The 144179-nt window shown below is 40.2% G+C and overlaps 3 protein-coding genes, 1 long non-coding RNA gene and 1 pseudogene across 4 annotated transcripts; 4 read left to right on the plus strand and 1 right to left on the minus strand.

Moving 5' to 3' along the window:
- Positions 1-340, plus strand: part of LOC148703177 (caffeoylshikimate esterase pseudogene) — a 1377-nt pseudogene extending 1037 nt beyond the window's left edge.
- Positions 341-8564: 8224 nt separating this feature from the next.
- LOC148714387 (uncharacterized) lies at positions 8565-9170 on the plus strand. The gene is made up of 3 exons (XR_015976365.2): positions 8565-8583; positions 8671-9000; positions 9104-9170. It is a non-coding gene; the product is annotated as an uncharacterized LOC148714387 (long non-coding RNA).
- Positions 9171-19476: 10306 nt separating this feature from the next.
- Positions 19477-21308, plus strand: LOC103702748 (uncharacterized). The gene has a single exon (XM_008785303.3). It carries the CDS (start codon positions 20142-20144, stop codon positions 21072-21074), a length of 933 nt encoding a protein of 310 aa, XP_008783525.3. The 5' UTR covers positions 19477-20141; the 3' UTR covers positions 21075-21308.
- A 2586-nt stretch (positions 21309-23894) lies between these two features.
- Positions 23895-88957, minus strand: LOC103702697 (MADS-box protein SOC1-like). The gene is made up of 8 exons (XM_008785233.4): positions 88813-88957; positions 88494-88710; positions 25626-25707; positions 25030-25091; positions 24800-24905; positions 24678-24719; positions 24538-24579; positions 23895-24236 (listed from the first exon to the last, which is right to left on the minus strand). The coding sequence occupies exons 2-8, from the start codon at positions 88673-88675 to the stop codon at positions 24093-24095; spliced, it is 660 nt and encodes a 219-aa protein (XP_008783455.1). The 5' UTR covers positions 88676-88710; positions 88813-88957; the 3' UTR covers positions 23895-24092.
- A 17392-nt stretch (positions 88958-106349) lies between these two features.
- On the plus strand, positions 106350-118389 carry LOC103702696 (SUMO-conjugating enzyme SCE1-like). Its single transcript, XM_008785232.4, has 5 exons — positions 106350-106503; positions 106600-106683; positions 117672-117824; positions 117911-118024; positions 118116-118389. Exons 1-5 carry the CDS (start codon positions 106435-106437, stop codon positions 118176-118178), a joined length of 483 nt encoding a protein of 160 aa, XP_008783454.1. The 5' UTR covers positions 106350-106434; the 3' UTR covers positions 118179-118389.
- Positions 118390-144179: the final 25790 nt, after the last annotated feature.

The following is a 144179-nucleotide window of genomic DNA, read 5'->3' on the forward strand; positions in this document are numbered from 1 at the left end:
GCGAGGAGCGAGGGGAACGAGGGGAGAAGAGGGTTTTATAATTTTATTTCCACCTAGGGCTAGGGCTTCTGTATTTGATTTGGTTATTCAAACGATCCATTGGGCTGAGGCTGTGACTTGTGAGGCACTTGTTCTCAATAATAAAAAAAGCCTGGTCCATATATTAAACGGGTTAAACGGGTTAAATGGGTCAGACATTTAAAACCCATATCCGACCCAATTAATAAACAGGTTAAACGGGTCGACCTGTTTACGACCCGAACCTGTTTAGGCCAAATCCAAACCTGTTTGTGGCGGGTCGAATACGGGTCGGATTGGCGGGTCGGGTCATATTTTGCCACCCCTAATAGCTCAATGAGAATAGATTTACCTTGCCATTGATGGCGAGCACAACACCATGCATACAGTGGTTGCGGGGTGCGATGCATGGAAAACGCAACCAGTAATCACCTTTCATGGGGCGGTTATGCTGACCATTGGTGACAAGACAACTTTCATATTCGCTATCTATCAAGGACTCACCGTATGTATATAGAATAGAATAATATTCTACATCCGCTGGTGCCGCCATCACTAGAAAATTGGTTACTTGGTGGCACTATTGGTAAATTGTTGCCGACGAGAGAGCCAGGAGGCCATGAGGGGATGGCGGAACAAAAAAAGAAGGTACAGGGATGGCGACCACATATATCGAGAACAAGTTTCTTAAGAAATGACAAAATTTCATGCTCCGTCCAGCTTAAAACCTTGAGAGGGTAACTCAGCCGTCGTTAATAGTATAGTGATTGTTTCGTTACACAATATGATATTATGACGGCATTAATGAAGGGTAATGATGGGAGCACCAGCTTCATCACTATTATCATCTAGCATTAGAAAATTGCCACCCCTTGCAAGAATTAGTGTGATCGACAGAGAGAACAGTCTAGCGTGACTTCTCGAGCTTAATGTCACGCCCCAAACACATGCGTGGCCATATCAAAGTGTAATTCCTTAAAAATCATACAAAATTTAAAATAAATAATCTTTAATAATTTTAAAAAATTAAATCAATAGTGAATAATCGAATATCCAACTAAATAGATCCATTGTAATCAAATAATTATACTTGTTCAATTATCACTATAGAAGAAAGGAGCAATGTCAACATATACATGCCGACGGTAGGTAGAAATGTCGGTAAGTTTGGCTCCGACGCCAAAATTTGCCGACGCTTCTAAGTAACGTCGGCAGGGATTAAACTAAGACGTTGCTAATTAGCGTTGTCTAAAACAAATTGTAAGACGACACTTCTAAGCTTCGTCGGAGGCCAAAGAGAGAAATGAGCAGACGACGCTTAAAAGCATCGTCGGAGTCCTACTCACTAAACCCCCTACTTAACACCAACTTTCTTCTTAAACTCCTTAAAAACTAACCTAAGACGGTGCTTATAAGCGTCATCTGACACCTACGCACTCCCCTAGGTGGAACACTTGGCTAGACGATGCTTAAAAGCGTCGTTGGAATCCAATGGTCCAAGCTTGATGCTCAACTGCCAAGTCCCCCTATAAAATGCCAATCCCCCAAGGCGACGAAACCCTAGCCACAGTCAGAGAGAGAGAGAGAGAGAGAGAGAGGAGGAGGGGAGCCGAAGAAAGCACCACCGGTGGAGATCTAGATGTTGATCTGGGAGAGGTCGCCGACGACCTCGATGGGGTACTTGAGGTTGGGATTGGAAAAGCTGGAGAAGGAGGTGGCGGAGTCGTTGGGGGTGGAGTAGGGGAAGGAGGAGCCATCGGTGTGGACAACAGATGATGCGGAGACAAGGATCTCTCGGTGGCAGAAGCCCATGAAGAGCTCCCAGGCGTCGGGGTCGCGGTACCGGAGTTGAGGATGGTGGCGGTGGCATTGAAGGCTCAGGTTTGCTCTTTGGGATCTTGGACGAAGGGCCAGAGCTGCTGCCTGCGCTGGAAGTCGTAGGTCAGGAGGTCGTCGTTGCAATCCAGGGCGGAGGGCATCAGACTGCAATGGCATCGGTGAGGGCGCCAGGGTAGAGACGTCAAGCGGAGTCCCCTGCTGTGACTGCGATGGACGGAATAGAAGAAGAAAAGAAACAAAAACGAGAATGTGATGGAGATGGAAATGAAATTCGAAAGAACCCATTGATCGGTCTCTCCGATTGTAATTTATAAAAGAAACATCATATAAATTGTAATTTGTAAAAGAAACATCATATAAATTGGGCATTTGTTGTTCTTATTGTGTTATTCCTTTTCTAATTTTATTTTTTTATTCTAACTTCTGGGGTTATCTATCTTGTGCTATTAGAATAAGAAGAATCAGAACGAACTAGTAATGGAGAAGCAGAAGTTAGAATGTTTGTTAATATCTCTCTCCAACTAGATTCAAGCTTTTTTTTCAGCCCCCAGAAAAATTAATTAGGTTTTTTAAATATCTTTTTTAAAAATAACTCTAATGATGCTTTAAAGCGTTATTAGAATAAATATTGTCGATGCTTTAAAGCATCGGTAAAGCTTCCGTTATTGCCGTTGCTTTTGCAATACTTTAGAAAAACGTCGACGCCAAAATTACCGACACTTATAAGCATCGGTATAGGCTCTAAAAACCGCCGGAAAAGACAAGTCTTTTTGTAGTGCATAAAATTTTTAAATATTATTTGGTATCAGAAAAATAACTAACTAACTAATAACTTCATTACTCGAACTCCATACTCAACCATCCGAAACTACACATCCTAGGATGCTAAAAGAAAAAGAAAAATGGTGGTGTAAGCTTTACAGCCTAGTAAGAATCTCACACACTCACACCAATATAAGCATAGTAAATTTAAAATAAAAATTAACTATAAATCATATTAACATACATGCAAACTCATAAAATTTTATACCGATTATTCAGACTAACTCGAATAAATTTATATAAATATGTATCCATAAATATACGTCATCAAACATACAACTCATTTCAAAAAAAAATATTTAAGATATTATTATACAGTGGTTTTATATTTTTAATCTTTTATTTTTATTTAGATTTTTGATCAATCATTATCTTTTCGATTTGTACAATTCATGGTCACGCTTTAGCCTGTGACTAGCAAACCAAAATTCTATGCTTTGGCCCATAGTGGCAAATCATAATATCCGCACTTCGGCTGGAGTGGCAAATTAAAATATCCATGCTTCGGCCCGCGATGGCAAATCAAAATATCTACATTTCGATCCACAATGGCAAACCAGAATATCCATACTTCAGCCCGAGGTGGTAAACCAATGTGTCACGATTCAGCATATGACTAGCAATCCATAACATGTCTTGTCCAAATTCATTCATTTTACAATCAAATCATTCAATTTTATTCATACCAAAAAAATATATTTTTTTATTATATTTCATGCCCAAATGCCAAAATAATCAACATCATTTTTCAAACAACCAAAAAAATAATCCAAGCAACCATAATCACTGATTTGATATATCTATATAATAAATAAATTTATATTGATATAGTTAAGTCAAAAATCAATCAGCAGTCACACAACAAATAGTGCAAATCATAAAATTATCGATACATGTTATAAATAAATATCATCTATATAGGTGATTGTGTACCGGACTTTATCTCTATCAGTCTCAAACTTAAGTACAAGAACACCAATCAACTCCTCAATTTATGAACTTTGGGATAGAGTGTCCTATTCAATATCTTCTTGCCAAGATGGTTGCTCTCCTCGACTCCGACAAGATTTTGTGGCTAAAAATAGCAAAAAAAAAAATTCAGAAGAGTTCAATTAACCATTCTAATTAAGAATTCTCGAAGATGGATACTATGAAGGAGGCAGTGGTTACTTTTATAGACCAAAGAGAGGATTTAGAGGAAAAAATATATGATTCTCAATATGGTTGAGAAAAAAGACAGGACTTTTATTAGGACACTACAACAAAAAAGCTGTTTGCCGACTTTAAATTGCCGACGCTAGATAAAAGCGTCGGCAATTTTTTTTCTTGCAACAGTAAATGCCGACGCTTTGAGAAAGCGTCGGTAACAAATCTTCCGCCGACGCTTTTTATGGAATCACCGACGCTTATAAGCGTCGGCATAAGGGAGAAATGCGACGACGCTTATAAGCGTCGTCGGACTTTATATCTCCCACGACAAAACCCGATCGACCCTCTCCCTCCGCCGCCTTAAATCCCTTATCCCTAGCTAGCTTACGCCGACCGACTCCCCCCTCCCTCCGCCGATCTCAGCCATTCCCCTCCTTCGAGCGACCCCAAATCGCGTTCCTCCGCCGTATCTCCTTCCCCTCCTCCCCCTCTCCGTTGGCCTCCTCTCTGTGGATATCTCCCGCCTCTCGCATCTCTCCTCCGCGGCGTTTGAAGTTTGGAGCCGGCAAGGACAGGGACAAGGCCAGGTTTGGGATCTTCTTCTCTTGCTTCGATCTTTAAATTCTAGATGTTCTGGATCTTTAAATCCGTGCTCGCTTCTCGTCACCACACGTCCTCCGTCGTTGCTCCCGTGTCTATCTTTCCTTTCTTTCCCCACCTCTCGCCCGCTCTGTCGATCTTGATCACAATCTCGACAAAAAGAAGGAGAAAATGGTGATGTTTACGGTGACTCGGAAGGAGACGTCTCCTTTTGAGGGGCAGAAGCCCGGGACTTCGGGCCTCAGAAAGAAGGTAATGATCGCCTGTCGTAGATCTAGGGTTTCTTTGTTCATTTTTCTTTTTCCCTTGTAGATCTTGAGTCCTAACATAGGTGTTAGGAGCTCACAGCCTAACACATCTGCAAGCATCCCCATGCTTGTGCAATATTTTGGCTTGAACACGTGCCCAATGTTGTCAATCTGGGATAGGCATTGAATTGATAGGTTTATGTCCAGTCCAAAATGTTCTAATTGTCTGCTCCATTTTAGTTGAATTAAACAATGCTGCTATAGTTTTTGTTAGCTGATGGTGCTTTAATATTAAAGTTTTACTACATTTAAATGCCCTAGTGGTTGCAATTAGATTTATTGTTTGGTGATTGAGTGATTCTATGCCAAATTAATGTCATTCGCTTGAACCTTGGCTGATGCTTTCAGCACAGTCTTTTAATAAATCAAACATGCCACTGATATGCAACCTGGCCTATCTGCTTGGAACTTGCTGGTTTGATCTGTTCATATGGATTACTAGAAGAACCAACCTTGCCAAACAATGTCCTGGTGGTTCCAATCAGACCTGATTTAATCAGCTGGTCTGCCAGCTCCTAAACTATTGATGCTCAGAGAATGTCGTTACACATTCAGTGAGTAGACAGACACAATTTATGTTATGTCAGTGGTTCCATGTTTAAATGATAATTTTACAAGGTTTGCTGCTAATGCTTGTGCCGAACTTTTGATTCCTTATTACCACCAATCAGATATTCTTAGAGTTCTACACTTCTAAACATCGGTGTGGCAATGACTATTCTCATAGGCTGCATTTCACACTCTCATAGCTCCAACGATGGATATTTTTCTCTGTGTTCACCATTTTCATTTAGTAAAATGATTTCATACTCAAAAGAAAGCAGCACAATTACAAGAACAAAATATCAAAAACATATCATTGTCATAGGCTATACTTTTTTTATTGATGGAAATCTTTTGCTTTCACCTTTTGCACTTTGTGGTGAAGGGCATATTCTAAGATAAAATACCTGGTTTAGCTGGCACTGATGGCACTTTCAAAGTACTTTTCCATCATTTTGAAGGATAAGTCGACCATCATTGAGACTTCCATTGGATCTAGGTGTCACATTATATGTAGCCTCCCCCATGAGCCTCAAGGCATTTTCAAAGAACTTTGCCTCAAGGCATGAGGCAAGATGAGCTTCCAGCCTACCGAAAAAATGTCTTGACCATGTTATCGTTACAGAATTTAGGATTTATGGTATGGATACCATAAGGAAGCCATGAATTTTGAAGGCTTAATTATATTCCAACGATTACCTTAAATAGGGATTAGTAGGTTGTAGGACATTTCTTATCCTTGGATAAGTGACCTTGTTAGGTGAGCAGTGTCTGCTTTGGCTCTATACACATAAAAGATAGGAGTGAGGATATAGTTTTTCCTCCTTTTTATTATTTCTCCTACATATGCTTATAGCTTTAGACATATCACATAACCTAGTCTCTTTATTCACTTTTCCGGGTTTTTAAGGAAAGGTGATGTGTCCCAATTCCTCCCCTTCCGTGCCAACTCCTTATATTTGCATCTTCACAATAATTCTATATATATATATATAGAACTTTAAGTAGCATTTAGTAGTGACTAAAATACACTTTTATTTTGGCATAAATAAATGACTGCCAGACCTAAAAAGCAATTTTATTCTGACGTAAATAAACACAAAACATAAAACTAAACTAACTAATCTTTTTATCTATAAATTATTTTAAGCATAAAGATGTTCTAAATTACAATTGTTCATGATAGGTACTCATGTCCTATAGCAAGAATTTGAAGTTGGTGTTGCCCTAAATAGAAGATCTGATTGAGAAGAAACTTACCCCCTCCATAATTCACTTTAGGCAGTAATCTGCGAAACTCATTATTTGTAATACGACAACCAAGAAAAAAAAAATATATTATAGCAACCTAATATATGCAGCAACTCTGATTATTCTTTTTTTTTTTAGAATAAGATCATCACCATTACTTTTGCATTGTTTCCACACATTTGTGACCATCAGAAGTAATTTTACGAAAATTGCTCCTTTCAAATAAGAGGCTACCCCCTATAATGACAATTGTGTTGGAACTTTTATTACAGAAAATAGATACATGAACTATTTTATTTACAATGCTCTCAATAGGTGTACATTTTTTGCACCATTGTTTATAGCTCTTTCCATTTGAGTATCTTTGTAAGCTGTTACCGATACTGACTTTTCTACTAGTAGCGTATGAATATTATGTTGTCATTCCCTATGCTTTGCAGTATGTTATTTTGGATTCTCTCCTTTCATAATTACAAGAATATTATGTTGTCATGTGTAATGAATGATCTTTGATCTTGGAATTATTTTGGTGGAGGCACCGGCTCTTATTGTACAAGTTCTGCCTATCAGACTGTGGACACAAACAGTGAACACCAATCATTCAAATTAGCCGGACATGAACTATTAGTAGTATTATAGAATTTAACCTTCATATTTAAATTTGTTCTTGAAATATAAATTAGCCTTCAGTGATTATAGATGATAAGGAACTTCATACTCTGCATGCAACAAGAGAAGAGAGGAGGTCGGGAGCTTAATGCAGCTTGCAAATCTCATGGGTAACTTATTAGTAGTTGTTGAAACTTCATTCTTCTACACCTCAATGTCTAGTTGGAGAAAAGGTTTGTGCTTCATCCACTGTTTGCAATTAGATGCTTGAAATTTTCTGTCTGCTCTGGCCTAATCTGCTTATTCTTTTTTTATGGATTGTGATTTATGTGCTTATTTTCACTTTGCATCCACATATATACTATCACAGCATTGTTATGTTTTTAAAACATTTTAACAGTCATGGAGTTTTGAATTTGGACTGGTTAGGCATGATCGATGTCTATTACTCATTGTAAGTCTTAAAAGTAGATGAATTAGAGAACATGGGGCTGTAGTAATACCAATATTGCATGCAATTGTCATTTTTGTTTTGTGATCCTGAGCATCGATGAACATTGGTCTTGTTCGGTTGCTGTTCTCTATTAATTTATTGGTTTTGTATTTCCGGTTCTGTTTTTATTTGGCCCAGGCGTCTGATCTCTGTGTTTGACTGTAGTTATGATTTCTATGGTTATGGTTGTGATCATGATATAATTACATATTGAGATGAAATACAGCTGTTGTGTGGCAGATACTTCTATTCGTTTAATATCCACAGTGGTCTTCTCTTCTTGCTTTGCCTCTTGAAATCACTATAGCCAAATTTGATGTCATGAATTTTGAAGACATTAGAGAATTTCAAGAACATTATCCTATTATCTTCGCCACAGGTATCGTTTCTTTCTCCATTAATAATAATGGCTTCTTCTTTCTCAGATAGTTTTAGTTTGCAGTGAGAGATATGGGATGATTATGCTGTTAACGTACTCTTGAAGGCATGCCATAATACACAGAAATATTGATGCAGACCTGGAAATCTTGTTCTCTTTCCTTCATTTGACACTCATGGCCCCAAGCATTTTTACTTGCATTTTTATTACCTGGAAAATAATTAGAAATAATTATTTACTCTTGCATTTTTAAATATTGATGCCAAATAAATTACTTGCAGAAATAAATTAGTTACTCTTGCATTTTAAAACAGATTTCAATTGCTTAAGTACTTGCTTAGGTAACAAAATGCACCGAGGAAAACGATTTAGAGATGTGGAGTTCCAGCAGTCTTAGGTGGGATCTTCTTCTGCTCAGTCCATGCGATCCCAGCAGCCCCAGCAGCACGAGTCCGAGTCTCAGCATGAGTTCCAGTCTCAGCAACATCCAGGCTAGGAGGTTATGGATGACTTGCATATCCAAGGTAATTTAATTTAAGGTGGGATCTCGAGAGGAGTCGAGAGATATAGTTGTATGTATTTATTAATAATTTTCTGCAATGATTTTTTATATATTTTAATTTTTCAAAAATTAATTTGATTGTTTTTGAGAGATATAGGACAGAGCTACATCCCTTATTTCAGAGCGTATCGGAGAGTCATCTTCAATCGGCAACACCAGAGGTGTCGAAGCTCAGGTGTTTACCGAGTTGATGGGCTCGGAGCGTTATGGTCGAGTGAGGGGTTATGGCGTTGGAGTTACCCCCACTCAGTTGTCTGCAGTGAGTAGATATACTCAAGATGTTAGACAGAGTAGTAGCACTGCAGAGGTTAATGATCTGAAGGCAGAGATAAAAGAGTTGAAGCAGAGCCACCAGACAGAGATGCAATCTTTGAGGGCTCAGATTAATCAGATTACATCTTTGTTGCATCAGTTTGTCCCTCCTCAGGTAAATTACTACATCTACTTGAACATTTTGCATAAGTATCATATTTTTCTTAAAGAGTTTAATAATTTTCGTATTCTTAACTGCTTTAGTTTTTTTATTACAGGTTCCTGATAGTTCATCTGCACGTAGAGATGGTGATGCTAGCGACCCCTGAAGCATTTATTTTGGAGTTTATATGTATTTTTTTATTGCTAGATTCTGCAGCAATAAATTCAGGTATTTGGTTCGTTCCAGGGTGAGAAATGCAGGCATTTGTTGCTTCTGTTGTTGTATCAGTTACTAGTCACTGACAAGAACCTACTACAAATGAAGACACTCAGGATATGGATGTTTACTGCTTTCTGTTTCTCCCTAGCTAACCAGAATAGAACTGCAATTGAAACACTGATGCTACGCGCTGAACCAGTAGATTGGCTTAGTTTGTACTCTTTGAAAGACCGGCTTTTTTTCATTTGGTTAAAAAAACTGTAATGTGTAGTATTTTTAAACAGGGTTTAGAAATTTCAAAAATTATTTTTTAAAAAAAAATTAATATTCTAACGACGCTTTAAAGCGTCGCTAAAATTGCGACCAGAAATCAATTAGCGACGCTTTAAAGCGTCGCTAAATTGTCGACCAGAAATCAATTAGCGACGCTTTAAAACGTCGCTAAAATGTCGACCAGAAATCAATTAGCGACGCTTAAAAGCGTCGCTAGCTACCGACGCTTTAAAGCGTCGCTAAGTTTGAAATTGCCGACGCAAAGAAGCGTCGGGAAAGCCTTCGACGCTTTTCGATGCGTCGGAAAACATTTTCTCCACTGTAGCATAGGCGACGCTTTGCCGACGCTTACGAAAGCGTCGGGATGGTTTTTAGCGATGCTTAAAAGCGTCGTTAAAGGCCAAAAAATGCGTCGCTAATGACCATTATTCTTGTAGTGCGTTTGCTTTTCCGAGCGAACTGCATGAGATTTTTTTTCTTTCTTCTGTTTCTTCAGCATCATGTGCAAGACATGGGTGGATCCATCTACTACTTATGCCGGGTCATCATACTTAAAGCAGCTTTTCATTCGCCCACCAGCATTTTTATACTAATTTTTTTTGATAGAGCCGATGTTGCTTATGCTTTCCACAAACATAACAATGGCTGACATGATAAACTCAATCAACAGTGGAAGGCGAGTACACATCCATGGTGACTGTATATTGCTTTAACCTTGGAGAAACGGAGAAAGGGGAAAGAACTCGCCCAAGAAAGTCTCGTGAGTCGTGACCGAGAGGAAGCCTCCGAGAAGAAAGCCTTCTACTAAGGCTGACGACATGGTCAAAATACTCCCCCCTGCCTCTCCATCTTCCAAGGCGGTGTCCGTCGTCTCCAAAATCCAAATCAATCAATGGGGACCCCTCCACGGCATCTTCCTCCCGCTCTCGTGCTTTGCAACTTTCACATTTAAAAATTTCAAAGCAAAATCGGCGGGCGGTCGCTGAAACAAGTCTCGTGCACTGGCATCTGGCAGGATGGGACAGGTGTCATGTGACGGTACTTTTTTAAAAATTTTAACCTTGCAAACAGATTAAATCGGTTTAATTTACCCACCACTATCATTGGAACGCGTGGCTCCATGTTTTCCGGGAGGTGCGAGGGGTCGCCTGAAAGATGTGGAAGAGGGTGGGAGGAGAAGCCGGAAAGTATGGAATCAACGAGTCTTTCTAAAAGCAATGAACCCGCTGTGTAACTTTTTATATGTTGACATGGCATCCTGTGATTGGATTTCAGGAAATCGATCATCTTGTACCTTTATTTCGGTTCCAGAAACGTGATGCCACCTCAGTTACTTTTGCATTGGCAAGCTACCGAGCTGTTGACCGTTGAGCGAGATGAGCTGCGGACAGCTGGGCACTCGACCCTTTTTTTTTTTTTTTTTCTAAACCGGGCGATCTATACAACACGTGTACGGATACACCCAATAAAATCGGAAAACAAGACGTCCCGGAGCTCCCGAGGCAGCTCCCCGTCCCCAGCCCATAAGGTGCTACTGGCATGATTGGCCACATACGTGGCCACCCAATCCGCAGCCCCATTGGCTTCTCGAAACACATGCTTCGCCTGGACCACCCCTCCGTCCCTCATCATCAACCCGATATCGCGGACTAAGGGATGGTCGGTAGCACCGGCTCTCAGACCCCCCTGGATCCAACTAATGACCGTAGCCGAGTCACCCTCCAAGATGACAGATCTAGCTGAGAGCACATGCTGAGCGTGTCGAAGGCCCGCCCAGGCAGCTCTCAGCTCCGCTCCGGAGACCGTACAGTCAAATACCTGACAGCCTCCTGCCGCCACAACCCTGGAGGTAGGGTCCCGAATAACAAAACCCGCTCCACCTATCGTGCCACCATCCAGCACGGACCCATCAAAATTGACTTTGAGGAAGCTTGGGGGTGGGGGCTCTCAGGTGAAAAACACCGTATGAGAAGCTGCCGAGGCAGAAGGGGAACCCCAGATATCCCGAGCTATCAAAAGTCCGTCTAAGGAGAAGAGACCACTAAACTCTGCCGCCTGCGCCCGGGCGCTCTCCGCCACGAGCCTTGGCGACTTGCTCTGCTCACCAAAGGTTCGAGCATTCCTAGCCAGCCATATCTGGTATGCTGTGCAGGTCGCTCTAACCGCCTCTTGGCGAGTCAATGGGTTACCCGACCACCAGCGGATAGTTCGTAAGAACTGGTCCCCCTGGGTCCAACCATCCCATGGCAGCCCCGCCGTACACCACGCCGCCCTCGCCCATCTGCACTGAAACAGTACATGGTCCACCGACTCCTCAGCTCCGCATGCCACGCACTCTGGGGACAACCTCAAGCCCCGCTCACTCAATACTGCTCTTGTCGGAAGCCGAACCCAAGCGACCTTCCATAAGAACAGTGCGACCCTCGGATGGAGGCCTAGGCGCCAGACCCAGGCACAATCCGGCCCTGGCTCATGCTCTGGCCGGAGCACACGGGAGAGGTCCCCCACCCTCACTCCGGTCCTACACGACATGCTCCACACCCGGGTATCCGGACCCGCATGCCCCGGGATCGGAAGGGACCTAACCCTCTCAGCCAAGTGTGCCCCAAACATGTAACCCACCCTCTCCTCATCCCAGGCAGCCCCGCCCGGGACAAGGAGGTCACAAACCCGCAGTCCCTCCACTGCCTCGGTATCAACCATAGTCGGCCAACGTCTCAAGGGTAGGGTACCCACCCATGAGTCACCAACCACATCAATACTCTGCCCATCTCCTATCAACCATCTAGTGTTCTCCTCAACCATGGGAAGGTATCTGGCAATCTCTCGCCACATGAAAGAGCAGCGACGCCCACTGCGGACCGCCCCTGCAGTGCCAGTACGGCCATATCTGGTAGCCATAGTCTGACTCCAGAATCCCTGTGGCTCCAGCGTGAATCGAGCTGCATGTCGGGCAATCAACGCCTCACGTCGCTCCACCAGAGACGAGACCCCGAGGCCACCCTCTCTCACTGGTAGGCAAACGCTCTCCCATGCCACTAGATGCACCCCGTGACCCCCTCCATACGACCCCCACAGGAAGCTCCGAAGTAGCCGCTCAATCCTCATAAGCACTGTTCTCGGAACTACTGTGTTGGCCATAAGGTAGACAGGCATGGAAGCTAGCACTGACCTAATCAGCGTCAATCTACCCATCATGGAAAGTGAAGATGCCCTCCACCCCTCCAGTCTGCTCTGGATCCTCTACACCAGACCTGAACACTCCGCCACCCGTAACCTCCGACCCGTGATGGGTACTCCCAGGTAACTCCAGATCCCGTCCTGAGCCGGCATCCCAAGTAACCCCCGAATCTCCTGTCTGACCCTATGCTCAGTGCTAGGGCTGAAGGAGATTGTTGACTTCTGAAGGTTAACCTTCTGACCCGACATAGCACAGTACTCCGCCAAAACTCTCCTGAGTACACGTGCATCCTCTACCTGCGCCCTGGCCAGGAGTAGGCAATCGTCTGCGAATAGTAGATGCGATATAGACCGAGACCCTGGGGCGGGAACAAACGCCTCCAGCTCCCGGTTAGCACAAGCATCCCGCAGAGCCCGAGACAGGACATCTGAACAGATGATAAACAAATATGGGGATAACAGACATCCCTGTCTAAGCCCCATCGTAGACCTAAAGAAAGGGGAGGGCGTACCGTTGATCAAGATGGAGAATCTCGATCCCTGGACACACCCCAACACCCACTCAATCCAGGTCTCATGAAAACCGAAGCACTCCAATGCGCATCGTAAGAAACTCCACCGAATCCTATCATAAGCTCGTTCCATGTCCAGCTTGACAGCCATCAAGCTTCTTCGCTTAGAGGCCCGTCGCAAATCCCACATCATTTCTTGGGCCAACATGACGTTATCAGAAATATTCCTACCCCCCACAAAAGCACCTTGCTCCTGGCAAATGAGGCCTGGCAGCAGATGTTTCATCCTACCCACCATTATCCTTGCCACCACCTTATAAAGGGTTGTGCACAAGCTGATGGGCCTGAAATGGCTGGGCTCCCTCGCATCCTGGCGTTTAGGTATCAGCGCGACATAGGTAGCTCTCCAATCATCAGGCATCACTGCCTGACTGAAGAAGTGCTGTACTGCCTCCACCACTGCAACCCGGATGACACCCCAATATCTCCTAAAGAAGAAGGGTGGAAAGCCGTCCGGCCCTGGGGCCTTGTCCCCTGCAAGGGCCCAGACCGCCTCCTTCACTTCCTCCCCTGTCACATGTCGAACCAGAAGTGCATTCTCCGACATTCCGATTTGCGTATCCGCCCTCGGGAGCTGGCCGACATCCCCGGGATCTCTATCCTCCGTCCATCTGGACCGAAAGAAATCTAGCAGTACCTGACTAACCTCAGCCTCCCCCTCCACCTGACGACCAGTCCCATCTCGCAGGGAACGAATCATGTTCCTCTGCCTCCTGATGACCGTCGTCCGGTGGAAGAAACTGGTATTCCGATCTCCCTCTCTGATCCACTGGACCCTGGACTTCTGTCTCCAGAAGACCTCATGTTGCCGTAGCAACGAGTGATGATCAGCAAGTAACCCCCGTAGGCTTCTCATGTCTGCCTCCGGGAGCTCACCTTCCTGATCTTCCCTGCTTTGAAGATTGCTAATGGCAGCCTTTACCACTTCCATCTTCCTAAAAATATCTCCCACAACCTCGCGGTTCCAACGACGGAGCCGCCTCTTAGTTAGTTCCAATTTTCGTGATACCCTCTGCATGGCATTGCCGTGTACCGGCAAGGACCATGCCTCCCGAACGATATCCCAGGACTGAGGGTAGGACAGCCACACCTTCTCAAAACGGAAAGGGCTGTGATGGCCAGTATCCGAAATTGTCGATAACAACAGTGGACAATGGTCAGAGGCAATACGGGATAAGTGTCTGACCTGGTAGGTGGGAAAACGGATGATCCAATCGGGGCTCGCCATAGCCCTATCTATCCGCTCCCAAACCCTAGTCATACCAGACTGGTTGTTACACCACGTGAATCGCGGTCCCGAGAAACCCAGATCCACTAAGCCATTCTGAGATACAAAATTCCGAAATTCTCTACGATCTACTGTATCGGTGAAGGGTCGTCCCCCTCTCTTCTCACTCGCACTTAAGATACAGTTAAAGTCACCTATCACCATGGTCGGAAACCCCTGGGCAACCAGATTAGTAATCTCGTCCCAGAGAACCCTCCGATTTCTATAATCAGTGCTCGCATACACCCCACACAAAACCCATGGAGCCGCATCAGGCTCGGTAATGATCATGATTACCTGTTGGGGGTAGTTGTGGAAGACATCCACAGACGCCACCCCCCGCTTCCATAATACTAAAATGCCCCCTGAAAGTCCTTGGGAGTCTATCGCATAGGACTCCCAATCGGCCTCCAGACGACGCTGCACACAACGAAGTCCGTTACCAGATAGTCGCGTCTCGCAGAGGAAGCAGATCTCTGGGCTATGGACCTGCACTAACCTCCTGAACGACGTCCTAAAGGACGGCTTACCTGCCCCTCTGCAATTCCAAGCTAGGATCCTCATGGAGAAAAGTCTGAGAGGTCGGCCACAGGCTCATCCGCCCCCTGGGCCATCGGGTCCAGCACTACCTCGGAGTGCATCCCCCCTAGCTGACCGTCATCCTCGCTCACTCCGGAGACAGCCCGCATAACAGCCGCTCGGACTCTCTGCACCACCGTCGGATGATCCACCGACAGTGTACTGGTAGTCCCTGCGACCGCTACCCGGTCATCTCTGGTCTCCCTGCTATCCCCTCGGGCCATCCCCTCCCGGCCGGCCTGAGCCAGCTGCTCAGCCTTAGGGTGGCTGACTAAAACCCGACCCCCTGCCCCGTGGGCCCCACCGCCTAGGTCGCGCTCTCCCGGGCTAGACTCCTGCGGGGGGTATACTATGACTCCAGTGCCTGCCAGAGAGGTCTCCGGCCGGGATCTCTCCTCCACCTGGGGTGGGGAACCAAACCGGAATACTGTAGCTGCCCCCCGTGCTGGACCCTCGATGGTGTCCATCAGTTCAGGCATACTCAGTGCGCCTGGTGACCCGAGCCTCTCTCCAACAATCTCCGGCTCTATCACACCATGACTACTCGCCAGACCCATACCCTCGGCCATAAGGCCAAACTGGAAAGGACCAAGCCCCGACAGGACAGCCCCGGGGTCAACCTGCCCACAAACAGGCTCAATCGGAGCCACCCGCCCACGGGGCCCAGCCAGGATGGGCGGCCCGCCAGGCAGGCCTGGACCACTAGGCGCACACGGCCCAGCAGGCGCACGCGGCCCGCCAGGCGCGCGCGGCCCGCAGGCCCCACGCAGCCCGCCAAGCCCCTGGGCGCGCGGGATCATGGGGCATTTGGGCGCGCGGGATCCCCTGTGAGCGCGCGACCTAGTTGAGTCGCGCGCTCCCTTGGGCGCCATCGACACCCGGACAACACGCGCGCGCGCACGTGCCGTGCGCACCACGCGCAGCGCACGTGCACGTGCCCTTCCCATCCCAAAGGACCCCCATGGGCCCTTATCGAGTCGCGGCCCATCATCCCTGGGCCGCTTGCCCGACGGGCCCATGGTCCCACCCGCGTCGATCAGCGGGCCAGGTATCGCGACCGGGCCAGCCCAGTGCACGTCCGGCCCAGGCATACCAGGCCCACCGTCCGGGTCAACCAGGCCAACTCGGGGTTGAAACGCCGAGTCGACTCGGTTGTTACCGCGGTAGGGTTCCGGTGCTCCGTCGCCCACCCCCTCCGTCGGCGATTTCAGCGGTGAGTGGCGACGGGCGATCTTGGTTGGCTTCTGCCAACCGTCGCGGTCCGGAGCGGGTATGGCCGGTGGGGTAGCCCGGTCTTCCGGAGTCAGCGGCCGAGGCGAGGGCGCCTTAGCCTTCGGCTCGGCCGTCTTCCCCGGTCGCGGCAGCGGCGGCGGCGGCGGCGGCGGCCCTCGTGGGAGCCGGGATCGGTTTGCCACTAGCCAAGGCCCGAAAATCAGCCCTTGGTCGACCTCCCCGGTTCCCATCGCCGGCCCTACATGAGAAGCCCCCAAGTCCACCCCCACCTCCTCCGACTGCTCCGACGCCGAATAGCAGCACACCTTCACCAAGTGGCCCACCCTGCCACACCCGGTACAAAAATCGCCGATGTTCTCGAAGACGAAGGGCTGCCACCGCACCCTCGTCTTCCCCCGAATCAGAACCCCGGGAAGAAGGGGCTCGGTGGCATCGATCGCCACCTTCACCCTGGCGAAGCCCATGGCTCGCCGTTGTTCGGTCACCCCATCAACGGCGAGCGGCCGCCCCGCTTGGGATGCTATTTCCAGTATGGTCGCGGCCGACCAATATTCCGGCGGGAGCCGGGGTAGCCGGAGCCATACAGCGGCCGTTTTCACGGGCACCTCCCCCGGCACAAACTCCGGCATCCACGGCTCCATGGCGAGGAGTTGCCCCGCCACCACCCATGGGCCGCCATTGAGCACTCTGTCCCGGTCGGCCGACGACCCAAGTCTCAGGGCAAGGTGATCATCGGCTAGCGGCACCGCCTCCACCTTCCCTGCCAATCTTCCTCGGGTGGCCACATCCTTGGCCACCCACTCGGCCGGCACCCGACGGCCGAGGCTGCGGACCACCACCGAGAGGCCATCCCACTCCTTGCGAGCGGCCTCGATGGGCGCCTCCGACGGCTCGAAAACCGTCGGAAAGCGGCGACTCAACCGAGCCACATCCGCTTCCGAGGGCCAGTGAGTCACCCATGGCCCCAGCTTCGCCGGAACCCTAGATGTCTCCCCCCGTCCCGCAAGGTTTTTAACCTTACCTTTGCCCGTACCTTTGCCGGCCACCACCTCCGCGTATGTCTTTGTCCCCGAAGGGCCCGCCTGTTGATCCATCGGCGCAGCTCCAGCGAGGCTTTTGCCCATTCCTTTGCCCGCCACCACTGCCGCATCTGTCGTTGTCCCCGAAGGGCCCGCCTGCTGATCCATCGGCGCAGCTCCGGCGAAGCTGGTCCCCAGACCTGCACACAGAGAGTTAGAAATGGAAATGTCAAGGAAGAGAAAGACGGCTCCTCCTCAGCCCGCAGACGACTCCCGTGCCCCCCACAGAGAAGGACCTCGCCGAAGGCCGCCGGTGACCTCGCCGGAGAAGCAGGTGGCCGTGAGGACTAGCCGTTAGGCTGCAGAACAACTAGGGATAGTAGCCGTTGGGTGGCTTCTCTCTCTAGAACCAGAGTTTCTCTCTCAAGAGCCGTTAGGCTGTCTCTTTCCTTCAGAAACCTACCCATTGTTTAGATGACAAACAACCCCTAGGCCCTAGCCCAGGCCTGGGAAAGCAGCATTAAGCCCAGCTGGGTCCTGAATTAAAGTTCAGATGCCAGGCCCAAGGTCGGCCCAAATGCTTACTGAAAATCGGACGTTTTTTCTTATTTTTTTTGAAAAAAACAAAGTCAGTCAATTGTTTACAGCTATGGCCAATCAAGAGTCTCATGGCCTTCCCAGACTGCCCAGCCCAGCCCAGCCCAGACTGAAGTTTTGCGGGCTTGGATACTAAAGTTAGACCCGTCGGATAGGCCTGGGCATTGAAAATCAGCTCGGCCCGAGATAAATATATATTTAACATATATATTTTATATGTTAATTATATCAACTAGTTACATATTGTAACAGTGAAATCTTGTAGTACATGTTAATGAATATATCAAAATCGGGTCTATTGGGCTGCCCCGGTATTCACCTTTCAGGATTGGGCTGAGCGTGGATTAAAAATGGATGCCTAATGTCCGCACCAAGCTGGGCCTGGGATAAAATCAGTTCTCATTTCTATCATAGAACCTGGCCCGATGTTTGTTAGCTCTACTTGTGATGTCTCGTTGATGTTTCTCTCTAGCTATTTAGCTCGATGTACGTGGGTGACAAACTACAGTGCAACAACACTTCACCAGAATATTCTCTCTGGAGTTGTAGTAAAATAAACGAACCTCCACGATAAGCATGCAAATGGGCTCTCGCCCAGGGCAAGAATATTCAAAACTTTAAATGGGATCGACATGAATGCGAGCACCTATCCTCTGGACTACCAGATTCATTTCCCTATAAAATTGAAAACTTTCATACCTAGTTTACCAAGTTTTGACCTCATATTTAGAGAATCAATTTAAGTTGTAGCTACTTGTAAGTAGGTACAAATGTGCACCAGACGTGCTTGGAATGAGATTTGATGCCCCCATCATCAAATCTGATCCCACCGAGAACCCAAAAGCAATTTTCTACTCTAGGTCTAGCTATTTGCATCGATAGAGGCGACTGCAACTGGTATGGACCTTTTGTTGCGTCTGCTTTGCTCTGTTGAGGGTTGTACATGCTTGAATAGCCGCCACATTATCCATCTCGGAGATAAAAGACTATTGCTTATATCATGAATAGAGACCGTCCCATTGGGGTGCCAACCATGGCAGGTTGCCGAGATAAGAAACAGCCTTCTACCTTTGAGTGGCGGTTGTGTCCGTGCAATAGTAGCCCCGACCTGATGTCAGATATTACCTTTCAATGCCGCTTGCTAATTTGGTCCAACACAAAATAGTAACCATATTCTTTTACTCCTCTAAAATAACTTAAAGTAAAACAGTCGGGAAGTACCTAGTTCTACTAGTACTTTACATTCTATCCCATTCTATCCATAAATTTAATATTCAAGATAAGACCCTATTTTTTTTTCTTACGATTAGTAGATTCTAATCTTCATCTTTTCTATTTTATATCCCTCCTACCCTTAAAGACCAACTCTAACCAAAATCAAATCCCTACCCCGTTGCCCTTGCAGGCAAGGGATAATACCATCCGAGCATAAGTGCTCGGTGATCTGAGTAAAATATAATCAAATCACTAATGACAAATTGGACTAGTTTGGGCTTATTATATACTTGCTGTGTTGCTCATCTTCTTAGCTCGGCTTTCAATAGGAGGCGGCCGAAATTTTGATTTGTGGCAGGCCAACCCACTTTAAGTGCATGCATGTTGAGGCCCAAGAATTCATTATTATGGGCATCCAAGTCGACCCATAACACACACAATTCCAGGCATGCCATTCCCACCATCATTCCCATCACCCAGGGTCACATTCTCTCTGTAAAAGAAGAGCAGGCTCGCCTGAAACTCATTCATACCAAAACGCTTTTATGCCCCCTCTACCTCCCATTAATCAATTGTCAAAGAACCTAAACACGTGACCCCCAAATCACCCACCTCCACTACCAACCATTCTCCTTCACGAAAGTAATCCTAACACTCATCATCATATTTCTCAGGCCCACCAACCCATAATCCCCTTACTCAACCAGAACTCAGCTATACAAGTATATTAATGCGGAACTTAGAAGTCATCTAGAAGAACCATAGCAAACTAGATGGAATTCATCAAGAAACAGGATCCACTAACTACCTTCCATTATTTCCCTGGTTCCCATACTCCTTAGTCCTCCTTCCTGCCTTTCGAAGCCGGAAAATGGGAAGAAAGGCAACATGGTGAAAGCTCTCATTGCATCTTCCAGTGGACCAGAGCCAGTGTTCGTCTAACTTATAATCAAACTGCAGAACAGCAGAAGAAAGCCTCTCTTTGTTTCTTTCTTTCCCATGGCTCTCCCTTCCAAACCTCATCTCCTCCTCCTCCTGCTCCTCCTCCCTATAATCATGGTGCCATCCCCTTCACATCAAGCCCAAGACCCTCGCCTCATCGACCGCATTGTAAGAGACTCTGCCTTCCAATCCTACCACACCAGGCACCGAAAGACGGCCATCATTTATACGCTGCCGCTCCCTTCGAGACTTTCCGGTGCCGCCGCAGAGACCGTCCGGTATCGAGCTGGGAGCCTAAGAAGATACGGCGCAGCCATCAAAGAATTCCGGGTTGCACCTGGTGTCTTCGTTCACCCCCACATCAAAAGGCTCATTGTTGTGCGCCAAAACTTGGGCAATCTCTCCTCCATGTATAACGCTTCCGGAAATATCGCTGGGTTGCAGCTCGTGTCTCCGGTCCTGGGCCTTCTTTTCTACAATGCAGCTAGTCTCCATAACTCTTCCTCCAAGAATTTATCCGAGATCGATATCTCGGTTGCTAGGAGACCCATTACAGTGGATTTTTCCAGCGTTGTTGGAGATCCACAGCGTCTGAGACCACTCTGTGCGGTGTTCGAGTTGGACGGCAACGTGAGCTTATCAAATCAAACGGCAAGCCGCAAATGCGCGTCGCGACGGCAGGGCCACTTTGCTCTGGTGATCCAGTCAGCTAAGAGTAATGGCATCGAGGAGAAGGCGAAGGTGAGTAAATGGAAGGTTGCGGTGGTGAGCGTGGTTGCGGGAGCGTTCGGAGCGGTGCTTCTGGGGCTCATGGTGGTGGCGGTGGCGAGTGCGAGGAGGAAGAGGTATCGGAGGGAGGAGATGGAGCGGAGGGCATACGAGGAGGAGGCGCTGCAGATCTCGATGGTGGGCCACGTGAGAGCGCCCACAGCGGCGGTCGCTCGTACCGCGCCCGCTCTGGAGAATGACTACGCACCATCTTCCTCGTGATTGGTAATTGAGGCTGAGAAGGAGAGTTCTTGACTTGTTATCAGGGTGTATTACACTGATTCGATTCATTTAGGTTTGTCTTCTGATAAGGACATTCATCAAGAAAGAAGAAAGTTCAAACTAGACTGGCCACTGTAGATGTCAGTATTTGTTCATCCGTCGATCATAGTTCATAAAATTCTTTGTTCAAGTTTCTCTCTTCTTTTTATTCTGAGAAGTAGTTTTGATTCTTTGTGAGACAGAGAGAATGCAGTGAATCCTGAAGTTGGATTTCCAGGAGCATGAGGCACTGCCTCTTTGCAGTTCATCATCAAATGAGGGCTGGTGGGAGTGGGTAGGCATGATTCCTTGTACTGATATTCCGACGACAAGAAGAGGCAACAACATTATTATGTTTGCTTCTTATTGGCTTATTTAGATGTTTTTGCTCCGGGTGTTCGGGCCACCGTGTGCATGCACTCGTTTAAAGGGCTCGCAAGCACAAGGTAGACCGAGCATGGTCGGAACTCGGATGGCATGCAAATGATGGCATTTGGAGTTGGGTCTACCGTGTGAGGATTTATGTAGATTTAGAAGAGTTGTATTGTGATAAAGTAGGAGCATGTCACCAGCATGGCTTCCCTCTCAATATTGTTGTACTCTGTCCAAATTTATGAAACCCTGCTCATCTTAGAATCATCTTTGCTGTTGTAATAAATAACTTTATGAGGGTATAACTTTACCAAGCAATTCAACCTTTTTTGGATATTTCTAAGCTAACGTTATGGAGGGAAAAAAAAGTCTTGTATATTTTGTTTTACTTCAGTTTTCGTCCCTTCTTTGGGTGTCAACTTCAATCTTGCTAATTGAAATATGTATTAGTGTAGAACTCTTCTTAGGTGGTTTTTAGTTTAACAACACTTGTTGGACATGAAAGTGAGACTCAAGAACGTTGTGCTCAACTTCAACTTGAATAAGCGGGGATCAATATTCATCGTGAAGTTATTAAACATTGAATTACATTATGGGATATTTATTCTATTTTGACGGCACATATAGGATTTTCCTTTTTGTTTTGAGAAAGACAGCAAAACCTCCTCCATTTTCTTCTAATCCATTTGTTTGTTTTTGTGTTCTGTGTGTGTTTGGTTGTTTCCTTATATTTGGTGAAAGGGCCCCCAATGGGAATACAAGACGCCCAACATCGCCTCAACATGGAATTCATAAGTGGTGCAGGCGAGGCTTAGGGAGGTGCTCCCATATATATATATATGCCCACAGGAGCTGAAAACTTGGGCCAAGCGCAATAAAATGTCAATGGGATGACTGCTATCTTCAATGAATGCGCCTAGATTGATCCTCTATCCTCTTCATTCCCAGTAGCAAGCCTCTAGAGCCACTTAACGGACGGAAAGATGAGCATTTTAATGGCGCAGAAGTCCACTTCTGCTGCCCAAAGAAAGCGTTAAAACGGCCCATGCAGCTCCTCTAACATCCTGCTCCTTGACTTAGAGATAAAAGCGAGGCTGGGGGAGGAAAGAAGATATTTGGTTGAAATCCAAAAACAACAGCTTCATGTCCCAGGTACATCAGCTTAGATTTTTTTCTTTCCTTAGGTAGTTGAGATTTTTTTGATATTAATACGAGTATACAAACATATAGGACTGGCCACATAGCTCCTCATCCGGTCAGCAGTACTATTAACTTTTCTGTAGTAAATATGTGATACCTGAATAAAATAAAAAATCCATTAAGAGCACTATTAACTTGTTGAGATTTTCTTTCAAGAGTACTACTATACTTTGAGAAGAAAAGTGGAGCAGCTACTTTCAGTATCGTGGATGTGGCGGGAGACTAGGCCCTAAGTTATTTTTCAAACTAAAACCCCTTTAGTATATTTTATTTATACATTTATTTATTTACTTACTTATTTAGAATCAGTACATGATTTAACTGAATGAGGGAGAGACAGGAATCTAGATTCTCAGCACCAACCTCAGACTTCATTAACTCCACTACCTGGCGCCCTCAAATCCTGCATGGTTGTAATAGCGACGAAAAAAAAAGGCCCATTAAAATTCTCATGGCAATAAACCCGCTTCGTAGTATTGACTTCACAACTTCATTTTAAACACCTTTTTGTTAACGGAATAATGAATAACCTTTTTGTTAACCGTAACTTTTATTTTGTTCCCTCTCCTTGACAACCAACTTAGCCCGACTAAATTCTATAGACGGTTTCGGTTTAGCTTGCAAGAAACCAGGCGGTAGCAGAGGATTACATGCATTAGATGCCATGGATCAGATTCCATGCCCCCATGAATGATTGCAGCACGATTCAGAGGGCCTGCTGAATCCCACCCACCACAGAAAAGTGATAGCTTTGAGCAAGTGGATTGGAACCTGAGACCCCAAATTTAGTCGGGCTGGATTAGAAAAACAGCTTTTCCATGCTCTCTCTTCTATCTTTCCTAACTGTAACATTAGGGAGGCTCTTGAATCGAGTCGATCACATAATGTACAATATAGAATAGCAAAGTTTCCCGGCTAATCCCTGATAACATCTTGGTTTATTCCAGCATATCGGCTGGATTAGAAAAACTGGTGCTCTTCTATCCTTCATAAATGTTGCGTCATGAGACTGCTGAATCAAGTTGGGTGCAATGGTCCTGACTGCCTAGAGATTACTGAAACAGATGTTTCAAACCAAAGACGCTAGCTCTTCTAACCATTATTCTAATCACAATTGGGATAAAATAAGTCTCGTTGTTTTAAAGGAACTAGAATGGGAGAAATCCCAGCTGAGATTCAGGTGAAGGTAAAATTAAATCGCTTATGTTCTGCTAGATAAAATCTGCCTCCTCAAGCTATTCCATTCATTATTCAATTCTTCATTTCATCCTGACTGAAGCTTGCAATAGTCCCGCATAACAGTCAAATTCAGCATATCAACATAGTATTTATTGTCGATAGGTATGCATAGCCAATATATACTATTAACAACTATACATGCTCCTTGGTGAACTGAAGAGCGTCGGTTCAACATTGAGACGTGCAATTGATCCTTCCTCTTCCTGGGCATCCAATGTACAGCTCTGTCTCCACCACGTTTTGCTGATTAACTTGCTCGTGAGGAACAGCTTCCTCCAGAGAAGCTAGTGGTGGCTGAGATTGTAGCTTGCACTTCAGACATATCAAAAAATCAGGGTAGTTACACATTTGTCTTGTTCATTATTCTTTATTGACAGATCAAATAATTCATATTAGTTGCACATTTGATGTTATCATTTATTATTATAGGACACCCTCAATTACTTCCATGTGATATAAGACTGCTTCATATAGTGACTCGGGCGTGAAAATGACAAGGCAGAGACAAAAATTAATTTTGCCAAGGTAGTTGATCAGCCATAATTACTGATAGGAACTGAACTTTTAATATATTGACTGATTAAAGACAGGATTTAGATGACCATCTTCTTACCTTCTCTCGTAGTAATGCGTTCTCCTTCATGAGGGTCTGCTCCTGAATTTGGTGAACAAAAAGAACATATAAAATTACAGTATCCATCAAATTCTTTAGCAAAAAGTAGCACAGCTATCATAAAGAAGCAAGTAATCTACCTTTTCTTTAAGCTGTGCAATCTGCTCACACAGTAACTGATTCTGGAATTTACATAAGAGTCAAAAAGAAAAGCTTTTGTTGATGGCTCAAGAAAATTGACCTAATTTTTTTCACAAGTTACCTTCCTCCCTCTGATGACGCGTAGGCTTTGCTCAAGCTTGTACTCTATTTCATGCAGTTCTTCAACAGAGCTTGATTCTAATTCTATACTTTCACCTAACAGTTTCCTGCAGCGTACATAATACTCTCAAGATTAAGTGGCATAACTCATGTACTTCTCAAGTGTGAAGTTGGTACATCTGATGAGGAGAAAGGAGAGAAAACTAGAGTATCAATTCCAAGTTCACTCACCGTTTGGAGGATTCAAGGAATTCAATCTTTCTTGACATGCCAGCAGCTTCAAACTTCCATTGCTGCAGACAATTTAAAGAAATTTAGGTATAGTAGAATCTATGAATCTTACAACCGTAACTTGACTATTTTGAATTGTTTAGGATCATTGTAGATGTGACTTAGGAACCCTGTAACAAGTTTGATGATGCAATTTCTTTTTAATCTTTTTCAATTTTTTACAGGTTCATCATTCATACCACCACTTCATAGGGCTTTATAATGGGAACTTGTGTATACGTTTTATAATGTGAACTTGCCAATAAAAGCATTCTAAACACCTTTTCATTATACTTTTTTTTTTTGCTGCAGTTCTATCTCATGAATGACTACTTTTCAAGATCACAATCTGAGCATGTAAAAAAAAGCACATTGAAACACTGCCAAGAAAATTTACATTGGACTTCTTGTGTTGTAGAGAATCTTACTATAAATTCAAAATGCTTTTTTTTTTTTGAGAGAGAGAATCAGTACCTGATCATTTCTTACACAGATCGAATTCAGGAAGCAACTGAAGCAGCTATATGAGAAAAATCAAATGACCAAAAAATTTGCACCTGAATATTTTGTTCCGTTACTTCATTGTTGTTGATGCCATTTTTTGCATGCATTCTATAGCGATCGATTGTTTTCTGCATGCTACAAACTCCCAAGTATAACAAAATCTATCAGTTTGTAACACAAATCTGGGAATGGAAAGATGAAACTGATACAAATCAAAGATCAGAAAAATTACCCCATAGAAATATCATTACTTTAAATAATCAATATCTGCATACACTGGTCTTATTCACAATAATGAAAATAAGATATTAATGTTGATCCTTATCTGGCTTCTTGTTGATCAGAGTATCCTTGCAGATCTAACACAAAAATCAGAAATATTTTATAATCAGCACCTAGGTTTTAAATCCCGTGGGATAGGATCATCTCAGTTTTCATGTGGAGGAGCCATCCCCATCTCATCTACTTGAGATGGATGATGGCCCAGAATATGCCGATCATGATGCTAGAATGATTGCAGGATGGTCCCATCCCAACACTTGGGAGTTGGGACAATACCCCATCCCGACATCCTGTAGGAGCGGGATCTGAGACCATGATCAGCACCTTGGTTGAAATCCTAACCTAGCTAGCAGGATGAGATATTTAAAGGCCTAAGCTATTCAAATTTCATAGCAACCAAAGTGAAGGAGCAGGGCAACTAGGCTGCACGATTCTTGTGCCAAAACAGCTGGCACATATAGATTTTCTCTAGGATTATAAAGAATATGATGCAAAAGTGTTCTATAAAAGAAATGAAAAGTTGAGAGAAAAAGAAAAGAATAAAAAAGAAATATTGTGAATGAAAACTTGCAGATCGAAGATACAACAAAATAAAATATATTAGTGTCTGGAACACAAACTCACATGGGAGAAACTTCTCTTCTCAACCCTCAAATCATGCTTCATAAGCTATTTAACATGATGTTAACATGATATTAATGATTTCCATCTTTTTCTTACTAAAGAATGACATTTACTGAAATCATTTCATAACTTGAAATATTAATAAGGCCAAATACCACCTGAAGTTATTAGTTGTTTTCATGTTAGGTAATATTTTGGAATGTGAAAAAAGGAAACCGATTAAATGTCCAATGCATCCAAAATAAAATCCTTTTTCCTGGTGACATTTAATAGGAACTTTTTCAATATGCCATTTTTTCCAAACGTATTAGTAATAAAATTCTAGATATTAAATATTAATTGGATAATTATGACACATAACCATGGTGTTTCATAAATATTATGGGCATCAATATCTATGGATTGTTAGCTATCATCACTCTCCCCTTGTTCATTAAAATCAAACACTCGTCTTTGAGTTTAAAAGTGAAGAGCAATTCGATCACTCATATTTCAAATGCCCATACTTATTTTTTAACAAATTTAATCATGTCAAGGATAAGTGCGCCATGAGATGTCTATGATCATTGTAATGCAAATGATATAAGGTTGCAGCACAAGCACAACCATTTGATCAATTACACAACTAAACAAGCCTGTTAAAGATTATTTGAGAGGTCTAATCCCATATGGAATGAATTTGGGAAGAGTAAAGGATTGATATGTATAATTGGGCCCAAAACCTAACAAGAAGCTTTTAGATCAAGTTGAGTCCCAGCACATTTATCAAGGCCTCCTGCCTAGCCTTGTTAATCTCCCAAACAAGTGTTATCAGTGCTAGGGTTGTAAATCCGACAGCTCAATCCAATTATCTGATAATAATTCAGTATAGGTCCAATTTATGTTTCTAATAACCTTGTCGGATCAAAGTCAGATTTCACATATATAAAATCTGATTTCTGATCAAGTTGCACTCAGATATAGCTACATTCCAATCTGAAAACCCATGACCCAAATATTTATACACATACTGCTATACAGCATATTTATGTGATAGATATGCATATGCCTATGTATGCATCTGGGTATGTATGTATGGACGTACTTGCATTAGTTCCTTTCCTCTTTAGTGATTATCATGTTATTTTTTCAAAATTAGTGAAACATTTGCTATTTTGGTGGTCTGTTTCTGTTTTTTTTTCAAAATACATGTTAAACTTTATTTGTTTATATTCAGTTGGCCTTTTATTATTTTATAGGAGTATATTAGTTGTTATGCTTGTTGTGTTTAATATATTGTGAAGTCAGAGTTTCATTTAACTATTATTTTCTAATAAATGGTGGATGGAGAAGAAAAACAAAAAACAACAGCATGAAGAAACATAAAATAAAATCATGCATTGAATTGAAACCTAGAAAAACCCATATCCACACTCCAATTTGACAATTAATTTTGTCTGTTTTCGAGTTTGGACTTTATACATTTTAATGGATCCGAACCTAAATTTTGTCTCATCGAGTTTGGTTGCAGATACATCATGGATTTAACCCAAGTTTGACCCATTTGTAACTCTAATCAAAGCCAATGGTTAAAGATTCTGAGCAAATTCTCCAACCTATAAAGGCACCAAAATTGGTAGATCTTACAAAGAATGGAAACATATGATTTGCTAAAGTGGAGTTTTTGGGGTCGCTCAAGTATGGTTCAGGAAAGAGTGGACACTTGTAAAAGCATGGTGGGACGTGGCTCTTGGAAAGGGGGTGGTTCTTGGACTGGATCGGTAACGCATCTTGGTGGAGTGTTGCTCTTAGAGGCTAGGGGCTCTTGGACTAGTGGGGTAAAATGTGCTACACTCAAACAATAATTCGGTTCAAGGCTTGATTAGAGTGCTAGATAGGAATCAAGGAGTCAAGTCAGCTCATATGTAAAGGGAAAGATTGTCGAGAATCATGTGCGAGGTTTAATCTCGTATGAAATAAATTAGGTCCAAAACCTAATGGCTTAAGATTTTAGATCAATTTGGTTTCCAATATATGTATCAAGGCCTCCTGCTTAGACTCCTCATCTTCCCAATAGAGTCTTCATAAGTTCCTCATCAAATTGTTCTTCAACTGCCATAATAAATCTTTAGTCAAATCATCAAACTGATATGAAAAACATGTTGTTGTAGTGAACAACCACTCAGAGCTGAAAGGATATTTGCAAGGAAGCCTGCTTTAGAACCAATTTACTACAAGAAAATTGAGAGAGAGAGAGAGAGAGAGAGAGAGAGATAAAAACGGGAACTTTGTTTAATTGAGAATATGATAGAACATGACATAGATAGGGATTGAATACTTACCCAACAAGGAGGAAGCACTCTATGATACAAGCTTCAAACTAAAATTCGTAATAATGTTTAACCCTTTTACCTATTCTAGCCATCCTTGATATGTACAGGCAAAAATTTGAAGTCCTAACTACCACAAAAAAACTACTAATTGTTGAAATTGAACCAACCATTTTCATACTTAATTGCAGTTGAAATTTCTGAAATCTTCTAGACAACATCTAGCAACTTTCTTCATAATCTGGCAACTCGTGACAATCTAGTTCTAGGATGATATAAGGTTGCAATTTAAATTTAGCACGAATAAAATCAATTATAGATGAGAAAGGCTTGTGCTTTTGGTGATATCACTTGATACATAAAGAATTTCTACTACATTTCAATCATGAGACTGTTCATTCTTTTAATGTCCTAAAGAAAGTAAATTTGAGACATGCTAAAGTGGTTTTATGGCTTCAAAAAACACTTTTCTTATCATTATAAATCACATATCACAAAGTAGTGGATGAACTTACTCAAAAACTTTATCACTCTTAAATATTCTATTCAGGGAGAAGAAAAGTTTCTCTTCAACCCACTTAACTATGACTTCTTAAAAAAAATAATAGAAAATTAAAAGAATTTTGAAATTGGGGTACTATGCTTTTTACTTTCGTTAAGGATGAAAAGATGATAAATGATCCTCTTTTTATACTAGTCCCTGAACCAAGTCAAATTTTTCTTCTAATTAAAAGAGACATCAGATATAAAGTAGGATAAAATAATTTTTACTTTTCAACAATCAAGATGTATAAAATTATGGTGCAAAGCCTCTATTTATAATAGTGAAATATTCCCTTAGAGAATTTGGAATGGATTCCTTTCCTAGTTTATAAAAATAAAAATATCATAAAATTTTTCAGATTTAGGTAGAAGTTAGATGTTGACTTCTAAATCAACTTCATATTCTGTCCATTGCAAAATTTCTCTTGGATTAGAAGTTATAACTTTCCAAAGTTTAAGTTCATGATCAAGTATTAGATGTGGCAAATCTTACTTCCAAACCCCATCCAGTCCTACTTGAAGTGGACCGAGTGGTCCAAGACAGTTGTACCCCTCAAAAAAAAAGAGTAGTCCAAGATAGGTTTGATGATCCTCTTGGATCAAGGCTCCCTTTGTTTGCAAAATTTGGCTGCGGCTCAATAAAAGTTGGATATGAAGAAATGTTGCTTCTCCTCCCGATCACTAAACCTCTTAGCTTTATAATTTGTCAATGAATTCATCCTCTATTATGACATATCTGCCTCTTTTGGCAACAATAGGATAAACTTCCTACTAGCATTAACTAGCTTTGTTGCTTGTGAAATAGTCACAAACTCAATGCATCCTTATATCTTATAGTGCTAATCAAGAATTCTTCTTCATTCTTCATGACCAAAACTTCCATTGCCACCTATAGAACTACCTCATAGATCATTCCGTTGATGTACTTCTTACTTATTACAAACTTGAAGGAACACTACTTGGTGGACTTCAGCTTGATATCCATGGATATAGCCAAGAGAATAGGGACATGGATGTAGAGTAGCTTGCAGCCTCAACTTCCAAGCTAGACTTTCAGAGATAAAATTTCTTCTGGCTTCCAAAGTCAGTAGTAGCACCAATAATGTTCTAGTTCACCTTGATACTTAAATAGAGGAGTTATTTGTGCATCTCTTCTATGTCCACTCCAGTCATTGCCTCGAGGCATCATGCTCAGCTAAAGTTTGTTTACTAAAACTCAAGTAGCTCCTCAACTTCATCATGTTAAAACCAACTTTACTTGATTTTGAGCATCCACCTTATTTTGCTTCTCCTTCAAGCACACAACCTTGTAGCTTTCAACACTTCTCTTTTGTAGTCAGTAGCAGTACCATTAGTACCAATAATGTTCTGGTTCACCTTGATATTTTAATAGAGGAGTTATTTGTGCATTTCTTCTATGTCCACTCTAGGCATTGCCTCGGGGCATCATGCTCAACTAAAGTTTGTTTACTAAAACTCAAGTAGCTCCTCAACTTCATCATGTTGAAACCAACTTTACTTGATTCTGATCATCCTCCATATTCTGCTTCTCCTTCAAGCACACAACTCTACTTGTAGCTTCCAACACTTCTCTTTTGCATGACCATTAATCTCATAGTATTTTTTCTATGAATATTGGCTTGCTTTTACCCTCCTTTCTATCAAAAGTTTCATCATTTTTACCCAAGATCTTTGACTTATCACCTTTCTTTCCTTCTTTCTATTTATTTTCTCTTGATCCCTATAGCCTTCATGCTATATTTGAAAAGCTTCAGCTTCTTCTAGATCTTCTTACTAAGAACTCCAATATACTTTATGAAGACTGCAAAACCATTAAAAGATATCTCTAGAAAGATAGCATGCTTGTGAAATTCAATGGTGTAGTCATGCACAGATTGATCATATTTCTGCCTAACATACTACAAGTTAATACATCATTTTTTAGCTGAAAGGATAAAAATACTTTCTGTTCAAATTTTGAATTTCTTTTAGGTCATATCAAAGCATCATTATTTGATATATAGGAATTCCATAAAGTAACGTCATGGCTAGAAAGCTTTAGATAGGTAAAAGTAACTTTCTAAAAATTCATCTATCCATTAATGATAAAATAAGTTTCTAATTGATCTATCCATTCATCCATCTTCACAACATTGATAGATCATACACGAGTAGCTCAATTCATGCTTCATCTTTGAAAGGCTAAATTGGAGGATTTTGAGTTCTTGTGGGTTGATGTTTTTCTTTGCTAGTTCACAAGCTATCATTCTTAGACATGTGAGATACTTCTGTGATAGAAGTTGTAGGTGTTGAAGCTAACAAACATCAAAAGGTGCACAAGTTAGCTAAGATGTGCAATCTGCATAGTTGTGTAAAGTGTTCCTTTGCAACATTATCTGCTCAGGGAAAAGCACCAGTATTCTCCCTTTTTATCCTTCGATGTACTACAAATACCAAAATTATTCTTATATGTGGTTGCATATACTAAGGCTCTATAGAGTTAGGACCCTAGACTCTGATACTAGTTTGATCTATTCGGAAGAAAAATTTTCTTTTGGGTTGCTCAACTCAAACCTCTCAAAAAGTAATAATAAATTAAAAAACTTCAAAAGCAAGGTTCTAAGCCCATTACTATTAGTGAAGATGATAAAACAAATACACATGTCCTTAATTTATACTAGTAATGTTCGAGTCTCCAAATTTAAATTGAATTCCTCTTCTAGTTACAAGAGGAATTAAATAAAATGTAGGGTAAAAATATTTTTGCTTTCTTCTAATTTCTGTGAATACAGTTATGGTATAGGATCTCTATTTATACTAGTGGTCTCTTTCTTTTTAGAATTTGGATGGATTCCTCTCCTAGTTAGGGTTAAATTTTTCTAAAATAAAAATTATAAAAAATTTCAGATTTAAACAAAATCTAGATTCCGACACCTGCATCAACTTCATCAATCAAATTCCTCTTGAATTAGAAGTTATTGGCTTCTGGAAGTTTCAATTCATTATCGAGTCTTAGATGTAAAAGATCTTGCTTCCAAACCCAGTATAATCCCACCTAAAGCGGCCAAAGTAGTCAATGACAAGTGTGATGATCGTCTTAGATCATTAAAAGACTATCTTTTAAGGTGGAAAATTTTGATTTATAACATGAACATAATAAGGATTAAGGATGACCTCACTTTGCTAAACTTCATGATGATGGTAATGATAAAAAAAAAAAATGATTTCTTGATATTGTCGAAAGGCATCTATTCCGAGAAAACCAGCTTTTCATCATGAGGTATCTTTAAGGCTTCCAATTATAATCTAGTGTCTTGATGACAATATATGATGTGAGGTTGGAGGAGACAAGACTCTGTCAGTGGATCCTAACTGACACTTTTGCAAAAGCAAATGACCAATTGGGCATATTAAACCTTATCATCATATGTTGAACCATAAAGCTGAAAGGAACCATGTCAAATTATGAATTGAAATGGACTCAAAGACAACCAATAAGAAATGGAAATTACCTTGCATGTTCTCTACCTCTACAAATTAAGGAATTGATTATTATTGTGTCACACATGAATGAAGAGAGAGAGAGAGAGAGAGAGAGAGAGAGAGAGGGGGGATCGTGAGGCGGAAATGGGAATGCTAAGATGGATATGAGGTAAAACTAGGAAGAATAGATCAAGATATGAATACACTAGAAGTCTTGTAAAATTTGCCCAAGTTAAGGACAAAGTGGATTGGAAATCGATTAAGATTATTTAAATATGTACAACAAAGATTTAAGAGGACTCCTATAAGAAGAGGTACTTTAATCTGTATTGAAGGTTGTAAGAAAAGAAGATGAGTTGTTCCACCAAATAATTCAACAAAAGATCTCATAGTCACCTACTTGGACTTGTCTATTCTAACAAGGGCAGTTGGTTGCATTTTCAAGAGAGAATACTAGAAAGAATGAATTTTTGTACCCTTATGCTTTTTAACAATAATATCTATTTGCTTTTTAAGAAAAAAGAAAGACTTCCGTTGAAGTCTTGTATAGAAGAAGCCTGAGTCGTGTTTTGGACCATGTATCATCCCATATCCTAGAAAAGTTAGAACAGAAGCCACATAAGGAGATCTACAAGAAATTTAAAAGAAAGTGAGAAAATCTTCAAATCAATGTAATTGCTGCAAGTTGTAATGGATACATATCTATATCGGGAGTGTTTTTACCACTAATAGCTATTAAGACTGTGTTGCATTGCCTAGCAAGTTTGATCCAAATTCTTATCAAGTTAAGGTGCCAAAAGGAATGGGCTTTAGTCCTATTTTCTACACACTGGACCAACATTTATTCCATGGTAATCTTTATCAAACCATATCAAAAATTTTTGATCTAAAAATTCTTCCAATCAAGTTGTTTAGCAATATTGATGTCATTCACAAGCGAACAATAGCAAAGCATGGGTTTTCACCCAACACACTATTTCATGTAAGAACAAAGCTAACCCCAAGGTAGGTGGGATCAATTTAGAAGAGCTATGGCAACTTCAGAGCATACTATAGAAGTTGTGCATCCAACTTAAGGACAAGTTTTCTTTACCATTTGAATCTTGGGTCCACAGATGTCCACTTATTATACCTCAATTTTAGGGCTTCTTCGACCTTATTTTTTAGATCAATGTCACATCAAAATGATGAACCACTTATACAAACCTTTCTTGGAGTTCTCCCATTTTTAGTTCATTACCTACTTTGACTTAGCCCAAAGATCAGATTCCATGACTTAATCCAAAAATTGGCAGCCAGTCTAGAAAGCTCAAATAATAGAACATCAAGGCTTGCTTTTGGAAATTTCCATTTCACTCATGCTTATCTCATTAGTAACTATGACAGCAATATAGTCAAGTGATATGCTTATCCACGTAAGCAAATTTGCAACTCTATGAATTGAGGCCTTCTCCATTTTCCTTAGTTGCCCTACCACCTTGCAATTCATCTACTTGCTCTCTTTATGACTTCCATGGGATGGCTTAAGGCTATGAAAAGGAAGCCATGGAACTAAATTACCATCAAGGAAACTATCTAACGTGAGAGGCATTGATGCAGGTTCTCCCTTCCTCCTAGATGCATGATCCTGGACTACTTTGCATTCTCTTACAAATGCTTCAAAAGACCAATATAAATGGCCAAAGTTCATCAAAGATCAAAAGTTTTCATGGATGCATAAAAAAGTTTGCTAAAACAAAATGAAGGTCGAAATTTCACCTGTAACCGTAACAAGGTTCTCGAGCAACCTCAAGACCAAACCAAGACTTATTGAAGGGAGAATATAAGATGACACTTGACTCAAAACTGTCTAATAGGCTCAAGTTTTGTAGAATAGATCAAGTTGCAATGCAGAAACAATCCAGTGCACATCCGCTCAAAAGATTCAGCACGCATGGAATTTGAACTTCAAATTATTTCCACCTCACGCATCATCAAAGAAAGTTTCTAACCATCTTTAATCGCCTTAACTAGAGATTGGGTGAGGAAGATATCGACATCTTAATGAAGACCTGTCACTTTTAACAAAATTAATAATAATTACTAATATACCACTCCATAGCCACCCAAAGTAAAGATTTTTTTTTCAGTCTTTGGTCAAGTTTTCCTAATTTTTCCTTCTTGAAACACTTGCTAATTGTGTTGTATAACTTAATAGCCTTAAGAACAGTATTTTTTTATTATCATCTCTTATGTTTTTAAAATAATTGTATCCTTGTAGAACTAGAAATTCGACGACCATTGGGAGCCCCATCATTGTAAATACCCCTTCATCTAATCAAAAATAGTGTATTCCTCTTTGCATGGTGGATTTTACACATGCTCTAATGGATTTCAGAGTAATCCTTGATGGATTCTAGAGAACATCGATGGCAAGTTGGTGGATTTTGTAGAGTCACGAGAACCTTCAAAGCTTCTGATAGATTCTAGCAGTTGATGAAGATCATGGTAGCAAGATAAAGTTATTATTTATCCTTCTATCCTTTGGATCTAGTTCTATTTACCCTCTAGTTCCCTTTTATCTTCTAGTTTTGCTTCTAGTCTCTAGATCAATTATTCTACTTAGTTTGTATTTTACTTCCACTAAATCACTCTAAAGCTCATGTTGGCACCTTCCTACTATGTCAAGTAACTTCAAGAATTCACTATGATGATTGAAGCTTAAGATAGGAATTAACTCGTCAAGTTCTTGCAATTAATCTAAATATCAAATGTACCAATGTATTAAAAGAAAAAGTAAAAATATTTTTTAAAATCTTAAAAACCATAGAAACAATCTAATAATTAACAAAATTAACACCAATCCTCAAGAAAATGTTGATTATGTCCCTAGTCCTATGCTAACGCCTTTAAGTCATGCTAATTTGTCTATATTAACCAATTTAATGCACCCATAGCAGCCTGAATTTTCTACCTAGGGTAATGCACACACTTTGGCTTGAAATCTTGAACATGATCCCACTTCCTTAATAATAGTATCTCTAAAATATGTGCTTCCCTACATCCACACCAAGATTTGATCCTGCACCTGCTCTCGATTTTGGCAACTAAGGATGCACCTAATACCTTGCAAAAGATGCTATTAAAGCACCCTAAAATCTACTAAATATGATTGGTTATGAAAATAAACTCAAATCTTAAGTTAACAATCATGAAACTAAAGATGCAGTTCAAACCAAAGTTAAATAAATGTTGTTCATCAGTTCGCCTATATAGGGTTTTAATCCCAAATAAGATGAAAAAACCATCTAGCAGATTATTTAGAACTAAGTCTTCTATGTCTAAAAGTTTTTTTTGTCTAAAAAAGCATCTTGAACCACAAATGTATCAATCAATTATGTATCAAAAAGAATTGTTCATTTTATTTGCTCCTCTTTTTGAAGTGGATTCCCCTTGACACATGGTTATAACTCTTGTATTTCACAATAATACTCATCCCTTAATAGTTGAGAAAGCATGTGTATTTTCTTGCCCTTGTGAATCATGTTTTACTCAAACATCCATGGTTTTCCAAGTAGGGGCTCATTTTCATGGATATGGCATCACAGATCTACATAAAACTTATCTAATGTAGAGCTAGTAATGAATTTGGCATGATAGGAACAAAGGATTATTTTTTTTGTAAGTAGTAGGGTACAATTTCTAGTATTTTTTTCTGATGAAAAGAAATGACCCCTCCCTCCCGATGTTTTCTAGATTATAAATAACCCAGCCTCAAAAAAGATTTGAAAGTCTAGAAGAAAGCAATATTGGCTATTAACATCCCCATGTTCAAGGATATAATCCCTTCAACTACAAGACCTAATGGCAAACTATAAATGGCACAGATGCACATAAGGCTAGAAAGGAGGTGTAAAACATCCATAACAATTAACTTGGTGTTAGAATACTACTTGGTTAATATTTTATTGTTTGTCTTCATACCAAAGGATAATTTAGAAATTTAGAATTATAGTTTAATGCAGCTACATTTGAAAGCTAAGATCTGGAAGCATGCGATATTAGTACAAAGAAAGCTTTACTAGGAAAAAAAAAAAAAAAATATATATATATATATATATATATATATATTCATAGAATTACTTGTTCTTTGCAAGCATTGATCTATCGAAAGAAATTTTACAATCAAAACTCTTTTGAATCACAGAAGCTGGTGTTTGGATGAAAAACTATTGTTATTTCACATGACTGGTTGTTTTGTTGAAATTGCTATGCTCCTTGACTTTGCCATTGTTCAATATCCAAACATTCCCAATATTTGACTACTTTTTAGTCATTTTTAATTTTTCCTATCTAATTTGTCTCTTGAGAAACTTATCAAATGTGAAGAGTTCGGCAAAACCATACTGGTTCATTAATATGGAATCGACAAGGTACATGAAACACCCAAGATCGATGTATTAAGTCGCAATACTTGGCCATCATAGGGTATCAATACATTGCATCCTAATATGCACGCTCTCATACCCACACATGGTACATTATTGGCAAAGGCATGACCAATAGTACCATGTTGCAATACCGGAGGTGTGCCAAGCCCCATATTAATACCAATAGACTACCAGCTGATATGGTCTACCATGGACTATTCGATAGACTATGGTACATAAAAACACCATTCATGATACCGTGCCACATCAAGCGATAGTCCCATACCGACTCGAGCAAGTAGAGAACTGAGACTGAAATATATTTCAGTTTGGTCCCAAGTCCAAACTGGCGAACTGATAGGTACCGACCAGTTCTACCTAGTATTGATCCCCAATTTTTTGAAATATTCCAAATTCCACTTGAGCATCCAAATCTGGATCAATACCGGTTAGTTGTGATCGACGCTTGCCTATTCCCTATTTGAACCATGCTTAACCATAGATGAAAGCATCTGCTGACCCCTTTGCTTCTCAATTTTGGCTTTCAAGCTGGTGGGAAAGAGGAGAGAGGAAGAGGGTAATCTAGGGGCTCCTTCTGCTATTCATGCCTCGTTCCAGCCTTTGAAGTTAAAATCTCCTCATTCATCCTTTTTCTTTATTTTTCAAGCCAAAAATGGTTAAATGAAAAAAAAAAAATCATACTAAAATGTTGTAGTTTGACATGATTTCATGGTATATTGTAGTTCTAACTCAAATCTACATGTTGGGAGAACTTTTTTGTTTCAGTACTTCGCTAATTTTTTCTAAAAAGTAAAATTTGGAAAAGTAATAATATGAATGCTAGTCAAGAACAAAAAATGCTAGCATGTTATGGGAACTTGTGCACCTGTTGACTTTCTTTGGCAACATTTACATTAGCTATTTTGGCATGTCAAAGGCCACCCGAATTTATACCCAAAATTAAAGGAGTACGAAAAGTAATCCTTCCCATGGGCTGAAAAAATATAAGAGTGCCCCTATAGGTAGATAAGAAAACCAAACTAATATAGTTTTCAAACTTTCCAATTATTATAATTTTTAGTTAAATTTAATTAAATATAATTATTAAATATAAAAATCACAAAAAATGTAGTCTGCAAAGATAACTAAGACATTATCTAGAGCATCTTGCATATTTTTGGATAATTGTATACCATAATTATTTAGTGATTTAAAATTAAAAATCATTAAAAAACTAAAAATCATGAAAAATGGTAGGGTATAAACATAATAGAGACATTTTCTGGAGCAATTAAACTATTTTTTACCTAGCTATATAGATGACATAGTTATTTAATGATTTATCAATTAAATTAAAAATGTATAATGATATTTTAGGTATTAAAAAAATGCAGTAATTTTCTATACAATAGAAAGTTACAAACGAAGCATGTCGGTGTGACATGGGGTACAAGGGGTTAGAGCCACTAGCCTTGTTCATCCTACCAATATTGGTACCTATACTGGTACCACGTTAGTATAATATAAATACAGGTCGATTCATGGTACCGACATTCAATATGCTCCTACAAAGTTATAGTATCTCCGATACACTTTGGAATGCCTGGTATAGGATGATATGGTTTGATACGGCAAACCATGATCACCAAGCTTAAGCAGTATCTAGCCGGCGTTTACCTTGATGTCATGGACTATAAGGTCATGAACAAGATTTGTCACTTAATAAAGAAGCATCTTCGGTATGTTGATGAAATATGCAAAGATAGATCAACAAGTCTCATAGCCACCAACCTATCATATGAGGGATCCATATCCATATCAATCGGACCTAGATGACATGAAGGATGCCCAAATTCAAGCTACTATGCTGAAAGTTTCTATGAGAAATGGCAAAGAGGTCATATGCTCAAGCACATAGCACAATATGCTTTAGCGCACAGACAGTCATCCAATAAATAAGATGAAGACCTTTTTTTTCCAACGGTTTAAGAGCTGAAGAAGGCACAAGAACACGACATACAATATATGGAAAACGATAGCATTGATTCGATTAGGATTGCTCTACCCATAAAGGATAGCGCCTTCCACATCAAGCTTGCAATCTTGGTGGCCAGTTTATCCAACAAAAATTTAAAATTTGAGGCCACAAGGTTCGTACTTTATAATGGGATCCCCATATATTTCCAAACTCCCCTATTTGCCGACAACTGAAAAATTCTTCTAACTTGAGTTTGGACAGATGTCAATGTAGTTAGGCTGAAAATAATGTGGAACCTCGACAAATTGATGGTTTGTCCAAAGAAAGAACAACAAGTATCAACAATGAGTTTCAAGCACAAGCTATCCCTGGTTGTAGCCCTAGCCACCAGCAAGCAATCATCAGCAAACAACACGTGATATAGCAGGCCTCAAAGAGCTTGGTCGATACACCCAGAGCATATTACTTTATACAACTGCATGTAAACTTGGCACGTAAAATAAATAAATATGGAGATAGAAAACACCCCTATCTCAAGTCGTATAAAGATGCAAACCATTCAGTGGATGTGCCATTAATTAACAATATGAATTGGGGATTGTTGACATAGGCCATGACCCACTAGATGAATCTTGCATGAAATCCAAATAAGAAAGCACGTTTAGAAGGTAGTGCCAATGAATCCAATCATATGGTTTCTCCATATCCACTTTAACTACCATCAAACTTCTCATTAGGCGGGCCATCATTAAGGAATGCATTATTTCTTAAGCCAATAATATATTATTGGTGATGTTGCGACCCTGAACAAAAGCCCCCGGAGCCAATGATATCAAAGAAGGATCAATTTCAATCTATTTACTAGAATTTGTGAGACAATCTTGTACATAGTTGCACAGACTAATGGGTCGAAGATTAATAACATTTGATGGGCTGACCTTCTTTGGAATTCGAATGATACAAGTACGCCTTCAAGAATTTGGCAATGATGAATACCTGGAAAAATATTTAGCTGCAAGAATCCCCTCACGTTTGATGATGTGCCAAAATTTCTTGAAAAAGAAAGGTTGAAATCCATCTGGTTCAAGTGCTTTATTAGGGTTCCTACTTTTCACAGTCTCATCAATCTCATTCTTAGCGACAACAGTAATTAGAAACTCATTTTGATTTTCTTTGACTGTAGACAAGATAAAAGGCAGCCATATATCATCACTCTCCATCTGCACCTCCTGTCTATGCTTGACATGGTTGAAGAGCAAGGCCCGAAGCCTATCCACATCATCCACCCTCTCCTCTACCTCATTATGCAAGGCAGTGATTCTATTCCGTCTCCTTCTAAGCATTGTTGATTGATGGAAAAACTTATTGTTCGTGTCCCCTTTTTTAAGCCATGTAATCTAGGATTTTTGCCTCCAAAACAATTCTTGTAAATGAAGGTTTTTATGATAGGACCACGGGAGATATAAGAGACACAAATGTTGCTTAGTGCTAAGACCCCCCCCCCCACCTGGCATCAAGCGTTTGAAGCTCCAGAAATTCATTATTAATTGCTTCCCCTTTCCAAAATATATTACCCACATTCCTCTTATTCCAACTGCTAATGGCTTTTTTGGTGTTGTGGAGTAGCAAGGACAATCTATCTAGGAGAGTAGTTTTCGTTGCATTTTTATGCTTGTTGCACCACCTTACGGACACGATCACTAGAACTTCTCAAATCAAAACAAATTTAGGCCTCTAGGTCTCTTATCAATCATACAAAGGATAGGACAGTCATTAGAAGCAAACCATCAAGTGGCGTACCTTTTCTTCTAGAAAATAAATCTAGCCATATATTCCAAGCAAAGGCACGATCCAACCTTTCCCATACCTAAGCCAGATCCAGCCTATTATTACACCGGGTATACCTAGGTCCTTCATAGCCAAGGTCAATTAGCCTGAAGCTTTAAGATAAAGCCCGAAATTCTCGAATATCCCGATCAATTTTGAATTCTTTGCCCTCCATCTTATCCTTCACATGTAGAATGCATTTGAAGTCTCCAGGAAGTAATAAAGCTAACCTTTAAAGTCAAGACAGTGGAGACTGAATCCCAGATGATCCTTTGTTGTATCTCACAAGTACTACAATAGACTATCCCCAAGATCCACATAGGACCAAAATGTGGAGTAATAACTCCGAAGACCACTTGCCTATCCATATGATACAGCAAACCATGATCACCAAGCTTAGGCAGTATCTAGCTGGCGTTTACCTTGATGTCATGGACTATAAGGTCATGAACAAGATCTGCCACTTAATAAAGAAGCATCTTCGGAAAGTTGATGAAATATGCAAAGATAGATCAACAAGTCTCATAGCCACCAACCTATCATATGAGGGATCCATATCCATATCAATCGGACCTAGATGACATGGAGGACGCCCAAATTCAAGCTACTATACTGAAAGTTTGAACGAGAAATGGCAAAAAGGTCATATGCTCAAGCACATAGCACAATATGCTTTAGCGCACAGATAGTCATCCAATAAATAAGATGAAGACCTTTATAATCAGTAAAATGCCCCCACAAGAAGGCTCTAATTTTTTTTCCAATGCTTTAAGAGCCGAAGAAGGCACAAGAGCACGACATACAATATACGGGAGACGATAGCATCGATTGGATTAGGGTTGCTCTACCCATAAAGGGTAGCACCTTCCACATTAAGCTTGCAATCTTGGTAGCCAGTTTATCGAACAAAAATTTAAAATTTGAAGCCACAAAGTTCGTACTTTATAATGGGATCCCCATATATTTCCAAACCCTCCTATTTGCTGACATCTGAAAAATTCTTCTAACTTGAGTTTGGACAGATGTCAATGTAGTTGGCCTAAAAATAATGTGGAACCTCGACAAATTGATGGTTTGTCTAAAGAAAGAACAACAAGTATCAACAATGAGTTTCAAGCACAAGCTATCCCTGGTTGTAGCCCTAGCCACCAGCAAGCAATCATCAGCAAACAACACGTGATATAGCAGGCCCCAAAGAGCTTGTTCAATACCCCCAGAGCATATTACTTTATACAACTGCATGTAAGGTTCTAGAAAACTTGGCACATAAAATTTATAAATATAACATTTGATGGGCTGGCCTTCTTTGGAATTCGAATGATATAAGTACGCCTTCAAGAATTTGGCATTGATGAATACGTGGAAAAATATTTAGCTGCAAGAATCACCTCACGTTTGATGATGTGCCAAAATTTCTTGAAAAAGAAAGGCTGAAATCCATCTAGTTCATGTGCTTTATCAGGGTTCCTACTTCTCACAGTCTCATCAATCTCATTCTTAGCGACAACAGTAATTAGCAACTCATTCTGATTTTCATTGACTGTAGACAAGATAAAAGGCAGCCATATATCATCACTCTACATCTGCACCTCCCATCTATGCTTGAAATGGTTGAAGAGCAAGGCCCGAAGCCTATCCTCATCATCCACCCTCTCCTATGCCTCATTATGCAAGGCAGTGATTCTATTCCGTCTCCTTCTAAGCATTGTTGATTGATAGAAAAACTTATTGTTCATGCCCCCTTTTTTAAGCCATGTAATCTAGGATTTTTGCCTCCAAAACAATTCTTGTAAATGAATGTTTTTATGATAGGACCACGGGAGATATAAGAGACACAAATGTTCCTTAGTGCTAAGACCCCCCCACCTGGCATCAAGTGTTTGAAGCTCCAGAAAATTCATTATTAATTGCTTCCCCTTTCCAAAATATATTACCCACATTCCTCTTATTCCAACTCCTAATGGCTTTTTTGGTGGTGGAGTAGCAAGGACAATCTATCAAGGAAAGTAGTTTTCATTGCATTTTTATGCCTATTGCACCACCTTATGGACACGATCACACGATCACTAGAACTTCTCAAATCAAAACAAATTTAGGCCTCTAGGTCTCTTATCAATCATACAAAGGATAGGACAGTCATTAGAAGCAAACCATCAAGTGGTGTACCTTTTCTTCAAAAAATAAATCTAGCAATGTATTCCAAGCAAAGGCACGATCCAACCTTTCCCATACCTAAGCCAGATCCAGCCTATTATTACACCAGGTATACCTAGGTCCTTCATAGCCAAGGTCAATTAGCCTGGAGATTTAAGATAAAGCCCGAAATTCTCGAATATCCCGATCAATTTTGAATTCTTTGCCCTCCATCTTGTCTTTCACATGTAGAATGCATTTGAAGTCTCCAGGAAGTAATAAAGCTAACCTTATAAGTCAAGACAGTGGAGACCGAATTCCAGATGATCCTTTGTTGTATCCCATAAGTACTACAATAGACTATCCCCAAGATCCACATAGGACCAAAATGTGGAGTAATAACTCCGAAGACCACTTGCCTATTTATATGAGTAAAACTGACATGACCGACCTTGCGCTAGGCCACTATGATACCACCAGAGAGACCCGCAGTAGGAACCATATACAGACTCCAAAGAGGACATGTCATTCTTTGAATTTGAGGCAAAGGCCCCTTTGAGAGTGTTGTCTCAAGAAAGCCACAAAAGTCCAGAGCATACAAACGAATCATAGTCTTAGTATAATTAACAAAAGGAGGCTTTACTACTCCCCTATAGTTCTACATTAATATTTTCATTATAAAAAAGAAGTGGAATTGGGTGAACTCCCATCACCCATCCCCTACTCCATAGACATAGGACCTTCAGAGTCCACACCACTCATGTCCAAAGAAGACCCTTCAATAGGGTGTCGAGGCATCTAATTGGCCTCAGACTTCTGATGGATATACATACCCACTAAGGGCTTCTATAACATTTGAAAGTATGCAACATAAGTAGAATCATTACCAGAAGGTTGTCATGGAGCCACCTCCAGTACTACACCTGTCTGTTGAGCATCAACAAGCATCCCCTCCTCCTAGGAAACAGATGAGCTACTGGGGTTGGTCATCATGACCCACCATACCTCCTTACCAAAAGTGTGGCAGCTAGTGCTCCATGAAGGAAAGGAATCTTTGTGTTGCTGTGTCGTTGCAATTTTCCTCCACAACAAGAACCTTGGTTTGAGGTGGATACCTAGACCTTGGAGATCGACCAAGGCCTTGATTCTTTCGCACATACCTCTTCCTCTTCTCCTTTAGCACTGCTTGTGATGATGGCTCACTCCTAGAAAAGGTTGAAGAACTTGGTTCGATAGCCTAAGGTGCAACCAACTCCTCTAACTCATCATGCACTAGTGGAGCAAACCTTGAACTAGTCATTGTAGAAGGATGTGACTCAAACTTAGCAGGGGTCTTCGGTGGAGACCGCTTGGATGCTTTCCTCAATTGTGCCCGAGCCACAAAAAATTGAGCCCTCTAGAGGAGTCAGTATCATAGATCTTCTGGACTCTAGAGTAGAGGGTGGTGGAAGCGAGACACTAGCTACCAAATCCTAGGCCTATAGAGGGGTTTTTCTGGCGCATCCACAATCTTCCATTGGCTTGCCAATTGTACCACAATGGCAGCAGATCTCTAGTAGTTCCTCATAGATGAACCCTTACCAGATCGTATTACCCTTAACCCGAACCTTAGCCCCAAGGTAAATGCTCTACGTGACATTGCTTCGAACGCATACCTTGGTAAAGCCCATCCTGATAGAAGACTTCATCCACTTGTCGAGAAATAGAGGCTTCCCCACCATAGAGATGATCTTTAGTATCTTCTCTCTTTCCCATAGTTCTAGTGGTAGGTCTGGAAGCCAAATCCATATCAAGACAGCGGATGGAGATGCTACCCAGCTTAAAGTTTGGCCTCCAACTCTCAAGGGTAAGCAGTTGCCCAACCAAATACAAGGGTCTCCTTGCTAAGATTTGGGCCTTGGCCTCCTCTGACAAGAGGGTGAAAAGGAAAAGCCCCTCCAAGAGCAGCTATGTGAAACCCACCATCCATGTTCCATCTAGATCTCATTTCTTTTGAACAAACTCGATGGGGACACCACGACCGAGAAATTTACTGATGAGGGCCACCTTTCGCCAATTACATGCTTGATCAATCTCCTCATTGGTGAAGGCAATAACTTTTGTGTAACCTTTCTTCCAAAGCTACAATGTCCTCTGTCATTGCCCTAGAAGTTTCCCACCGGAAGCGACAACCCCTTGGACCACTTGGGACTAGGAGTGAGCTCTCTCTGTCTTTGTCCCATTATGTTCTGGAACACTCCAAGGTGGCACAAAAGCCATCTCTTTATTGGTCTAATTGAGGTCCATAATTGCCCCCATTGGCTCTCCTTGCCCCTCTAGGGAGGGTCGGACGGTACTCTCACAATGCCTTTCCCTTTATCAATCATAGTCTGACTCTTAAGGAAATCTCTTTCATGCTTATATTTATGTTAGGAAATTTAAAAGAAGGTTAATAAAAGAGAAATGTCAAGGTTGACCATCTATGACATAGATATACAACCCTATCCAAGCAAGGATGCAAAGCAACTTAGAATTGATACAGTTCTTAAGAGAGACGTGAAGGAAGCTATGTGGTGGGCATTCCAAGAATGGTTTCATTTTAGGGACGTACCTGCAACTGCAAAATGATTGGTGCCCCAATAAAAGCCAATCTTGATGTTGATCCTCCTAAGGTCTCACAACATACATGGTGACCTACCTCTAAGGAGTTTGTTTGACCCTAAGGAGTGGATTATTTCATACCAAGAGAAATAACCAACATATAACATGATTGTGATATGTGACTGATGGTCTAAGCCAAGTGAGTGAAACATCATCAATTTTCTTGTATGCTAGCTAGAAAAATATTCTTTTAAAAGACAGTTGATGCTTCTCAAAGGCACACATTAGTGACTACATCCTAGGCTTAATAGAGGGTTGATTGAAAATATAGGGTAAATAATGTCATGCCAGTGATTATAGATTGTGGAGCACCAAAAAAAGGTCAAAGAGGAGTTCATATTTAGGGGATCCCACATTTTCTAGACCCTGTGTCGTTCACCTCATTGATCTTATTTTGAAGGAAATAAGTAATATTCATAAAATAAAACAAGTCGTGCAGACAGTTCAGTCTATCAATAAATTTATATACAACTTATATTGGATGCTAGCATTGATAAGGTGGTTATTGGAGGAGATATTGAGGTCGGTTGTAACCTATTCAGCCACATACTACATTAGGAAGGCAGGGTCGAAGATCATGCTGCAGGTTATAACTAACTGAAATACAAATGAGTAAAGTAAAAGTGATAGTTGCAATTCTAGAAATGGGTCAAAAAATAGTGAAGGCTATCACAGATTTATATTAATGCTAAGGGTAGTTTATAGTGAAAAATTTCCTCAAATGGGCTTCTTATATCATCTAATGGAAGCAATAAAGGAGGAGAGTAGAAAGGCTATACCACAACATGATGACTTATATATCAAAATCAATAAGAAATGTGATACTCAAACATGAAGTGATTTATATCTGGCAAGTAAACCAAATACAAACTCCAATCTTCAATATCAATGCAATTGTAATACATAAAGCAACAAGCTTTTTCTAATTGATCACACATTTCTTTGTAGCTTACTACCATGCAACTTGATATCGGAATATAATCGCAAGCATGGCTTTGGATAAAAACTTCCTCTATGTGCTGAGGAATGTAATATATAAAGTAGAGCTTGATCCAATTGTTGTTGCCAATTTGCATAGACGAGGTAAGTTGAATTACAAAAAGTAAGCAACGAGGAACTAACATTTTGATTTGTCAAACATCTTTTATCTATACATACATAATGGGAAAGTCATAGAGTCCTGCATAAGTTAAACTCTGTGGCCTCCCCAATGAACACCTCAAAAGAAAAAGAACATGAATCTAATGCTTGCTAGACTCCAAAGCCTGTGATGCCACCTCTTAAAAAAAAATAAATCAAGTCCACTTAGTGAAAAATGCTAGGAGAGTCATGTGCAAGTGTATTGCACGTGAGGGAATCTAGTACAATATAATGCCCTAAATGATGTATGTTTCCAATATGAATGCATTTAGGAAAATCCCTAATAGCTTTACTAAGCCTAGAGATATTGCAATCAAATTAAAACAAGATCAAGGTATTCTTTTGTATTAGGCCTAATCCACCTAGTGTTTTATGCAATTGATGTCTTCTATAAAATATATTTTAGTTGCAACCAAGTAGTGGCTCCATTATGACAATTCAAACACACTTGAGGATGACTGTGGTTCAAATACTATTACAAACAATCTCCTCCAGTGGCTATGAGTACAACTAATCCAGTTCTTATCCATAGCAACCTAAGGAATCATTTTACTGAGGAAAGATTGGAGGTATCAGTTTATGTGCACTACAATTCACGATTCGAGGTTGAAATATATTGAGTGAGAGGTGGATCAGAAGCATGGGGACCTATTGAGTGATGATATCATTTATAACAAAAACCCTAGAAAAGGCTAAGTAGAGGCCTAGGATCAATCACACTTGGATGAGTTTAGTGATCCTCCTAGACCAGCCAGTCTCTTAAAGAAGCTAGCAGGTATGGTTGTACATTAATGGGCATAGTAAAACTTGCCATCCTCACTACCAGTTGGCACCTAACAACAAGAGGCAAGGTTAAGGAGGATCAGCAAGTAACATAGGGTTAAGGACCTCGAATGAGCGCTATGACAAGGAGATATTTAGAAGGGGTGGTCGTCATGACACATCGATCTCGAGAGAAGCCAAAATGGTGGGGCTAGTTAAGGAGGCAAGGCCAATTAGAGTGTGGGGATAATCGAGTGCCACCTAGGGGAGTTAAAAAGGTGAAGCCAACAAAGGTAAGAAGGCAGTGCCCTAGATATCCACCGAAACCATGAGCAAGAAGGGAATGAAGGCCACAAATCTCCCAAAGGCAGCCACTTGGCATAGATAATGAGATTAGTAAGTCCCCTTGTGATCATTTGCGTAGATCATCTCGTGATAACAATAATAACGATAATGACAATTCAAAGATGGGTCTCCTAGCAAGGGTGAGAATAGTGGATAGAGTGACTGTGGGCGACTCAATCATGTGATCTCAATCCTTTCAAATTCGAGTACCAGTTTGATCATGGCACATAGGATACTGTCAGTGAGATAGCGTTTATACTAGCCCAGCCCATTAGGGTCTTCACTATATATAAGTTGTATCATAACTAATGGAGATATCTTGCCATATTTAGACAAATATGTCAGCTGGAGATCCTCTGTATACAGCCTTCTATGGCTGCAGATCTTCTGTATATAGCCTTCTATGGCTGTAAATTTTCTATATACAGCCTTCTATGGCTGTAAATTTTCTATATACAGCCTTCTATGGCTGTAGATCCTTTGCAACCCTCTGTATATAGCTTTCTATTTAATAAACTGAACCCTCACGATGAGGGGGTATTCAGCACAATTGACATAGTATAAGAGCAAGATTTTTGAACTAGAAAATTTTTCACGTGAACAAGATTATCTCCACCCTTGTTCCTCTCAGTTCCCTGATATTTCTGGGTTTTCGGCCCTCTCTGGATTTTCTGATGTGTTTGTGATTCTCTTGGCCCTTTGTTGATTTTCTGATAGTGTGTTTTTTTTCTGGTTGAGATCAATCTGTTTCTAGACTCTCGGCATTCGTCTTGATGGTTGTTTGTTGGTTTTCTTTCTCCGAAATAGATTTCTTTACTGATTGTCATCATGTCTTTTGAAAAGAATGATAACTCTTATGTTCGATTCACGGAAAAAATTATTCTTCGTGGAAATTTCAATTCCAATTGTTTCTAAAAGGCAAGGAGTTATGGGGCCATGTTGATGGGACAAACAAAGCACCCTCTGAACCTGCGAAGCTTTCTCAATGGGAGGTCAAAGATGCTCAAATTATGACCTGGATTTTGGGGTCTGTTGAGCAGCATATTGTCTTCAATCATCGACCTTATCGCACTGCTAAGGGAATGTGGTATTATTTGAAGCGTATTTAGAATCAAGACAACAACGCTAGGAGATTTCAGTTGGAGTTGGAAATCAACAATTATGCTCAAGGCAATCAATCCATCCAAGAGTATTACTCGGAATTCTTGAACCTTTGGACCGAGTATTCAGACATAGTACATTCCAAAGTGCCTATAGAAGCTCTCTCGGGTATTCAGAAGGTCCATGAAACCACCCAACGTGATCAATTTCTGATGAAGCTTCGATCAGAGTTTGAAGTTACTCGGTCATCCTAGCTGAACCGAGATCCTCTTCCTTCATTGGATGTTTGTTTGGGAGAGCTACTTCATGAAGAACAAAGGAGGTTCACTCAAGGTGTTTTGGAACATGAAAGGATTCCTTCTAACCCCGTTAATGTTGCTTATGCAGCCCAAGGCAAAACTCGGGGAAAGGATATGCAGAATGTGCAGTGCTACAGTTGTAAGGCGTATGGGTACCTTGCTGCAAACTGCTCAAAGAAATTCTACAATTACTGTAGGAAATCTGGTTATATCATTAAGGAGTGTCCCAGTCTCCTCAGAACCGCCGAACCAATGCTTTTCAAGCTGCAGTTAGCGTTTCTTCTTCAAGTGATCAATCTACAGCAGGGACCAACAATTTGTTTTCTGCTCCAACGGTGTCTCTAAGAACTTCTACGGTTGCTGGACCGGCTATTCTTACTCCTCAAATGGTGCAGCAGATGATTGTTTCGGCCTTTTCAGCCTTAGGGCTGCAAGGTAATTGTACTATATCTTAGCCTTAGTTTGTCAATTCTGGTGCATCAAATCATATAACAAGTTCATCTGCTATACTTAGAAATGTGTCATTATCATGGTTCATCACATATTCAGATTGCTAATGGAAGTAATTTACCTATCATCTTTCAAGAATGTCTTTATATCACCTGGACTTTCTACTAGCCTTATTTTGGTGGCACAGTTGGTGGATAACAATTGTAATGTCCATTTTTCTCATGATAGTTGTCTTGTGCAAGATCAGGTGTCGGGGATGATAATCGCGAAGGAGCCTAAAGTTGGACGACTGTTTCCACAACACTTTTTCATTCCTAGTTTCGTATCTTTGGCTTGTACCACTATTAAAAATAAGAGTAAAGTATGGCATAAACGTTTAGGCCATCCAAATTCTATTATTTTGTCTCATTTGTTGAACTCTGGTTTGTTGGACAATAAAGATCAATTTCTTTCTTATAGCCTTTCCTTTGATTGCTCTACATGTAAATTAGGCAAGCTCTACATGTAAATTAGGCAAGAGTAAGATTCTTCCTTTTTCTTCTCAGAGTAGTGCAAAAAAGTGCTTTGATAATATTCATAGTGATGTTTGGGGCATTACACCTATTTTTTCTCATGCTCACTATAAGTACTTTGGGACGATCATTGATGATCACAGTCGATTTACCTGGGTATATTTTCTATGTTCCAAATCTGAAATCTTTTCTATTTTCAAGACCTTTCTGGCGTATGTTGAGATACAATTTTCTACTGGTATTAAAATGTTAATATCTGATTCTGGTGGAAAATATGTCTCACGAGTTTCATGATTTTCTGCATCCGAAAGGTATTGTCTCACAACACTCCTGCCCTTATACGCCACAGCAAAATAGCGTTGCTGAACGAAAGAACCATCATCTTTTGGATGTTGTTCGAACTTATTACTTGAATCCTCTATTCCATCTAACTTCTGGGTTGAGGCTTTGTCTACTACAGTTTATTTAATTAATTGACTGTCATCTCAGGTGTTAAATCTCGACTCTCTATATTATCGTCTTTACCGTCAGCATCCTAGCTATCATGATTTGCATACTTTCGGTTGTGTATGCTTTGTGCATTTGCCTTCTTATGAATGTCACAAACTTTCTGCTCAATCTGTTAAATACGCTTTTATGGGTTATAGTGTTTCTCAAAAAGGTTTTGTTTACTATGACCCATGCTCTAACAGACTTCGGATTTCTCGCAATGTTGTGTTCTTTGAGAATCAATACTTCTTTCCTACTTATGTTGAGTCATCACCTGCGGTTACAATCCTTCCTAGTTTTGATGATTTGGCCCATCCCCCTCCTGAGCAGTTTAAGCCTAGATTTGTGTATGACAGACATCGACCAACTTCACCCCTTTCTGAGACTGATCCACCACCTAAGACTATTCAGACTGCTCCTCGACGATCTACCAGAGTCTCTCATCCTCCTGATCGGTATGGTTTTCCTCATACATCCCTCAATGCTACTCTATTTACTATTTCGGTTCCATCGTGCTACTCACAGGTTGTCAAGCATGAGTGTTGGCAGAAGGCAATGCAAGAGGAATTTCGATCTCTTCAGGAAAATCATACATAGGACATCGTTCTTTGTCCTTGTAATGTTAAACCCATTGGGTGTAAATTAATTTACTCGGTTAAACTTCTCTCAGATGAGAAGTTTAACCGAGTAAATTAATGGCCAAAATGACTACGGTGCGTACAGTTATTGCCATTGCTGCTTCATAGGGTTGGCCACTTCATCAAATGGACATCAAAATTGTTTTTCTCCATGGTGATCTCAAAGAGGATATTTACATGGCACCTCCACCTGGCTTGTTCTCCTCATCTACTTCAGACGTGTGTAAGTTGAAGCGGTCTTTGTATAGGTTGAAACAGGCTCCCCGGGTGTAGTTTGAAAAGTTCCGATCTACCTTGCTTCAATTCTCTTTTGTGCGAAGCCAATATGACTCTTTGTTTCTTCGCAAGACAGCTACTAGTATTGTTCTACTCCTTGTATATGTAGATGATATTGTTATTACGGGAACGGATTCCTTATTGATTACACAACTTCAGCAGTTTCTCTAGGATTCTTTTCATATGAAGGATCTTGGTCCTCTTCAGTACTTCTTGGGATTGGAGGTTCATACTGATCCTTCGGGTGTGTTCTTGAATGAACACAAATATATGCAGGATTTGATTGATTTGGCTGGTCTTCAGGATTCTTCCTCTGTGGATACTCCTCTGGAAGTAAATGTTAGGTATCGTCATGAGGAGGGCGATCTTCTTCCTAATCCTACTCTGTTTCGATAGTTAGTTGGTAGCTTAAACTACCTGACTATTACACGACTGGATATCTCTTTCACTGTCCAGCAAGTTAATCAGTTTATGCAATCCCCACGGCATCTACATTTGGCTGTTGTTCATCGTATCATTTGTTATCTCCGAGGCTCTCTTAGGCGTGGCTTGTTCTTTTCTGCTGGTTCTGCTCTTCGTCTTATTGCTTTTAGTGATGCTGATTGGGCCAGATGTACCGATACTCGTCGCTCTGTCATGGGTTGGTGTATGTTTCTTAGAGATTCTATAATATTTTGGAAGAGTAAGAAGCAGGATCGTATTTCCAAATCTTTGATTGAGTCAGAATATCGTTCCATGTCTGCTGCTTGCTCCAAGATTATTTGACTCGTGTCCTTCTGGCTGAGCATGGCTTTTCTCAGTCTGATCCAAGTCCTCTCCATGCTGACAACACGAGTGCCATTTATATTGCTGCTAATCCTATTTATCATGAACGTACGAAGCATATCGAAGTGGATTGTCATTCTATTCGGAAAACCGTAGATACTCGTGTCATTTCTCTTCTGCATGTTTCCACCGATCTTCAGATAGTTGATGTGTTTACCAAGGCTATGACTCGGCAACGACATCAGTTTCTTGTGAGCAAATTAATACTTCTTGATCGACTACCATCAATTTGAGGGGGGATGTCAGTGTGATAGCGTTTATACTAGCCCAGCCCATTAGGGTCTTAGCTATATATAAATTGTATCATAACTAATGTAGATATCTTGCCATATGTAGAAAAATATGTTAGCTAGAGATCCTCTGGATACAGCCTTCTATGGCTGCAGATCTTCTGTATACAACCTTTTATGGCTATAGATCCTTTGTACAGTTTTTTATAGCTGGAGATCCTCCATATACAGCCTTCTATGGCTGCAGATCTTCTGTATACAGCCTTCTATGGCTATAGATCCTTTGTACAGCTTTCTATAACTGGAGATCCTCTGTATACAGCCTTCTATGGCTGCAATCCTCTGTATACAGCTTTCTATTTAATGAACTGAACCCTCACGATGAGGGGGTATTCGGCACAATTGATAGATACGTCAATGGGGCATAGGAACGATGTAAAGGGAGAAAGATATGATAGCATATAGTAAGAGCAGCTAGAAACCTAGTCTAGGATGCCGCATTGATACCCATGATTTCGCACCTAGAGTAAATTTGGCACTCATGATCATCATATATCAAATTTATATATACCTCTATAAACTAGGGTAGGTATCATGGCTACACAGCATCATATGACCTACAGGCACATCCTTAATTTGTAAACTTCATAACTAGGCAAGTACAATTCTTCGCAACCATACCCTCGTTACTAGCAAAATATGTTACCTTTTATTTCCTTGGGATGGCAAGTCTAATATCTGATAATGTATCAGTATTAGGGTAGCTATCTAGGGCAAAATGATCAAATTTACAGTAGCAAGACCCGATTATTAACAAGACCCGGATGACTCCAAGGGATATAGGCACTAGGTATGAGACTAAATGTGAGTGGATATTATTGCTTTATTAACATGTTGCAATTTACATTAATTTGATATAGTCCTTTTTAAACTATAATTTATTAGTTCATTTCATAAACCATGAGCATTGTCCTCTCATCTTTAAACCCTAAAACCTATATCTAGATTTCAGAACTCCTCAAATCATAAAAAATTGAAAAAACAACATATAAAATCCCCTTACGCCATGAATCACCACTAGAATGCTCAAAGGTAATCAAATCTTGAGATTATAGTACCTAGCCAACATAGCCCACTATAACATATATCGTTACAGTACCATACAAGCAACATACTAACCTAGTACTTGACTGAGCCTGGTACATGTATAGCAAACCTTTCTTAACATTGACAAAAATCAATAAAATTCATCCAAGTGCCACCTAAATCATAGAAAAAAGTGAAAAATAATACAACCAATCTATTTGATACGTAAGACATAATTATTATAGTTTTTAGAATAAACAATACTTTTCACCAATTAATTGGTGAAAAATAATAGTTTTTTTCCAATTAAAAACATAGAAGATAAAAACAACCAAAACCAAAATGGTAATTTATTACATAATTCTTAACATATGAAAGCACAAAACCAAAATGGAGATTGAGTAACTTCATCTGGCACTTGGCAACCAACAACAAATTCATCTAACACTTCATCTAGGCATTTCCATTTTCCTTTTCTTTTTTGCATTACATCACATATGAAAAATCATGCCCAATTGGGTACTTTGGCATGATTTTATAATATACATAAATCTTAGTTAAGTCTATGCAGTGCTATATTTTTTTATTTTTGATAATTATTTTCATTAAAAATATATTTTTGACTAAAAAATAATAAAAGATAAAGAAGAGGTTTGATTCCAAAAATTAGTATCATGCTTAGGGTCCAGCATACTATCTGCTATCTTTTCTAACATCAATTTGATCAAATTTGGCATATTAATTTCTTTTCAAATAAAAGTTTATAAGGCTATTAATGCTTGATATGGGATGACCAAATTTTGATCAAGAATCTTCCTTTATGGTTTTGAGCATAATTATCATGCTATCTTTAAGGAAGTTCTAGGTGTTGCATCTTCTAGCATGAGTCACCGATCGATCATATTGCCAAGAGAAACCTAATAATATAAGCATCCATTATATTACAACGCACCATATATCATCAATATAAGTATAGCCAATAGAGAAATTAACAAGACAAAGTTTGGAGGATGTTAACCTCATTACCTTTTTCAAACCAAGCAATTTTATATGGTCGAGATTCTTTTCCATCTTTAGATTGACATGATCGATGATTTCTTAAGATACAACATTATCACACAACCCACTATCAATGAATACTTCACAAACATGCCCACCAGTGATGTAGCAGGTGAAAAAAATGTTCATTCGAAGCCAATCCTCTTCTTTGGCTTTAGGTGCATAAATCATATACTATATGACAAGGCTTTGATCCTAATCCATTACAATCTCGGAAATGGTCATAGATAGGCTCACCAACTAATTTCAACCAACTTTTGTCATACTCTTCATACTCACCATCCCATTCATCATTTGCATCAGTGAGGTGGACTTCGACAGTAGGATGTCGACAAGCACACTTGAGAGCACGTATCCTAGACCTCCGTAAGTATAAATGGAGAAATCATATTTCATGTAGCATACTTGTGAGGACTTGCCTTGCCCAAAACCATAACATGACACTTGGATGGGTAGTAGTGTTCTCCTGGCAACACTAAATTGGATGACTGTAGCGCCCTTAGAGGAGGAAGGTGTAACATATGTTGTGGCTGTGCTTTGATTAGGCATGTGCAAAAAAATCGGGGGAACCGCAAATCCAACCCAAATTAGTTTGGACGGTTCTATTTGGATCTGATTTTTCCACATTCAGTTTGGTTTCAATATGAAATTTTTGGAACCAAAAAATCTGGTTTAGTTTCAGTTCAAGTTTTTAAAAAATATCTTAAACCAAAGCGACCAGCATATCTACTACCTAACATGGAATAGGTTAGGCAGCCTGGTGCATAAGTCACACCAAAATCCACAAACACGACTGAGTTAAACCAATAACATGACCACATCAAATGCCTTCGCTAGCTTCGCTATTATTAGTCAAGATTTCATTTCAAAGGGAGAGTCCTATGTAGATAGCCGATGTGGGACTAAGTATAACCAATGTCCTTTAGTGTCACCTTATCTGTTCAAACATCCACAGTCCAGATCTAATACTAAAAGCGGTTAGGTTTGCAATAAGAGGCGATGACGAGGGTTCAAATATGTTCCGCCTCTCTCCTTTCTCTCAATCCCATGGAAAGAATATACAAGAGCCCCCCATCGTAGGGCTCCCAACCCTTCCTGGCCAAATCGTGGACTCACTGAAGCCAACCCTTGACACCAATTGCTATGAACCAGGCGAAGATTCCATTGCCACCTCCTATCTATCATCCCACACCTTACCACCAAACATAAACAAAATAGAAAAAAATATTTTTGATCTTGTGTTTGGGTGTCTAGCTCGAAATTAGAGCCTATTACACTTCGATTTTTTGGCAGAAAGAATCGATGGGCAACGAGAGAGGAAAGTAGTAGTCACCATCCTCCTCGCTGGAGGAGCATTGGTTCTCCAACCCTTATCAGTTCTGCATCTTTGCCTTTTCTTCTCTAGTTCTTCTTAGCCTTCTCCTTCTCTTGTTCTTCTTCTATCCTTATCCTCTTCTTCATCTTTGTATGCATAAACTTGAGGTGACGATGGGTGACCAATGACACATTGTCCTCTCAATTCAATCATATAAGGTGGTGTGACCTACCATATGACGATGCTCCATCTGTAGTTGCACTATTTTTCTCACAACCATTAGTTCTCTACATCTCTTGATTGATCTCCAAAATTGAGGCATTAGGGGTGCTCCAGCAAACCAATGCTTTAATGTCCATATAGATTACCACTAGCAAATCAGAAATGCTTTGATGCCAAAATAGTGCACATAGTGATCTTTCTTCTTAAGGAGCAAGATATAATCAATAATGTAACAGCAGGATAGAAGGATGCAATAACAAAAAGTACTCCAAAACACACAAAACTGTGGAGAAGAGAAACAAAAATTTAAATCAATTCAAGATGACATTTTTAACGGCTAGGGACCTCTCTATATATAGTTACAGAAACCCTTGGACCAAGCCATAAATCTGCCCATGTTCATTTCTTGCTAAATAGATAAGAAATCTTCTCAACCATGAAAATAACCATGGAATAAAATCTCACCCATAATCTCCATGGACTTAATTTGATATAGATCTCAAAATTAGTTGCAGAAATAATCTTGTGATTGGATGGGATCTTAGATTCTTTTGATAAGAGTCCTTTAATGATGTTATCCTTATGTGACTACATCTCCAAAATTTTCTGCAACAACTTTCTAAATTGACTTAGATCCTAACCAATATCCAAGCCCTTTGCTCTTTTAGTCAACTTTTGATAGTCATCCGATCATGTCCATGACATATGCACCATTCTCTCTCTTTCTATTGCCTCCAGCCCAGTCTCTATATTATGTGTTGCTCCCCTTGATTCATTGTATGCTCTAGCTGTTCCAATGGAACTATTTAGTTTTTCTTCTTCAGGAGATTTTCATCTCTCAAACCTAAGCCAATTTCACCAACTAAGCTTACGATTTTGAATTTTTGAGTTTGGTATCTCCTTTACGGTCCATATCAAACTGTCTTTGGAAGACTTTGAGTCAGATTTTTTCACCACATTCTACATGAAGCCTTGTGTTTCAAAGAAAGGCATTTGGTTACTCCTTAAATAAGGCAGAAGAAGCCTTGCCTCTTAAATTTTCTTTCTTTCTTTCCTTCCTTTTACACCAACAGATGTAACCTGTTTGAGTAACCAAATTCATATTGCTTGAAGAAAAATTTATATTTTCCTTTAAGGAAACTACCATTTTCTTATTAAATACATCCATCCCTATCGTTATTTGAAACGAGAAGGAAATATAAGTGAGTAGGTCATTGGGTAATTTAGCATAGGTCTCATGCAGTCACAAGCCATCATACAACACATAGACCAGCCATGACTATGGGACTGGATCTGTCCAATTCAACCCCATCATGAATTCAACAGCTAGTGACTTTAGCTTGACCATTTGGCACCCTAGAACTATTTAACCGTATAAAACCCAGTCAAATGTGACATATAATCGACTATGTGGGGTTATAGAATTCGACATCCATCACGATACCCATTTGAAGGAACTCTTCATTGGTTGAAAACTTATGAAATTATTTTCAATTGTCTATCAGAAGTTCTGTGCTTCTCAAGCTTGTAGTCTTAGTTTTCTCTTTCCAGTAAGATTGGCATCAACCCTAACTTGTCACTTTCAAACTGCTCCATGATGGTTAAGATAATCAATCATTTTCTAGGCACCACTATCTACAGACGAACAGCATATTGCCACTTTTACGAGGAAAAAAACAAGATAAATGTCAAAACTTGTGTTTTATGCTTTGTGATACAAGAAAATTTCCACTTCAATGAGATTTTTTGAATGTCAATCCAATGATCTCACTTGTTCGTTAAGATTCAAACTTATCATAGAATGCTCCATCGTATGGTTTATGTCATCCATATTGCATCTATTGCCCATTTTAGCTCCAAAAATTACATGATGTCCCAACGGATGTCACTTTAGAAATATAAGGAGTGTCTACCCTCTTCGTCTCCTTTGAACAAAAGGAACTTATTAAAGCTCTTTTCTAATCAAAATCTACATAAATAGTGGAGAAGAATATATGATGACCAGCATCACTCTATTAATAACTAATGTTTTTGATGTTATACATTATTGCACTCAAAGAGGATTGTGAAGGTGTAATGTTAGCATCTTGCGAGAGAGAGGTGTCCAAAAAGGGGAAAAATTGTGGAGTCTTGGAGCCCTCCTCAAAGGGCCAGGGAGGTGGATTAAGGGCCCCCATGGACCTCGACACCATCGATTTGAGCAAGAAAGCTTTGGAGAAGATGGAGGTGGATCCAAATTCACCTAATATAGAGGCTCCGGCCTCCCTCCTCTCGAGAAGACCATGATTGTCTAAGCTCTACGTCGACGGAACCTGCTCGTTCTTGGTCCCAAGTTATTTAAGGCAGATGGCGCTTTCCACAGGAGATGTCTAAAGCCTTGGGAGCTGCCCTCCAGCAGCGGTTTAAAAAGGTGTTGGCTTTCTTTGACACCGATATTGACTCGGCATGCTCCAAATGAAAGGTGATCCTAATCGGTAAGCTTCTTGGTCACAGATTAGCTATTAAGTTCCTACAAAAAGTGCTCGAAGCAAGGTGGGGCATGGGGGGCATCCTTCAAGTTGTGCCACTCTCCGAGGAGCTCTTTATTTTCAAGCTTCCATCTGAGGAGGTTAGGGACAAATCTTGGCTGTGGGACCATGTTACCTAGCTGGCCAACTTCTTGCCGTAGAAAAGTGGTGACCGAATTTCAAGCTAGGGAGGGACTCAATCCGATGTGTGTCTGTTTGGATGGAAATGCCTGACCTTCCAATTAAGTTGCGGCATCAAGAAAAAAACTTCAAATAGCCTTCCTAGTTGGAAAACTCATGTTTCTCGACGACTAGAGGGCCACAACATCAAGCGTTGGGTTTACCCACATTTGTATGTAGTTGGAATCTTCAACCAATATTCTATCCAGGAACCACCATTAAGATGAAGGATGGAGGTACATAGAAAGAGTTCATATATGAGGAATTGCCCGATTTGTTACTTCTATGGAAGGTTGGGGCACCTCTACTCTATATGTAATGCTCTACCTCTGAACTAGGCACCTAATTCCAAGCTGTTTGGATGTTGATCCAGGCGGCTAAGGTTCCAATGCTAGAGTCACCAGCTGCTGCATCAACATCCTCTTCAGCTAGCACCTCAACATCAATCTTCAAATCAACTAGATGGACCCCACCTAAGAAACCTATCAAATCTTCATCACCTTCGATGTCGATGATGGGAACCTCTAATGGCAAGGGATCTTGTTTTGCTCTTTTGGAGACCTTTGAATTAGAAATATACTCTGATTCTCGACCCATGGAGGTTGAGCCTTCATCAGCGACAGGCCTACTATTTATGGCGACGGCCCCAAAAAGAGATGCACCAACGGTCTCCTCCAAAACCATAGGGGACTAGCCGGACCAGGGGATCAAAGTCTCCATCGCAGGCTAAAGTTCTTGTGGTTGAGAAGAATAGACCACCAAGATACATATAGTATCCACCATGCAAGTGCCTCCTCAGATGGAGGACCACCACAGGGAGGACAAGATCCACCAGATACCATAAGCTAAAAGCAAGATGGACAATGCCCAATCTCATCAGTCCGAGTCTACTAGGTTTGCTACCAACTTATCATCGCATATCCCTCCACCCTAAGGTAACAATTTTGATCCTTGCATCATTTATTTTGGGCAACCACAAATGGAGGTGGTGTCTCTCAACTACCTCAGACTAAAGGGGTTCGAGAGGATGGCGGACTCCGGGTAGGGAGGAAGGAGAATCATGTTGAGGAGTCTAGCCAAGAGGAACCAAAAGGGGTGGACCTTGACGAACATCCTACTCAATGAGACTCCTATCATGGAATTGCCGGGGCGCCGCAAAATGCTCCTTTACAAATTATGTCAGAAGGAGGTTGTCGACTTCACCTAAATTCTTCAAAATAAAAAAAGTGGCCCCTTCTGGATCCCTGTTTCATTCCCTCCTCGGCCCTCCACCACCCTCTCTCTCTTTTCCTCCTTCCTACTCTCCCTCCCCCCCTCTCTCTTTTCCTATTTTCTTCTCCCTCTCCCCCGCCCTCGCCGATTTCTTGATGTGAAACCTAGAACCATTCCGATCCGCTGATGATACGGCTCGATATGCCTAAATTAGGTAGTTTAAGACGGTTCCACCGATGTTGACTCTGGCCATCAAGTAGCCTATGGTATTGTCTTCAAAACCTTGGACCCTACAAGGGTGTTAAGGCTTGTATATGCTAGCACCAATGAAATACACCATTGGGTGCTATGGGATTCTATGATAGCAATCCAAGGCATGGGTCTACCTACCTTATTGGTGGAAGATTTTAATTGTATTCTTCATTCTAAAGACAGGAAGGGGGGTTGACCATTCCGACTCAATCGGGATATACGTGAATTCAGGTTGCTACTCAAAACACAAGGGATCATTGATTTAGGGTTTTAGGGGCCACCATATACTTGGTGTAATAACTAGTTCATGCCAGCTAGAGTCTAGGAGAGGCTCGATCATGCATTAGCAAATGCCAAGCGTCTAGATCGTTTCCTAGATTCCAAGATCCAGCTTGGCTAGGTTTGCATCAAACCATTATCCATTACTACTCTCAGTCTCGGCTCACTATGAACCAAGGTTTAATCCCTTCCTGTTTGAGAAATTCCGGGTCTTTGATCGGCGAGCGCATGATATATCCACCAGACTTAGCACTATTAAAGACATCATTCTCCTAGGGGATTTGACAATCTATCTTACTTCATAATACAAACCTCACCCTCAAAAGATGGAACCACAAATATGTGGGGAACATATTTCAGAAGGATGAATTACTAAATGTGAAGCTGCTTTAGCTTTAGACTATAGAAGCTTAGAATGGGAGATTATCAGAGCGTGACCATAGTGAGCCTACGTATACCCTTAGGGCCTCTAACTGTAATCTCAGGATGCAGGAAATTTTTTAAAGAAAAAAATTATGGATTACGCGGATCAAAGAGGGTGATCCAAACATAAAGTTCTTCCATGGATCCACAATCATATGCAGAAGACACAATCGAATAAATGTGCCATGGGATGCTCAGGGTGAGAGGGTTGAAGATGAGGGTGCTATCAAGGTGATGTTGCTTCAACACTTTTTACATCACTGGCTTCAATAATCTCTGAAGCTCATAGATTGGCTACCTCTGATCCCTACTTCGATCACAGTCGAACAGAATGACAAATCGATAGAAACAGTAGCCGAAGATAAGATCAAGTTGGCCATCAGCCAAATGCATCCAGACAAAGCCCTTGAACCTAATGGATTCCCTCCTTCTTCATATACTTTTGGAACATCATCCAACCTGATGTCCTAGCAATGGTTAAAGATGTATTTAGGTATAATTATATGCCTAATTCCTGGAAGAGAACTTTTATCGCACTTATCCCCAAAAAATTGAATCCATTACAAGTAACCAATTTTCACCCAATTAGTCTATGCAATACTATATAAAAAATAGCAGCAAAAAATCTGGTTAGCAGATTAAAACCTATTCTACCAATTTCGATATCCCCAACCCAAGGTGCATTTGTCCAAGGACGTAAAATCACCGATAATATATTATTGGCCCAAGAAATAATGCACTCATTAATACATGCTTCTAGAACCAAATGTCCAATGGCGATCAAGGTAGACATAGAAAAGGCATATGATAAGGTTAATTGGAAATTTTTGTTTCGAGTACTTGCACACATTGGGCTGCATCCTAGGCTTATAAGATGGAATCATGCATACATACTTATACCTAATTTTGCATTATTAGTTAATGGCACATAGATTGCATGGTTTGAACCTTCCATGGGATTACAACAAGGATGCCTATTATCACCTTACCTCTTCATCTTATGTTCTGATATCTTTTCTAGAACGTTGCAGCTGGCAATGGAGTACCAAGCTGTCCGGGCATTTAAACCTAGAAGGCAGGGACCCTTCATCACTCACATTTTTTTTTGAAGATGACATGTTAGTTGCAAGAGTTACAACACAGGATGGCTTATGTCTTAAACTTTTAACCGATCTTTACTGTATAATGTCGGGCCAGAAAATCAATGAGACAAAGTCCCATATTACCTTCAGCTCTCGACTTCCTCATCGGTGAAAACTCTAATTAGGAGGATAATGCAAGTACCAATTCAAAAAGGCATCTGGCACTATTTGTGGGTGCCATTATCAAGTACTAGATTAAAAAAAGGCCGACTTCACATATGTGGTCAAGAAGGTGGGGGCTAGAATCGATGCATGGCAATAGAAGGCTCTCTCCTTAGCTGGGAGAGCAACCTTGTTACAATCTTTTTGCCTTCATACCTCTCTATGTCATGCCATGCATGCTTATGCCAGCCCCGGTATTGTGCCAAATGGAGGAGATTCGGCGTTTTCATGGGGACATTCCATGGGCCACAAGAGGCTTTATCGTATCTCATCGAACACGGTGTGCACCCCCAAATCACATGGAGATTTGGGTATACAATCCTTGCCCTCTAGGCAGCATGCTATGTTCTACAAATTGGCAGCCCAGCTGGTGCTACAACCTCATTCCTTATGGACTCAGGTGGTTAAATCTAAATATAGATTCACAGGGCAGTGGGCTAACTATCATTGGCCACAAGTTTGCTCTCCTATCTGGCGCCCGATTTGTACTGCTACTCCTGATGTCAAATATCAATTCATTTGGGATATTGCAGATGGTACTCGGGTAAATATCGTTGTCTCCTCTTCCTTTGGATGCTTGGCCTACAAATTTCAATATAGATGTGGATGTGACAAATGTGAAGCTGTCAGATTAATAATCTTCAGACCAAACATGGAATAGGCAGGCCTTGGCTTCTCTATTTCCACCTGAGATGATGACCCAAGTATTAAATATCCCCAAAGTGCTAGGAATGTGGTTAGACCACCTTGGTTGGTGCACTATCGCGTCTAATCAGGTTTCTTTTCATGATATTCATCATATATTCTCTCATCATCTGCAAATTCTCTAGCCTTTAAGTGGCTGAGGAAACTCCAACTTCCCATGAAAATCAAATTTTTAAGCTGGAAGTGGCTTTGGATGGAGTTACCTTGCAAGCAGCTCCTAGTGAGCAAGGGGATTATCAGGCTAGATGATGGATTCTGTGATCTATGTCCTGATCAGCAGGAGGATATTGAGCATGTTTCTATTCACTGTGTCTTTGCACAAACTTATTGGTCACTCATTCACAATTGCATGCATTTGCCAGTGCCTACCTCTTTGCTGACACTGCAAAATATTCTCATCAGTGCCTTGGTAGAGAGGGGCAGTAAAGCTCTATGCTTTATTGTTCTGTGGTCACTGTGAAAAGCAAGGAATCAAAGCTGCTTGAACATGAAAGGTAAGCCCTCTACAACTGGTAAGGTCGGTGGTATGCTTTACAGTTGATCTCTATTCAAGACAGTGGCAATCGGGCCTTTCAACATAGTTAGGGAACTGGGGTATGTTGCCTATTTCTTCTCATCCTTCTACTTCTCCGATATATGCCTGCTGGGTACCCCCTCCCCTAGTTGTTGTTGAGGTGAATTTCAATGATTCTACATCTAATGCTTATTCAGCGGCTGCTTTTTGTATCAGAGATACTCAAGGTTTGTTGATTAGAGCAGCTAGATTGAGGTTAAACCGGTGTACAATGCCAGTGGTTGAGCTTGTAGGCATTTGGGCGGGAATGCATAAAGCAGTGTTTCATCTTAATGGATAGCAGGTTTGGCTTAAGGGTGACTTGTCTATGGTTATTGGTTGGATGAATAACCCCGTCACCTAAATGTGCAGGTTACCTATCACTTAAAGATATCCTCCAATGAAAAAGGACCTGGTCTGTGTTCACACAACTCGTGTCAATGGCGAGGCTAACCACATGGCAGACTGGGTTGCTGTGCATGCATGGGATCTCAGTATCGATATGTATATTGGGGAGTGAATCCCATATTTGCTGCAACATTTATTAATTAGCTGATAGCCAGGGTGTACATTTTATAAGATCTTAACTTCTTTTAGGGTATCCCTCCTGCTATACCCAAAAAAAAAGGATTGTTCAAGTTATTTAACCAACATCGGTTCATAGAGGTATTCGATCTCATCCATTTTTCTTTTCCATGTTAAGCTATTTATCCTAATTTCTAGACCTCCTCAAACCATTACTAAATAACATGTAGAAGTATAAGAAGTATCTTAGTTTACCCAAAATAAATATCTATCTTAAAAAATCCTGCCATTGAAGATTCTAGTCATATTTGAAGCAAAAATGTGCATGAAAGTCTCTAACAATAGTTGATAATTTCCCAATATTCTATACTTCGTTCTGTTTTAAATGCTCATTGCACTCATTCGTGTCCTCCAATCAGTTCTAAGATTAAAGCAACTATTTCATCTAATTCTTTCATCATTGAATATAAGAAGTTTTGTAAAAATGAACTAGGCATGCATAAAAGATATGCTTCTTGCGATTAGTGCGCTGCAAGCAACTCCAGTTGGATCCAGGATCCATCGGATCAGATCACATTGAGATTAATTTTAACAATCCATTGATTTTTCAAGTCAAATAGGGTCAAAAAATAATCCAAACACCGATCATAATAAACATATATAAATTGATTGCATAATCATATCATAAACATATTATGCAATAAATAATAATAAACAATACGTAAACATTTTCAAAAACATATTATAGATAAAATTTGATTAATAACCATGCCCGATTATAATCAACTTAAATTGTTGACAAATTATATCACAAGAAAAATACTAATTTCTTATATTCAATGAGGGATAAGATATATCATGTAAAAGTCTTGGACGATTTAGGCCAGTTCTAGTTTGGATTCAAAATTTTAGGATTCCAACCCAATCCACATCCGTAAAAAGCCATGTTTTCAAATCCAAGCTTAATCCAAATAGCTTTGGTTCATAGTGGTCAAGGTTCATTTCAGGTCGACTCTAAATTGGAAGCAAGTCAATCCAATCCACTTGCCATCCTGAAGGAGGAAAGTTTTTCCCATTGTGGTAAAAGATGCTAATTTAGTTCAATCAAGTTCTAGTATGGTTGGCCCCCACTTATTATTATGGCATAAGGGTTCATGGAAAGAAGAGCTATCCGCACCCACAGAGATGTAAACAGACATCAAAGAAGGGACCCTATAAGTGGTACTACTTTGATTGTTTATCAACCAACTCCCTGAACTCCTTTACTCTCACACCTACAATTTCTAGATTCTGTGTTGATTGCCCAAGCCACTTTGTCTAATGCCATGGTGCTAATGGATATAATCTAGGATTAACGTGAAACTTTTGGTCTGCAGATGAACTTTAGCAAATTTGCAATGAGACCTAGTCCAAGGATAAATCTAATGGAGAAACACCGGATAAAGGATTACTTGAATATTGTGGAATCCAATGACACATGGCAATACCTAGGAGTCTCTATTACCGAGAAGAGGCCAACCGCATATGATTACCATCCACTAATGTAGAAGGTTCTCGACAAAACTTAAAGGTTGAAAATAAAAAGCGTTATCAATGATGGAAAGAATTATTCTTATTGGGTCAGTGCTTTCTATGTTACCTGCCTATATGATGGCTAATTGTATTATACCTAAAAGTGTTCTCCGGAAGATTGACCAAGTCATGAAAACTTTCTATGGGACTACCCTAATTGCAAGAGAATTCATCTGCTAGCTTGGGATAAAGTTTATCAACCAATGCAGCTTCGAGGCCAAGCTTCATTGGCAACGAGATATGAGGCCTTGTTGGCTAAACATGTAGTCAGTTTGTTCCAGAAACTGATAACTTTTGGTGCTCATGAGGTCGAAATATGGCTCTTGGTCCACATCCTCTCTTCCAACCCTAGCTTAAAGTAACTCCCCTTTGCGAAAAGCAATTTGTTCTTATGCTTTTGTCATTCTATCTAATCACAAATGGTCTATAGGAGATAGGAGTTCTATAAATGTTCTCTATGACCCATGGATTTCCTCCATTCCACCTGTTTGCAATCCTATGATGGTGGACATCGACACCCTAGAAAACTTATCGGTCAAAGACCTATTAAGTACAAGGGAAAGGAAGTGGAACACTATCTTCATTCTTAAAGCTTTTGGTAAAAAACTATCAGGTAAAATTCTGTCAATGGTGATTCCAGTTTTCAACATCTGTAAAAAAAACTTGGGTGGGGTGCTTCCTCCTGCTCTATTATTAAAGCAAGAGATTTATACAATTTCTTTCAAACTAGCCCTTTCTCAATCCAGAGTGTCACCTAGGTTTGGAAGATTGATATCACCCAATGGCTGCACTATTTCTTTAGAAAGTTGCATGAAATCATCTTCCTTGTCCTTCACATATCCCCTCATTGTGATCTTTGTCCTAGTGTAGAGGAACCGATTGCAAATGTCCTCCTTGAATGTCCAAGCAGTACAAGTGTGGAGGTTGGCTCCTATCTCCAGTGCAACCACTATCTCATCCTTCTCATTAGATACCTTTCTTCTTTACTCAAAGGAGAGATCCTCAACAGGCAAGGGCAGAAATCAGGCAATTCTTATGTGCTTTACTGCCTACAATATTTGTCTAGCCAAGAATTAAACATATTTTAGGGCTATTATTGGTGCCCTCAACTGACTCTAATGAAAGCTTCTCTTCAAGCTTCAAAATTCATTCAAGCAATTACCACCAAGGAGTCAAGGAAAATCTATGGCTCCTATTCTGTAGCTTTTGCATCTACCCATGTAATCCACTCCACTTGAGAGCCACCAGCCTCTTGTTTTCTCAAAACTAACGTTAATGACAATGTAATCGACAATGGATCTAGTTAAGAAGCATGTTTCATCATCGAGAGTCCAACTTGCTCTTTGTGGCTATCGGTGGTGCTTAGTTATTTAATACTACGGTCCTAATGACAAAGCTATTTGGGGTGTGGGAAGGGCTCATCTATGCTACTATGGTGCTTCAGGCAATCCACATCATGTTGAAGGATAATTCAAAAACAATGGTTAATTGGTTTCTAACTTAAAATCCCACGTTAGCGATGCTCATCTAGTAGTTCATGACATCTGAAGGATGGCACGCTCTAAGCTCCTTTGAGGCCACCCAATTTTAAGGAGAATTAAATGCACAACTAATTGGGTAGTCACCCATGTGGCTAATCACACCAGCAGAGTCAATTGAGATTGAAGAATCACATGAATGTCTATACTAGAGTTGCAATATATATCTGCCTAACCAAAAGAAAAAAGAGGGCCAATTTCTCGCAGTTATAAACAATCAATGACCAAAGAGATGATAGATAACCAACAATGATCTACGAGGATGAGAAAAAGTAGGAGGAGCTTTCATCGAAGTAAAGTAGAATAGAATGATGATGAAAGAGAATGGAACTTATTTGATTCAAGCTAGAGAAATGGTGGAATTAGCCAGTGGTGTGAAAGGAGTACGCTTGAATCCTGAGAATGAGAATGCAAGTATTGTTGCCATAATGAACATTCTAAGGTACTTGTAGATAGGGTGTCTAGTCCACCCTTCCTTCTTCGGCATAGAGCTTACAAAAAGTTGCAGAAACATACAAAAGAATGGTAAAGGTTCAAAATTATTAGACAAATCTAAGTAAAAAGATCCAGTGTCATAACAAATTTCATATAAAGCTCAAAAAAACACTTTAAACCAAACATAGTAATTGACATACACAATTTGGCAATTTTAAGGGTATGCATAAGGTTGGACCCAGGGGACCGCTAGCAAGAATGGTGGAGAATGTGGGCGAGACATTGTGCCAATGATCCAAGATATGGATATGCTCAATCTTGAGGAAGTTATCTTTGCTTCTCAAGGAGAGAAGCATGCTGACGGGGATAAGAGTGAGAGGAAGGACGAAGACTCGATATGGTCCTAGGCACAAGTCCTTTAAAGAAAACTGCATTACAAGTGGCATACCCAAAAGGTAACTGAGGAGGAAATAGCTAAACTTCAGGGGATGTTTACAGAAGTCGTAGTCTTCTCCGACTCGGAGACTAAAGGGGCTAGGAGGCAATGGACGAACTCCCTTATTGGTAAGCTTCTGGGAAGGAGTCTACTAAAAAAATTTCTAATCAGGGAACTAAAGACCAGGTGGATGAGCCATAGAAAATTCAAAGACATTCCTCACTCAGCTGGCCACCTGCTATTTTGGTTTAAAATAGAGGAAGACAAAGATTGGGTTATGGTGAATGGTCCTTAGGTTATCGTAGGGTAGGTCCTAGCACTTGAGTGGTAGCACCCAAACTATAGCGTCGGGGAAGACTTTGTAAGCAAACCTACCATATAGGTGCGGTTTCAAAACCTCCCAATAGAGCTATGGGACCATGGCATGTTACTAAGAATAGCGGCAACCACTGGTTCCCTACAGTTCATAGACACCTCTACAGTTCATAGACACCTGTACGGAGGAGGCTCTCAAAGGCGGGTATGCTAAAGTTGTAGGCTCAAGTGTGGCGCATCCAAAAGAAAACAAGTTTTTGGGCTGTGAACAGTATTGGAATCGACGCCTGGAGACTTGGAGTTGACTCCGGCACGCTGTGAAGACTTGGCACAGTGCAGGGGTCAACCCCAGGACTTCAAGGGTCGACTCCTTAAGAGCGACAGGAAAAAGTCCGAGAGCTGTTTTCTGGGACAGCTTCAGGGGTCGACCCCAGAACTGCAGGAGTCAACCCGAGCACTGTTTTCACGGGATTTTCAGGCGTGAAGCGAGCCAAGTCAAGGTTTTTCAAGTCTCAAAAGGTCTAAGTCATTCTTGGGCTAGGTTTAGGCTCAAAGGGGGAGAGCATGTAAGTCATAGACTTGGGTTGAATGCCTTCTAATGTGACTTAGGGAGAGATTGAGTTGGTGTATGATTAGACTAAAATTGGGTGCCTATATAAAGGCTTGATGTAATCAGTTTTAGGGTTATCGCTTAAATTATTGCTTGAGCAATAAAGGAGCCGCCAGAAAACTTTCTCCCACGTTCTCTCTTCTCTTCCTCTTCTTCTCCACGAAAATCCTAGTTTGTGATTGTGATTCTTCATCTCCTCTTTCTTCTTTTACCACGCGGCCTGACGCCCTAGGTTAGCAGATATCAGGGATCCACACGCTTCCGCACAGCACCAACAATTGGTATCAGAGCGAGGTTTTGGCGTAGGAAAGAAGAAACGAAGGAAAAACATCAAGAGGAAAGCAGTCCACTCATCTCCCTTCAGGTAATTTTTCAAATCAGATTTGTGTTTATTTGTGATTGTGGTCTGGCCAACCATGAACAATAACATGAAGGTAGAGTTTGAGAAGTTTAATGAAAAGGGAAGCTTCTCTATGTGGAAGGTTTGGGTGGAGGATCTCTAGGTGCAGAACTATCTGGATTCGGCCTTGGAGGACAGGCCGGAGGGTATGATAGATAAGAAATGGTTTTCTTTGGAGAAAAGGGCTTGCGCTGCCATCAAAGGATGCTTGATGGATTCAGCATTGTACAGCATCCTAGAGGAGAAGACACCCAAGGGATTATGGACAAAGTTGCATACCATGTATATGGGGAAGAATATGTGCAACAAGTTGATGTTGAAGAAACAATTGTACAGCCTTCGGATGCATGAAGGTGGAGATATTGTTCTTCATATTCAGAGGTTTGACCAGGTTTGCAATGACTTGCAGACCCTTGGGGCAAAGATGGAAGAGGAGGATAGATCTCTACTCTTGCTTTGCTCGCTGCGAGGTTCTTATGATCCTTTGGTTACTACTTTGCTGTATGGGAAGGAGACGCTGAATTGTGAAGACATAATTTCTGTGCTAAAGTCCAATGAGCAAAGAGAAAGATTGACAAAAGATGAAGTTCCTCAGAAAGGTTTTACTGTTGGAGAGAGGCCTGGGAGAGGGAAGGAATAGAGCAAGCAAAGGGAACAATCAAAGTCCAAGAAAGGCAAGAAAGAGTTCAGATGCTACAAGTGCAATGAAGCAAGACGCTTGAAGCGGAATTGCCCGCTTTGGAAGAAGCTTCAGGGAGAGAAGAATGGCAAGGATTCAGTCAGTGTCGTGGCTGATCTCAAGGTGGAGGATGACCTTTTGGTAGTTTCGGATGATCACAGGAACAATACGGATATCTGGACAATGGATTCAGCCTGCTCTCATCACTACACACCAAATCGGTTTTGCTTTGCTACATACACCAAAATCAATGAGAGAAGTATGACATTAGGAGATGATCATCCTTACAAGGTGGCCGACATTGGGACCATTAAGGTGAGGATGTTTGATGGGATGGTGCAGACTCTTACCAATGTAAAGCACGTCCCGGATCTGAAAAAGAATCTAGTGTCACTTGGCTACTTGGAGAAGAACGGTTACAGCTTTAGTTGCCGTTTCAGGAGTGATATTTTGAATATATCCACAGGAGCAATAGTTGTGATGAAGGGGAGGAGGTTGGAGAATAATTTGTACAGGATGGAAAGGTCCGTGGTGTGTGGGGGATCCGAAACAGCAGCAGTGGCACAGGGCCAGCAGGAGCATATCGTTTGTGGCATTACCACTTGGGCCACATGGGAGATCGTGGTATGAAGATGCTGAGCAAAGATGGACTGATATCAGATCTGGATACAGGAGTTCCAGAGGTGTGCGAGCCTTGCCAGTTGGAAAAGCAACACAGGATAAAAGTTGCTACCAGTATTACAAGGAGCGGTGGTCCCCCTGGAGCTAGTGCACACAGATGTTGAGGACCGGCCCCGATCACAGTCAGAAATGGGGCAAGATATTTTCTAACCCTTATTAATGACTTTTCAAGGAGAGTTTGGGTGTACTTCTTGAGGAAAAAGTTAGAGATCTTCTCTAAGTTCAAAGCCTGGAGGGCAGAGGTAGAGAAAGAGAAGGAATGCTGCGTGAAGTGTGTGAGGTCCGACAATGGTGGCGAATTCACAAGTAAGGAGTTTCTAAAATTTTGCGAAGATTGTGGGATCAAGAGGTAATTTTCAGTAAGGAAGACTCCTCAATAGAATGGGGAGGCCAAAAGGATGAACAGGACTCTCATAGAGAAAGCTAGATGTATGAGATTGCAGGCAGGGCTTTCCAAGGTGTTTTGGGAGGATACAATAGACACAGCCTGCTACTTGGTGAATCGATCTCCTCATACAAAGCTAAATGGAAGGATTCCAGAGGAGCTATGGTCTGAAAAGAAGGTGGAGGTTGGCCATCTTAGAGTATTTGGGTGCACGGCATTTGTGCATATTGATCCCAGTGAGCGGAGCAAGTTGGATGCCAAGTTACGAAAGATGGTGTTCATAGGATATCCGCGTGGAGTCAAGGGTTATCGGTTGTGGGATCCCTTGAAGAAGAAGACTACTATCAGTAGGGATGTGGTCTTTGATGAGAATTCAGTCCTAAAGATGCAACAAGACAGGGTTGGACAGCTAACTTCTTATTCAGTTTTACCTTTTGCAGGTGCACCAGAAGGACATGAAATTCAAATGGAGCACCAGTCAGACGTGCCTCCACATGTGGAGAGGAGCGAGATGCTAACTCGGAGACGAGATGTGCAAAGGGAGGAACAAGATCCCAGCAGAAGCATCGGAGTTGCACTATACAAGCCTAAGCGGATTGTGAGGCAGCCGGAGAGGTATGGTTTTGGCAAAACTATATCTTATGCATTGGTTGCTGTAAATGGAGACCCGAAGACCTATGAGGAGGCATTGGCACGCCAGGATAGCGATAGGCGGGTCCAAGCTATGGCAGAAGAAATGCAGTCTCTTTAGAAAAATCAGACTTGGCGGTTGGTGTAGTTGCCAAGTGGAAAGAAGCCCATTGGATGTAAGTGGGTGTTCCAATGCAAGGAAGGACTTTCAGATAGAGAAGGCATCAGATACAAGGCCAGGTTAGTGGCTAAGGGATACTCCCAGAAGGAGGGCATTGATTATAATGAAGTATTCTCCCCAGTTGTTTGACATACTTCTATTCGGATGCTGTTGAGCATTGTTGCCATCCAAAATTTGGAGTTGGAGCAAATAGATGTTAAAACAGCCTTCCTCCATAGGAATTTGGAGGAGAAGATTTATATGGAGCAGCCAAAGGGATTTGGTGAGCCAGGGTCAGAAGGAAAGGTCTGTTTGCTGCAGAGATCACTCTATGGGTTGAAGCAATCATCAAGGCAAGGGTACTTGCGGTTCGACACATATGTGAGGAGTATTGGCATGACCAGATGTGAGTATGACCCTTGTGTCTATGTGAAGGCTCTTAAGGATGAGTCTAGATTATATCTACTCTTGTATGTAGATGACATGCTGATTGCTTGCAAGAGTAGAGGAATTGTGGAAGACTTAAACGTAGCCTTATCTCAAAAATTTGAGATGAAGGATTTGGGTCCAGCCACGAAGATTCTAGGCATGGAGATTCTCAGGGATAGAACCAGGAAGGTGCTGCATTTATCTCAGGAAGGTTACATCAGAAAGATCTTACGGAGATATGGCATGGATGGAACGAAACCGGCGGCATTACCAATAGCTGGTCATGTCAGTCTTTCGAAGACAATGTCACCACAGACTGAGATGGAGGCTGAGATATGAAGAGAATTCCATATGCTTCAGGAGTTGGGAGTTTGATGTATGCCATGGTCTATTGTAGACCAGATCTTGCACATGCAGTTAGCCAAGTCAGCAGGTTCATGGCTAACCCTGGCAAGGAGCATTGGAGAGCACTGAAAGGTGTTTTCAGATACTTGGTGGGCACAGTTGGAGTTGGCATTTGCTATGGACTGGAAGGTAGTAAGGAGAAGAATTCCAACATGACCAAGGAGAACCAGAGCCGGATGATTGATTTTGTGGATGCTGATTACGGAGGAGATATGGACACACGGCGTTCTACCACAGGTTATGTGTTTTGCTTGAACAGAGGTCCAGTGTCATGGAGATCAAGCTTGCAACCAATCACGGCATTGTCTTCAACGGAAGCGGAGTATACTAGCATCACAGAAGCTACCAAGGAAGCTCTATGGCCGAAAGGATTGGCACTGGAAATGAAATTTGCACAGGGGGCTGTCAGGGTGCGTTGTGATAGCCAGAGTGCATTGTGTTTGGTTCAGAACTCGGTCATCATGCAAGGACCAAACACATTGACATCAGGTACCACAGGATTAGAAAATTGGTGGAAGAACGTGAAGTGGAGCTTGCCAAAGTTCATACGAAGGAGAACCTAGCAGATGCACTGACCAAGTCTCTTCCAAGGGATGGCTTCCTCAGGTGTGTGGCGCTGATGGGATTGATGGACCAGGAGAAGCTTGCGGAGGCTTTGGAATGCCAAAATGGAGATTGTAGGCTCAAGTGTGGCGCATCCAAAGAAAAACAACAAGTTTCTAGGCTGTGAACAGTATTGGAGTCGACTCCTGAAGACTTGGAGTCGACTCCGGCACACTATGAAGACTTGGCACAGTGCAGGGGTCGACCCCAGGACTTCAGGGGTCGACTCCTTAAGAGCGACAGGAAAAAGTCCGAGAGCTCTTTTCTGGGACAGCTTCAGGGGTCGACCCCAGGACTGCAGGGGTCGATCCCAGGACTGCAGGAGTCAACCCGAGCACTGCTTTCACGGGAAGACTTGGCATAGTGCAGGGGTCGACCCCAGGACTTCAGGGGTCGACTCCTTAAGAGCGACAGAAAAAAGTCCAAGAGCTCTTTTCTGGGACAGCTTCAGGGGTCAACCCCAGGACTGCAGGGGTCGATCCCAGGACTGCAGGGGTCGATCCGAGCACTGCTTTCACGGGATTTTCAGGCGTGAAGCGGGCCAAGTCAAAGTTTTTCAAGTCTCAAAAGGTCTAAGTCATTCTTGGGCTAGGTTTAGGCTCAAAGAGGGAGAGCATGTAAGTCATAGACTTGGGTTGAATGCTTTCTAATGTGGCTTAGGGAGAGATTGAGTTGGTGTATGATTAGACTAAAATTGGGTGCCTATATAAAGGCTTGATGTAATCAGTTTTAGGATTATCACTTGGATTATTGCTTGAGCAATAAAGGAGCCGCCAGAAAACTTTCTCCCACATTCACTCTTCTCTTCCTCTTCTTCTCCACAAAAACTCTAGTTTGTGATTGTGATTCTTCATCTCCTCTTTCTTCTTTTACTACACGGCCTGACGCCCTAGGGGACGCCCTAGGTTAGTGGATATCAGGGATCCACACGCTTCCGCACAGCGCCAACAAAAGTTTGTGTCCAAGTAAACCTAATAAACTCTCTGCAACTAAGAATTAAAATTGTTGCAAAGGGAAGGAAGAGATAGCAGCCATTTCAATACAAAAATATCCCTATGCTTCCTCTACGGAAGGGTTGGCCACTCTGAAGGCGAATGCATGTTCCAAATAAGGAGGCAGAAATAATCAAGAAAAAGGAGAAACAATTATTTCGACCTCGAATGGTGGCCTCAGGAGTTTTGACAATAGTGGAAGAGAACCAGGGCAGAGAACCAAGGTAGAGAGCCGGTCCAGCAGCCAAACTGGTCCTGCAGCCAAACTAATCTCGGACAGAAGAAAGGTACAGATGTGTGGCATACGGTCATCTTAGACTTAAGCAAAAGGAGGAAGGTAGGAGTATGGGAGAGGCACTCTCTAACACGAGCAACGATGAGGTGGGCAAGTACAACATTCTCGAGACAGCAAAACAAGATGCTAGAAACCCAAAAACGCGGGTATGGAGGGTGCAGTGGAAGGCCACGTGGCCTAATCTGTAACTGGATGTGAATTGCGGCAGCTTAGATCTGCAATCCCATGACCTGCTGAATCAAAAAATTAGAGAACATAAAAAGATATTAAACCTATAGGAAATCCTTTGGTGGCAAAAATCTTGGAGTAAGTGGCTGAAAGAATCACATCCTCGCAATCAATCAGCATAATGGATCTTGCACGCAAGATGAGGTAGAGATTAGACAAATCTTGGTTCAACATTTCCACAGCCAAACGAACCACCAGGATTAGCATGTTCCTATTAACCTCCCTCTCGTGCAAAACAGCCTTAATAATCGGCAAAATTTAGCTCTTGTTCATGAGGTTTCAGAGAAGGAAATCGATAATATAGTATCCAATCTAGCTTTCGACATGGAACCTGGGCAATTGAGAATAATGATACTTGGGCTTTGACAAGCTTACCATAAGGCAAAAAGTTATTTGGTATGAAGTAGGTGTACAAGACAAAGAAAGATGCAAAGAGAGAAGTTCAAAGATACAAAGCAAGGTCAATAGCAACAGATTATAAGCGACAAGCTGAGTTGATTTTGATGAAGTATTTTCTCTCATTGCTTGGATAGAAACTATCAGATTGGTTATAAGCACATTGATCTAAATATCAAGCACCAAATCACCAACATCTTGGACATTCCCATTAAACATGGAACATGGACCTATCTTGGCATTCCTCTAGCTAGAGATAGACTAAAATCAAGTGACTTTAGCTTCCTTCCGGATAGAATGAACAAGTGGTTAGAGGGCTAGAAGTGAGAACATTTGCCCATGCTAGAAGAATTGCACTCCTCCAATCAATACCAGTCTCATCCCCTATTGATCTTATGGCTAGCTGTGCCGCCCCATACTCTGTTTTACACAAGTTGAGATCGTGTTTAAAGCTTTCTTATAGGGTCATAAAATGGGACAATTGAAGCTTCACCTGGTAGCTTTGGAGAGCATATTCTGCACCAAGAGCAATGGTGGTTTGGACCTACAACGACTATCCCTTTGGAAAGAAGCATTCATGAGCAAGGTAGCTAGTCATTTGATCCCTGACAAGGATTCCTTATGGAGAAAAGTGATGGGAACAAGTTACAAATTCACGGAGTGGGAGAGTTTCGAAGTGAGGAAGGATCTTCATTAACATGGACAGTGGTTTGCTCCAATGACAAGTGGATTAAGGATTGTTGCAAATGTAAACCCAATTTAATGGGGGTTTTTTGTCCTTTTACTTTATGGCCTTCTATGTAATTTTCTATTTTTTTGTGTAGTTAATAATCTCTTAGTTTGGATCACGCTTTATGTAAAAGAAGAGAGAAAATCAGCCCATGGGTATGAGGGTGTGTCTTTTGAGTTTCTCTTTGAAAAGAAGGGAGTGGTGAGGGTTTGGTAGGAGAAATCCAAAAAGCAAATTTTTGTATTAAAAAAAAAAAAGAAAGAACAACACAAGAAGAAAAATTATTTTTCTAGTTGCTGATTTTCTGCACATTCGTAAATTATATTTTCAGATTTTTCATGCTTAAAATGAAGAATTTTTTAAAGTGAAATTGAGCCTTTCTTGTTTCCCATTGATCAGCTTTATTTTTCATTATTTATTTGGTATGATTTGCAGGTTTTAGCATCTATTTAGCTTCAACAAAATTGGTATCGAAGCTTCGTGTGATGATTTGGTAGTCGCTATGTGTTTTGCTTGCATCTGGAGTTTGAAATTAGATTTTCTTGAAGATTATTGAGTTTGAACATGATATTGGTGCAATTTTAATTAAAATGGAGAATAAAATGTTTCCAATTCGACTTCCTAAATTAAATAAGGGGCACTATAATTATTGGAGTATTCAAATCAAAGTTTTGTTGGAATCTCAAGATTTATAGGAGATAGTTGAGAAAGAATTTAAAGAACCTAGCTCACCACAAGAAAAGAGACTCGCCACATGTCAAAGAAATATTTTCAAAAGTCAAAGAAGAGAGATAAAAAAGCTTTATTTGCCCCCTACTAAGTCATTGATGAAGCTAATTTTGAGAAAATTTCTAATGCCAAAACTTCAAAAGAGTCATTGAAAATTTTCAAAAATGCTTATAGGTGTGTTAACAAAGTTGTGAAAGTGACACTCCAAATTTTGAAAAGAGAATTTGAGGAGTTACCAATGAGACAGAGTCCATTTTGGATTATTTTTCAAGAGTGTTATCAATTGTGAGTGAAATGAAAAGAAAACGATGAAGAGATTGATGATGTTAGAGTGATAGAGAAAATTTTGTGCTTGTTGACTCCAAAATTTGAGCATGTGGTGGTAGTCATTGAAGAAGCTAAAGACTTGAGCACCCTGATAATTGATTATTTGATGAGAATGCTACAACTTCATGAGCATAGATTGAGTAAGAACACTAGTTCTTTAGAACAAGCTCTCCAATCCAAGCTCTCTTTGCAAGATTTCAAGGAAGAATGCTATGTTGCTAATACTCAAAGAGGCCAAGGTAGCTATAAGAACTAAGGAAGAAGTTATAGAGTCTGTGGGAGAGGTTATAGAAACTAAAGAAGAAGCTTTTAGAATCAAAGAAGAAGGTCTGGCTATTGAGAAAGAGATAGAAGGCATGGTGAACGAGGCCAACTATCATTCCCTCCAAGAAGAAGGTCAAGAGGCGATTTCAATCATCATTGCAATCAACAAGACTTTGACAAGAAAAATATGTAATGCTTCAATTGTCACAAGTATGAGCACTGTGGTAATGAATATTGGGCAAAGCAAGGCAATGAAGTTGCAAAGGAAGCTAATATCGTTGAGAAAAAGAGTATTGATGGGATGACTTCTACTTTATTGTTAGTTCATAATGAAAATAAAGAGAATGAGAACAATACATTGTTTCTTGATACCAATGCAAGCAACCATATGACAGGAAAGAAGAAATTATTTGTTGATTTGAATTAAAGTGTGCAAGCCTATATTACTTTTGGTGACAACTTCAAAATTTCGGTGTAAGGCAAAGGTGATATTCCCATCAAGCTCAAGAAAGACAATCATGATTTTATTTTCAATATCTATTATGTTCGAAATTTGCATAAAAATCTTTTGAACTTGGATCAACTTTTGGAGAAAAATTATAATATGAATATGAAAACGCTCTCTTACTTTCAGGGATAGCCATCGAAATATGATTACTCATATAAATATGCCACATAGTAGAATATTTTCTTAGCATATTCAACTTAATGTACTCGAATATTTTAGCTCCATTATACATGACAATTTTTGGTTGTGGCATTCGAGATTTGGACATCTTAACTTTGGAGGCTTGAAGCTCTTGGCTACAGAATATGGTGAAGGATTCCCACTCATTGATCATCCACAACAAGTGCGTGAGAGGTGCATGCTTAGTAAGTATCAAATATCAATATTCACTAAAGAAATAAGGTGGAGAGCATCAAATCATTGGATCTTGTGCACACCGATATTTGTGGCCCTTCGAGGCCCATGTCAAATGACAAGAATCGATACTTTCTTACTTTCATTGATGACTTTAGCGAAAATACTTGGATGTATTTTTTGAAGAGAAAATCCGATGTATTGGATATGTTGCATGAGTTTAAAGCTTTTGTTGAGAAGAAAATTGGCTACCCATTGAAGGTCTGAAAAAGGCGGAGAATATACATCCGATCTCTTTGAAGATTATTGTAAAGAGTGTGGGATTATGCATCAAGTGACTCAATCCTACATGTCTCACCTTAATAGTATAGCCGAAATGAAAAATTGGACAATCTTGGATATGGCAAGAAGTATGTTGATAGGAAAACGATGCTTAGTGAATTTTGGGGCAAAGCAGTTGCATGTGGCATCTACTTATTGAATAGATAACCTACAAAAGTGTTCACTTAACGACACTGGAAGACGCTTGGAGCTCTTTCAAGCCAAATATGTTTTATTTTAGAGTTTTTGGGTGTAGTGCTTATGCTAAAATTTCGGAGGCTAGAAGGATAAAGCTTGATAACAAGGATAAAAAATGCATCTTTCTTGGCTATAATGGGCAAGTAATGGGGTACAAGTTGTACAATCTAATTACCAAAAATGTGTTCATGAGTAGAGATGTTGTGTTTGAAGGAGGAGGAATGTAGGATTGGAATCAAAATGAGACAACTCTAGTTAAGCTACAACTTGAACAAGACAAAGTACCAAGACAGGTGGAGAATCAGCCACAATCACCTTCTCAATGATTCCCTTCCTCCTCATCATCATCCTCATCATCGGAAGAAAGTTCTAGTGAAAGACCACTTAAAATGAAAAGCTTAAAAGAAGTCTACGAAACTACAGGGAATCAAAATGGCAACCTAAAATTGAATTATTTCTTTATGAATTGTGATCCTATATACTTTGGAAAGGCTATTCAAGAAGATAAATAGAAAAAAACAATGGATGAAGAGAACAAAACAATTACGAAAAATGATACTTGGGCTTTGACAAGCTTACCATTAGGCAAAAAGTCAATTGGTGTGAAGTGGGTGTACAAGACAGAAAGATGCAAAGAAAGAAGTTTAAAGATGCAAAGCAAGGTTGGTAGCAATAGAATATAAACAACAAGCCGAGTTGATTTTGATGAAGTATTTACTCTCATTGCTTGGTTAGAGACTATCAGATTGGTTATAAGCACATTGATCTGAAAATCAAGCACCAAATCACCAACATCTTGGACATTCCCATTAAACATGGACCATGGACCTATCTTGGCATTCCTCTAGCTGGAGATAGACTAAAATCAAGTGACTTTACCTTCCTTTCTAATAGAATTAGCAAGTGGTTAGAGGACTAGCAGTTGAAACATTTGGGCCGAGCTAGAAAAACATTTGGGGAAGGCTACCTTGGATTTGGGGCATGAAGACATCTCCTAATGTTTGGAATTTTTGGTGGAAGGCTGCTTAGGAAAGGCAACCTTGCAAAACCCTTCTAGCTAACAAGGGTATTATTCACTCACCTAATACCTTTTGCAACCTCTGTCTATGCAAAGAGGAAGACATTCAACACATCATACAATGCTAATTTCCTAAGGCGGTGTGGAATGAAATGCAACTCCTTCACCCCCAATACTGGGGCACCACCTCAATGCAGGGCTTGTTCAATATGTTGGCTCATCGTCACTTTCCAGGGATGACAAATCATGGATGGGTTACACTAGTTGGGTTCTATGTTAGGAAAGAAATGAATGCTTGTTCCAAGGCAGCCAACATCAACCAAAAGAAGCATCCCTTCTTGCCAACCACTTAGCCATCGAATTCCTTGAAGCTGCCTCAACTTATACCAACACCACGAATCCATGCCACTAGATTTTCGGCAGCTTGGAAAGCTCTTCCAACTCACCACCCAAGACAATCTTTGGGCACCCCCACCTCGTGGCTTGGCAAAGGTCAATTTGAATGCATCATGAAAGGACGATGAAGCAAGAGCAGGAATTATTATCATAGATCATATGGGCCACTTCCTATATGTAGCAACCCATCTATTTCCATAATCCAACAGTATCGGAAGCAGAGCTTAGAGCTGCCTAGGAGGGTATTATAATTGCTACCCACAAACTAAAATATACGAACACTTGGCTAGAAGGGGATTCAAGCACAATTGCATGTTAGATTCGACAGTGCCTCAAAGTATCTTTCATGGATTCTATACATCCTCTCATCAGGGACTTTCGCCTGCTTTCAATCATTTTGCAACTCATTCTCTCTCTCATACTTTCCAAGGCAAACCAGCCAGCACACATGCTAGAGGCAAGAAGAACATCCGAGGAGTGCTTTGATTTATCTATACTTCCTTTTGATACCAAATCAGCAATATGGGCTAATGCAACTGGTGTTCACTATCTTAATTCATAACTTTTCCTTTTGTTTTTTGGGGTCCATGACCCCCCCCTTTGTACCAAAAATAAGGGGTATGTATAAGGTTATGTTAGCCTACTTGAATTACATGCTAACTACATCATATCAATGTGGGCTTACAAATCGCCTCTTAGATTAATTTTACGATAGATATGCGATACACAACTAATTTATGGAATGATCCTTTCAAATTCACCGACTATGATAGGACTCATTATTTTTTGCAGGTTCATAGCTTCTCATAGACTTAAGAGCAAGGCATGTTGGACCGGTATATATAGCTTGTACTAGCTGACAACTAGCTCAGTAAGGTACGGATTCATACTATACCATGTCGGGGTGTATCAAAATATGGAGAGGGAGAAAGAGAGGGAGGGGGAGAAAGAAAGAGGAAAGGAAAGGAAGAGAGGGACAAAGGGGAAAGAGAGACAAGGGAGGCTTACCAATGACGGAGTTGCGATATCGAAGGAGTGAGCAGCGTCAGGTGGAGAGAAAGAGGAGGGAGAGAGGGAGAGAGAAATTGAAGAAAGCACTAGGGTTAATCAAGAAAAAAATCGAGACAAACCATTTGATTAGCTTCTTCCCCTTGTACGACATAGTGAAGAATCCAAATATGAATCATGGTGCTCCTCTTCGATCAAGTGAGGCCTCCAAGCACTCCATAGGGAATTGGAGAACGAGAGAGATTTTTCCTCCATAATCGCTTAGTGAAAAGAAACCTTAGCCCTCAAAAAAGAGGGAGATAGAGGAAAGAAAGGGGGAAGGCTTACCGACAATAGCTTCATGGCATCGGAGAGGAGGGAGTAGTGACCGGCGAAGAGGGGAGAGAGCAAATGTGAGAGCCCTCGAAAGCTCTCAAATCATCGAACCAAGGGTGAGAGTGATACTATAGCTGAACCAACCCGAGCTGCTGAATCGTCTCAAAAGTCTGTTACCAATTAACTTGTAAAATCAAGAAATCTCTAACAATCAAACTTATTTAAGTGCTAAAAGAAAAGAATTATTATATGAAAGACACTAAAATTATACTATATTGCTCAATATTCCATGGCATAACCGAGGGCATGTGATGAAAGCTAGAAATTCCCTACCTTCTATCTACAACACCCGATCCCGCCAATGTCAAATTATATGATCAGAAATCCCAAAGTGTTGAAATAATGGTGGAAAACCATCAAGAGTAAAAATTCATTAAGCCTACAACTTCCACATGTTTGCAATTTTGCATTTGTTTGCATGGAATAAGATCTTAAATAATGCATTCAAAGATCGGACCTATGGACAAATATGGCATTGATTTTATGCTTCCCTAATTTTGAGGTTTGAGATTTCATGTGATGATTCTCATGTTGCAATTAGAGGGAGTTCTTAGTCAAGTGAGATATCCTATCACCAATTTTAGAAAGAAGCTCGATAATGCCAAAATACATTATTCCACTTTTGACATATGTATCATGCTTCCATGCTGAATGAATTTGGACACTATTGCATCAAATTGCCTAAACCAGTGATCACCGAACTGACCAGAAAGTTATAAATCCCCCCCCCCCCCCGGCATGCATTCAACGGTTCAAGAGCCTTCGAGGGCTCTCTCATTCACTTCGTCTTGACTACCATATTATAGTTCAGAAATAACTAACTTCGCGGCCGTGATTTGCACCTAGAGGATGGTTCTATTTTTGATGGAACTATAACCATTAGCGACTGGACTACTGTCAGTTTTTGCATATGCCTAAGGAGTCGAGTACATACTCTGGAACATATTTTGATGATTCCAATGCTAAGAAGGGTGCATAACCTTGTCACCTGATATTTGGTGAAGTTCAACAGACAAGTCAAGACTCAAAGCAATGCATAATCTTGGTAGGTATCTTTAGCTTCTGCACAAGTAATTGATATGCTGAGAAGTTGTTGTCTAAATGTATTAATTCAAAGTAATTAGCCCAACTGCTCTTTTTTGTTTCAGCCTTGACAACCACTAATATTGTTTGGTCACTTTATCAACCCATTGGAAGATGGCTATACCTAAACAAGGTTTCCAGAGAAGATCCACATTCTTATTATGTGTCTGGCAGTGACACGCTGCACAAGAATGCTCTATGAAGTACAGGTCAGGTAAGGGCCCTGAGGCATATTACTAAACATTTCAATCTTTTCTTTTCTGATGTATGGTTAGGACTGGTTTGGAAGTTGAGTTCTTCATAATTGGTGAAAATCAATTTTTTACTACTGCCATTGATTTGCAGAAATTTTTTAGTATAATTTGGAGCTAAAACTCAAAGTCTTGTTCTTGTCCTGCATTATTTTGACGTTGGTTTTTCCCAAATAGCCAGTAATCTACTACAGTGGCCAGCTATTGATTTTGTTGGACACTTTACAAGATTAAAGACCCAAACTATGAAAAGATGGGGTTAAACATCATTTCAACATATATAAAACTTCAATAATCATGACAAAGAAGATTTTAGGAGAAATAATATCCTAAAGAAAAGCGTTCAGTGCTGAGGAAGAAAGTGAGATCTCATGGTTGACAATAACTTTGCAAGCTAATGCATCTCAAGATCTTGTGGATATATTGATTATGATAATTGACAAAAATCCAAGATTATATTATGGAGACTAGATTAATGAAACACCTCTACTAGTAGACCTCCATTGCGTTTGAGAATAGTTACATGGGAATGACAGTATAGCTAAAAGAAAAATAGGTAGCATTTATATATTGGTATTGTAATATGAATTGTTCAAGAAACTTGAGCAGAAAACTCTTCTCCTAGTCACCATCCTACAACTCTCCCATGCAATCTGTTTGCTTTTAAGTACCAAAACATGATCCCAGCGCAATCCATTTTCAGCATGATCATGTCTGAAATTGACCATTTGTTATTCAGCATAACAGTTGTTACATATTAGTAGTTGAATTTGAAAAGATGAAGAAATGAAGAATAAGAATAGAAGAAAAAAAAAAGGAAAAAAATAAAGAGGAAGAAGAAGATAATAGTTTCACTCTATTTTTTTTTTTTGCTTAAAATAGTTTCACTCTATTTACTCAGAGTATATTCTTCTTGAGAACGATCTTCATGACCAGGAGGAGTTATTGGCTTCTAACATTAATTCGTTAAACCCAAATTTGGACTATTAACTCTGATTTAACTGACATGAATTATTTGATAAGAAAGCTCATAGACATTAATGTAGCTATTGGCTTTTGTCGTATAACATAGGGAAGGGATTGATTGATCACTCCTATGTTCTAATTTCTACACGATACAAACGGAAATTATGCATGATCCTTTCTCTACTCGCACTTTCCAATTCAGGACTTAGAGATCAGGCCATAATCAATCTAAAATTAATATTTCATGTAAAATAATAAAATTATTTACTTGAAATTTTTTGTGAGTAAATAAACCACCGTTGCATAGGGTAGAAAACACTAAAGGATTTTCTCTGAATGGGAAAGGGCATTCCTTTTTAAAAAAAAAATGTAGAAACAGAAAGATTGATACATTTTAGAATTGCTGAGATTATCTACACCTGTAATACCCTTCCTTGTAGAAAACAAATAAGGTCTATTTATTCTTTATGAAGACTGGTTTGGAGTTTTATCAAATAACATAGCTTATTTTATGCACCAAGTTCCATCTATAATTTCAGATAAAATGAATGATATTATTGGTCACTAATAGCTTCTACGTTAGGAATAACCTGGTTTTTTGCCATTTCTTTGATTTGACAATTATACTTAAGTATCTGGGAGACCATAATTGTATAACAGTGTTGTCTTACAATGGGAGTTGTTCATATGTGAGATATCAAAGATAGCCTAATGAGATGGAAACGTGAGTTGAATTTTAAGCAGAAATAAATCTCCAAGAAACAACTACTAGACGCTAAAGATGAAAATCGTGATGATGCATTTTCCTTTCCTAATAATGCAATATCAAGATTGGTTATTTTATTGATTTGTCTTCCTTAGTGTAAGTTGTGTGTATTGGTCTTTAGAAGAGTATTAGCAAACCATCAAGGCCTGTTATTGAGTGACCTTTTTAGTGTGGTTCAAATGTTTTAATGTTGGTAAACTCTAATGAGAAAAATCCTTGTGACTGTGATGCCTTTTGGATGCTTATGCAAAATCCTAGATAGATTTTTCTTCTATTATTAGAGGGATGGAACTCCTCTAGTGTTTATCATATTAATCTATTTTTGTTTTAAAATTACTGGAAGCATTCAAAAATCAAGTATATAGATATAGATTAGTAGGGCCTAGTATTCTATGTATTTAGTAGATCCATTTTGCTAAAGTCTACCAAGATATTGTTACATTTATGTCTTTGAGCCTTATTCGCATTTGTTATCCTACACCTCCTTGCTTTACACTTTGGCATGCAGACTATTAAACTAAGATAAACCTAGTATGACTTGCTTCTATCATTTAACATAGATAGCATAGATCATAAAGATAGGCATGCTTATAGAATTTTCATGTCCTAACTTCAATAAACCATATCATGAGCACACTACTGTAAAGTAATTAATGGAAAAGATTCATCTTTTACATGGTAAAAGTATTTTACTTATCTAAGCTGGTGCACATATCATATTCCTATCAGTGGTTGGGTCCCGTAGAGGTTTTAACAATTAGAGAGATTGGATCAGTGACAAAGATGGGAACTTTGAGGGAATTGAAAAATAGAATCAAACCACAGTCAGCAGAAGTGCATAAAGATAACATCCTGAATCTAGGATGTGCTTATTTGAGGCGGAATATGATGGCTATATATATTTGACAGACTTATAGTCAAGTGTTTGTCTTTTATGCTGGTCTGTTTACTGCTATATAGATGTCTAGTTATGATATCCTTTATTATCAGAAGAAGAAAAAAATCTATATATAGAGATGAAAAAACTGAAAGACTCAGAAGTAATTCTAGGCAAGCATATTATTAGAAACATATATCTTCCCAGTTAATATAGCTTGTGAAAGGATCTCATGCATCAATGGATTAAGTAATTATTTCTTAGGCTTGCATAATATTTTTCTAAAAAATTAACATCAACAAATCTGTTCAATTGTGCAGGCTTTCTTATTAATGCAGTTCATTTTCTTATTAACGTAGTACAATAATATTCACTCACTGCAAAAAATAGAAAACTATTTCCATCGTGCAAGAAAGTGAACTTGCCAGCAGCTTATTAACAAATACTTTACCAGTCAAGGGATAAAGTGGAATACAAAATGGTATAATTTTATTCAAATGCATCATCATTTGCTCATGGATTGACTTCATACAATTATACACACATCTGAGTGGCTTCTTTTTGGCTGTCAAGCTTATTTACATTTAGCAATTAGATGATTTTGTTGTATGATAAAAGCTGTTTGTATCACCAAAATCGTGTATGTGCATGTTTGTGTGTGTGTGTGTGTGTGTAACAAGAACAGTTTTTAAAAGTTTTGGATAAAAATTCAATCCATTGTGAAACTACCATATCCTAATTTCAGACAATTGTGACAGCTTAAATCTAGAACTAGTGAAGGAAACCTAAGTTCAACTCCTCTTCCAAGTGTTTTTACTACCTAAGACAATACAAGTATCATGTTAATGTTGTTATAACAAGAAAATTGCAATTACACCATCAGCATTTAGTATTTTGATATAGATAAAAGTTGTTTCACTAGGAGCCTGTCCTAGATTAATGCACTTACATAACTAAAGGTTTACAGAAGAATCTAGGAAAAAATATTATGATATGATAGCTATTGGTATGCAGAGAGTGGAAAATTTGTATAAAGAAGAGGTATATCTCTTCAATAATATGAATGTAGCTATTGGCTTTTGTTATACAACATAGCGAAGGGGTAGATTCATCACTTCTATTCTAATTTCTACATGATACGAGCAGAAATCATGCATAATCTTTTTCTCTACTCTTACTTTCCAATTTGGGACCTAGAGATCGGGCAATAATTAATCTAAAATTAATATTTCATGTAAAATAATATAGTTGTTTATTTGAATTTTTTTTGTTAGTAAATAAACTAATGTTGCATAGGGTAGAAAAAACTAAAGGAGCTTCTCTTACTAGTGTTTTTACTCCCTAAGACAACACAAGTATCATGTTAATGCTGTTATAACAAGAAAACTGCAATTATGCAGCATTTAATATTTTGATACAGATAAGAATTGTCTCGTGGATAGAAGGTGTCTCTCTAGGAGCCTGTTCTAGATTAAAGAAGAGGTATATCCCTTCAGTAATATTTTCATGCAGATTACTAACTTCATTTGGGTTTCGGCATGATAGTGTGAAGCATAAAAGTACATGTTAATCATGGATATCTTAAGTATATGCAACAGCATCCACCTTGTATAGTATCTTATGCTTTGAATGCATAATTAACTTAGACAAAAGTATACCCTCGTCTTGTGTTGAATTAAGTGTAATGTCTTTTTTATATTTAATGCATCAAGTATATGATTACTTTCAGCCAGGAACGAAAAAAAAGAAAAGTAAGGTAAGAAGGGAGAATAAGAAAAAGTCTGTTCGACTTGTACAAATTGTTCTCAGATTGAATAGCAAAACGGAATAAAATGAGAAGCAAATCTCAAAAGAAGATGACAAATTGTCTGCTCCAATATCATTCCTTGCATTGATAGCTTCACTCTCTTTTATCCTTTCTTTCCTTCCCTTCTATTTTGTCTCCTATTTTGGGGACCTAATCCACCGGCAATGGCCACCCATACCTTGGCCATTGATGACTTTTGTACTGTTGTTTCCTTACGAAGGTATCTAAGCCCATAGTTTGCCGTAGCATAATCTTTCAGGTTTAAGCCGAAATGGAGAGACCCACCAAAAAGAAAAACACTAACCAGTACAAATTTATGTACTATATTACATGATAAAAGAAAAAGGAAAGAAAGAAAGGATTGACTCATTGAACGAAAACAAAACACCCCAGGCCCATCGACGCCAAAGGAATCAGGTGCAAAATTCAAAATAAGGGGATCGCCTAATGCATCTTCCAGACCAGTCCGGAACAAGATCACAAGAATTACACCACCGAATAATGGTTCTTGATGACAAAACCACCGAGCATATTGCGGTGCAAACAATCAAGAACCCCTTTTGAATCGTTTTGAATATATAATCTCCAATCTGGATTGGAGTTCCGCGAGATCTGAAAGAAGGAAAAGAAAGCAAACCTTTCAGGAACCGAGTCCTGAAAGATTACGGCGCACGGAGATCGAGGATGGTGAGAGATGTAAGCGGATTCTTTTTTTAAGTTTTGGTCTTCAAATCATCAAGAACGTTCTTTGGCTTTTGACATCATCAAGAAAGCATAAAAAGGTTGGAAGAACAGAAGAGAAGTGGTATCGGAAAAAGACAGAGAGGGGTGCCGAACCTGGTGCTGGAGAACTCGTAGAGCTTCCCCCGGGAGGAGAAGACGATGAGGGCGACCTCGGCATCGCAGAGGACCGAGAGCTCGAACGCCTTCTTCAGAAGCCCATTCCTCCGCTTCGAGAACGTCACCTGCCTGCTCGTCGCGTTCTCTATCCGCTTTATCTCCGTCTTCCCCCTAACCATCTCCCCTCCTCCTCCTCCTCCTCCTCGGCTGGAGTCTAAGTTTGGCAAAAATAGAAAGGAGAAAATAAAGAAGTAGAGGACATATGAAACGGGACAATAGATCGAAGGAGGAGGAGATCTATCAAAAATAGGGTTACCTGATACCCAAAAAAGGAAAGAAGAAGACGGGAGTAGTCGGAGTGGAGTTTTCTGCGAGCCCCCTTCCCTTCTCTGTAAGGAGGAGACGGCTTCGAACCACAAAGGACTGCCCCCCACCCAACCTCCACTTTTTCGTCGCCCCAGACCCTCCCAAAAGAAATAAAAGTGGGGAGATGATGGGAAAAAAAAAAGAGGAACCATTCCTTTCCGGTTAATGTTAAAAACCGAACCATCAGACATCCTGCGAAACTTTATCATTTGTGGTAGAAAAACAACAGATATATCACGAGCTCAAACAGCGTCAACGGCGTTATATGGCCTTCGGATGGTGGCGCAGATGTGAGGTTTTGAACCGTTTCTCATATTTGTTCTTAAAAGCGTAGCAGATTTTCTTCCCTTCCTTATAGTATTGCTCGCCCGTTGGGCCCCACTTTGTACGAGGCTGCGGAATGTGTCGGCGTCCCTAGTACGCGCCAATACGGTTTCGCCTCTAGAATTTCGACACGTTCGTCCGGGATCCCTTCTTTGGGTCGTCACCCCTCCAATCGCACAGTGCCGCCGTACCGCGTCACGTGCTTACCTTCGGGTGGCCCCGCGTCCTCCCGCTGCTCTCTATGCCTTCACATTTAAAACCAGCGTAAACCTCGCCGGCCCGGACCCTGCAACCATACAACATAAGTATCGCCCAACCCACAGGCAGAGCGCCAATAACATTGTGCTACGTCAGCACAATGTTATTATACTGGGTTTGTAGTAATAGGCTCGACGAACCGCGCGGAAAGCGACTTGGTAGAGGCGATTGGCAGAAGGGAACGGGCCCCTGCTCATGCCACCATATGTGGTCTCATATTCCTTTCTTTTTTAAGGCTTATCTTCCGGCTTCATCGCGGTCCCCGCGTGGGTCGGCGTCCTCTTTCTCTCTCTCTCTTTTTGCCCCTCTGCATCTCTCGGCGCTGCTGCGATCTGACACGGCGTGGATCTCTTTCTCTCGCCCCTTTTTTTGCCATTTTGGTCGTCCGCTTAGATTCTTCCCGGCCACCCCACCCGCTGGCCTTCGATTTTTCCTTTTTTTTTTTTCCCTCGACCAGAATGCTCCATCACAAGAGGCAGTGGAGGAAGTAGGCCTTGACTTTCATCAGCAAGAATAACGGCCCTGTTGGGCAAACCTTTCCGATGAACTTTGGGATAGCCTAGTAATGTTTCGCAGAGAATTAAATAATTCTTTTAACTTTGCCAAAAAGATCAATTTGAAAGAAGCTCCAAAATTCATTTGAGAGTTTCCTCCAAAAAAAAAAAAAAAAAAATATTCTTACAGATACCGAAACAATATTTTGACTTTCGTAAAATTTTCATGGCACCAAAGTATCCATAAATAAATCTCATAATTGCATTAGTTATATTATATCATATCATATTATTATACTTTATATGTAGTATTATATTATAACAGCATATCACATCATATTATAGTATTATATTATAAATATATTATAGTATATTATATCCTATCATGTAACATCCTATAAATATAATATTATATTACATCATATCATATCATATTATATTATGATATATTATATTATACTATATTATAATAATATTATGTTATAGTATAATATTACATTATATCACATTATATTATTATATATTATGCTATAGTATATAATATTATATTATACTATATTATAATAATATGTAATATTATATAATATTATACTCTATTGTACAATATCTTTTATTATTATTTTGTAGTAAAAAAATATTTTTTTAGTTTGGTTATACTATTTTTTTGTAAACTCAATTTTTCTTTAAAAAAAGCTTTAAACTCTCGAATAGAACCTAGTATCAGAGAGAATTCGAGTCATGGGGAGGATCTGTTTTGTAAGCATGAAGTTGACAACTTGTCTTTTCGCACAGATGAATATCATTTTTTGCTGCAACGGAACAGAAGCAGAATGATTGAGATTTAACTAGCTAGGGAAGGTGAGTGAATAAGATCTAACTCTTATGCACCAGTAATGCTCACAATAAGCAAAAAAAAAAAAAAATCAAACCCATGAATCTACCGTCACTGTTTGACAATTCTATATCACCTAACTCATTATGTCTGGCAAAAAATTTGTAAATTAAATTATTCCTATCCTGCCACCCGGCAAGGGGATTCTTTCTGCATACATAACTGTAGGAGCCGTGTATCATTACTCCTCCCTCACTGGACCACTTTGGGTGATGGAACGTCCGGCTGAATTTTGGCCACCCACACGTGCAGAATGTCTGACCACGTGTACCGCATGCATGTGGAAGTTAATGTATATCCATCTCACGTGGGATCGCGATTGCACCAAGCAATTAAATTCGATACAGTCGTTATCCTAGCCTACTCTATTATTATGCGTTTAATCAGGCTACTTGGCTGCAGAAAAATATCCTTGAATTAATCAAAGTATCAAACTTTCTCGTACTTCCTGAGGTGATAACTTTTGGTTAACCGATATTGTTAGATTTGTCCTGTAAAGAGCAAGTTGTGTACTAGTAATTAGCAAAATTAAAACTTTCCCCTTCATGTAAATTTTATGTCCTTCCATATTTTCCCTTGATGAGTGAATATAGTTTAACTTGGTTTAACAGTTTTTTTTTCATATGTACAAATTAAAAATATCGCACATTAATGTCTGCAGTCCACTTGCAGTCATGACACCGTAGAAACAAAGTCCTTGTCACCGATTTACCGCCGAGGGCAAGGTTTCCCAGCCCCCTAAAAATTCAGGTATCCTAGAATGCAACTAGAATACTATTACTGACTGTCCCATGTGGCAGTTGTTAATCCGGGTTACGCCAAAACCCTAAAATCTTCAAGTTGTTAATCCGGATTACCCCAAAACCCTAAATTCTTCTAAGGATGGTCAGCTATTGGTAGTCCAAGAAATTTGGCTTGGATGTGGTGTTCATTCAATGGTTTCTCTTTTTCAATACAGCCTCTTCTCATTCTTATCAGATAGAAAAGCTTGCTCCATGAGGTCGACATTGATTATAGTTTTGGAGGTTTTGCATGAATATCCTTCTAAAAATTCAAATTTGTGTGAATACTCTTTTAAAATTTATATTTATTCTATACCCTTATAAAATACTGTTTTTGCGCATCATAATATAATGGTTTTTCTAACACCATTAATAAAAATCATATTTAATTTAATTAAAAATAAAATAAAATTTTAAAATTACTTTTTTATCCCTCATCATGATTGCCTTATAAATATATTTTTTTTTGCACATCTATCCATTATGGGTATTTTTAGTCATTTTAATTTGAAACCATTAACTTTTTAACAGCGTTAGATGGTATGGGTATAAATACAAAAACAAAGGTAAAAAAAAAGTGTAGAATAGCAAAACTAGTATTTACGAGGGTATACATGCAAATATAAATTTTGGAAGGGTATTCATGCAAAATTTGATATTTAGGAGAGTATTCATACAAAAATTTCTATAGTTTTTTATAGCGCCAATGTTATCACGTTTATCTTTTCCCTTTAATTGAATGCTCCTTTTAGCACTAAATTAATGCCTGAAATCTCAACTCTAAGAAGTCTTTGAAATCAGGAAAATCCACAGAATCATGGTGTGGAAATTTAGAAATATTCAAGTGCAACACTAATGAGTGTAGGCTAGAAACTTAGAATAAACAAGTTTGGCGAGTTGAATTAGGTTAACCACAACCTGAACTTATCTCAACCAACAATGCATCTATATGTGACATATCCAACCTATGGATAAGCCCAACGTCCAAAACAAGCAAAGTTTTCAACCTAAAACACATTTGGTTCGGGTTAGGTTAGGTCAAGTTCTATCTTAATAATATTTTGTTAAAAAGTCTATGCTACGAGTTGGTTACTCACTGAGATGTTGGATTATCAGAAAATAGATGTTATATTGAAGAAGAGATCGGTTCAAGTGGTGCATTAGGGGTAGCAGGTGGAATTAAACATTTTGATATTGCAGTACTAAAGGGCTTACTACTTGGGAAGGTCTGTTGTATGAGACGAAGCACTTTATGGCATCCCACATTGTTCTTGAAGAGAATTCACCGACAATGACTAGATGGTTATTAAACCCACTAAGTTTTGAAACATTTCATCCATTACCATATAACCATTGGAGAATGGCTTTTGCTCTACTTTCTTATGAGATGATACATATTTTCAAGGAAGTTAACAGCGTTGCAAATTGAATGGCAACATATGTGGCTAATCATATTGGAACTACTTTGTGGACTACTGTGCCGTGCTAGACATTTCATTGATTTTTCACTCATTTTATTTTCTGATTCACACGGATGTATTTTCTCTACACTACAGAAAAAAGATCATTTTCGACGCTTCTTAATGCATAAACCGACGCTTATAAGCATCGGTATTTTTATGACGCTTTCTAAAGTGTCACAAAAGCATCGGCAATGTTGGTATGGAAATTTTATTTGTCGATGCTTTTAAAAAGTATCGGCAATAACGAATGCTTTGCTGGCGCTTATTAGCGTCCGACGCTCAAAAGCGTTGGCCATTTCTGACCTTAAAGGCGTCAGAAATTTTGGTATTGCCGACATTTTTAAGCGTCGGCAATACTGAATTATTTTTTAACCAAAAAATTATTTAAAAAAATAAATTATGTATATATTGTTTATTCAACAAATACATAACAACAATCACATACATAACAAAAGTCACATGTCACAATCAAACGGATCATTCGAAATATTCGTATTGTGAAATATGATTATATTTAAATTATCAATTTATATTTACAATGTGCTTCAAAAACATAAAAGGCATACATATCGAACTCCTAAATAAACAATCTATGAGATATGAGGAGTCGATGAATATGACAATTTTTGCTGTCACATGGCAATGCCCTGGCACTTTCTATACTGGCTTAGCTATGTATGCTCTTGGTCTGTTAGTTGAAAGTTTTTTTTGCATCTTCAAACCTTGAGCAAACAATAGTTAGAACTTTTGCATTTGTCTTTTATGTAGTACTCACAAATTTTTGTAATTAATCTTTAAAACCCAAACCTTACTTATGCAATATCTTTTTTGAAACTATTAATAATAGGATGCATAGCAAATGAAAGAGTGGCCAAAAGCATTTTCATTAGTTGGCAAAAGAATTCCATTCTTCCTGTTTTTCTTCAACTACGGAAGTTACAAACAGTAAAACCATCCATGTTTCTTTTTTTTTACAAAATTGCCTATTTATATATTATAATCCAATTCATAATAAAAGATTACAAAGACTTACAAAATAACTTGGTGCAAGTTAAAATGAAACAACTCATTTTAGGATGCCTATTTAATTATTGTTGAATGCAAATCCTCTGAAACTACTCATAGGAAATTGTCATAATCGAGAAAGGTCTTAGACTTCCATTGAGTGTGTAATTTGGGCCCAAGTGCAATTGCTTAGATTGTTGGATTTAAATGGAGGCAGAATATTATCAAAAACTTTTGTTTAGCTTATTTAAATCGGTCGCAAACCCAATTTGCCCTCCAAAGTAAACCCAATCTTTCTTTCCATTTTTAAAAAATAAATTATAACATTTGAAGCAAAAAAAATGAATTTGGTAGTACTATTTTATGTTTAATATTTAAAAATATTTTTTTTCTTAAAATGAGAGTAAGAGCTGTTTATCATTTTTATCAATTTTTTAAAAAGAAAGATAAGAAATTCTTACTTTCATTACTTTAAAAATAATTAAAAAAACTACGTCTTTTACCATTACATGTAACACTACCTTCAACATTGCCACCATCGATACCACTCCACCGTCGTGGTCTCATCACTACCATCATCATTTTTTTGTAGCTATTTTCTCCACAACCGTTTTTGCTCCTACCAAATCTTTGCCATACTACTACTATTATCATTGCCACAATTATATCGTTGGTACTCCTACTATTATTGCCATTGTTGCCACTACCACTATAACCGCAGTCACCAAAACACTGCCCCATCTACCATTGTCATGCTTATATTTCCAAAAATAATTAATTGTACAATACACATTTATATTTTTAAAATTTAAAATTAATAAAACAAAATTATTATTATTATTATTTGAAAAATAGAAAAATAAAATTAATGTCAAACAATATCTTAATTATAGTTTTTTTTGGGAAAGAAGAGAGAAGAAGAAAAGAAGGAGTGACTCGGGATGCGTACCTAGGTGCGCCAACTTCCGTGCGGTGGGTGGGGCTTTTCCCCAAACACCTGGGGTGGGCGAGGAGGGGGGTCCACGTCGCTTGGGGTGGGTACTTTGTTACCTGTGTTACTGGTGGAGCATTTCAATGAACACTTGACTGTAGCGGAGGATGGCGACATGGGGTCTTGCTGAACCGGAGAAGTCGGAGGCGGGCTTGGGTGATAAAGGGACGCAACCTCACCCGAAGGCAGCCGAGAAGGCCCGAACGTGGGCGGACGTGGCAAAGGGCCCGTCGAGGGTGCCGACCTGGACTAATCACCAGATCTCGGCAGCGGAGCTGGATGCCCTGAAGCGGCGGTTCACGGACGTGGTGGAGTTCTCGCCGGAGAAGATGAAGATGGCCAGGGCGGCGTGGCGAGACACGACAGTGATCATGCGCAGCTTGGGTCGTCGTGTGCCGGTGGAATGGATCAGGCGGGAGCTGCAGGTGGCCGGAAAACTCGACTACGACGTCGAGGACTTCCTGATGGCAGACGAGACCTTCGTGTTTCGATTCCAGAGTGAGAAGGATCGGGAGGCTGCAATGGAGGCTGGACCGTGGCTGGTCAGCTCCTAGCCATGGAGCGCTGGCGGCCAAATTTTGTTCCGGGGACCAACCAGCTATGTCGGGCTGTTGTGTGGTTAAGGCTGCCCAGTCTCCCGACGGAATACTGGACAAAGGAGTTGATCTGGGATATAGCAGCGAAAGTTGGGCGACCTCTGGCTTTGGACAAGGTCACCGACTAGGGCTGGAAGCTGGGATTCGCTCGCGTCAAGGTGGAGCTGGATGCTGGCATGCCGATCAGGCCTGGGACCTTCATCCAGGTAAGTTCTGATCTTCACTGGCAGGCCTTTCGCTACGAGAACCTACCTGGATTCTGCTTCAAATGCGCTCGGCTGGGGCACGGGGAGGGGGCCTGCCCCTTTCCTACGACTCCAGCGATGCCCGGAGAACCGAGAGACCAGTGGACCAAGGTGGATGGGTCTTCCCAAGAACCGACCACTGAGTCGGAGGAGGGGGATGAGTCGGGGAGCCGGCTACCTTTCGGTCCGTGGTTGTCGACTACCAAGCTACGACCGCCCAAGGTGAACAAGCCGGTGAAGCAGCCGGTCGAGCTGAAGGCCGACCACACGCCGGTGCAGGAGCCCTCCGGGTCGGGGCCGCGGTCCCCCAAGGTAGCAACAAATCCTTCCGTGTCGCCAACGGACACGGACGGATGGCAGAAGCCAACCAAGTTGGCTAGGAGGCGGTCGCCGGAGAAAGCTGCAACGGCGATGAATGCCGGGAAGGCTCAACTCGGAGCAGGGACCGGGTCGGACTCGGAGTCTGCTGAAGAGATGGGCCATCCAGTGCAGGTGGGCCAGCGGGGCCGGGCCGAGCCAGGGCGGGCCAAGGTGGTCGGGATGGATTCGGGCCCATGCCCGAGTCTACTACTCCAAGGCGGGCCAGGCCAGGTGGGAATGGTCCAGGCTGTGGCCCACGGATAGGGCCCTAGCCCGATGAAGAGGGCCAGAAGCCCGGCCAAGGCGAGACGAGGTTCGGGGGTGACTGAACCGACTCAGCTCCCCCAATCGGCATCGTCGACCTCGCTCGAAGACCCGCAGCTACGCCGGAGAGAGGAGGGACGACGGCACTTCTGGAGTGCCTCTCTGCCGCCGGTGAGAATCCCCACTCGACCGGGGACAGGCCGTGTCCAAGCTCCTGACGGGACGACTGGGACCCCGCGAGCTGAGGGCGATGTAGGCCGGTCGTGCAGGCCAGTGGTGGAAGGCGCGGCTCCACAGATGTGGGTGGTCGTGGCTACCGGCGGCGAGTCGGCTCTGGCCAAGGGGAAGGGTCCGAAGGAGGCGCAGACGGCTAGCTCTCAACTGCGGGAGGTAGCTTCGGCAAGTGAGATGGACTCCTCATCCGGCCAGAGAAGGAAGGGGAGATCTGAGACGGGGGAAGGCTCACTGCCAGCGCCGGCTAGGAGCTCTCCAGCGGTTCCAGCGAAGGTGGTGATGAGATAGAGGCTCGAGATAGGGACCTATTTCCCCTATTCAGGATCATGGGAAAGTTGTGAATTTGTTGCGGGCTGTGATTCAGGGAGGGGTGGAGAAGTCAGGGGAAGAGGCTAGTGAGCAGCCCACGATGTCCGGGCCAAACCTCACTTTATTGTGTTAAATGAAGATTATAGCATGGAATTGTAGGAGGGCGGCTAAGCCTTCATTTTGTCGTCCTTCAAAAGATTAGTTCAGCTTCATTGCCCTGAGATTTGTTTTCTATGTGAAACACGGGTGTCAGGAAAAGGTCTACGTCGGGTGCAGCGACGTTTAGCAGCTGATTGGGAATCTTTTGAAGTTGAATCCCAGGGCTTGTCTGGAGGTATTTTGATGTTGTGGAAGTGAGGCGTTGCTTCTGTAGATGTCTTTCGTCACCATTCTCAGCAGGTTGTGATGGTCATTTCGGAACCAAATGAACCCCCGTGGGTCTTGTGTGGGGTCTATGCTAGCACTGATTACCGGACAAGGAGAGTACTTTGGGGTGAGCTGTCATGTTTACTGACTCAGAGGGTGCCGACAATGGTAGTGGGTGATTTTAATTGTGTGCTTGGCCCCAATGAGAAACGAGGTGGGAGGATCTACTCTGATTCAGTGGACAGAAGGGAGTTTCGGAAGTTTCTGGATGTTACCGGCCTAGTGGACCTTGGCTTCACCGGACCACGTTTCACTTGGTGCAACAATCAGTCTGGACGAGCGAGGGTGTGGGAGCGGCTTGACAGAGCTATTGCATCCCCGGATTGGATTCAGCGGTTTCCATCTTACCAGGTTAGCCATCTTCCTCGAATTGCCTCAGATCACTGTCCTCTTTTGATTTCTACAGCCTCGAGCTCCAGTTATTATAGCCCATTCCGTTTTGAGAAGCTGTGGTTGTCATACCCACAATCTTGGGAAGTGGTCAGGGGGGCTTGGGGAGTACCAGTATAGGAAAACGCTATGCAGAGGGTGTCGCGCAGATTGGAGCTCACTAAACGTCGCCTTTGCAGATGGAATCGGGAGGTTGTGGGTAACGTTTTCCGGAGGCTGGAGGAGGTGGAGGGGTTGATTGTGGATCTCCAAGGGAGGGAGGACCATGAGGGGGAGCTTGAGGAGGATGAGATGGCAGACCTACGACGATACTTGTCCTCCCATCACTCATTGTTGCATCAGCAGGAGACTTTTTGGAAGCAGACGTCGAGGGTACAGTGGGTCAAGGAGGGAGATCGGAACACCAGTTTTTTCCACTGATCGACGGTCATCAGGACGCAAAGGAATATGATACGATCACTAAGAGTTGGGGTGGGACAGCGGGTGGAGGAGGATTCTGCAGTGAGACGGGTATTGTTTGATTTCTTCAGGATTAGATGGACGGAGGTAGAGGAGCCCTTTGAGCTTGGCTGACTCCCCAGGTCGGCTGTTAGAGTTGAGGAGGCAGATAATGCAGCATTGATTCGACCCGTGTTCGATAAAGAAGTGCAGGAGGCGGTATGGGCTCTAGCAGAGGACAAGGCCCTAGGTCCGGACGGGTTTCCACCCATCTTTTTTTGGAGATATTGGAGTATTATTAGGAGGTCGGTGGTGGAGGCAGTGCAGCTATTCTTCAGTCGAGCGGTGATGGCAGATGGCTGGCAGGCTACTTATATCACCCTGATACCGAAGCGTTAGGATGCATCGGAACCGGGCCACTACAGGCCCATTAGCTTGTGTACCACTTTGTATAAGATAGTGACGAGGCTCATGGTTAGGAGAATGAAGACTTTGCTGCCTAGCATTATTAGTCAGGAGTAGGGAGCATTTGTGGGAGGGAGGAGCATATCAGACAACATCTTGTTAGCGCAGGAGATGATGGGAGACCTACAGAGAGCCCCGAGGAGGAGGTGTTTGATGGCAGTGAAATTGGACATGGAGCGTGCCTATGATCGGATCCGCTGGGCCTTTCTCAGATGGGCACTGGAGAGTTTTGGCTTCCATCCGACCTGGATTGACTGGGTTTTTGGCTGTGTGCAGGGGCCTAGCTTCTCCATATTGGTTAATGGTACGCCTTCGCCCTTTTTTCGAGCCACTATGGGGCTCCGCCAGGGATGCCCTTTGTCCCCATACCTTTTCATCCTATGCTCTGACGCCCTTTCTCGTGCACTACGTGTAGCTTGCGAGAATCGGAAGTTGGATGCCTATAGTCCAACCCCTGGTGCTCGTCCCATTTCTCACTTGCGTTTTGCAGATGATTGCCTGCTACTTGCCAGGGCGAGGGTGAGGGACGCACGAGCTCTCCTGAGAGTGTTGACTGAGTATTGTGGGGCATCCGGACAGAGGATTAATCTCCGAAAGTCATCTATACATTTTAGCCCGTGCACGGAGCGGAGGGTGCGACGAGAGATCAGGGCGATATTGGGGATGCAGGAGCAGGAGGGAGCACTGGACTACCTTGGGGTCCCAATCACAAGGAGGAGATTGCGAGTAGTGGAGTGCTCTACTTTGGTGCAGAGGATGCAGAGTAGACTTGAGGGCTGGAGGGCCTCATCACTTTCTATGATGGGTAGGTTGACGCTGGTCAGGTCTGTTCTCTCTTCCATGCCTGTTTACCTTATGACTCTATGCTGTTGTGTCGAAGACGATTTTGATGGGGATAGAGCGGCTTATGCGTGGCTTCTTGTGGGGCTCCTTAGGGAGAGGCCACGGCGTACATCTGGTGGCCTGGGGGAGAGTTTGTTTGCCCCTAGGCGAGGGTGGCTTGGGGGTGCAGTTACTTCTGGCGAGGCGGGAGGCGCTCCTGGCGCGGCGGGCAGTGCAGATTGTTCTGGAGCCCCAGGGACTTTGGAGTCAGGTCATGATAGCGAGATATGGCCGGGCAGGTCCTGCTGGCCCGGCGGTGGGGAGACGGAGGACCTCCCTCATGTGGCGGGAGGTTGGGAGGTATTTGCCTATGGCCCTGGCGCACACTAGATGGTTGATTGGCGACGGTCGGAGCATTGACGTGATGGAGGATCCATGGGTGGATGCACTTCCGTTGAGTTTGTGGCCGACGATGATCAGCGATGAGGGGGCGGAGGGGCTACGGGTGTGCGACCTCATGAGGCCGGGGGAGGCAGAGTGGGATGAGGACAGACTGGGCCAGTTATTTGGGGAGCACCTAGCTGAGCGAGTACGGGCTCTTCCTGTTCCGAGATCAGCAAGGCCAGATGTCAAGATATGGAGCACCACTTGCAGGGCCAGAGTTAGGGTGGGTGCTGTCTCTCGGATCCTCCAGCAGAGATCAGAGCTGGGCAGGGACTGTGGCTGGGTCTGGAGATTTGGGCTACACCAAAGGGTTGCACTTTTTCTCTGGAAGGTGGCCTGGGACCGTCTGCCGACGAGCTGGGCGCTGAGCCGACGTGGTGTTAGCATCCCCTCTGTGTGTCCGTCTTGTGAGGTGGACGAGTCAGTGGATCATGCACTATTCCAGTGCATTTGGGCGAGGTGGACTTGGAGGCTGTCCGGGATCCCGGAGGGTGCCTGGAGCCGGAGGGACTGTTTTTTGGAGGAGGTTCGGTGGTGGTCTAGCTCCCCTCAAATGCGTCTTGTGGCTATTCGAGCGTCCTGCACAGCGTACCATGTATGGCTGGCCAGGAACGCCCGAGTTTTTGGCGAGCTCCATCCGTCCCCACGGTTTGTGATGGAGCGGGCTCGGACACAGGCAGCAGAGCTTCTTCATGCAGGGTTGGATGATAGATCTTTGATAGCTCAGGACATCTGGGGCCCCCATACTGCTTTGGCAGCTCCTCACACGATGTTTTTCACCTGGAAGCCCCCACCCCCGAGTTTCCTCAAGGTCAATTTTGATGGTTTGGTCCTGGATGGAGGTAGGAGAGGAGGGGCAGGATTTGTTATCAGGGGACCGAGCTCTACCATGGTGGCAGCGGGGGGGGGGGGTGCCAGATCTTTGACACCTCGGTCCCAAGGGCAGAGCTGCGAGCGGTTTGGCTGGGATTGCGACATGTGCGACGAGTGCTTCGGGCGAGCTCTATCCTCCTGGAGGGCGACTCGTCCACGGTGATCAGCTGGGCCTAGCAGGGCCCCCACAGTGATGGAGGAGGAGTGCATCCTTTGTTTCGTGATATAGGATCGATAGTAAGGGAGGGGATCACCTTTCGGGCTATGCATACATATCGGGAGGCCAACGGAGCCGCGGACTGGGTGGCGGCGTATGTGGCTAGCCACTCGGGAGACACCCTATGGGTTGGTGAGGATGACTTGTCCGGTGCATTCCGGGACATTTTGTTTGCAGATTCGTCTGAGTGTATTCGTACCCGACTTGTATGAAACACCTGTTTTAGCAAAAAAAAAAAAAAAAAAAAGAGTGGGGTTGGGGGTGGGGGTGTTGAGGGGAGGGAGGCCTGTTCTCACATTTGTTTGGTATCTAAAAAAAAGTACAATTAGCCCGGCTGGCATCCATTAAGGGGACAAAATGTTTTGGAGGTGCACGTACTTTTGGCCGACCGAATTATCAAGTAGGAGAGGGCCGTGAGCTGAGCATCATCAGTCGAACCATGTATCCAAAAAAACAAAGACTTTGTAGGTACAACTTGTCGAAGACTTTCCCAAGCAATTTGCAATGGTAGATCTTGGTTAATTATGAATTAACGAGTCAATTATCATGTTGCAGCAAATAGATAAATCAAAGGGTTTGATGCTATTATATGTGTTCTAATATCTGACAAATACTAGCTTACCATTATCTGAAATCCAAATATAAAGAAGATATCCTAATGTCTCGCGATCGAAGCTGATCATAAGACAGGCTTGGGCACATAAATATTAAATTTTAAATAGGCCCGATCCAGTGCCTAGTCCACGATCAATTCTACCCTAAACGTCATGATTGAAGATACAAATATATTGAAAAATTTAGAACAAGCAAAGCCATAAGAAATGCAGGCCAAAAAAAAAAAAGAAGACCTTATTCCTTGCCATTGTCTGAATATAAGGCATCATAGAATGCTCTTTTATATGCTTCGAGGAAGCTTTAATTTGCCCTTTCTATCTATTTTGTAACTATTGTGGTCAAGATTTGCCGTCTCAATATCAGACTCCATACCGATGTCACACTAGAATAATGTCGATACGGTACGGTGCAAAATTTTTTAGACATACCAAGTATCAATATACCATATGTATTAGATATCGGTATCGAACTGATATTATACGATACGTTCCATATCGTTCAGATCGAATCGATACAGCATATCATTGTGACAGTTGATCTAGCCTTTTATGTCACCAAAATTTTGATTTAGATGGTATGGTCCTTACTGCGCTTGGCAGACAAGCGGTAAAGGTTCGATTTTGCAAGGCGTTAGCCCTTACTTCGATCTCTCATCATATTAAGGCCCAGTCCTGCAAGTAGCAATTTAGTTTGGCCGGGCCAGTGAGGTGGGTGCATCCAAGAAAAAGAAGAGCATTGGAAAAATAACTCACTTTTTTCACCTGTTCTATGGTACTCTGCATCATCGATCGTGTACTAGTAATTTTCTTTCTTTTTCCCGAGGTGGGAGGGGCATACGGACTAGGTAGCAGCATGCTAGGCTAAACGAATCCGGACTCTTGTGGTCATTCAAAGTGGATGGTGATGTTACCAAAAAAAAAAGAAAGTGGAAGGTGATGTGACTAAAAATATCGGGGAGTTTGGAGAACCCCCAAGCCTTTGATTCAGACAACACAGCACAGTTACAGCAAAAGAAGCTGTACAGTTTGGACCGAAAGTAGATTAGATCGACCATGAGACTGATACAAAGCTAAACCAATCTAATTGGAATTAGAATCAGCTGGATTAGATTTGGATTCAAAAACACAACATAGTTTTATATATAGATTGGCTTTACCAAACCGGCCCAAATCGATTCGAAAATGGCATCCTATATATTTCAAAACTTTTTTTAAATATTTGCCCTCTTCTAATAATATAATTTATCAATAATTTATATTGCTGATTTTAATTATGCATGGCTATGAATCAAACTTACGTAGCATATGTTTTTGATACATACTGCTTACTATTATTTTATAGCCGAACCTGTTTATGCTATAATTATATATATGTCATGCTTTGTGTTTAAATTATTTAAAGCTAAATTAGATCAGAAAATCTGATAGAATTGATATTTAATCATATTTTATCCAGCACGGTGGAAATTGGATTATGTTTAAATTTGATACTTCGACCCTATTCAAATATGGATTATGCTTGGACTGCAACTATGCCGATCCAGCCAACCCACTTGCGTTGCTGGCCCCAGTGCAGAAAAAATTTCCAACTAACATCAATGAAGGAAGTCTAAATCACAGGGGTGGGATTAATTTCTCAGAAGATTTCAGATAATCTCAAGTATGATAATGAGGATACTTCCTTAATGGTTGTGCCTGTTTGGGGTAAAAAAAAATCATTTTTTTTTTTAAAAAAAGCCACAACTGATGTGACTTTTTTGGCAATTTACCTGCCCATATAGCATATATTTATTCAAAAAATTAAAATAATATAGTATAGTTATTGTCTCGTAAAATAAATTCTCGGGTTTCAATCTAAAACCAAAACTAGATCCACAAAATGGGGACAATCTTTCTTTGCCACCAAGCCAAGATATAAGAGAGTTTAATTATAAAAATAAAATAAAAATTTTTATAAATTAAAACTCTAAAACTAACTCAACCTTCATCAAGTTCTCATGTTCCAAGTCCATGCCGTGTTCTAGCAACTCTCTCCCTTTTTCCGTCATGCTGCTTGCCGTGAACTATGGGCAGACTTGGGATATGATGCTAATCTAGGCAATGCGATCTAACGCTGAAGTAGATAGGACTTAGACTCCTGGCATTAATTCGACATTACCTGGTGCGAACAATCCCAAAAGTCAGTTTAGAGTTTTATTGCGAGTTGATTTGTAACAAGAATTGATGCTGTGGCGTATGTACCAATTCCCAGCTCTAGGCCTTGGTAGTCCGAGTCAAAGTTAATAGGGCAAGCACTGGAAAAAAAAACCAAGAAAAATCCAATCTGACCACTACTAGCATCTGATCCAACTTGACATTGATAATGGCTGCATGTACGTTTGGTCAAAGTAGCCAATTTCCAAGTTCCTTTCTTTGCATTTTGTTTCCTATGCTGTTGAGCATGGATGCATGTTTTGCACTATAAAAAATAATGCATATTTTGACCGACAACACATTGTCTATCTCAAAATAGACAGCTTTTGGCATGCTGAATATAACTTCCGTACCAAATACGGCAAGTTGAGAGATGGATAATGCTTTCCATTTTCGAGATAGGCAATGCATTGCCGTCCAAAGATGCATCATTTTAGAGGGACGGAGAGGCCTTCCAAGTCAAGCATATTTTTCATAAAACTAATGAAGCTGCGGACTGAGTGGCTAGTTATTTAGCTAGCCACTCCGATAGTACCTTGTAGATTGGCGATGGAGAGTTACCCCGACACTTCGAGGTATTTTTTTTATTTTATTATGTATATTTGTACTCGCCGGTATGACCCACATGCCTCAGCAAAAAAAAAAAAAAGAAAAAGCATCATCATGTGTAATGCAAAATAGGAGGATTCTGACTCCTTGAGTATTTGAAATCCTATATAGAAGTTGAAGGTGCAACATGAATTGCCCTTGAATTCTATCAAGAGAATTGTATGCTCGAATTTTTCGTAACTAAAAACCATATTGATTGTTGAATTTTTGAACTAAGTGGTCTAGCAATATCTCATCTTCTACAACTTGGATTGTATGTATGGCTTAGTTGTAGGTATAGCTAATTAAACCAAGTATTTGAGAAAGATAAGATCCATAAGTCTAGTTGTAGGTGTTGGAGGAAAAATGGATTGCTCAAAACACGTGGATATATTGCCGGCACTTGATGGCGAGCGCGATGGCGGCAACCCTCAAGGCGCCGAACCTCAGAGCGCCCGGCCTCAGATCTTGCAGCCTTGATTTCGGTTAAGTTGAGCCCGATCGACCTCAAGCCCAAAGGAGATCTAGTCAAAGGAAGAAGCAGACCCCTCCACTCCACCGAAAATCAAGTCCCCCTCTTCCTCATCCGGAGTCCAATCCCACGATCTCCGTCTCAACGACTGCCAACAATTAAATGCACATGATCTTAACGGATTGTCAGCCAGCCCAAAATCTCCGGCCATCCACAGTAACTTATTAATTCACACGATCACAGCCAATCACTACGGTAACTCATTAATTCGCACAGTTATGTCACAAGTAACCCTTACACTCCTCTTATAAAAAGGGAGTCTTCTTCCTTCTGGGGGGAGATCTTTTTTTTTACGTAACCTCTCTACTTGCTCCACCAAAAAATCCCCTCCGACTTAAGCATCGGAGGGCCGGTGCCGGAGCCCCCGGCCACCGGCTTCTTACAGATCCTCCGAAAAAGCTGTCCACCGCCACATTTCCTGCCGGAGCTCCTCCTTCTCGGTCCGCAGTCACCTTTGGGTCCTGTTGCTAGTAGGTATAGCATAAAGTTATAAATACATTGTTCAAGTTGTATGATGGGTGCGGACAGTAAATAGAAGTCTATATATTTCAGTTTTACATCCCTCTCTTATTGCAACTACAAAATCCTAAAAATTCTTCTTATAAAAAGGCATAGCTGTCGAAGTACTGGGCACCAACAACTATGCTCTAAACTTTTATTTTATCATCTTATATATCACCATCAGTTTTAGCAATACATTTTAACTTCCATATAGTATCAAAATTTGGGCAACTTCTTTATGGTGTTTGGGCATTAAGAAAATCTTAATTTAATTGCGAGATCCTGGGATGAGTAAGTATGGTTCTTATTTTTCTATTCTCAAATTAAAACCATTCAGGTTTTAAGGAGGATCAAATTCCCTCCTCTCTCTAAGTTGATGCTTCTGTCATATCCGAGAGAGAGAGGCAGTGCTCAGAAAAGAGAGCGCCGCAATTTGCAATATTTAGAAAGTCTGACCAACGTTTACAAAGAAAATGCTGTGAAGGTAACCAGCGGGCAAATTTCCACTTCAAGAATGGAGAAGCATCAAATGATCGATGGTGTAGAACCATGCGCATGGAACATGCATTACAAAAAAAAGATTGACCCCCAACCCTATCAACTCATGCTATCAAATCATCCTTCAATCAATTTGAATGATGTCATATTCTCAAGCCAATGGGAACACCGTCATGAAGAGTAAGGTCCAATTGGGAAGCCAATCCTTGACCGTTAAAAAAAACTTATATGTGTTTTAACTGCGGTCATTTATGAACCCCTAGCGAAAAAGTCCGGAGAAAATATTAAAAAAAAGGCCCGCAGCAGCCTTAAAAAAGGAGGAGAAGCCGGGTCGGCGAGAAGGGGAAAGAAGCAATGTCGGGAGGGATCGCTCGCGGGCGCCTCGCGGAGGAGCGCAAAGCGTGGCGGAGGAACCATCCGCACGTCCGTATCTTTTTCCTCTGTCTCTGAATTTCTCTCTCTTACTCCCCTTTCTCTTTCTTTCGGTGTTTGATCGCCCTTCCTTTGGGTTCTTGACAGGGTTTTGTGGCGAAGCCTGAGACCTTGCCCGATGGCTCCGTAAACCTCATGATCTGGCACTGCACCATACCCGGCAAGCAAGGGGTAAGAAGTCGCCTCCTCATGTTTTATTGTTATACTTCGATCTTTTTTTTCTCTCCTGATTTTGTGAAGTTCGAACTGTTTTGGCTAATATTACAGTTGCTATGATCGGGGTTTCTTGTTGTCTTTACCTATGTGGTGATAGGGGTTTTTTTGTTGCCTTTACCGAATTGGCTTTGCAGCTGTCTTGAATTTCTGATGAGAGTGGTTTTTAGTGATATTTTACTGGTACTGATGGGTCGGATTAGGTTTACTGGTAAGATAGCAAGTGCGTGCTTTTCTGCCATCGGAGATTTTTTTTTGCTGATCTATATATATTTTTTGGTGTTTTAATTGAGTTTTGGGTGGGAAATAATTTAAACAATCGGAAGGTTTCTAGAGGTTTGATATTTGGGTGGCGGTTCTTTGGAGGTGTCGATCAGGAAACTGTTTGGATGGGCTAAGCCAAAAGGAGAAGGTTCGATGCACTAACCAGCAAGAAATCAAGTGGAAAAGATTTTTTTTTTAGGAACCGTTGTCACGAATGATTCTAGGAGTGACCATTCAGCGTTTATGGAGTCATGACTATGGAGGGAACATGCCGAAGCTGTCAGATATTACTGGAAAACTGTTGCTTTTCACAGACAAGCAGATCCGATCCCATAACTAGACCTAGTTAATTCGATCGACCTAATGAGAACAATAGGAGTATAAGGGGTTTACTCCTACTCAGATAAGTGATTTAGCTAATTGTCACTGAACCATGGGAATTTAACCATTCCCCCGCTTTTTTTTTTCCTTTCAATCTTCTTGATTTTCATCACCTTCAACATCTTTCTCTCCTTCGGCTGATGCATTCTGTGGCCAACTTTTGCATTGTTTCTCCATGGCCTGGGAGAGCTTAGCTCCACTAATGAATGGATCAATTTATTTCATAAATTTTTGAATCTATGGATCAAAATCATTAGCCAGATTCCATATATTGTGGGAAGAAAATGAAATTTCTAAGAATTTGTGATAGCTACTGTTATTTGCCACTGCAAGATGGCCTCTCATGGCATCTTCTATTTCTTCTTGCAAATTGGAAACTTGAAAGCAAGCATATTATTTATGAAATAAATTGCTTATCCTTGTGATAAACATAATAACTAGTCGAGTCCTTTATATTGAATGTAGAGCCAAAGTTGAGGTCCTCAAGATGATTTGAAGCATAAACATAAAATGCTGTTTCTTTGTGAAATTGTATGCATGCCTGCTAGAGTTAAGCTTCCAATATTTCTCCATTAGAACTCTTTTGGTGTGTCCTGCAGAAGTTGCACAGTATTAAGTTTTTGTTAATGGGCTTTTGGTAGATGAGATAACTTATTGTTGGCTGCCAAAAAACTTGGTCGATTAGGGATCCTTTGCAATTAAACACTTGAACAATGTAGGTCTGGTTAAGTCAACCAAGCATGATTAGGATGCTCTTATAAAAGACATGCTATGTTTACAAGGAGGGAAAATACTTTAGTTTGGGGTATTTTTCCTGTTTGTAAGATCTTTGCTTTATTGGTTATTAGATTGAAGAGCAGTAAGACTTTTTTTTTGTGTCTATATGTGACTTGGGTAGAGCAGGTCCGCATTTTTTGCAAGATAGGGTCATGGAGGGAAGGATTAGGAACAAATAAACTTAAGGAGATGGCTAGGATGTTGCTTGATACGGGATTTTGGGAACTCAGGGGGCTAAGGGGCCTAGTCTATTGTCGTCTGTTATTAGAAGTAGATAATGGGGTAGCTGTACGGACTGCAATACAAGCACTGCAGTTAACAGTTCTGCAGAGTATTAAAGCTAAGAGCTTTTAGTTCAGATGGATATATTTGGAGAGGTTTTCAACAAAACTTAGAGACTCTGGATTATTAACTCATCAGTATTGCTTGTATGTTATTCTTCTAGACTAGCTTCGGTTAACACATTTTTTTTATTTTTTATTTTTGGTTGGGGGGTAGGGTGGGGTTAGAGTATTGTGTATATGCTATCTTTTCTCTTTCTCCTAATTTTCCTCCTTTTCTTGAAGTAGCTATCTTATTGCTGCACAGCTAATGAGATAGATGTTCTTCCTTAATGCTATTTCTCTGTTTTTTTTTTTAAAAAAAAATTTAGTATACTTTTGTTGCATAAAGAGAAAAATCTCTTAGCCTACCTGTTGAGGGATGCACAAGGAGCAAACATCAGAATAGATGAAATATGCGAGTAAAGCTGCAGGCCTACTATCAAATTAAATTACATTTTACCAGTATATGAAACAACTACTCGAACAACATGCCTCAAAACCAATGTTAAATAATATGATCTTTAAGTTTTTACTACCTAAACAATTATCTTAGTAAGATTCAAATTTTCAGTATTATCCCTTATGTTTTCACTACTTATCAATGATTATGCAGCAACAATTATTTCACAAAATTCTTTTACATTAACATTTATATTGCAAGCAAATGTGTTACTAGATATTCAATTCATGAATAATTTTAATCCATTATCAAAGTTATGCTCCGATACTCCCATGAAGCTCAGCATGCCATTATCTTCTTGTTAGATAAAATTGATGTTCAATTTGGTCAGTTCTTATGAGCCTTAATTATATATATATAAAGCACTTTGTCCTAATGTTGCATATTTTTCATAGGCTAATGGCAGATGTAAGTAAACTGTGGGATTGCATCTTAACTTCAGTGGATTTCTTCTTGCTTTATTCTCTTGTAGTAATGCATTTTATGATCCTTTTAGGCAATAAACTTTAATGAAATAATTATTTTTCTATTGAAGTTCACATCATTCTGGTCTGAGCAAGCATCTTCTGATGGTATATGTTTTAGGCCTTAATAATGCATGTAAAGAAGATCTAGCTTTCATATTATTAGCCTGCTATTGTCTTTTATTTTATTATTGTCTATTTGAAACAGGTTTTGGTTTGTTGTGGCTTATCAATTCATGTGTCTATAGATATGTGTCAATAAACTTCAGAATGCAATGTTTGATGATAATGTGCTGATGGTCGTGTTAGGGAATATGCAGCTGCAAAGTTGGTAGGGGGTGTTCTGTGGCTGCTTGTATGAGTTGAAAGATAGAGACTTTATCATTGTATGAGAGAAAGCTAGTTCTTTGATAGATATTTTGCCTATTACGTAGTTGGCTCATGTAGGTTACTATACTGGCTCTTGAAGTGACATTCATCCCTTTGTGAACTATTGCTGAATTTTTTGATCAAGGCAAATTGTAGGTAATAAAGCAGCCAGCAGACAAGTAGGGATGGTGGAGTATAACCTTCCACTGTATACGAGGAAGGAACCAAAATGAAGAGTGAAGAAGGCAAGGAATGATTTGGAGGCATATACCACTTAACATCTTTTTAAGGAGGCTGAGTTGTTGACTTGTCCCTCAGATCAGACTATGATATTTAAATGATTGAATAGTAGTCTGGTTAAAGTTAAAGCGAGTTGTCAAGTTGACCTGGTTGCATGTTTTAGTGGGCCTTGTTTTGTAAGTGTGCTAGTAGCATTATGCTCTCCCTCCTTATTTATTTGCTTGAACCCTATAGTAGGATGGTTCTTTCCATCTAGAATTATGTTGAGGATGGACTGGGGTGTTCTAAGCACTAGAATATCCACTGAGCATTTACATGACCCAGTTTGTATTTGTTGGTTCAGCAAGGCTATTATTAGATGAAAACTTAAAGTTGTGGCTTGATCTCATTATCTGTAACTTGGGACAATATTGGGGAAACTGCAAGCTGCATAGAATACAGAAAAATGTTTGCATTATGCTGGTCAGCATGGGTTTCTTCCAACTATGAGTGAGTTTGCGTATAACTATCTATTAGAGGAGTGCTAGACCTACATTTTTATGTATATGAAAACTATCATGCTTTATGAATTGTGGCTGCCTCAAATTCTTTCTGGGGCCCCTATCAAAAGTATATGCATGGTTCATGTCCTATGTGGATGACTTTTTATGCATTAAGTGGTTAAAAATATATAAAAATATATAACTTGAATTGTCTACATAAATTTAAATTGATATCTGGTGTGAAGATATCCAAGCTTGATGAATTTTGATCTTATGTATTTTAAGTTTTATTGTTTGGTGCCAACAAGCGTCTGTAAAGAATCTAATAATCGTACCAGATATATGGCCAACAAGACTGGTGGCAAGATTATGGTGTCTTTAAAACCTCAAGAGGTAATTAGTGTGGAGGAAGGTTGTACTGTAGTTAAACTATATAGCTTCAATTGACGAAGAATTACAATGCTTCAAGCTTCCTAAGACTTGGAGGGCAGAAAGGGGGGATGCCTAACTTCCCGAGATCATTTGGATGAAAGTATCGTGCTGCTCAAATTAATTGTGAACCTGGCCTTTTAGTAGAAATAAATGGTGCAGAAGGATCCTAATATGACAAGTCTAGAACCTTTGGTGTACAATTGATGTAATTGTGCTGGTGATGGAGTATATGTTGCAGCAGTACTTAGCAGTAAGGTGTAGTTGTAGTAATTCAGCTTTAGTCATGTTATGCGTGGATTTTTCCTTTTTTTGGAGCTCCCTTCTACCAGCCATCTGGCATAAGCCAAGGATGTCTACAGTATCTGTTGGAGGGTTGACACCATGCACCATCCATTGGAGATAGACAGTATGTTGACAGTTGATCATAATATTTTCAATATTTACTTAGCAAAGCCTTTTGATTGGAGCTCTTTTATTGTCTAACTTTATCTTGATGAGTAGTTGTTTAGTTCAGTACTTGAGGCAAACATGATAATCTTGTTCTCCTTTGTTGTACTCTTCAGGTGTGCGTCGGTTACTGTTCTGATCATTTCATTATTTTGATAATGTCGACTAAAAATGTAGACATCCTTTAGTCTTGTGGTTGCTGGATTTTCTTTCCACTCTAGATTCTTTACAACACCATCGTCAAATATTTTTGTTTTTCCATTAATTTTTTTCCATTTGCTACATCTGCTACGACCATTTCCCTAATTGTCTTAATAGACATCATATTGGTGTCTAGAACTACAACGTTACTTTCACATGTTTCACTATTATGTACAAATTTCTTATCATTATTATCTGCATCCTATACTTAAAACTGACATTCTTGGGAAAGTATATAAACATAGCTTCCTTTCTGATCAAACATTTTGAATATTTTAATATTTATTTCCTTTGATTTGATCAAAGAGGATTATGATAGTGGATATGGCTGTTGAAAGGTTTGAAGGGTGTTGGATTTGTATGGCTACCCCAACGAAACAGGATAAGGACCATGAGCCTTGGCCAAAGGACATGCTTATTTCATAATGTGATATATTGGGTGCTACCATTTTCTTATTTTAGCTACTTTTCAATATTTCTTAAGTGACTATACATAGTTAAATGGAGTTTCTATGTTGGTTACAGCCATCGGTCACCTAGTCTTTTGGTTTGTTTAATAGCCAGGACTTTTATTTGGCAATCTGCATCTTTTGGATGTGTCAATAGTAAGAAAGAAAATTTCAATATTCAATTTGTGAAGCCTGCTGGCATGGTAGATTGTTCAGAATATATATATTATAAGTGAACCTTTGTAAATTACTTGGAATACTATCAATATTTCCTATGCAGGGAATAAGATAGCAGAGATGCACCGATTAATAGGAAAATAATAATATATTATAAGAAAAAATTGAGTACCTTTACTTGATCATGTTTTTCTTTTTGTTATTAATGTTTTCTCTTTCTGATTTAATTGTGCCATTCTCCTAACATGAAGAGAGAGAGAGAGAGAGAGAGAGAGAGAGAGAGAGAGTCCATGGGTAGAGAGGGAGTTGTGGGAGAGGTTATAATTGAAAGTCAATGAGGGGAATTTTATTAGGGTTTTGATGGAAGGGAGATTGGGCAAGTTGGAGAGTGAATTGGGGAGGGATAGAATGAGAGAAGCAAAGAAGAGAGTGATTAGACAGAGTGGGGCATTTATATGATGGAGAAAGAGAATATATGCTGGTGGGTTGGGTAATGGGTTATCAAGATATGAATGGAAGAGAGAATCTGATCCCATGTTAATTGGGATAATAAGGGAATAGAGAAAGAGATACAATGAGAGACAACAATAAGGTCTCTCTTTTGCAGATAACATGAAGAGAAAGCGAGAGAGGGCTTTTGTAGATTCGGATGTGGGTGCAATATATAGTTCTTTATTACCAGGTTTCCACATGATTAAAGTTGTTATGCTATAAAGTTCTTGTATGCCAGCTAGATAGTTTTTACTTTGGAGGGCAAATTTGCAGACCCACAGGCCCCAGCTTACCCTGTTTAATATAATGTGGATGAGTGATGTTTGTTAGAAACTTGTGACATGGTATCCAGTGTTGGGCACCTGATGCAATGACACTCAGACTTGAATTGTCAACTTGTAGACATTTCTTGCCATATATTGGATCACTCAAAAAGAAAGGCTTAGTAAAATAAAAATGATAATGCATCTGGTTTTTAACATTTGGCCATTTCTGATTTCTCAAAAATTCAAAATCAATTGCATTTTAATCTATGGAATTGTCAAAATATTTTGTTAACCTTTTTGCTTCTTCCGTTGGACAGTCATGTCTTTAGGGTTTAACAAATATCCTCAATATCCTAGAGATATTAGAATGATATCCATGAGTACCGCATTGATGTTAGTTGTTATTTAAATCTATGCTCTCATGTATATCCTTGTGATATGTTTCAGCAGATGGTGGCACACAATTTGAAATTTGAATGTTTGTGAGTTGAAATTTTGAATGTTGATTGTAGGGCCACGCTTGGTATTGCTTTTAAAGGGCTAAAAAGTACTTCGAGAGTTAGAAGCTCTTTTGGAAGATTTTGAAATATTTGGTAAAAATTTGAAATAGCTTTCCAGCTCCTCCAATTTTGAGCTTTTAGGCAAAAGTTCTACTTCAGATATACTGGGAGGTTGTTTTTTTGGATAAGAGACCTAGGTTCGAGTTTTGGTAATAATTTTTTTTTTAAATAATTTAAAAAAACATATAAGTTAACAATACTTTGTAATAACAGATTTTGATAGTGTAACATAATAATGATATAATAATAATATTATTATAAAATGATATTATATTAATATCATATTATTACCATCATTGTTATTGTACCATAATAATCATATTATAATAATATAATATTTTATACTATAATAAGATCTTAATATAGTACTTTTGTTATATAGTAAAATAATAATATCATGTTGTATCATAATAGTATTATAAAAATATTGTTATATTTTTATAGTAAATAAAAATTATTATTATTTATTATATTATGTATTTTAAATGTCAGAATAAATAATTTAAAAATTAAGAATATTTTATAATAATAGTATTTGATATTATAAATTGTAAAACAATTAAAAGCACTCTATAATATCCTTTATTATCATCTACTGATACTAAAAGCACTTTTTTAAGATTGGCTACCAAACAAATGTTAAAGTTTCATAGCCTTCAGAAGTGTAGTTGCCAAGTAGCAAGCAACTTTTTATCTAAAGCTCTATAGGTAAAAGCTTTACTACGTACAACAATGCTAAACAAGGCCTAAGTAATTTTGATTTTTGCCGGCAAAGGTGGACATGTCTCGGCATTTATACCGGGTTTCTTTTCTACATAAACGAGCATCAGCAGTGCTTTACCTATTTTGTGAACTGCTTACCACCTTTAGAGTTCCTACTAGAACAGGTGTAAGCTGAAAACATTCTCATTCAAAGCTTATATATATATATATATATATATATATATATATATATGTTCTTTTCTTATCAACCTACACATACATGTACACTCGCTTGCTCACTTGCCAGTTTTTCTTGCTTATAAATTGATCAATTCTAGTGAACTCACGGGGTAACACCTTTGGGCATTTAGTGTTAGCAGGAAGCAGCCTTTGCCGTACAGAAGCATTGAGTTATTTTTTTTACTGGAGTTTTTAGTTTTCAACGTGTGTGGTATCATATTTTATGGACCAAAATAAGATCAGAGAACATGGTCACATGCATGCATATATATCTTGCAAAATTGCAAGTGTATTGAGTAAAGGAAACTGTAAGTTCCTGGTAGCATGGTTTATCTTGGTAAAACAAATGTATGTAACACTATGGACAGAAGATAGAAGCCTTTTTGGTTCAGACATTTGGGCGACAGGTCTTTGATCATGGAGATGGATCCAAGTGTTGCTATGCATCTGGAGCTGATGTAAGAGCTGACTGGGAAAAAACATTTCAATGTAGGTTTTCTAATGGGGAATTGATGGAAACACTCCGAATATGTGGCAGAGAAACAAACACAAGCAGAGCGCATTAATATGCAAAAATCGGCATTCTGATATTAGCTTGCAGCAAATATCCCTAAACTGCAAGATAAATTGTCAGTTATGGAAGCATACTACAACTGAATGCGTCATTTGACTGTAGTTTTCTTGATTAAGTGCATGTGTTACTATTTCCTTGTGGCAGACAAGCAGTATAGGCATTCCTAAGAACTTTTTTTGATAATTGTCTAAGTCTTGACAACTAGAGACATGAAAAATACACTTCTTGGGTTCATATTAGTAATCTCGTTAGTTGTATGGATGCCACCAAACAAGAGTTATTTGAACTATGTGTAGTCACACAAGACTTAGCAGTTGATTGGGGGAGTAAATTTGAGCATTTGCTGCTTGATACAAAACATGCGCACCGTAGCCCCTAACCTCCTGGTAGGAGAGGTATCTTTTCCTGAAAATGTCAAATAAGGGGATTGTATAGTCCAAGTTGAAGATAGGATATTCATGATGAAGCATAGGCAATTTGGGCAAAGGAATTTTGATTTTTAGTTAGTAGAAGTCATGTATCTAAGTCATTAGGAGAAATCTAGATTTTCTTATTTTCTAGATATTTTCGTACTTAATTTTGGGCCTAATTTTGTAATATGTTTTGGAGCCATTTTTTGAGTAGGACTATCATGGAAGGGTCCTACTTGGATCCTAGTTTGATTAGGAAACTTTAAGATATATAAGGATTGTGTTTTGAAGAGATTTTCAGGAATTTTATGTGGGGTCCTACTGTGTTACAAATTTCATTGTTTTAGGAAAGCGTTTGTTAGGAAATTGTAGGGAAGAGTTCTTGTTCTTTTAGAAGTCCTATTTTAGGAGTACTAAGGCATTCTAACTTTTATAAAGGAAGGGTTTGTTGTAAACTGAGTTCAGTAGTGCATAGTTTTATGGAAAAAAAAATCTAGTTTGTTTCTATATTCCTTCCAGTTTATTTCTTTTCCTTTGGTTGTTTGCTTCACCCCGAGGCTTGTTTTTTGCATCTAGGGTGTTACATTCCCGTTATGCAGATTTTTCTGCACCTTATCTTGATGTTTCATTTCTGATCTGAAAACACAGACCTTATAAGTTGTCAGAGGACTGGTCTAGCGCCAGATTGGTAAGAACATGAAAGAAGTCTGAGGCTGTAAATTGAATTGCCAGTCAGCCATTATTGCAAGAAGCTATAAATAGATAGGATGATAGTAGGAAAACTTAAAAAAATGTAAAAATTGGATGAAATTTTGTAATAATAAAAATATGGATTTTTTTTGCATGAATATCCTTCTAAAAATTTAAATTTGCGTGAATACCCTCTTAAAATTTATATTTATTTCTGTACCCTCATAAAATACTATTTTTGCACAAATGCCCCTAATATAACAGTTCTTCTAACACCGTTAGTAAAAACCATATTTATTTTAATTAAAAATAAAATAGAATTTTAAATTATTTTTTTGTCCTCCATCGCGATCGTCTTATAAATGTTTCTTTTCGTACATCTACCTATTAAGGATATTTTAGTCATTTTAATTTAAAACCGTTAATTTTTTAATGGCATTAGATGGTGTGGGTACATATGCAAAAACAAAGGTAAAAAAGGTAGAATAATAAAACAAGTGTTTTCCGAGGGTATACACGCAAATATCAATTTTGGGAGGGTATTCATGCAAAATTTGATAATAAGGAGGTATTCATGTAAAAAATCCTAAAAATATTTATGTATCATCTATAAGACAAAAATGATAAATTATGAAAATTTATCATGCGTGCATGCATATGCGACTATGCAAATATGTATGTGCATATATACTTTGTATGGTCCAACAAGCCACTAGCAAAGGCTGTTTGGAAGGTTGAAGCTCTTGCTTCAGTTGTTTGAACAAATTTATCATGAGTCAAAGTTGTGAGGTGACCCAACCCTCAATAGCTAGGGGTGATGAGTTGGGCTGGTTAACCAGGCTGACCTGCCAGGATATTGAAAGATTGATAGAAGAATCAATTATCTGAATAGCAGACGTTATAATCCCTAATGATGAGGAATCTTTGCTGGAGCCACAGAAAAATTCTTATATCAGAAGTTAATGGCAATAAGAAGAATAAATGCTCTGAAGGAGGAAGAGTTTATCCTCTAAGCTGAAAGATGTTGCAGATTTTTTGCAAGGGGCTGTTAGAGATCAATGTGGAAACTCTGCCTGTCGTTGGGTCAACAGGAATATGCTGAGTTAGTTTTACAATGTTTTGCCAAGAGTGGGAATAATGAATAGTCTATGCATGTGGAAGGATTCATTTAAGATTCACAGTGGGTGGGTGAAATATAACTACTGGTGCATCAATTATGTTTTCTTCTTCAAATTGTTAGATCTTCCTGTTGAGAGGCATTTTAAGGTGTCCATGCTACTGTTTTATTTCTTAAGTAAGATCTTTTGACAACATATATTTTTGTTCCTTTTCTGGATGTAGAGTGCTTTTGAGATATAGCTTTGATGGCATTTTAATCTTCTGCTTCCTACCAAGTGATATTGTAGGTCTTTCTGCTTTCTAATTGTTAACTCTCCCCTAACACTTCCATTGGACCTGATGCCATTGCTACCTTTCTTCCTGCTTAGTGAACCTTTATTGAGAGAATTAAATGGAAGCATGAATGCCCTAATTTTTGATGCTGCAGACTGATTGGGAGGGTGGTTACTTCCCTCTGACACTCCATTTCAGTGAAGACTACCCCAGCAAACCTCCCAAGTGCAAGTTCCCGCAAGGTTTCTTCCATCCAAATGTCTACCCTTCTGGAACAGTATGCCTATCAATTCTTAATGAGGACAGTGTAAGTGAATAAGCCATGAAGCCAGCTTCAGACCATTGTCAATGTAGTTTGATCACAGTGTTGGATCACACAATTGTTATTTGCAGGGTTGGAGACCAGCCATCACTGTGAAACAAATTCTTGTGGGAATACAGGACTTACTTGATCAGCCAAATCCTGCTGATCCTGCCCAGACTGATGGTTATCACCTATTTATCCAGGTCTGTGGATTAATAACTCATCTTTGAGTACATTGGCAGCTTCAATTGTTTCTATTGATGCATCAATTTATATGAACTATTGAATTTGCAGGATCCAGCAGAGTATAAGAGACGGGTTCGACAGCAGGCCAAGCAGTACCCCCCGCTGATCTAATATTGCCCTAAAGTGGGGAGTTGATGTTGCGCATCTGTCAATACTCGTATACTTTTCTTTTGTTTATGCCTGTCTGGACTGGACCATAAATGTTAAATTTGGTTGCCAACACCTCTGTTATATCAACTTGCTTGTTCGGTTTGGTTCAAACTTTTACTGATATCGTTGTTCATGGTGTTTATAAAGAGGTTCATCTGTGATTCTAATGTTATTTTGATGCAGTTGGTTTGCTTGCTGCATTTTTTAGTTGGCATCATTATGGATTGATGATTAGGAAAATGAATTAAGAAATTGGCAACCACATTCAGAGAACCACCCTCTCAGGAGTCAGTACCCTTAGCTGAACTATGACCCATATGATAATTTGACTTTTATCCTAGACATTGATTCCTGTTTTCACAGAATCATCTTTCGAAGTCATCGCCCTGGACGGTTCACAGAAAATAGTACACTGATTGTCGGTTGATGTTAGCATCATGGTCATTGGGAATGGGCTGAATGATTTCAAGGCATTAAATATCATCTGTTCAGGAGCAAGATGGACACTGTTATCTAGACATACAGCCCCCCCCCCCCCCCCCCCCCCCCCCCCCCCCCCCCCCCCAAAAAAAAGGGGCATCAAGGATGAAATGTCAATTAAGTTCATGAAGTTTCTGGCATTTAAAGTTGATTACTGGTTGCTTTAACCTTCTTTAGAATGGAGTGTCAGCCTTCCAAGCCAGCTACAAAACTTCCATTTCGAGCACCGAAGTATTCTTAAAGCTAGTTTGAAGACTTGGGGAGGTCGAAATGGTTACTAGTCCAAGAAATCAATCTGATGAGGTTTCTCCTATAGATTGGTGAAAGTCATCTGCAAGTTCACTAATTGGTGAAAGGCTGCTTAGATTATATATTTTATGGAATAAGTTTGTTGGTGACATTCCAAATGCATATATGATGACATTCTTGCAACTTAGGGGTGCTCCAAGCAATGATTCAATCGGGTCATTTAATACAAGTCGTATCTCTTGAAAGGTCTCATAATGATAATCCCCAATCCAAGCTAAGACAATAACATTCAGAGATATGTGGTTGCCATGATTCTACCATATCAAGTATTTGCTCTGTCACATAAGCTACATGTCTCGTCAGCTAAGAATCTACATATCAAGATTTTACACACGTCATCCATCTAAAAAGTGATTTGGGTTTGGAATGCATCGTAATATATTGTCTCCTGTATATCATCTATACACGCATGTATTTGCGGAGCTTCCATTAAGCCTCTGAGCAGGATTAAAACACAATATTTTCTGATATCGTATTAAGAAATACTGGAGCCCGTGGTTGCATATTTGTTTAACTTTTGGCAATTCTGTGCCTCTTAGGATGACTCTCGTAATCAAACATGTTATATAAGGTACGGAGGTAGCAGGAATAGCTAGTCTTTGAAAAGTTGAATACTCAAATTATCGAGTATCTTGAGTTTGATGGTAATGGCCACTGCTTTACAAATATCAAAATTTCATGGTGGCAATAGCAAAACTTGAAAAATAGGGTCCACAAATAAAGTCCACCACATCAGGAAGTCAAAGTCGAACCAAATGCTGGTATTTTTGAGGTCTTAACTTATTTGTACAATATTCAACTAAGGTGGTCTTTTTTTTAAAAAAAAATATGTAACTTTTGGAGATTTATGATATGGCATCATCTTTTAACGGTGTAGCACAACAAGTGATCAGAGTTAAATTCCATCATTTGAGCCTCAAAATAGGCCGATCAAGACAAAAATTTTTTTTCTAGGTTTTGACCGAGTAGATGACCCCATCAAAAAAGAATTAGATGGAGAGGCTGAAAACAAAATCGATGTAAAAGTCGAAAACTATAGAATTTTGGAATTTTAGCCTTATCATAATTATTTCCACTAGTCATAATAATTGTATTCTTTTTCAATTAGAAGAGAAATCTAGCTAAATTATGTAAAGACGGATCTTACTTGTATAAATAGAAATTTTGTAACTCTGTTTGATTATTCATCGATGAAAGAAAAGAAGGTCTAAACATAGATTTCGCCATTGTTTTATTTTTTGTTTTTTTTAAAAGAAAAATAGTTTGGACAACCTAAAAGACAAAAGAAAAACCAAAGAAAGCCCCTTAGACCCTTAACCCCATTTTTAAGAAAAGAAATTAACTTTCTTATAGTTCTAGTTTTCTTTATGTTTGCTGTCAACAAATTTCCAAGAGTTTCGAGTCCTTGATTCTCATTTCTCGCTCAAATTGGGCACTTTTCTTCTGTTCTTTTTTGGACTGCTCTCTTTATTTCCTGCTTACATGTTGCTGTCGTTTATAACATCCATTTATGCAGGAATAAAATCATCATAAATGAATAAATGCATATGTTGCTTTTTAAAACATTACTGAACTTTCACTGTACAGATGGCTTACCACGTAGCACTGTTTTGAAGTGGTAAGATTCTTTTGCGGTATGACACCAGCCTTCCATTATGCCCCATGGCATGGCAGCTTGGCAGCCCAAAAACCTGCAATAACACAGCTGGAACCTTGTACTTCTTTGCTTTTTTTCTTTTTTTGCTGAAAAAAAGGGGTCCATCACGACCATTCTATCATAACGGTTCATTGGACGCATGACTATTGACTGCATCTACGAAGAGCGACGTTACCGAACGTCAGACGTAGCCCGCATCCATGCCGTATGGCCGGGAAAGGGGGAAGGCGCCTGCAAGTTGTAACATCAAGCACTTGTTTTAGGTTTACAAAGTGACTGCCTGATATCCGAACCATAGGCGACACGGTACGGGAGATCCAACGGTCGATGTGAAAGGACTTCAATAGATATGATGTGACATGTGGTCTCATGCCACGTATTAGGGATGGGTCCCTGGCTTCCTGCTTTGGTATTGCGCCTCCTTGTGGTCCGATATCGCCGTGGCCAGGTAGGCAATTTAAAAGGACGATCTCATAGAAGACCTCTCAAGAGCTGCACTGTTATTTATGTATATCGAGGAGAGTAAAAGGAAAAGGAAAAAAAAAAAATCAGCATTGCAGACTCTTGGGGAACTTTCCGTTCCTACTCATGCCAACTTTTATGTACGTGGAGGAAAAAAACGAAACTTTGCTATGAGCCCATCTTCGTTAAGGACGCCGTCCAGAGGCATCATGAGTACTGTTAGGGTGAAAAATGAGTCTAATGATAGAGCATAACCTCATTGATCAAACTCAGAACTGAGTAAGCTAATGTGATGTTCCACATGGTTGTAAAGGCGGCCCAATACATTTAGGAGCCTAAGACGAGCTCACTGGAAAAGACTTTTTTTATTTATTTAAATGATAATTTTTTTTTAATAAATATAAAATACTTTATAATTTTATTTAAAAATAATCCGTCTAGTTTTTTGAGATGCAAAATTACTAATTAAACTTTTATACCCAAGATCCATTAAAATACTATTTTCAATCGATAGTATAGCTAATTCATTTAATCTTTTTTGTATCATAGTTGATCGTAAATAAGATTTTATTAACTTTAATTTTTTGGGGCCGTAGATAAAGATGGTTAGGCATGAGATTTAAGCAATAGAGAAGAAACAGAAAAGAAGAAAAAAAATTTGACACGGAGAAGGTAAGGAACTTTGAATACTAGTGAAATCAGTTCTAGGAATCATTCCTTGGAATAGTTTGTGCCAAATCCATGCCCTGCGTACTGTACTAGTCAAGCATATGGTAACATGAGTAAAGAATTCTCAGTGGAATGTGTTTTAGTATGTTTATTCTCAAAGTGATTGCTATATTGACAATTTGACATTCTAGACTTTTTTAAATTTAATGAGCTAAAACATCTCAACCTTCATTTGTATTCTGTGGATGTCAGTACTTTCATTCTCAAAGTGATTGGTATATCGGGACTTTTTGAAAGTTAATGAGCCGAAGCATCTTAACTTTCTTTTGTAGCCTATGTTATCTTGGCAATTTCTTTCTCTATGATTATCTTAGAGTTTTTCTTTAGCAATTTGGTAGGATATAGGTGATTTTAGCAGCAGCATGTGCAGGGTTAAAACTAGGATCATGGCTTAAAATTACTGGAATGAACATTATGTACTGAAATTATTCCAATATTTGAGAAATTTCCAGCTTGCTGTGATCAAAGTCATTTGTCAAATCTTCATAGGGATAGGGTCATAGGTACATTGTCATGCATCACCTCACAAATTATTTGCTTCAACTAATACTAATCCATTAACTGTGAAAATTAAGAGTATGTTTGTATGTGTGATGGATATGATTTGAACTAGACAAATGAGAATAAAAATATGACAAAACATGACTAGACCAACTTTGTTTTTTTCTCAGCAGCATGAGGTTCGAAGTTGAATTATTTGAAAATGCATCTCGAACTCTCTATGAAAATAGAAAAAAAAAAATTGCTATTGTGCCTAGAAATATTTGTAAAAGATTCTAGAATGAAAGGATTGGCGAATATATTCACTGAAAAATATTTCAAAGCTTAGATTAACTAAAAAATTGGATTAGCGGGGCTTTGTGGAACCAGGCAGCCCAACGCTCATTACCACGCCAAGATTAAACCACACAATATAATATAAAAAAAAAAAGGAGGAAAAGCTAATCAACCACAAACAAACAAACAAAAAAACTAGAACAAGATTAGAGATCAAAAAAGAAAAGAGACCAGCACTGTTGGAGCCTTGGACATAACTACCTGTGGACTGTGGTTCGGACCGTCCAGTCAATCGGAAGGTGGGCCAGGTGGCCGCCCGCCGCCGTCAAGGTCCAGAATGGCAGTCGGCACTCGGTAGAACCAGAAGGACAGTGGCAGCCGGCGGGTTGCCGGGTTCTTGCCTTCTTAGAGCCGAAGGACGGTGGACTGTGGACCGCTGACGAGATCGAGAGGAGCAGAGGAGGATTAGACTTTAGAGCGGAGCCGCGGAGGCCGGAGCCCGAAGGTCGGAGGAGCCGAGGAGGGCTGGAGAGGAGATCCGGACTTCTAAGCAGGGGCGGCCCTCAAGTCGTCAACGGTCGAGCCAGGATTTCGAGAAGGAAGGGCCGAAGAATTGACTAGAGTCTAGGGGGAGAGGAGCACTAAAGAAGCCGAGAAGGTTTAGCAAAAAAAAAAAAAACACCGACAGAGAAGGGGGGAGAGAAGGAGGGAGTAGAAGTTCGTTGTTTGTCAATTGTCATAGTCGTTGCCCGCCTGTAACCCTGTTACCTCACCTCAGTCACCTATAGCCGCCGGGGATGCACTATAGCGGCGGTAGCTCATTGTCCTGCACTCCTGCTAGCTTTTGGATGTGAAAGCTGTGCAGCGTTAAGCAAAAAAAAAAAAACACTATGTAGCGTGGTAGAGCGGGGCCTTTCTTGGGCCGGGGGCCTTAGGCGACTGCCTCAGTTGACTAATACTCGAGCCAGCCCTGCATGGTTGAATCAAACTCACCTCGATCATGAAGAGGAGCTAGACAAACAAACTAGAAGACCTCCGAGGTTGCATCCGATATGAAGTTATGCAACTTGGGTGGATACTTTTCTAGCTCAGTGCCTACCTCAGGACGACTTGAGTTCTCTTATCTCGACTGGCGATTTTTTCGCTATGTGCGAAAGTGTTATGTGGTTTGGGCCTTTTTTTCTTTTGGTCCAAGCCCATAAGGGCTCTTTAAATCATTTTAAGTCCAACTTTAAAGCTTGGGCGCCGAATTTTTCTAGAAAGAAATAGAAGCACGAAAATCCAAGTAGAAAAAAAGGAGAGAGAGCTCTTTGTGTGGGAAAGTAGCTAGAGTTTGGGGTGAGCTTGTTGGTCCTACTCTTATATTCATTGATACTCATTGAAGCTTATATTTTTAAGGGTGTATTGGAGTTTCTTCCAACAAGTAGTTTCAAAGATTTGGTGTTGGAGTTGGCTTGTTCAAGCTCATGAGGAAACCCTTGTCTTTCTCCTCTTTTTTTTTGTTGTGTTGGCTCAAGTGATATATGTTGACACTTGAGTAGAAATGATTGTAATTTGTTTATTATAGTAGAAGTTTGATCGGAGCATGACCCATGGATATAGTCTATATGCCAAACCACATTAAATCAGGAGTCTCTTGTGTATGCCTTTTTTTTTTTTGGTAAACCGGCTTCTCACTACATACGACGATGAGAAAGCCCAGAACTATCGCAAAGTAAAACACGATCTAATGCCTGCGGCACATGATCGGAGAGACCCCAAAATATAAAACCAGAATGGTGGGCTGCATAGGAGGCGACCCAGTCCGCAGCCCTGTTCGCCTTCCGAAACACATGCGAAACTTGAAGTAAATCTAACTCCCAGGGCCGGCTCGAGCCTTAGGCGACTAAGGTGGTCGCCTAAAGCCCCCGGCCCCAAAGAAGGGCCCCACGGCCACCGCGCCGCACTGCGTCGCTGCCCAAATAAGACTCCGCTGCGCTGCACCGCAGTTTTTACGGCACTGATGGCAGGGCACTGTAGCAGTAGCTACCGGCCTACTGCCTACGACGATGGACGGGCGACACTGGTGAGGTAACAAGCTACGACAAGACAACGGACGAGTCTCCCCCTTCTCAGCTTCTCTACTTCTCTGCTAGTGCTTTTTTTTTGCTTCTGAACTCTTCTCGGCTTCTTCTCTCCCCCCACCCCGGTCCCCACTCCCCACTCCCCACTCCCTAGACCCCCTTCGACCCTTCCCTTCTCTGACTTCCTTCTCATTAGTCATCCCGAGCGGCGATGATCGAATCCATCCACCCTTTGCCCCTTCGGAGTCCGGAGAGAAGTCTATTGATCAACAGATCAAGTCCTCCTCTCCTCTTCTCCTCCGCTCTAATCCTCATTCCTCCATTCCTCCTCTCGATCTCGTCATTCGTCTCCGGCTCCAAGAAGGCAAGAACCTGTCATCCCGCGGCTCCATTCCTCCTTCACGGCTTCACCTTCTGTTCGTTCTGGTTCTGCCGTTCCGGTTCTGGACCTTGACGGCGGCCACCTCCCGACTCCCGATTGATTGGACCACAAGCCGGTAAGCCCTAAGGCCCCTAACTCCTAAGTCCTAAGGCCTCCTCCCCGGAAGCCGGAAGAGTGAAGACCTTCTTCAGTTCTTCCCCGGTTGATTTAATCCTGCATTTTGAACCAATTTTATTTGGATCGACTGATCTTTTTTAATCTGACATATGAAAGAGTACACATAACAATTTTATCTGAATAGGGAACTTGGTAATTATCATTTTTTTGAGGCTATTTTGGGTAAAAATTGGAATAGTTGGAATCCTATTGAGAATTATCATTTCCACTATCCCTGCAAACTTTGATCGTTTGAGAAAAGTGCTCATAGTTCCATTTTCTGTCTTTACCTGGTTTGCTTTTTGTTGCTGAAAATTCATTAGCATTGCATTGGTTCCAGGGGAGTATTTATTCATTGATAACTGAACACCTGTCTTACCGATCAACAAGAGATGACCTTAATAGCTTCTGCTCTGAGCCTCTCGCCTATCATTTTCATTATTGATCGGTATTATTCAATCCATATGATGGAAATTTAGTTTTCATCTTTCCATTTTACCAGCTGATTGTCTCATGTCCAGCCACTTGTTTAGATAATAATGCAATTACTTCATGCTTTGTTAGAAGAAGGATTTTATGATACGCTTGATTGTAGCTCATTTGCTTGAATATCTTCCTCTGCCCCCCAATCACCCCACCCCCCAACAAAAAAAAAACACAAAAATATAGGCATTGGTCCATATGATTGTGCAATCAAATTTTAGAATTCCTGAAAGATTGTGTAATTAATTGTATGATTGTTCTGTAATGTTCCTTGTATTTCAGCCCCGGGTATTAAGCTTGGCATTAAGCATATGAAAGCTTGTTGCCTGTTGTAATTTCCAGAACATGATTTCATTTTAAAAAAAGGGTTTCAGTTGCTGAATTTAGGCATATTCAGATATCTAATTTAGGCATCTGTCTGTTGTTTATTGATCTGTTGGGGCAATTTATAATTACTTCCAAGGACTGGCTTAACTTGTATTCTCTGTTTTTCTGTCTGCTTATATTATTGATAATTTGATACTCTGTTGTTCAAGCCATAGTTTCTTTCTTTCCATTATTTAAAAAGGCAAGCTGGAAGTAGTTGGAATTTTTTTTTTACAACATAGGACTTTATTCAGAAAGCTAGTAGCTACAAATGATGAAATGAACAATCAATAATAACAGCGCCAAAATGCATTAAACGGTTAAATGTAGTAGCACCTCCCCAGATTGCCTATGAACTGTTGCCAAGTATGTCCCAAGAGGAGACCATCGGACAAAACTCTCTGTTCAACTCAAAAGTTTGATTAGCAATTTTGCATCTCAAAAAGCTAGACGGATTATTTTTAAATTTTTTAAAGTATTTTGCACTTATTAAAAAATTATTTTATTATTGTTATTTTTTTAAAAAAGGCCTTATTCGGTGAGTTCGCCTTAGGCCCCCAAATGCATTGAGCCGCCCCTGCTAACTCCTCCCCCATGCTCCCCTTTGATCTGTTTGATGTTTTGCCACTTAGAATCAGTCCATTCATTTTGTTTGCCTAGCATTGGTATTTGTGGTGACTAACTTTTATAGACTTTGTATTCATAAACTTACACTTAGTTGGCCATATTTGGTTGAGTTTGTGATCTCACCAAGTGAGGGAGTGTTTTCCCTATAAGTGGTATCAGAGCAAGGTTGTATGGCTTGCGGTTGACTTGTGCTTTGAGATGGAAGGTCTTTTTAGTACCATGATTAAGCTTATAAACATAAATTAGTTGATTTGAAAATCAAAAATAGAAGACATTCTTTATTGCAAGTATTTGTATGAGCCCGTAGAGGTTGAAACGGCTAGGCCTAAAGACTTAGATGATAAAGCTAGGCAAAAGTTGCATAGAAAGGCTATTGGGATAATTAGGCAATAGTTGTATGATAGTGCTTTTTATTATGTGTCTAATGAAACCGATGCTCATGAGTTGTGGAAGAAGCTAGAGGCTAGATATGAGCAAAAGACTGCCAGAAACAAAGCATTCTTAATTAGCAAGCTTGTGAATATGAAGTTTAAAGAGGGTTGCCCCCTTGCCGATCACTGGAATGAATTTCAAAGTGTTGTGAATCAATTGAGTACAATGAAATTGGTACTTGAAGAAAAGTTGCAAGCTTTGTTGCTATTGAGTTCTTTTCCGGATAGTTAAGAAACATTGGTTGTCACAGTTAGTAACTCTGCTCCAGGTGGTGTATTGTTAATGAGTCAAGTTACCAGTAGCTTGTTTAATGAAGAAACAAGAAGAAAGTTAGCAGGTACAGATAATACACAAGCTCTTGTCATGAGAACAGGGGTAGAAGCAAGAATAGAGAACACAAAGCTCGCAATAAATTTAAGAAAAGATCTCGTCTAGAAAAAAGTTTGGTGAAAAAGGCAAATATTTTCATTGTAGTAAAGTGGGGCATATGAAAAAGAATTGCTATGTATGGAAAGCACAATAGAAGGAGACTAATACACAAAAGAAAAAAGATGACAAGAATACAACAGCTACTTGCTCAAGTGAAAAAACAGTGGTTCTTACTTATAAAGAGGATGAATGTATACATGTTGGTAAAGAGTTGAGTGGGTTGTTGATACCGGAGCTTCCTGCCATTCTACTCCTAATAAGGAGTTCTTCACTTCATACAAGAAAGGAGACTTTAGAAATGTGAAGATGGGCAACGAGAGTTATTTGAGATTGTGGAAATTGGTCATGTTTGTATTCAAACCAATGTTAGGTGTACTTTGACTTTGAAGAATATGCGCTATATTTCCGATTTGCGCCTTAATCTTATTTTCGTGAATGCCTTGGATAGGCAAGGTTATATGAATTATTTTGATGATGGAAAATGGAAGCTTACTAAAGGGTTACTTTTGGTAGCTAAAGCAAAGTATTGTTACATTCTTTACAAGACACATATGAAGATGTGTAGAGATGACTTGTATGTTACCGAAGATGAGTCGTCTCCAAGCTTGTGGCACAAGAGGTTGGCTCACATGAGTGAGAAAAGATTGCAAATTTTAGCAAAGATGTCTCTCATTTCCTTTGCTAAAGGTAAAACTCTAAACTCTTGTGATCATTGTCTTTTTGGCAAGCAACATAGAGTTTCTTTTGCTAAATCTTCTTTAAGGAAATTCAATCCTCTTGAGTTGGTTTACTCTGTTGTTTGTGACCCATTGAGGTGGAGTCCTTGGGTGGCAATAAGTATTTTATCATAATTATTGATGATGCATCAAGAAAGGTGTGGGTATATTTGTTGAAGACAAAAGATCAAGTATCTCGGTTATTTCAACAGTTTCATATCATGGTTGAAAGAGAGACAAGAAAGCCATTGAAGTGTCTCCATAGTGATAACTGGAGAGAGTACATATCAAAAGAGTTCTGAAGTTACTGCTTCAAGCATGGTATTAGGCATGAAAAGACTGTTCCGGGTACACCACAACATAATAGGATGGCGGAGAGGATGAACCGTACCATTGTAGATAGAGTCAGATGCATGCTAAAGATGGCTAAGTTACCTAAGACATTTTGGGGTGAAACCGTTCTCACTGTTTGTTACTTAATAAATAGATCTTCCTCAATTCCTTGGAGCTTTGATATTCTAGAGAGAATATGGAGTGGAACGGATGTTTTCTATTCGCATTTGAAGGTATTTGGGTGCAAAGCCTTTGCACATGTACCTAGGGAGCAAAGGTTGAAGTTTGATGATAAGACACTTTCTTGTATCTTTGTTGATTATGGCAATGAAGAGTTTGGATATAGATTATTGGATCCAGTGAAGAGGAAGATTATCAGAAGTAGAGATGTGGTCTTTCATGAAGGCCAAATCTTTGAAGATACTGAAGTGGTTGAGAAATCTAAGAATGTGGTAGAAGGTGTTGTCGATTTTGCACCTATTCCATCTCCTTTGCAACATACTACAGATCGGGGAGAGGTACAAGATGAATCTAGCAGATATAAGGTACCAAAAACTAGTGGAGTAATATGTTAGAAATGGGTATGGATAATGATGAGATGCTTAAAGATGAAGTTAGTGAGCGAAGGGAGCAGTCTACTCAACAAAAAAATGCAGAATCTCAGGTCAGAAGATCTACTAGAGAGCATAGACCATCATCAAGATATCCTACTTTAGAATACATTATGTTTACTAGTGAGGGGGAGTCGGAGAGCTTTCAAGAAGCGCAATCTCATGAAGATAAGGTTAGTTAGATGAGAGCTATGTAAGAAAAGATGAATTTTTTGCTAAAAAATGACACTTATTAGTTTGTGGAGCTCTCTAAAGACAGAAAAGCATTGAAAAATAAATGGGTGTTCAAGTTGAAAAAGGATGGCAATAGAAAGCTAGTGAAACACAAAGCCCAGTTGGTTATTAAAAACTTTGGTCAAAAAAGAGGCATTGACTTTGATGAGATTTTTTGTGAATATGAGTTCTATCAGAGTTGCCTTGGGTTTGACAGCTAGCATGGACCTTGAACTAGAGCATTTAGATGTTAAAACTGTATTTCTTCATGGTGATTTGAAGGAAGAGATCTACATGGCTCAACCTAAGGGGTTTGAGGTGAAAAGTAAAGAGCACTTAGTTTGCAAGTTGAAGAAAAGTCTTTATGGGCTTAAGCAAGCACCAAGGCAGTGGTACAAAAAGTTTGACTCATTTATGGTCGATCATCAATATAAAAGAATAGATGTAGATCATTGTGTTTACTTCAAGAAGTTTAGTGGGGGAAATTTTATTATCCTTTTTCTCTATGTAGATGATATGCTTGTCTTGGGTCAAGATGCAAAAATAATTGAAAAATTAAAAGAAGCTTTATTTAAGTCTTTTTATATGAAAGATTTAAGTACAGCACAACAAATTTTGGGCATGCAAATTTATCATGACAGGAAGGCAAAGAAATTCTGGTTGTCACAAGAAAAATATGTTGAACGGGTGCTTAAAAAGTTCAACATGGCAAGTGCCAAGTCAGTCAGCACTCCTCTTGCTAGTCACTCTAAGCTTTCTAAAAGTTCATGTCTATTTACTGAAGATGAAAGGAAATCCATGGAAGCTATTTCATATTCATCAGCTGTGGGAAGTCTTTATGCATACTATGGTGTGCACACGATCAGATATTGCCCAAGCAGTTGATGTGGTTAGCAGGTTCCTTTCAAATCTAGGCAGAGATCATTGAGAAGGTGTGAAATGGATTTTTATGTGTTGAGAGGTACTTCTGAGTTGTGCTTGAGGTTTGGTGGCTACAAACTAGTGTTAGAGGGCTTTACAGATTCTGATATGGCAAGGGATTTAGACCATAGGAAGTCCACTTCAGGATATCTATTCACATTTGTTGGGGGAGCTATTTCATGGTAGTCAAAGTTTAGAAATATGTTGCATTATCTACCATAGAGGTAGAGTACATTGCTGCTATAGAAGCTACCAAAGAAATACTATAGATGAAGAGATTTCTTCTTGAGCTTGGGATATCGCAAGATAAGTTTGTGGTATTTTGCGATAGTTAGAGTACTATGGATTTGAGTAAAAATGCTATGTATCACTCTCGTATAAAACATATAAATATGAGGCATCATTGGCTACATGATGTAGTAGAAAGGCAGCAGGTGCGGCTTGAGAAAATACACAGATAAGAATTCTTCTGACATGATGACCAAAGTGCTTTCCAAAGAAAAGTTTGAGCTTTGCACCAAGTTGGCGGATTTAAACTTCCGGTGTATTGTCATTGGTTGATTTTCCTCCCTTATGGGCTTGGAGGGGAAGATTATTATGTGGTTTGGACCTTTTCCTTTTGTTCCAAGCCCATGAGGGCTCTTTAAATCATTTTAAGCCCAACTTTAAAGCCTGGGTGTTGGATTTTTCTAGGAAGAAACAGAAACATGAAAATCAGAGCAGAAAAAAGGAGAGTGAGCTCTTTGTGTAGAAAGGTAGCTAGGGTTTAGGATGAGCTTGTTTGTCCTACTCCTCTGTCTATTGATACTCATTGAATCTTGTGTTTTCAAGGGTGCATTGAGGTTTCTTCCAATAAGTTGTTTGAAAGATTTGTTGTTGGAGTTGGCTTGTTTAAGCTCATGAGGTAACCCTTTTTTTTCTCCCTTTTTTTTATTGAATTGTCTCAAGTGATGTATGTTAATACTTGAGTAGAAACCACTGTAATTTGTTTATTATAGTGGAAGTTTGATCGGAGCATGACCTCTGGATGTAGGCTATATGCCGAACCACATTAAATCTTGTGTCTCTTGTGTATGCCTTTGATTTGTTTGATATTTATCACTTAGAATCAGTCCATATATTTTGTTCGCCTAGCATTGGTATTTGTGGTGACTAGCTTCCATATACTTTGTATTCATAAACTTATACTTAGTTGGTTATATTTGGTTGAGTTTATAATCTCACCAAGTGAGGAAGTGTTTTTCCTACAGAAAGGGTGTTCCCACCATCAAGCTAGAGATAAGGATAACTATAACAATCTCCCGCGGTTATGCCGAATCTTTTCGCAGTTACAGTATGACTCCAAGTTACTAAGATCCAATTTCCAATAAATAAACCATGAACCCAGTATAACAAAGGTATACCTTGAAAGCAAATCCTTAGTACCGGCATTATTACTGCCATTATTATTAAGCTCCTTATTCTTTCTATCTCTATCTTCTTCTTCTTTCTCATCTGCTACCAAGAAAATCTTTTCAAACTTAAACAATGGAGGACCAGTCGAAGCCAATCCGGTGAACTCCTTGACTTTGTCTGTTGTCTTGTAGATCCACAAAAGTAGCTCATATCAGTGGTTTGAGGATCGATAGCAACAAATATCTAAAAATCTACCAAATATTAGAAGGAGACAGACTCAATTTCTACTAATTAGCAGTGAAACTAAATCGCACCCGTATTTAATTGGCCTCTGTGCATGGAGCTAAGTGTAAGTTTTCAAAGTAGTGTTTATTATAGCATTCTTGGCGGCCACCTGTTATGTTAGGCATGTACATTAATAATTACAATTTAAATACATAAGAGTTACCTCCAAGCCTTATTTCCTATTAAGAGCAAGCAAATAAAATAACTCTTTCATTAATTAAATATATCATTTATTTCTTGAATTCTATGCCAGTTGGATTGTTTTTTTTTTCAACGTGATAAAATATGGATTGAACAAGTAGCATCATAATTCTTCTAATATTCTTTGTAGTTTCTTAATATAATGAAAAATAAGAACCAAAATAATAGTTACCATTTTAATGACAGATGATTACTTAGGGATATTGGCGTGACACCATGGTTATCTTATATATGTTGCCCAAAAGAGCCCCAACATCACCTTCATTGAGATATCGCTGCCCCATGCTAAATAAGTCATATTCAAACTTAGGCAATGCTTCATTCGAGATAAAAGGAAGCACACAACTTGCTCCAACTCCTATGCATGCCAAAAAAACTTCTGAAAGTCAAGTATAAGCCCAAGAATAATTATTCCAATCAAATGTCATGCCAAGAGTAGCTGTTTTAAAAAAAAGGTGCCATAAACTACTCCTGGTGCATAAAGCCTTCAATTTATAGCTGCTTTCTTTTTAAATGAATTTCTTTAAAAAAAAACGCTTAACCTAGTTTTATTCTATATAAAGACGAGGCCAGACAGAAATTAGAGTATCGTGTAGAATAACCATTCCTTCCAATATGCACTACTATTTATCTTCAACCTTGTATAAATGGTGAACCAAATGCAATGTTATGGCTGCTGAGATACTTCATGCCTTACAATTAGCTAAAATGTTCTTTTGTTGCTTAGAGCAAAATTGGAGAAAAAAAAACTTATGGTACCAGTAGGAGATGATAACTAGCCTTTTCATTTTCTATGGACTAAGTGACCCCTACTTGACTGGCTAGAATAAATGCCACATGTATGGGATCTATTTGCGATGATCCTGGAGATCAGAAAAATAATGTATATGGGTTCAATGAAATCATTTATTTACACTGATGGTACATTTGAATGCGCGCAATTTAAGCATACCGTGACTAAAGTTGCATAAGATAAATTATTTGGTAGCGTGTAACTTTAAGCACTCAAGCTAGAAGATGGCAATGGAAAACTGGGCTATCGCCAACATCTCCATCCATCGTAACATTAATTGCTCATCACTCTTGTTCAAACTCCTTCAACCCTCAAATAAATTCATTAAGAAATATTAATCGGCAATTATGCATCAATAGCACATAAAACAATTTGTCTTACTTTTTTCACAAGAAGTATGCTGGGTTTGCAATCATGTCTAGTCTAACTTAAAACTTCACTGCGAGCGACGTCAGCTGGTTAAGCTGGGTCCAATATAATAAACAAAATTCCTTTCTAATCACTTCAAACGTCGTAAAAAAAATGAAGACAAAGAGGGCTACTAACTGCTACTAACATTATTGTTTAGCCAAAGCTTGCCATGCAGAAACGTCCAAAGCTTGGATAGATGGAGGTAGCTGTGAAGATACGATGAGAGGGGAACAAGGCCGCGGCACCCATACAGAAGAGCTATCCGAAGAGATTGGAGGGGAAGAAACCAACATATATATATATATATTTAAGGGAGAACTTTCTTTCCTTGTTTTCTTGGCGAAAGCATATGGAGACACGTTCATATATAGATGATAATTAATAGAGAAAAGTATATCAAGCTTACGTCAAGGAAAATAATATAGGAGAATAGCTCAGTGATCTAAAAAGAACTGTGTCTATAAGCATTCCCTGGGAAAATAAAATGATCGTAATTAGGTTGCTGACCTACTAGATCGAGCAGATCGATCGATTGTTTTGGTCCATCAAGTGACAGGGTTCAGGTTTGCCTCAATAAAAAGGGCTTCATAATTTTTAGTAGAATGAAAATAACACAACAAAAACCAGCAAAAAAGATAAGTAAAGTAACTCGTAAGTGAAACAAGATAGTAAGAACAATTATACAAGGATAATTGAGTACATGACAGGTGATTCTTTAGGGTGAGATAAGGTTCCCCACATAGAAATTCTTAGCGTGAAGATTACTTCACCCTAAAGTATCAAGATTCATGGTAAGTTCACCACATAGAAATTCGCAGCAGAAAATCTACGTAGTTTTTGAAGTGTTGGAGATGCTGCTTGGTTGTGGCTTTATTTTTTTTTTTTTAAACTCATGAAATGTTGGAAATTGTTCTCAAACAACTATCTTAGAACCGTTGAAGCCCAAGTTGCTTGCTAAAGTGCAATCAATTTCTAGGACCCTGTCTCTATCCAATATCCATAAATATTGGGAACACTTTCAAAAGGTTATACCATCATAAGAGGCTTTTATTACACTGTAGGATATAAATGTGTTACCAGCCGTTCAAATGTGGATTCAATTCCATGCACTATTTGTCGATCATGTTGCATATACCCAACAACATCATTATATAAAAACTTACAAATTTTGACTTTTTTCTTCCTTTTCTTTTTGGTGAGGTGGGAGTAGGAAGGCTGAAATGTTGTATTTTGTACATATTCATCTTCTTTTACATTTTTTTGACCGTGTGAGCAGCGCATTATTGTAATAGCTAAAACATTTGTCTTTAATGCTTTGACTATGACATTATTTCCACCCTTCCGTAAAGCCCGCAATATGCATATCTAAATAGAGAGCTTTATTATCCTTGAAAGGCTCTTTAGTCCAAATGATCCATTGACAAAAGAGGTAGTGAAACAGTCAAGCCTAATGACCATAGAAGAATTCAACCAAACAAACTTTTAGAACAAGCCCCACAATCTTTATACAATTACCACATAATGAATTTAAGGATTGCACCCTCTCATTAAATTCTTGTTTAATTGAAAGTGTTTCTATTGAACACTGCCATGAAAGAAAAGTATTAAGTCCTAGGATTACATCCCCTACTTCTACTTTGCAAGAAGCTAGTTAGATGAAGTGATATATAAGATAGATTTCACTTCTTTCAGGAGGATCGAGTATCTACTCATTTCAGGTCCAAAATTAATCAAGCACTTAAATCGAAAATCCACACAGTTGATCATGATTTACACCACTACAAATATCTAAAAAAATCTAAAATTATTTATGTTGATTCTCTCTAAACTATGCATTAATTATACATAAAAATTAATGGTTAAAATAATATGAGACCATATTTTATTATGATATCTAATATTAAAATTTATTAATTTTCAATCTATACATTTTTAACATCTATGAATCATGATAAATAAGGTTAATTCTTAAATTTTAAATATGTAATCATGTACATAGCATGTTGACATAATGAAAATCGTCAATTTTTTGTCTTTTGATGCATAAGTTAGATACCACAAAAAATACCTGATTTTTTATTTTTAGGCAATTTTAGCAGTATAGATCATAAGCAATGGTATGAATCCTCGATTTGAATATGTGATATTGATTTTGGATATGAAAGGAGTAGAGGGTATATATATATTGAAGAATTTCTTAATTTTGTTATGAAATATTCGCATGAAGAGCCCAAATTAAATGGTCAGTTGCTTGGGAGGATTGGTTTTTAGGGTAATCTTATACGACTACATTGTTGTGCCATATTAGTATCAATTAAAGGATGAAATAAGTTACACCTCTCGGGCAATTAAAAGCCCGCTAGAGTGGCACAACTTAACCCATGTATTAATTAGCTAATATATTTTGAAGCTGAAAACCAATTGTGGTCGACCAAACACTCTACCTTCCAAGTTCTAGAATTAGAGATGCAGGAGGCAAACTACCACTAAATAAAGAATCCCTAATATCCTGGCGACAACTCGATAAAGCCCTTCGTGGAATATGGAACCAACCATGCGGGTCTGCTGCCCTCTTGGTCCCACATCATCTCACCAAGTGCACCAAACCATCATTGTTATCGAACCAATTTTGTCGCACATCTCAAGCTTCATTGTGTCCTTAGTTGGATGTAATGGTGTCATGCCTGGAGCAACACCACCATGGCTTTAATTTGCATCACAAAGTTTACCTTTGCAACCCCAGGTTATCAAACTTCTTCATATACTTCTGTGGATTCAATGAAGAGTCCCTAATATCTCAGCCACAATTCACTCGTGGCATCTTCAACCAACCATATCCCGTTCAGCATCTTGGGCTCTACTGCCTTCTCGGTCTCACATCATCCCACCAAGTGCACCAAACCAGATCATTGTGTTCCTAGTCGAATGCAATGGTGCCATGCCACGAGCAACACCACTCTCGTTGTGTCTAAAGTTATAACAGCCATGCATGCCCTTGTCGCCATGCATGCCTCTGCATCACTGAGTAATTAATTAAATTTTACCTTGCAACCCCGGGAATTGAAACTTTTCTTTTTCACGTACTTCTGCGGATTCACTACCAGGGAAGAGTGGAAACTCCTGGGTTGAGGAAGAGTGAAGCACACGCCGATATGTAGGGGGGGGGGGGGGGGGGGGGGGGGAGTTCTCTCTTTTGTAGTTTGTATAAAAATCAGTCATCATCACAGAGAGAGAAGGCTTACCTACCACATCCTTTTTATTCGCTCCATGCATTCTATGCTTTCTTCTTTAACTGACTCTTGAATTTATTTCTTGTGCCGTTGACATAATGGCCGCAACCACCAGTGTAATATTCGTGGGCAACCTCGCCAACTCGTTTTCACGTCAAGTCATGCATGCTGGTGGAATACTATTGCAATCCAATAGCGAAAGCTGCCTCATACTGATTGGGGTACGAGGGGGTCAGTTTGGAATGAAGTCAAGTCTAAACCTTGCTTCACATGCAAGCGGATCGAAATCCGAGTTGTGTTTTCATGGTAAAATTCGTATTTCAGATGTGGATAGCCAACTTTCAAATCATACCTGGCCTACGTTTATCGAGATTACTAAACTTAAAAAGACAGAATCTTAGCCCCCACATCCGCCCAAAAAGAAGGGGAAAATGGAAGAAAAGTTGGATTTAATACAATGCCAGGATTTCGTTAATTATAACTTCAAAACCATAGTTGGCGTCAAGATGCCGCCTGCTTCATGCAGTCATCCAATTTAGTTGTTTCCATATCGTAAATAGCATTCATTGTTTACTTCAATGCTCTTAGAGAATTGGCATTCTTTTCCCTTGAATTTGTTCCTTCTCTACCTTTTGTTGTGGCTCAAAACCATGGTAGGATAGAAACATCAGCAAGAGGGTTTGTAGCATGACTTCTAGGGGCTTGGCTTTATCATTTTGGTTTAAAAGCCACCCAAAAAGGGGAAAATAATGTAGTCTAAATTTGACACCCAATTATAGTCTGACAAATGACACACAGGGAGATCTACTTCAACCGGATTTAAGCTCCTAGGCGTACCCAAATAAGGAAAGCCAGAGCCAACTCTCCTCTAGGCTTGGGACTCTACTAGGAGCCAAACCTTAGTAGAATCATGACTCCTTTATAAAAGCAGGACCAGGGGAACCAGGTACGCATGGCTCATCTCACACATATTATTCTACTATTCTGCTCTTGAAACCTTCTTCTACTTTTATGTACCCCAAAGTCTTATTTGACTTAAATATCGGAGAGCCACGGACTGGATTAAATTTAGTGACCTTCAATCTTCTTTCTTCTTCTTGTGTGCAGATCAGAGCCATATTTTACTCATGCCTTCCCCACCCATGGGCCCGGCTCAGCTACCCCTTTGGGCTCTGGCTCGAGTCCCAAGTATGAGTACGTCATACCTGGCACCATCCCGACTACTAGCGGTTCAAGAACGGTCCTATACCTCATATCCAAGCAGTGGCCGAAGCCATATTTTAATCGTCGCCGCAGCGACTCGAACTTGGGACCATGAGGTTAAAATCTCTGCCCAGTACCACAAGGCTACTACTGGCAGCTAGCTTCTTGTTTGAGCTTAGAAATTAAGACTACAAGCCAGCCTTGTCGCTACTGTTTAAATTTGCTCGCTGGTGGATATTACATTGGCAGGCAAGACAATAAATTCGATGATGCAGTCCCTTCAAACGAGCAACTTACGTTTAGAATACAAATATAATGTTTCAGAGTACACATTTGACTAGTCTCCATATTTAATGATCCATGAGGTAATCTTGCTTTAAAGTAGTTACTTTTCAACCTGGCATGTTGTAGGATTTCAATAATAATGTAATCTTGAAATTTAGAGCGAGATAATTGGGTGACAAACCAACTCCTCAACTAATATCTCTTGGGAATTTTCATTTCCCATGTTGAATACCTGATCCAGATCATGATCTGCTATCCACACAAATCATCTCTGGGTAGGGGTGGCAAAGTATGACCCGATCCGATCCGTGTTCGATCCACCATAAACAGATTTGGATTTGGCTTAAATAGGTTCGGGTCGTAAATAGGTTGATCCATTTAATCTGTTTATTAATTGGGTCGGATACAGGTTTTAGTTGTTTGACCCGTTTAACCCATTTAACATGTTTATAATTTGATGCAAATAGTATTTTTTTTTTCCTTAGTCACTATTAGCAAGTATTTGTCAGCGATCAAGCCATCTAAGTCCTGTGGAATTCCGTCTTCGGTTGAGTCAAGCTGATGGAATCACAACTCCCCATCCTCTTTCCCCATTTCCCCCTTCCTCTACCCGAAGCTCCATGGCACCCTCCCGCCCTTCTCCTCCTCCTTAGCGATCAAGGTCCCAAAGACCCCTGGAAGGCTTGGAAGTGGGAAGCCCCCCCTCCATATCGGCTCCATAGGACCCTCCTCCTCCTCCTCCTTAGTCAACGATCAAGGACCCATGGAAGGCTTGGAAGCTCCCCTCACCATCCTCGGCCCCGACGACCCTCGCGACGCTCCTGGACGCCACCGACCTAAAATCGAGTGGCGGGGATGATGTCAGAGACGTCCCGGAGGGGGGGGGGGGAATCCGAGAGCACGAGGGCGGCGGCGGGGGCTAGGGTTAGGGTTTCGGGCCCTCCCCTCTCTCTATTCTCCTTCTTCGGCCCTCAAGACCCCGAGTCAGAGATCGTCGTCGTCGAGCCAGAGGTCGTCGTCGAGCCAGATCTCGTCGTCGTCGAGCTGCAGCTCTTTGAGGTACGCTTTCTCCACCTCCGCTAGAGTCGTCGTTAAGACAGAGATTGTCGTCGTCGAGCCAGAGATCGTTGTTAGCATCCCTATATGTCATGAAAATTTTGAAATAATTTTCAGATTGCAGCGGAAAAATATATGCGGGATCCGTTCATCGCATGAACATATTTTAAAACCATTCGTTTGTAGATAGATTAGAATTAAATTATTTTAAACTATTTTAAAATCATTAAGAAGATCAGATATTCACCTTGTGCGGGTAGATGGTCTCCGCAAATCTGATTTACGTGGTATTTGATCAAGGCTCAGTGAAAGCCGCACACGCGTCCGGCCTCTACAGGTATCCACACGAAGTACTGACTCGATCGAAGCCTTTGGATCTCACCGGGGTGCTAGCTCCCTTGCAGAGATGGCTATGGATGGCTGAAGTCCTCTCCTTTGAATCAACCTTGATTGGCTTGAGAGGAAGAAGAAGAAGGATGGATTTAGGAAGAAGAAAACAAGACCCGCAGCCTTTCTCTTTTTCTTCCTTTTTGGAACCAAGATGAAGAAGGAAGAGGGCGTCCCAAGCTTTTCTTTTTCTTCTCTTGATTGTGGCTCAAAGGAGGAAGATGGAGGAGGGTGCTCACGGCTGGAATGAGGAGAAAAACATTCCTTTTGGCCGAAATTCCATGCTCCCTTTTTAATTGCAAAAGGATAAAGATGAGCTCCTATTTTTTAGGAGCTCATCCTTATCTCTATTTCATGCCACCTAGGAGGGGCATGCGCCCCTCCTTTTTCTCCCACGCATGGCTCAAAGGGAGGGGCATATTCCCCTCCCTCTTATCCATTTAAATCTGCCACTTAATCAAATTAATGGGTGATTTAATTTGGGTCTAGTGCATGAGTCCAATCCTAGTCAAAATAGGACTTGTATGAACCTATTTCAATTTCCTCCCAATCCTAATCTAATTAGGACTTAATTGAACCATGACTCTATTGAACTCTTCAATCCTAATCCAATTAGGAGTCATGAAATTAATTAGATTAAATTTAAAATTAATTAGGACTTAAGAAAATCCTAATCTAATCAGGACTTGTTCAAATTTCAGCCCTAAGACAATTAGGACATTAGAAATCCTATTCCAAGTAGGACTCTAATTTAATTTGAAATCCTAATCCAATTAGGACTCCATGATTCCCACTCCAAGTAGGACTCATGATCAAGTCCAATTAATTAAATTAAATTACAATCCGATCGCAATTATTCCTTCTTCTAACCACTAACTCTTAGCGGGTTTTCATTTATCAATCTAATTGATTATTTGTGATTCTTAATCATAATTCAACCATTGGATCGATCAATACTTCTAATGTGTGTGACCCCATAGGTTCTATTCTGACTGGTAGTGAGATATATTGCGATCTCTATCACAATATCATTGAAAACTCCTTTCAATGGGTTGAAACAATTTCAACTCAACTCATCAGGGTTTATCGACCATCAAGATGATCCCTGTGAGTCTCACCATCCACCAGTGACACCTAGCAGTATGTAGTGGCCACCCAGCAGAATAGAATGATGAACCTCTAGGTGCAGTTATCGTATGATACAGTCCTTCTATCGTGGATCCCTACAGACCGGAGGTCATGGATAACTCGTCAAACCCCGTCGTCTGTCATATGTCTAGATTTATTTGACTTGAGTTCGATAGTGAAAAACTCTTTCTCCACTTTATATTTCTGCCCTGGCCAAGGTCTTAAAACTCAGTCTAACAAATCACATAGGATCACTCCTCTTCTATCAAGGTCGATAGATTCCATGTAAGTGCATACTATACTCCTACAGTGAACTTACTGCAGCCAATCTACACTACAAGGACCCATATGGCTAGGGACCATGTATACGTGTAGTCAAACTACAATAACCTCACTGTGAGTAGCCGAAGCAATGCAGGTCAAAGGACCAGTCATACTACTGCAACATCAAGCAAGTCACTGACGAGTGGATAGACATCCAAGTGACTTCTTGTCTTGGTCACGCTCAGTACCCTTGTTCTCTAACAAGCACCGGCACTATCACTTCAGTGTCCCTACACTGTGGACTCGAGTCTTGTCCATCCAGAAGAAAAGTGATCTGTGCACTGATCGGATCGATCACCGTCCTCGTGATGATCCATTGATCAGGAGCATTTAGAAATTAATCACCAATGATACATGGCTCAAATTCTCAACTCTTGAGAATATGTATCATCATCTTATTAATTCCTTGGACGATTCATAGACACATAAACAATATGAATGAAAAAGATGCCCATTTATTATTCAATAATAATAAAGTCAAGTACAAATTTATGTCCCAGAATAAATAATGTGTCTGCCAGATTGGCTTCTAGGACATACATCTAACAATCTCCCACTTGCACTAAAGCCAATCAGACATATATCTAAGTCCCATCTTCTCAAGGTGGGCTTCTGTCTTCTGCTGATTTAACTGCTTAGTGAGCGGGTCTGCCACGTTGTCCGCGGAGTCTACTCTCTGCACCTCGACATATTTCTTCTCGAGGTATTCGCGTATGAGGTGAAAACGCCGCTCTATGTGCTTGGACTTCTGTTGAGACCTTGGCTCCTTAGCGAGAGCTATGGCACCATTATTATCGCAGTAGAGTGTGATGGCATCTGATGGCATTACATCTAGCTCTGCAATAAATTTCTTGAACCAGAAGGCTTCCTTTGCAGCTTCAGAGGCGGCGATATACTCAGCTTCAATGGTAGAATCAACAATGATCGGTTGTTTGGAACTCTTCCAATTTACTGTACCACCATTGCACAAGAATACATATCCAGATGTAGACTTTCTATCATCAATATCAGTCATAAAGTCTGAATCTGTGTATCCTTCTACCTTTAACTCCGACGCTCCTCCAAAGACCAAGAATAAATCTTTAGTTCTTCTTAAGTACTTAAGAATGTTCTTCACAGCTGTCTAGTGCTCTTCGCCTGGATTCGACTGATATCTGCTAGTGACACTCACAGCAAGGGCTATATCAGGTCGTGTACATAGCATGGCATACATGAGGCTCCCTATTGCAGAAGCATAAGGAATCCTGCTCATGCGTTGAATCTCTTCAGATGTGTTGGGGCACATCTTTTTGGAGAGATGAATCCCATACCTAAGGGGTAATAGACCCCTCTTGGAGTTTTCCATATGAACCTCTTCAGTACCTCCTCTATATACATCTTCTGTGATAGGCCAAGCAACCTCTTAGATCTATCTCTATAGATCTTAATCTCCAAAATGTAGGATGCTTTCCCAAGGTCTTTCATGGAGAACTCTTTTGACAACTAGACCTTGACCGAGGTTAGTATGGGAACATCATTTCCAATCAAGAGGATGTCATCCACGTACAGTACGAGGAACACGACAGCACTCCCACTAACCTTCTTGTAAACACACGGTTCCTCTTCGTTCTTGATGAAATCAATCAATTCGATTGCATCATTGAAACGAGTATTCCAGCTCCGAGATGCTTGCTTTAGTCCATAAATGGACCTTTGCAGCTTGTAGACCTTGTGATCTCTATCACTGGAAGTAAAACCCAAAGGCTGCTCCATATAGATATCTTCATCAAGATATCCATTCAGGAAAGCAGTTTTCACATCCATCTGCCATATTTCATAATCATGAAACGCTGCAATGGCAAGCAATGTTCGAATGGATTTTAGCATAGCTACAGGTGAAAAAGTCTCCTGATAGTCAATGCCTTCGTGCTGACTATACCCTTTCGCCACTAGCCTTGCCTTATAGGTCTCTACCTTTCCATCCGAACCTATCTTCCTTTTGTAGATCCATTTGCATCCAATAGGTACTATACCTTCTGGTGGATCTACTAAGGTCCAGACTTGGTTGGAATACATGGAGTCTATCTCTGACTTCATGGCTTCCAGCCATTTCTCGGAATCGATATCAGATATCGCCTCGTCGTAGGTATTGGGATCCTGTACATGTTCCCTATCTCCCATGAGGAACATTTCCTTGGTGTCCTCTACTAGTATACCTAAGTATCTATCGGGAGGATGGGAGACCCTACTAGATCTACGAGGTGGAGGAGGTACTACGTGTACTGGCTCTGTATGAATAGGTTCTATAGGATCCATGACTCGTTGCTTTTCAGAGACTCTCTCTTCAAGCTCAATTTTTCTCCCACTGCCTCTATCAAGGATAAACTGTTTTTCCAAGAAGACGGCATGTCGGCTCACAAACACATTGTGATCCTCTGAGACGTAAAAATTGTATCCTAATGACTCTTTAGGATATCCAATGAAACGAGCACTTATGGTCCTAGACTCTAACTTGTCCGCCTGTAGTCGCTTGACGTGGGCCGGACATCCCCAAATCTTGAGATGACCAAGACTCGGCTTCTTACCATGCCATATCTCATACGGTGTGGTAGGAACGGATTTAGAGGAAACTCTATTCAATAAATAAATTGCGGATAATAAGGCATCTCTCCAAAGAAACATAGGTAGATCAGTGAAGTTCATCATGGATCGAACCATATCCAATAGAGTCCGATTCCTCCTTTCTGACACCCCATTGAGTTGAGGTGTACCCGGAGGTGTCCATTGTGAGACTATGCCATTCTCCTTGAGATAGTCCCGAAATTCCCCACCAAGGTATTCTCCTCCTCGATCTGATCGAAGAACCTTAAGGGTTTTTCCTGCCTGTTTTTCTACTTCATTTCTGAACTCTTTGAACTTTTCAAAAGACTCAGATTTGTATCTCATAAGATACACATACCCATATCGTGAATAGTCATCGGTAAAGGTAATGAAGTATGAATAACGACCCCTGGCTAGCACATCGAATGGGCCACACACATCAGTGTGTACCAGGGTAAGTATTTCAGTGGTCCTCTCCCCATGTCCTACAAAGGGTAATCTAGCCATTTTTCCTTGAAGACAGGACTCACAAACTAGA

This window comes from Phoenix dactylifera, chromosome 3 (genome assembly GCF_051530095.1).
Source record: "Phoenix dactylifera cultivar Ajwa chromosome 3, Ajwa_hap1_PhDact_Kaust_v1.1, whole genome shotgun sequence".
NCBI classification, from domain to species: domain Eukaryota; kingdom Viridiplantae; phylum Streptophyta; class Magnoliopsida; order Arecales; family Arecaceae; genus Phoenix; species Phoenix dactylifera.

Coding starts and splice junctions, on each gene's coding strand:
- LOC103702696 (XM_008785232.4), top strand. CDS start 106,435: ATGTCGGGAGGGATCGCTCGCGGGCGCCTCGCGGAGGAGCGCAAAGCG. Junction 106,504..106,599: donor GGCGGAGGAACCATCCGCAC/GTCCGTATCTTT, acceptor GGTTCTTGACAG/GGTTTTGTGGCGAAGCCTGA. Junction 117,825..117,910: donor CAATTCTTAATGAGGACAGT/GTAAGTGAATAA, acceptor TGTTATTTGCAG/GGTTGGAGACCAGCCATCAC.
- LOC103702748 (XM_008785303.3), top strand. CDS start 20,142: ATGGCTCTCCCTTCCAAACCTCATCTCCTCCTCCTCCTGCTCCTCCTC.
- LOC103702697 (XM_008785233.4), bottom strand. CDS start 88,675: ATGGTTAGGGGGAAGACGGAGATAAAGCGGATAGAGAACGCGACGAGC. Junction 25,092..25,625: donor TAACGGAACAAAATATTCAG/GTGCAAATTTTT, acceptor AATTGTCTGCAG/CAATGGAAGTTTGAAGCTGC. Junction 24,906..25,029: donor TTCCTTGAATCCTCCAAACG/GTGAGTGAACTT, acceptor TGTACGCTGCAG/GAAACTGTTAGGTGAAAGTA.